Genomic DNA, 141,752 nt, shown 5'->3' on the forward strand with positions numbered 1-141,752 from the left:
TGACATCAGTCAGGGGCCATCCATGCTAACACAGCTTACCGCAGCAGCCCAGGAGAATTACAGAGCAGCTGCTTAAAAGATACAAATAAATATGAGTTTGAGAGTACCATCTGCAATTTGCAAGGTGAATATTACAGCATACAGTACAGCCCACAAAAGGTACACTTTTTGGTTAACACAATGTAAAGGTAAAGGTCAATCAAAAAGCTGTGATACCTTTCTATTGGACTAACAATATTTGTGACAAGTTTCAAGGATTACATGTTCTTCAAGTCAATGCAGAACTGTGAAAACTATGAATTTTTTTGTCTGACTCTCCTCACCACATGCTCACAAAATCACCCCATAAATCAGCACTGAGGAGGTAAAGATATTTGTGATTTTGCAAGAGAATGTAACGTTACCTCAGTACTGAGTTATTCCTTTGGAAGTACATATTTATATTCTAATTTTCCATTTTTTATGATCTCATGACAACTGGTACTTGTCTATGCCCCTGGGTCTGTAGTTGGAGCATGGATTCCTGGAGTAATTTATTAAGTGCTTCTAGCCAAAGCACTAAAAAAGTTAAAATGAACTCTTCGAAAGTTGTAATTCCCTTATTATATCACAGTTGACGAGGAATGTGATGTTGTGGCTCATTTGGTTTCCCCATTCATCTTCATATTTCAGGACTTGTAGTTAGGGTTTACTGCAGGGCAGGCAGCCTAAGTCTTTAGGCTGTCATTAGGATTATGTTTATGCCATTCGGGGAAGAAGACGGCAGCCGACGGAAAAGAGCTACAGGAATGATGTGGAGGCAAGGCGACCAGATGACTCCGTGCCTGTGGTGACTTTGTAATCTGCTCCTAAGGTAACTCTCGCCCCAAACAGATCTGTACTCCAATATTGCTTTTATGTAGCTGTGGAACTGCAAAGCCTGGAAGGTTTTGAAGTGGAGGTTTCAGAATTTAGGACTGGTGGGAACGACAGGAAACGCTGTCCCACTGTTTGCAGAGTCCTCTGCTTACAACACTCTCGAGGTTTCAGAAAGAAAGAGAATTTAGCAGCGTTGAGAAAAGACTGAAAAGACCTTGGCGATACTGGTCTTCTGGAATTATTGACATTGTATGTTGTTGTGTAGGTCAACACAAGGACATGGGAGTCAATAATCACAATGTCAGAGCTTTCATATGTACCTTCAAGGGATGGGAGAAGAGAAGAAGGGGAGCCAGCCAATCGATTCATTTATACCCTTTTCATCTTATTTTGTCCGCTGTTTTGCCTTGTTAGCACAATGACAGAAGGATAGTAATTATGGGATGAGTGATTATATTTTCTCAATGCCTTTTACAAAGCAGTTAATACAAGATCACTACTACTTATTTCTAAAGCACTACCAGAAGTACAGATGCACATACGAGGCAGTCCCTGCTCCATGGAGCTTACATCAAATCAAGGCAAACATTCATGACAAATGAGTCTGTGTGAAACGCATTTATTGTAAAGAAGTGCGTAGGATTTAAAAACCACTTCAAAAGGTTGAGCGTTTAGACTGTATTTGAATATGGCCAGAGAGGGAGCACAACACGTCAACGATGGGGAGTGCAGCAAGGTGGAAAGCACAGAGCTGTTGGTGGAGGAGAAGAGCACAGTTGAGAGCGACTTGCTCAATGAAGGGTATAGGGAAAGAGAACAGAGGATAGGTAATGAGAAGTGGAAGAGTGAATGTGTTTATAGGCGAATAAGAGAGGCTTCTACTGCACGTGGAAGTGGCCAGATCCCAATGAAGTGACTTGATTTGATTTTTTTTTTTAATTCTGTTTTTTGGCACTTCAAAGCAGCTTACATTCAGGCACTGTAGGTATTTCCCTATCCCCAGAGAGCTTACAATCTAAGTTCGTACCTGAGGCAATGGAGGGTGAAGTGATTTGCCCAAGGTCTCAAGGAGTGTAATGAGACTTGAACCCTGGCTCCTCTGGTTTATAGCCCATTGCTCGAATCACTAGGCTACTCTTGTACCCCACACGCTTGAGAAGAGGGGTTACATGGTCATAATAACACTGAAGAAAGATATGTCATGCAGCCAAATTTTGAATAGACTGCAGTAGAGAAAGACGGTTCAGAAGATGCTCATGGAGAGCAAGTTGCAGTAGTCTAAGCAGGCGGAGATAAGAGAGTGGATGTTTGGCAGAATGCTCAGAAGGGGCAGGACGGATATTACCAATGATACAGAAGAAAAAGCTTTAGCACTCGTGCCCCTTCGTGCGGACTCGAAGTGCAACCTCGAAGTTAGTAATTGCATCCTGGACGTAATCGCTACTATCATGGATGAGATGTGCTTCACCGAGTCTATGCTAGCAAGGGGTATTTATGGGGATCTAAGAATGAAGCAAAAAAGGAACACAAATCTGGTTTTCCCTGTAATAAATAACAATCCTCCCGCTCTATCTTCCTGCTTAATGTTTACTCTGCTCCTATTAAATGTTCAGTCTCTGTCAAAAAAAAATCCCCCTGATTAATGATCTGCTAAAGGATTTAAATCCCACTATTTTTTGCATAGCTGAAACCTGGCTGAATGACAAAGATAATGTGCTCTTAAACCAAATTTCTCATCCTAACTATCTACTTCATTTTCCTAGACCTAAACAAAAAGGTGGGGGTTTATTAATAACTGGTAAAAAAAAAAAAAAAAAAGAACTGAAGCTAATACCTTACAAATTAGAGATTAACTCTCCCTATGAGGTGGCATTTCAAAAATCTCAACTAAACACAGGACTGGTCTATTGTCCTCCAGGAATACTACATAAAGACCGCTCACCTCTGACTGAATTATTTGCTAAGTTTTGCCATCACCAGATTCTACTGTAATATTAGGAGATTTTAACCTCCATGTAGATAAAGCACCAAGAACCGCAGCCTGTGAAATGTTTCTATTGACAATGGAAGCTTTGGGGTGGTTCCAATTTGTTTCCAAAGCTACTCATAAAGCAGGACATATTCTAGACCTAATATTTGCCAATATTTGCCAATTTGGTAACTGTCTAATCAACACTTCTCACTCAGTATTGCCCTGGTCTGACCACCAATTAATAAAGGCGGAAATAACCTTCCTCAACCCAACTCACAAAAGTATAGACTATAATCAAACCTTTACCTGCAGGAAAAAGATATACACAGAGGTACTAACAGAGGCAACAGAAAATAAGCTACTTGAACTAAATCAAGCCAATGCCTCTTCTGCATTTGACTCCTGGGATCAGATTATCAATGACATAACAGAAAACCTCAGTCCTGTCCAAATGAAAACTGTTAACAAAGAAAGGAATTCTGCTAAACATAAGCAGCTCTGGAACAATGAGGATCTAAGATGCACTACAGAGAACCTTAGAAAACAAGAGAAGTAATGGCGGAAATGCCAGTCATCTGAATCCCTAGGAAAATACAAAACTCTCCTAACAAAAAAACGCACACTAACCAATAAAACGAAAAAAAGGTTATTATGCGAAACATATTCACGGGGTAATATCTAATTCTAAATTGCTCTTTGATGTTGTAAAACACTTAAATAAGGACCCGTCATCTTCCATCTCAAGAAACTATAACCACTCAAAGGTCGCTTGCAATGAATATGCCACATCCTTCTTAGACAAAATCAATAGGTTGAAAACTCAGTTCCCTATCTGTTCTCCTACAAAAGTACCAGAAGACCAGTCCATGTTCGACTGTGTAACTAATCTTGAAATAGATCAAATCATTGCTAAAATTAAGCCTGCTACTCACTCACGTGACCCAATTCTGCCAGTTCCTTGAAACAAGTGCAAGGAGTTATGTGATAATTACATCCTTAATTAATCATTCTCCCTCAGAAGGAATCGTTCCACATGGGTAAAAACAAGCAGTAATAAAACCAATTGTAAAAAATAAAACTGGTAGAATCGATGATTGGGACAACTATTGTCCAATATCCAACTTATCCTTTCTCTCAAAAGTACCTGAAAAAGCAGTGTTATCCTAACTAGTAAGTCATCTGGAAGACCAAGATATTCTCTTCCCAAATCAATTTGGATTTAGAAAAAATCGTTCAACTGAAATATTACTCCTCTCACCTATGGAACCCTTTTTATGAGGGTTTAATGCTGATGATTCTTATTTTCTAGTGCTAATCGACCTAACAGCCACCTTTGACACTGTGGACCATACCCTATGCCAAAAGGTGAGCAACATTGGGATCGACAGCTGTGTTCTCAGATGGTTCTCCTCCTTTCTGTCTAATACAACATTCCAAGTCAAATTGGGCAATCACATTTCTGATACGTTCCATATCGATGAAGGTGTCCTTCAAGGCTCAGCCCTCTCGGCAACACTTTTCAATATGTATATGATCCCACTGTGTAAATTACTGGTGGAATTAGGAATTACCTTCTTCCCATATGCTGACCACATACAGTTTTACATTCCATTCTCCAAATCAGTTGTAAATTCAGTATTGACACTTTCAACATATATGAAAGCAACAGAACAGGAACTAATACAACTTAAACTAACATTAAACCCCCAAAAGACTGAAATCATTTGGTTAAGCAAAACCTCTTTGATAGCAAAACCACCGGCTCTAGACCTTGGTAATTTCCAAATTACTCCCTCAAATCAAGTATGGGATCTAGGCATCTAGCTTGACGAGAACCTTACGATGAAAAAGCACATCAATAGATTAGTTACCATACCTCAGTGAACACTAAGATCTCAAAATAAAAGACTATTGACTGTTCCCACACCTGATGCAAGTAAGAGATCGTGTGTTTGCTATAGCGGGTCCAAAACTATGGAACTTCCTACCTGAGATGCCTCAGTTAATACCAGACAGAAAGATTTAAATGTGAGCTAAAAACACATCTATTCAAAAATGCATACAGCCTAACTTAAAATATCAGAATGCATAGAGCAACAGCAACAAGAAGGTCAAAAGATACTAACCGAAGCACGAAGAGAATGAAAGAATAGACACAACGCAATGACTAAAATGTGAAATCCGTTATATTATTCTATCTTAACTTTCTTTACCCCTTGACCATGTCTTAAACCTTGAGTCAAATGAATCGGAAGAATTCAATTGATAGATGTCAATGCCTGTTTATGAAAACTACCTCCGTCACCCGTCACTGCTTGTTGAATTACAGCTATGAATGTTCCTTTGTAAAGCGTTGTGATCTTTTACACGGAACGATGGCACAAAAAGTGTCTAAATAAAATAAATGCATATTTTGGATGTGCATAGAGGAGACAGAGGCATCAGAGATAACCCCAAAGTTACAGGATGACAGCACCACCCACAGAGACTGAAAAAAGAGGAAGGAAGGGGGACGTGGATTTGCTGGGGGTGGGGGACGACAAGACGTTCCAACTTGGCCATGGTAAATTTAAAGGGGCAGCGTGACATCCAGGTGCGACAAGCAGGCTGTGATTTAGGACTGGACTCCTGGTGAAATTTCTGGTGTGGAAGAGCTTGATCTGTTATCCATCAGCATAGACGCGGTACTGAAAGCTGTGGGAGAAGATCAGAGCACGGAGGGAACAGGACAGAGCCTTGAGGCCCACTGAATGATAGCAGAATCTCGGCAGAGACACATATGCAGCCTCCTAAAAGCATATTCTAGATGTGAATCTTTTTAGAAAAGCATGACCCTTCCAGCACAACAGATGCCATCACGGGACTGAAAGAATCACTTAACATTGCTTCGAGGTTACCTAACTAGTACCCAGGGCAGTCGGACAAAACTGTGCTTAGGGCCACAGTTTCTTTTGGCAACCCTTCTCTCTGGGGGTTTTGTGTATTTGCAGATTGATTCAAAAGGGCAGCGTAGCACAAACCCACTCGAGCCCTCCCCTGGCTTGGCACCTAGGGCGGTTCCCCTTCTTTCCCACCCGTTGTACCAGCCCTGCCAGACGGGCCGATACAGCAAAAATCGCGGGAAAGAGGTCGAGTGCCCGCTCTCCCGGCGCGCACAGAGGCCACTCTCCTGTGCGCGCGATACAGTAAATAAATTTATTTAAATTAGGCCCGGCGGTAAAAAGAGGCAATAGGGACACTAGCGCATCCCTAGCGCCTCTTTTCAGATGAGAGCGGCGGCTGTCAGCGGGTTTGACAGCCAACGCTCAATTTTGCCAGCATCGGTTCTCGAGCCCGCTGACTGCCACGGGTTCGGAAACCGGACGCCGGAAAAATTGAGCGTTCGGTTTTCAACCCGCGAGCCGCGGGCCCATTTCAAATTTTTTTTTTTTTTAAACTTTTTTAAGCTTTCGGGACCTCCGACTTAATATCTCCATGACTTAATATCTCCATGATATTAAGTTGGAGGGTGCACAGAAAAGCAATTTTTACTGCTTTTCTGTGCACGTTCCCGGTGCCTGGAGAAATTAGCGCCTACCTTGGGTAGGCGCTAATTTCTGAAAGTAAAATGTGCGGCTTGGCTGCACATTTTACTTACTGAATCGCGCGGGAATACCTAATAGGGCCATCAACATGCATTTCCATGTTGCGGGCGCTATTAGGTTCGGGGGGAGGGGGGGTTGGACGCGCTATTACCCCTTACTGAATAAGGGGTAAAGCTAGCGCGTCGAAAACGCGCGTCCAAATGTCGGAGCGCACTGTACTGTATTGGGCTGAGAGTGAGATGCCGCCTTGCACAGACAACCTTCGCAGCTGCCTATTAATATAGTGCTGTAGCATTATGAGCTCGGAAGCGCAGTGTCCCTCGTGCTGCTTCGGCGCAGAGCCGGATCAAGAGTGAGATCCATCCGGAATGCATAAACAAATGAAAGAAAGTTAAGAAGGTCATTAGGCACAGATGTGTCATCAATAGCTGCCATTCAAAAGAACATCTGTATAATGGAGTTCTTATGATCCTGGCATAAATCAGCTCAGATATGAGTACCCCATGTCACATGCTACCACATCTGATTGAATGGGACAATAAATATTTGCTGATTGATCTTTTTTTGGAGACTATGGGCACAGCGGGGTGGCCTAGAAATGAAATGCAGATGACTAGGATAAAACAGCAGAGTTTCCCTTCAGAGTTATGTTAACATATGAGAGTATTGCTTGAAAAAAATGGCCTCCCTATGCCTGCGTGTGTGTGTGTGTGTGTGTTTGTGTGCGAGTGGTTAAGGTGAAAGGCTGTTATTTGCAGCGGGCATTGCTAGAGTCATTGTATGAAATAAAAGCTCTGCAAAATGTAGAATGTGAATGGCTGAATGGGCTTTTATATTAAGAAGAAAATGCCAGTTGCCTGCCATGATCACCTGGCATCTTCATGCAAACTGGACTAAAGGCTGTGGTTTTGGCCCTTGTAACACTGGTGTCCGGTAGCTTCGAACTCCATCACTAGATCCTTGGTACCACAGAAGAATCAACAAACTGGTGATCAGGATGGGTTTAGCCAACATGACTGCTCGTGAGGCAAGTGCAAGATGCAAGGGATCTGCCAAACGATGTTTAAAAGGTAACAGCTTGAAGGTAACCAGGCAATGCAGGGTGAGTATGACTCTCTGTCCTATGCACTTTTGAAATATATTGTGCATGCTGCCTTGTTTTGTTTTGCTTTCACAACTAACACTCACTAATTATATACACTGAGGACGATATTCAAAAGCCATTTAGACGGATAACTGAAAAGTTATTCATCTAAATGGCAAAATGGTGATATTCAACGCTGCATGCAGTTACATTCTCATTGGCTGGACCTGGGGATGCCAGCCCTTCGGCAGCTGAAGTTTCTCTCAGCCCAGATAGCCGATCCACTCTGTGCCCTTCTGTTGGAGCCGTTGCCTCAGTTGATGTTTTCTCTGAAGCAGATAAATCTGTTAACAGCTCCTTTTCATTGCAGGACTCTGCTTTTCCCGTCTTACTGGTGCAGGATCGGTGTCAGCTATTGAAGGGTGAGTCGCCAGAGTCTTGGGACGTGTAGAATGCTGTTGTGGGAACCGTTATACAACTCTCATCATCGGCTGACATACCTGTTGGGAATCTGGGAGACTCAGTTTTGTCTAGCACGGCTCCATCATCAGCTGTACTGGATTGGGATATTCCTGCTAAACCTCCAGTTACTACTTTGAATGGTAATGATGTCCATTAATAAATCTGTTAATCTTTAGTCTTGCTGACTACTGACTTGTGTAACAACTTTAAATCTCACCTTAGTTCTCTGGAGAAGACGGTGCTCGAGGAAGAAGAGTCTATTGCTAAGGTTCAAGAAGTTCAGGTTAATATTACTAAAGATCTATCGTCTACTTCTCGTAGAACTGAAGACAATTCTCTCACATCTCAAAATCTGAGAATTGTGAACTTTCCACAGATTTCTCTCAGTACACCTTCTGAGCTATTTTCTGCTTATTTGAAAGAGGTCTTAACGATCCCTGAGACTGCATTGCCTCCTATAGAAAAACATTTGTTTCTTCCAGCTCCTAAAAGATCTATGGATAATGCTGTGACGGATATACCTGTTAATTTAACACAATGCCTTGAAAATTCTGTTGAAGGGAATGTGATTGGCCGTGTTGCCTTATTGGTGACTTTTGTTTTCCTGCAAGATCACGATAATGTTTTCCACCTTTATTTTTGTAATAAGGATGTTTTGTTCAGAGGTCAGAAGATCTGGATGTTTCTGAACATCTCAAAAGCAACGCAGGAACGAAGGAAGACATTTTTAGCCATGAAAGATTCTGCTCTTTCCTTAGGACATCTTGCATCATTCGCTATCCTTGTAACAAGCTGGCTTGTTACGGCGGTTACTACCCCAAACCAAATATGCCTGATACTTCACTTTCAATGCATATACAGCATAGCTCTCTGCTTCAATGACAGGGGAGAAGAATAACTGATACTTCACACATCCAGCAGAGCTCTCTGCTACAACGGCAAGGGAGAAGAAAAAGGGTTCGCACTCAAAAAGCGTGGAGTAGCTGGCTTGTTACGGCGGTTACTACCCCAAACCAAATGTGCCTGATACTTCACTTTCCATGCATATCCAGCATGGTTCTCTGCTTCATCGGCATGGGAGAAAGACTGATACATCACGCATTTCCAGCATAGCTCTCTGCTTCAACGGCAGGGGAAAAAAAAAAAAAAACAAAAACAAAAAACTGATGCTTCACGCATATCCTGCATAGCTTCAACGACAGGGCTGAAGAAAAAAAGGATTCGCAATCACAAAGCGAGGAGTAGCTGGCTTGTTACGGCGGTTACTACCCCAAACCAAATGTGCCTGATACTTCACTTTCAATGCATATCCAGCATGGCTCTCTGCTTCAACGGCAGGGGAGAAAAAAAAACAAAAAAAAACCCAACAAGGGCTGTACAACATAGTCTGGGTAAAACAAATAAGCATGGGTGTAGCTTGCTTATCGCGGCGGTTACTGCCCCTACTACCCCTAACTAATCAAGCTAGATATTTCACTTGGATGCAGCTCCATCACTGCTCTCTACATTAATGGTGGGGGTGGAAGGGGAATAGAACAAGGAGCTAAGAGAAACAGATAAGTATGAGAGAAAAAATGTGTGAGGCTTGCTGGGCAGACTGGATGGGCCATTCGGTCTTCTTCTGCCGTCATTTCTATGTTTCTATGTTTCTATATAAATGTGTGATGACTCTTGATTCTTCCAATTCGTTTCTTTGATCCTAGTCAGCTTAAAGAATTTTTAGATGCTAGACAGGGGGTTGTGATTTCCTCTTCCCCTATTTAAAATGGAATTTTCTTAGAATGGGTGGTTTTCTGCTAAGTAGCTTCCATCCTTACCTGGTTCTATTTAGATTTATTTTATAGCCAATCCCTAAGGCTTTTTCCTGTTTTCCCCCCTTATTATTGGGGTCTAACTGTGACAAATTTACATAGATGCAATTTCCTATGTTCACTTTTTCCATTGTTGTTTTACCGTTATGTAAATTGTCTTTTTTTCCTTTGTCAAATATTTTATATATTTGATTTAAAATTTAATAAATAGAGTTAAAAAAAGCAGGATGTGAAGCTCATAAAACTTGTCCAGACAATCTTGAAAAGGTTTTGAGTTCCGATTTTAGAAGCCCTTTGAGATCTTATTGGTTTTACATTCATTTGATATATCTGTCCCACTGTTTCATTCTTGAAACACCATAATTGCTATGTGAGCTGACAGCCCTAGCCTTCTCCAAACCAAGACCTCTTGAGTTGACTGATTATAGGACTACCACATTTCTACAGGACTCCAGGGGCAGGTTGAACTAGGCCTGGTTTGGTGCCCCAGTGCATGCTGGGACTTGTAGTTCCTGCCCATGATGCCTGGGAGCCATGTATTGGCCAAGGTGGTTACAGACATGGACATCTCATTTTGTGGAGAGGATTAACACTCAGATTTGTCACCGAGTGTCCTGTGGGCTGAATCTCACTAAAGCCAGATTTCCATGCTCTTCTATTTAACCCTGAAATGTAAACATTGCCTCAATTTAATTATCTGTTATTTTAAACAAATTCTGTTGTGTTTGCATGGTGTCCCAGAGCCAGACAGACTGAGGTTCACAATGATCCTGAGCCTTGGGCTGTTTGATGCTACCGCTGGCACTCTGAAACCATCACTCTCAAGTCCCTTTAAACATCTCCCGCTAAACCAGCTTCCAATTATCAGCAAGGCTGATGGTATTAATTAAACCTCCCAGGCTTCGTGTGAAAATCTAATGCCAAGAAAGGTAGGTTTTGAACCCCCAGAAACTGTCATTTACTGTTATTATTAGTCTGTAACTTTGTAATATTCTTTAAGATTTTATTGGCAGCGATTTCCAGTAACCGTGGGGCTGGACCTTGTAGCTAATACTGAAAGGGAAACGATGTGGGCACTTTCCCTTCGGAAAGTATCTGATGGGATGGGGGCAGAATGGCACCAGTACATTTCAGAATCCATACGCGCTCCCCCCAGTCTGCCCCTGGGAATTGCCTAAAAGCCCGCACCTACTTCTAGCTTCTGTGAGGGGCTGAACCCCTTTGAAATCTGTCCTCATTCCTCTCTCCCACACATCTCCATTGTGCTTATTGGGATTTTTTTTCTCTTTTTTTTTTTTGGTTCTGGAACCAGTAAAGGGCATTGGTGTAATGAAAGAAAGCAACGTTTGCCTTCTGGGCATTTCTAAATCATCTTTTTCTGCAATGGCAAACTATGGAAAATACAATTTCAACAAAAATTTCAGGAAAGCTTGAAAGCACGAATGTTCTGAGCCAAGGGTACTAAATGTAAATTAAATAATTATTCTCTTTTAATTCACCTTTCAAAACCAATTAACTTCCAGCTATATCCTGTAATATTAAAGCTCTCTGTAATTTCTTTTGTCTTCTGGGTGGCAAGATGAACCAGCCATGGAAGCTGTTTTGGTTTTTTTTTTTTAATCTGCTCTGCAAAGCTAAGTTTACCAGATGGCTCCAGAAAACTGGGGACAGACAGACTGAGACAGTCAAACTTGCATCCCACTGCATATATGCATTAGCAGCACTGCCTTTATTACGGAGGTTGGAAAAAACATAAGTCCCTGCATTCAGACAGTCCTAGCTCTCAGGCTGTCTCTATTGACTTTGAGTTGACCTAAGCAAGGTCATCACTCTCTGTTCCTTCTCATATGGTTCTCACAAGGAAATCATCAGTTATTTCTTCTAGCACTTTCCTGCCATTTCATTCCCCTTTCATGCAAAAACTACACCTTCAGGAGCCTCAAATGGGTAAAAGAGCAGGATTCCACTCCCCCGTAGAGATGCTTCGAATGGTTCATCACTCGGTGTAGACTGTCCCTCTTCCCCTTCCTCACCGCGAGGTTTGTGAGCAGCAACGTTTCCAGTCAGGCACCCGGGCCCTGGAATGGCACTCGGGCATCCTTACCTGGGACCACAGACGACTGACTACACAGTCATTGGGTCAGCCCCTGCCCTGCAAGCCTTCCATGGCTCTGGGATGTACTGTACCAGATCTGACTTCTTCTTACATCTCTTCAGCACTTTAGCGGACGGATTATTTATTTATTTAGGCGTTTCATATAGGCCGTCGTTCCAAAAGAAGATCACAACGGTTTACCATATCCGCAGTCATATTCATGGTCAATGATCACATGCTGTGTGTCGATAGTCACCTTCTAGTTCAACACCGCAACGTATACATATTCTAGTTCGTAATCATAAATATTCTATCTACTATATAATCTAGTTCATATTCGTACATTTTTTTTTGGTCAAGCTTACAGTAAATACAAGTTCCAATCCTACTAACAATACACTTTACATTGTTGATTCCTTATTGCTTGCTCCACTAACATTATCTCTGATACGGACGCTGAAGTTATCAGCAGTATTATATGTTGTTTTCAGTTCATGCCTGAAACTCTTTCTCTGTATCATCTGACGTATTGACTCTGGAAGAGAGTTCCACAACTTGAGGTCTGCTATGGAAAACATTCGGTCTCTTATATGCGTTAGGTGAGTGTTCCGAGCAGAAGGCGCCATTAGAAGTCCTTTGTTTTGTGATCTTAGGCCTCTCGTGGTCTGTAGTATTGAACTGTCACTTCTAATAAACATGGGTTAATATTGTTGATGATATTGAAAATTAGAGATAATACTTTATAATGAATTGTGGATTGTACAAAACATCACTCTTTGAACAATAGGTTTGATGTGCCAAAGTGTTACCACCATTCTATGTCTATAGAAAAAAAAACAGCATTATATCAGTCCCCGATAGAGGTGCTGAATACATTGATTGTCTAGAAAGAACGAAGATTTTTATGTTGTTAAAGTTTTTTTGTCTTCATTATTTCTTGTTCATGTTTGATTTTATTGATATTTATTGTTGGGTGCATTACATATTTTGTTATTGTTTAATTGCTATATTATTATTGCTTTTAATTTGATGTTCTTTGCTTAGGATGCTTTTGTAATTAAGTGAATCATATGTTGAATTAAATAAGAACAAAACAATAGACTATGCCATGTACAGATGTTTTCCTCCCCTATAAGACACAAGTAGAGTGGGAGATAACATGTACTGTATGACAACTAAGTGAGCTCACACCCTGCCTAACGGGCTGTGGTCTGGACATGTCATCACATTAGAAGCTAATGCAGACGAACCCAATAAAACTTTGTTTATACAGGAACCAGCAAATCAGCTGGGAAAAAGTGGCTGCTGCCACCCATGCTCTGTGGGTCTTCACTGGGGTATTGCTCCACCCTATTACAATAGAGGACCAGGTGTAATAAGTTCTCTGCGGGACAACAAAACTCAATGCACTCTGCTGGGGCTGGAATTGCGCACCTGCCTTCACCTCTCCAGTTTGCCAATGAAAAATCACTAAAGCAATTAAAAAAAGCCTGTCTGAAGGGGATAGAGACAAACTGCAGGGAAATTTGCCTCCACCAATTAGGAAGCTTCTTCCCCAGAAGTTTTATAACTTGACCAATTAGCTGAATGTCAGCAGGATCCTGCCCAGAGGTGGGGATCTGATTTCCTTTAAGAGAAACAGGAACCGCATCTCCCTGCCTGGCGCGCTTGGGGGAGCGTTACCAGGACTCGCTCGGCCTGTCCTTTTTTGATGTGATGCTATCCACTCATCTCTGTCCAGTGGGACCTGCAAAACACATTTCCAGAAAGCTTTTCAAACCTCCCATCTTGTCCACTAAATCCTAATCCCCTGGTCTGGAGATATTTGTTTTTTTTCCAAGGAAACTAGTTGTGCAGGAATTTATGGAACCCAAAATGTATTTACCAATCTAAAGTCCAGGTTGTTCCACAGATGCTGCCCTGCATCTCTCTTCCTTTTCTCCTGCTCCTTTGGACTCTCAGCTCAATCGGACTGGACCTCTTTTGGGTTACAGCCTCCCTCCTTCCTATCCCCCACTTCCATCTAGCTCAGTTATCACGGTGACAGTCTTTGGCTCCTCTGTGCAAAGTACGGTCATGTGGACCCCGAGACTGACCCTAGGAAGGTTTGGGAACTGAGCAATTTATTTATTTATTTATTTAGTGATTTTTTTTTTTTTATATACCGCGGCACGTTAAAAACATCACCTCGGTTTACAATAAACAATAAATCAGCAACAAGCTTTACAGTCAATATGAACTAATGTGGACATAATATAAATCAATTAATAACAAGATTAAGAACAAATACAATAAACCAATGATAAACACATTCCATAGTTAATAGCACTGACTGAGGCTTCCCTTTCCCCGGGACCCAGCCCGTTTCACCGCATTCCTGACAGATGGGCCAGTTCACAAATCGACTCCAAACCCGTGCTGGTGCCAGCTGTTAATCTCTTATGGCAACAATCAGCATTTACTGGCACAGAAGGAGATTCCCAAAGTGATGCCTTGACTGTCCTGCTCAGGAAACCAAGCTGGGGAAGTCGCTTTGTGTCCTCAGACCTCTGGTTATTCTGATCAGACTAACTAAGCAGATTAAGAGCCCCTATGCCTCCTCCCCTCTTCCTTCCAGAAGCGCCTTGGAGGTGGCTGCACGTACATCTCAGATGTGCTCAAACAAACCCTGTAGAGCTTGCTGCTTAGATGAAAAGCATGCTAGTGTCCTAGTTTCCATATTAATGTAACTACTGAAACAAATTCCATAGTTTTAGAATTCGTAGAGGCAAAAGAACAAGGTCATCCAGTTTGGTCCCCTGCTCTTTCCAAGAATTGCTGCTTTTTTTGAGATGACAGCAGCCGCACGATTTAACATTCAAGAGACTGAAACAAAATCTATTTTCAAAGCACTGGTCTCCTTTTTCTGAGAACCCTATAAAATCTGGTTCAGATGTAGCAGGCATACAAAATGTCACTTGGAACAAAAGAGTACGTTTCTTTGCCTAATGATATGCGTCCCATATTTTTATGAAAATTGATGCTAAAAACAGTAATGAGTCCAGAAAACTCAGCGTTGAGTAATCCCAAAGAGTTCCCAAATAAACTCCCAGGTCATGAGTGACATGCTAAGTCAGTCCTTTAGATTTGTATATTTTCCTTCTTTCAGTATTCTGTTATATTTCCTATCAAATACAGACGTATGGAGGTCTCATTAAATGCTAGAATAGCAGGAGGGTACTGTAGGTCAAAACTAAGGTGCATCATAGAGTTGTGTGCTGGCAGGGGGCTCTCAGTACTGGAACAGAAGGGGGATGCTAAACATCGAGCCCAAGGTGCAGTGGCAGGGATGTATGTCAGGTCACAGGCCTGGAATAACACAGGGTGCAGCAGAGAAGGAGTCAGGTGCATTGGCAGAGCCGTGGGTGCTATAATACAGAAATAAAATGTAGCAGTAGGAACTAGACAGGGAAGGTAAATACGCTGCCTCCACACTCTTTACTAGGCCCTGTCAGTACTATTAATTCCTCAGTAATAAAATTCACCTCTCAACAATTCTGGAGAACTACGATGCCTCTCCAGGAGATAATTGCAGAGAAAGCCATTAGTCATGCAACGTCCCAGTGCCCAGGGATTGTTGGAAATGTAATTCACCAAAGCAGAAATCCAAAGGACATCCAGTGCAGCCTGGGACACAGCACAGGACTCTTCTGCAGCGTGAAAGAGCTTCTCTCTCTCTCTCTCACTCCCAGTCCTTTCCCCCTTCCAGAAAGGAAAGGGATGTGGCTGCAGGGTCATATCAGGAAGCCGACAGCCACTCCAGCAGAGCCTCCTGCAGTTAGGGGATTCTGAGATTTCTTGGATTCAGGACTGTAAATCCTGTTCTCGGGAAATATGGCTTTAGATCTAGGCAACAAGTCTATGAAATGCGTAAGCTTGGTGTAGACTCCAAAGTGACCACTGATAGCTGCCACGCCAAGACTGAAGGGTGGAAAAGCACAACGAAACCTCTCTCTTATCACATAATGCCTTTTGTTAAGTAGCATTTAACTGGATTTAATCAAAGGTCACTTTAATGTTGCAAATAAAACTGTAGGAGCAAACCCCAGTTCCCCCAAAAAGAACAAACTTGCACAGCGGGCAATAAAAGTACCTGGCAAGTAGCAACGTTACAGGACACAGGGCACAGCTCCTCCGCCTTCCAACCTATTGCTTTGCATGTTCCGAGATGCTCTGTGGGATTTTAATGCATTTTTGGGAAGGTCTGGGAAGCTGTTCTGGTTTCTTTGGCTGCTCCAGTTGTAAGAAGGATATAGTTTTACAGTGTACCCTGAAAGGGTTCCATTATAATATGGAAACACAGAAAACAATGGGCTGATGAGGACTGCAAGGCCCATCCAGTCTGCCCAATGCCACAAACCCCGGCTGATCTCTGTCTTCCCTCTCACTTCTTCAGAACTAGGGACTCTCTGGGCTCATCCCAGAGTTTCCTGAACTCCGTTACTGTTTTTGCTTTCACCATCTCCGTCAGGAGGTTGTTCCGGGCACCCACCACCCTTCCCATGACAGCAGTGCATTTTGAAAAGGTGTTTCTGGAGGGATGTTAACATCTGTGCTTGATCTGAAGAGCCGTCCTGCAGCCTCCCATCAGCAGATCATTCATTCGCTCACACCTCAGCTCCCCTGCACATGACGCTGCTTTGAAGAGGAAGTGTTTATCCCACAAAATGTCTTCCCGCTGGTTAGTTTGCATAAAGTATGATTCATTAGGAGACACTCTCTGCCCTTCCATAGAGAAAGTGACTCAGGCTGCTCTTTCAAATAGTTCCTGAGGTAACATTTTTCAAGCTGATAAGTTTTTGCTGGAGGTACTTTTGTTTTGCCCGCGGTTTCTCCTTTTTCTTCCAGCTCAGTCGGAACCAGTGCTGGCCTTCTGGAACCAGGAGCTTTCGTTCGCAACTATCCTGGGGATTTAACAAATACACCCCCCCCCCCCACCCCCCCCAACCATCACTGTTCCTAATCAGGTCATTGCAGCAAATATTTCTGAAGTCATAACAAACAGTAAAGATGTAGGCTTATACATGAGAATTCCTAAACTATGGCCAGCCCGGTGGGTCAGTGTTAGTGCTGCACGCTGCCATGCAAGAGACCTGCCTTCAATGCTTGGACCAGGTTGCTCTGGGACAGCTGTGGCAGCAAAGTTCACAGCTCCTGGGAAGGAGGAGTCTCAGCCACCGCTCAACACTGACCCCTGAGTCCATGCCAGCAGGGCTCCCGCCCTTGGCTGAGAACCATCGCTGCAATGCCAGGCCTGAGAAGGCACACAGGAGAACAGAGGGAAGGACAGGTGCGAATGAAAGCTCATAGCCCAATACAGGCTGCTTCTGACTGAGTTGGAAAACCAAAGGAGTGGGAAACCGCTGAGCGAAAAAAATTTTTTTAAAACGCCCGGTTTAACTGGCTGTAAAAGGTTTTGCAATACTGCCACCTGGTGGATGGATGAGCAAATAGATGCAACTCTCAGTCAAAAAAATCCGTTCTGTAATCTTTTTTTTTTTTGTGTATACCTAAAAAGAATACACAATTACTTCTCTCCAAACAGTGCTTTCTTCCGAAAGGATTATTTCTCTGCTGAAAGAAGATTCATACAAGCTTGTGGCTATTCTGCAGGCGCACCTCTCCACGAGAGTCAGACAGAAATGGACGAAGCTGGGTACATCTGGCAAATATCGCCGAGATGCACAAACTGAACAGCCCCACATAGCTGTGCTCATTCAGAGATCCAGAATAAAAAGTCCTGGCCATCAAACTGATTTCCCCCATTCTGTGATGACGCCGACATAAGCTTTAGAAGACTCTCTCTAAGCTCTCATCTCAGGGGTTCGAGACAGAGCTATTATGCCTGCTTTCAAACTTCAAGCTGAGATCCTTCTACCTAAGCAAAGTCAATAGCAAGGTCAGATGAGAGGGGATAAAGAAGGGGTGACTGACCTAGGGATGTGCATTTGTTTCATCTCTTTTGGCGGTACCCACATACCGCACCGACTTTATACTATTATGTTTGGCCGCACTCACCCTGACACTGCCGGACACTCTGGGCCCCTACTCCATGGCAAACACCGCCAAAACTGCTGCCTCCAGTGCATCCCCCTAGGTGCACACGCAGCCGTCCGTGCCTTTAAAGGGTCCGCAGTGGGCCCTTCCGACACCTCTGCCTTGCCTCAGCAATGGGTCTCTTACGTCATTGTGTGCAGTGTGTGTTGCTACTTCCTGGTTCTGCCTCATCTCTCCAGCCTGTCCTACCACCTCATTTTATCCACTTCCTCGTGCCTGTCAGCCTGCTCTGCTGTATCAGTCCTGCCGCTCTCTCCCAGCCTTCCCTTGCACTGACTTCTGGCTCTGACCCTTGCCTGGACATTGACCAGTCTTTGTCTGCTGCCTACCTCTGACGCTGGCCTGGCCCTGGATCACTGTTTACACTATTTCCAAAGAGACTTTCTCCTAAGACCTGCTGGCCCCTAATCCAAAGGCTCAACCCCAGTCCAGCCTCTCTCCTACGCAGCTCCGCCAGCTGAGCCAACCTCATCACAGAAGCAATGGTCCATACGCTTTACATAGAGAACATGCGAAAAAACAGATGATATGTGCATAATTCAGTACCAAAAATGCACACAAACTATCCGTTAATTTCCCTAGTTAAATTCAAAATGTATTAATTCAAGTAATGAACACAAGGGCCAAATGTACAGGCTCAGTGTCAGCAAATAGAAAAAAACCCTTTTCAATAATAATGAATTCAGTATTGAAGGGGGGGAAAAAACAAGCAGATGAGCTGCCTGAAAATTTTCCACAGAGAAGTATTTTTTGCCTGGCTAGCACCTGTAAAAACATAATTATATTTGCTGGGAACAGAGCTCACCTGGATTATTCGAAGGGGATGGGGACTCTGCGTATGGCAGTCCCTGGTTTTCCTTGACCAGTGGATAAATAACTTCAGACTAAATTCACAATCTAATCTATCAAAGTCTTACTACCTGCACTTACATGCTAATTCTTTCTGCGTCTGCTGTAGGTTGGAACCTAAGGGCCTGATTTTCAAAAGCATTTATATGTTTAAAACTGAATTTTACATGTGTAAATGCACTTCACCCATGTAAATTGGTTTTTGAAAATTGCTACAATATGTGCCATTGAGTTGTCCATAGGATTTATGTGTGTAAGTGCACTTTAAGTGCTTAAATGGCTTTTGAAAATTGCTAGATTTCCAGTGTAACTCCTTTTAAAATTACCTCCATACAGAATATGCTTATTGTGAACTCTGTATTATTACAATTTTAATAAGTTTAGAAGAAATGTAGCTCTTTCTAGTATACATTTATATAAGTGCAAACATACAGAAAAACTGATTATGTTTCTTATCAACTCAACATAGTTTGAACAGTCCAAAAGGGAATCAAATACCTGTCCACACGCCAGTTCTTGTGACAACACATCCCGGTGTATTGTCTCACTGTGAAAGACTTCAATATCCTTATGCCTCTTATGATGGAAGCCCATGCTCCAAGTGGTTTGTTAATGAATGAGTCCTGAATGGGGAAAAATCCAGGTGGCAACTCGCGTCTGGATATAGAGCTGATGTGAACCAGTGTGTGCTGCCCGATCATCCATCTTCCAGGAAGAAGGAAACTTTAAGCAGAGTGTCTGAAAGACAAAGAGAGAAATCACTGATTTTCCACTAGTTCTTTCAAAACTAACCTGGTTCAGGCTATCCCATGCCTTCTGTTTGAGACTCTGTGATACGGAGATCTTTTGGGGGGGGTTATGGAAAGGAATTAAGGTTTCACGCATGTCTTTCTCCTCCACCCATCTGTATTTCCATCATTGCACCATTATAAGCTGACAACTAGAGCAAAGTAAATTCCAGGAATACTAGGCTTAGAGTGATGAGTGTTTCTAGCCCAAACAGACTCTTCTAACAAAAGCCAAGTAGAGGCACGGAATGCTTCGACCTGCAACAGAGAATCTATAGATTACACAACAGGAGTAATTGTTATTACAAGCAGTATAGTCTGGGTGACAACAGCTTTACTCAGTGTGCACAGAAAGACAAGAGCATGTTGTCTGTACCTAATTTTTTTCTACTGAACTTTCTAACAAATGTTTCAAATTTCTAGACAGAGACAGGGAAAATGTAGGTTAATCTACAGTACCGTGCACCAGGTCCTGTTGTCTGTGCTCTGACAAACTATTCCAGACTCCTGGCAAACCCTGAATCTCCGGCAAGTTGTCATATCGCACCTGAAGGAGGAGCTTCCGTCTTAGATAACTTTACATTTGTTGAGGATCCATAACAAAGAGTGGATGAAAGGTGAGCTTTCTGCGACGCTTACAGTGATAATGGAGAGAGGAGGCGGTCTGGCACTGAACTGTGCGTAAAGAGAAATCCATCAACTCTGGCCCTCAAGAGCCACAAACGGGGGTTTTCAGGATACATACAATAACTATTCATCAGATAAAGCTGCATATAGGGAGGATCTAAGTATCAGATTAACTTGCACCCCATTTGAGAAGTGAAAGAGTCTGGTCTTAGAACAAAGGGTTGAGCCCTCAGCCACTCATTTTCTCTGTGACCTCGTGTTCTGCCCAAATTCACCCAACTCCCACTTACTTAGGGGTGATTTTTAAACCTTGCAGCTAGCCTGCAGGTCCACGGGTATTTTGTAGCCATGGTCCTGCAAATACATTTTGAAAAGGAAACTTCCCATGGAGCTTCCCTTTGAAAATGCAGGGCTGCCTGGAATCACCCGTGGACTTTGCACCTGCTTTGCATGTGGTTGTCTGCCAGCTCTGCTCTCCCCCCTGCCCCACCCTTTTGTGGCACAAGTAAAAGTACCTCTGCTGTGAAACACTGCAGGTACCTTTATCCTCACGGAGGGAAGGGAAGTTTCAGTTCTTGATTTTACTGGGCAACTACTTAGTTACCCAGATAAAATTATTCAAAAATTACCCACCCTATGAACTAAGTTAGCAAGTAGCACATTTAAAACTAATCAGAGAAAGTTCTTTTTCACTCAACGCACAATTAAGCTCTGGAATTTGTTGCCAGAGGATGTGGTTAGTGCAGTTAGTATAGCTGTTTAAAAAAGGTTTGTAGAAATTCCTGAAGAAGTCCATTACCTGCTATTAATCAAGTTGGCTTAGAAAATAGCCACTGCTATTACTGGCATCAGTAGCATGGGATCTATTTGCCAGGTACTTGTGGCCTGGTTTGGCCTCTGTTGGAAACAGGATGCTGGGCTTGATGGACCCTTAGTCTGAACCAGAATGGCAATTTCTTCTGTTGTTAACATGGATATTATTTTCCAAATAAAAATACAGTTTTGAAATGTGGTCATAGTGATCCCCTGCTCATGAGCCAGAATGGCTTAGCTTTGTTGAGAAAACGCTATTGAAAAGAAGATTGTAACTCAGATCTTTTGCGCTTTTTGAGGTTTTCAGAAATGTATCATGAAGATGATGCAAGATGTGATTTGCAAACCTCATGCTATTTTCAATTTGACATGCAGTAAGAAAAGCAAAGAGGACTTTCTACTTTAATACAATTTCATCTGAAAATTACAGTTATTTGATTATTATTGCTTTTTGAAAATTTACTACAGAAACATGCTTATATTTGGCTGATTAATAAAATCACCTGGTTTCTTAACTGACTTGTTAGCAAATCTGTAACTAGAAAAACTGTTTCTAGAATTGAAGGAAAAATAAAATTATCTGTGATATCACACATCACATGCACTCAGATATAATAAATCCACTGGCTTAATGATTTTCATTATTTACACATTATAGACCTCTGACTGATCCCAAGAGGATCACATGACTGAAGCGAAAACAAGTAGGCATTACATTACTTGTTCCTGTATTATTACAAACCTCTGTAAAAAAAAAAAAGGGGGGGATGATACCTTTCCCCTCTCTTGGGAGGACAGGAACCTACATTCTTCTCCACTTTCAGCTTCTGGAAATACAGCCCTCTCTACTGGTTCCTTTCCTCAGGGTCAACATTACCTCCCTATCTGCTTCACTGTCAATTCACAGCACAGTACGGGTAATCATAAGCATTCATGAATTCATACCACTATTCTAATTCCACCTTAAAATAAAGAAAAATTAATCATGGCAAAAGGATACTCATTTCTGTAATGTCTTTCAATATCCTGCAGCCATTCCAACATATCTGCTAATGAAGGGCAAACGGCAGAACGCTCCAGGGAAGCCAAGATACCCACTTCCTCCGCCTGCTGCATGTAGATGTGAAAGACTGCTGCCACCTGCTGGCTCACTGCATCCCGCACCTTCTGCAAATCAGTCCTGTAGCAGTCCAAGAGAGTAGGAACTTGGTTTCAGCACACCTCTCTCTACCCTGAGCTTGCCAGATTCCTGGAAAGCTTCTCTAGAAAACAGGGGTACTGCAGCGAGCCTTAGGGGATTCCTGCCATGCTCCAAGGCGGGCATTAATGCACATGCCTGTGAAGCCAATAACAATCTTTTTTTTTTTTAAACAATAACTCAGAAATACTTGCTTGATCCAAACACGATAGACACACAGAAGGAAAAAACGCCCAGAAGGGACAAGTAGAAATTAACAGGGAACCACAGGGTGAGCCGTTCCACCTGCTGGAGACAGACAAATACTGAAGGGCTACAGGGTAAGCTCTGTCCTCATATAGGATACTCTTTCAGTTTTGGTCTGTCTCCACCTGCTGGAAAGGAGGCTCAATCCATGGTCTGGCCTGATCCGGGTACGTACAGGGAACAACTGCATTCCTTAACACCATGTAAAATATAAATGAGGCTCCAGTGGCTTAATATGACCTATTGGTTTTTTTATATTTGATTGATTGTGTTTTGCATATGTTTTTTATTTTTTGTTACTTGTTTGTATAAAAAGACTGATGATTTGCTTTGCTCTTGATTTTGCTTTCTGCCTTAACTTTTGTGTTACTTTGTTTATTTAATTGTAATTCTATTGTCTATGTTGTACTGTACCTTGAGCAGTTACCTGAAAAGGCAGGTTATAAATAAAATTGCTATTGCTATAAAACCTGGTTAAAAGGGAAGTCTTAATGAAATTATGGTTTATACCCGCAATTGGATCTGCTGCAATACTTCTCAATACTGGAGACTTATCTAGGAACACTGGCAATATTCTACATAGAAACATAGGATATGATGACAGATAAAGGCTTCCTAGTGCACATTCACAATTTGTGTATATACTGTATACATATATTTATTTTTTATTTAGTAATTTTGTATACCGGTATTCATGTTGATACATATCACGTCAGTTTACAGCATAAATCAAATGATGGTTACTACATTTGCATATAAAAGAAGGGTAACTTTTAAACTTTTAAAATGGTTCATCTAAAATATAAAAATCTGTCTCAACATAAGCTAAAATACAATAACAATGGATCCAAGTACATCTTAAAATACAAATAAAACTATAGATCAAAGCACTTCTTAAAATACAAAATGTAACATTAAAAGTATATCACTAAAAATTATCAATAAAAGAAATCAATCCTTGTTGTTAAAGGCTTGGTTAAAAAGCCAGGTTTTGACTCCTTTTTTAAAAAGTCTGATATCTGTTTCCATTCTCAGCTGTGTGTATATATATATATATATGTGTGTGTATATATATATATATACACACACACACACATGCGTATAAATTGCTGGTGGGACAGCATTACATAACATATAGAAATTTAACCAAAGCACTGCATATTTAAATAAACAAGGTATAACTGCAACAGAATGGAATGGAAATTATTTTAACCTTTTACAAGGTTATTTCTTCATAGGGAATTTCAGCAAATATTAGACTGCACAATCTGTATTGGAATTTATCGTGATACTGGAATTAAAATCCCTATTTGTGAGAAAATCACCACAAGATCTCCAGAGTCAACAAAGCAGACAGGACTTTGGCTTCACATCTCATCCGAAAGATTAGATTTCAAGAGATATGAGAGAGAGTTGAAATTTTATCCCATCACTGCTCAGGCAGTTCATTCACAGAGGATAAATAGTAGGGATATACAACTGTTTCAGCCGTTTCAGCGGAATACGCATACCTTGTGGACTTTCTAGTACATGTGAAAAAACGGATAGTATGCATGTATCTCATTTTAAAAAATATACACAAAGGGGCAGATTTTAAAACCTGCGAGTGGGCGCGAACAAATCTACTCCCGATTTTATAACATGCGCGTGCAGCTGCGCATGTTATAAAATCCAGGGACGGCGCACGCAAGGGGTGCACAATTATGCAACTTGCGTGCGCCGAGCCGTGCAGCCTGCCTCGGAGGGAACTTTCCTTCCGCCCCCCCTGCACCTTCCCCTCCCTAACCCGCCCCCCAGCCCTACCTAGAACCCCCCCTTACCTTTGTTGAAGACGTTACACACACCGGCCGACGGCCGGCCTGTGATCCCGGGCACAGCAGCAAATGGCCGCTGCGCCTGGAGGCTCAGACCACGTCCTGCCCCGCAGAGCGCCCACGCCCCGCCCCTTTTTGCAAGTCCCTTGACATATGCGCGTCCCGGGGTTTGCGCCAGCCGCCGAGCCTATGCAAGATAGGCTCGGCACGCACAGGGGAAGGTTTTCGGGGGTTGCGCACGTATTTTACGCGCGCTACCTTCTGGCAGGTCTGTAGCTGCTCTGCCAAGTTGCGCACGTATTTTATGTGCGCAACCCTTTGAAAATCTACCCCACACTATCCGCTTTTTTCGTGTTCCACTGAAATGACTGAAACGAATGCACATCCCTATTAAATAGCAGTAGTAATAATTTCTAACAGTGAAGAGTTCTAATCACTGTATTGGTCTCGAAGAAAAATGTAATCTTAATAGATTGCAAAACCATTTATATACGGAAATGTATGGTAATGAAAAATACTCAAAACATTTTTTTATTTTTATAACTTTTATCAATTTTTGAAATTTTCGTTACCATACATTTTCCTGATTGGGATATTATATTACTGATTTGACTGATGGGTACCTCTATAGATAAAACCATTTATACTGAAATATATTGTATGTGATCTTTCAAGACCATATAAGTCCCTTCGGCAGATAAAGATTGGACTTATGTAGTCTGAAATGTTCACATATCTCAACATTGTTATATGGTTGGTTATAGTTCTGCTTCGTTCGATGTAAACCGAGTTGATTTGATCTGTATCAAGAAAGTCGGTATATAAAAGCCTTAAATAAATAAAATAAATAAACATATCTTAAATACTATGATACTATGTCACTAGCACTAATGAAGTCAGCAGATATAACACGTACATTTTTTCTCCCACTTTTTTCAGCACTTCTTCCATGGCGGATATCAGTTTGTATGTTAGTCGTTGCTGGAGGTCTGGGAAACCCCCAAGCGGGGTGCATTCAAAGGCTACCTTCTGGCAGGTCTGTAGCTGCTCTGCCAAGTTGCTGAGGGAACTGAGCAGTGGTTTAAATGCAGGAATTGTCTTGCTCCAGTCTTCCTGCTGCTCTTCCACTCCACGGAAGCACTTCTTAAGGGCATGGTGAACAGTCAATAAAGCCTGCCTCTCTGACATTATCTCTATTAAAAAGGAAACGTACAAGAGTTAATAAATTGTGTTGCTCGCTTCACTCCTTTAAATAGTTTATTAGTTTATTACCTGAAATGTTAGCTAGCTCATGAACCTGTAATTTAGAAATTCATAATTCCAATTGGTTTTGACTAGACTGTAAGCTCAAGGAGTAGATACTGTCCACGGAGAGAGTAATTTTCAATCAGCCCGCATAGCTAAAGTCTATAAGTGCTTTTTACCTGCAGACTTTATCCAAAATTTCAAAGCAAATTCATGAATGTGCAAGGAACCAGTGCCACCATGCACAAACTAAATTATAACTGTTCAGGAGTAGACATAATTTTGTGCATGTATACACATGCACATACTTTTGAAAATCAAAAGTATAGACGTAAATCATGTCCCTGCCCCCAGTCCACCCTCTCCCCCAGAACACCTCTTTCTATTGCATATAAATGTGAAATTACTTTTGTACTTACTATTATGTACACACCACCACCACCTTCCCCGGATAGTTGTTAAAAGCCCATTAGTGAGTATAAAATTGAGTTTTATGCATGTAAATACTTTGAATATCAACACCTATGTGTCTTTGCACAACAGGGTGTACATCTGGGATGTGAAATGTAAATGATTAATAATTATAATTTAAAAGTAAATATCTAAGTTAGAAATATCCCAAACCAGGATACAAAAAAAATAATGAAATTGGACCAGTAATAACACCAGCTCTATGAGGCAAAAAAAATGTGACCACTTTAAGAAACAGACAGGATGTATAACAGAGGTAGGCCTGGGCTCCTCAGTAACCATGCCAGCCACACCGGAAGTTCATCCCGCTGCATGCTGGGAGCTGTAGTTCAGAGGTACAACATGGCTAAAAACCTTTTCCTCCCCCGACCTCTTTTATTCGCTGTGGTATTACGCCACTTCGGTTCTTTCCTCTAGAGACCTGCCCGTCCCTTCGGCGAGGAAGATACGTCTCTACCCCGCCCCCAACGATGAGTTATCGAATCCGGGACAAGACTGAGGCCACGGCCTAGCGTACGAGAGGAATTGCATTGTGCTTCCGGGTGTTGGCGGCGGAAGTGACGCCATACGCGTCCCCCCTCTCTCTCTCTTCCTCCCTGCTTCCTGCTGCGCGTTTCCTTTTCCTTCTTTCCTCCGGTTAGGTGCCGCCCCGGTCCCGGCCATGAAGGAGCTGAAGGGCGAGCGGAAAGCGAAGAAGAGAAAGAAGCGGCGGAGGGAATCGGAGTCCCCCCCGCGAGCCAGCGTGGCCGTGAAGGTGGAGCGGATGAACCCTGCCCGGCCTCAGCGCTCGGAGTCCCCGGAGCCCCGCAGGAAGAGGAGCAGCGGGTACGGGCCTCAGAGACACATCCCACCCCCGGTGCTGCCGCGGAGACCTGTTCCACCTCCCGCGCCGTCGCAGGGACCGGCAAACGCGCTCCTCTTATCAATTCAAATCTGGGCCTCACGACTCGTGATACCAGTAATAAAGGAAGGAGGGAGGGTGGGTGTTTGACAACCTGGGGGGGTCTTCTAATCCGCCTTTTGGTAGGGGTGGGGTCGCAGACCATTTTTTGAAGAGGGGAGAAGATGGGGGGGGGGGGATCTGAAAGTGATTGTATTCGGAGATCTTAAAGTGGCCAAACAGGTAGATAAAGCAAAAGCCAGGAAAATGCTTGCTTGCATAGGAAGAGAACTGGTCAGCAGAAAAAGGGAGGTGATATTTCCTCTGGTGAGACCTCACTTGGAACACTGTGTACAGTGCTGGAGACTGCAGCTTCAAAAGTGTATAAACAGGAAGGAGTTGGTCCAGAGGGAGGCTACTAAAATGATCAGTGTTCTTCATTCTAAAGCATATAGGGATTGACTTTAAGATCTACATACCTGTTCCCTAGAGGAAAGGGGATATATGATAGAGACATTTAAACAACTAGGTTTCCATGCACAGGACTCATGGGATGAGGGTAAAATGAGGTAGACACAGGAGTAATCTTAGGAAATATTTCTTTTCAGAAAGGCAGTGGATGCATGAAACAGCTTCCCAGTGGAGATGGTGGAAACAAAAACAGTATCTGAATTCAAGAAAACCTGGGATAAATGCAGGGAATCTCTGAGGGAGCGATAATTGTAAGGGCCGAAATAAATTGGATGTATGTGCAGAATACATGGGCCATATGGTCTCTTTCTGCTATGTTTCTTTAGCATAGTGGGATTGACACATTCCTGGAGAAAAGCCCATAAATGGTTATTAGTATGGTAGACTAGGGAAAACCACTGCTTATTTCTGGGAGTGAACAAGGACTTGGATCTGCTAGGTAATTCCTGGTGATCTAGTTTGACCACTGTTGGAAACAGTATGCTAGGCTCGAAGAACCCTTAGTCTGACTTAGAATGGCACTTCTTATGTGCCCATTTTATAGATGTCATTTTGAAAAAAGGGGAGGTCTCAGAAGCTCACATTGAATAGCATCTATGGCTAATTTATTTTTGGTTTCTACTAAATCTCATGAGCCTTTTGGTACTCTGTCAACACCAATAAGCCCTGGAAAATCAGTGTATAGAGAAAAGCTTGAAGAAGAGTAAACAGTTTTGTAAATATTTTTTTGTTTGTTGCTTTTTTTTTTAATTTTTAGATCACCAGCAAAAAGAAAGAACAAGTCTTCTGTAAAAAGAAATAAATCTCCCAGATATAAAAGAAATAGTGAAAGCAGGAGTAGAAGTCCTCCTCACATCATGGTCAAAGTGAAACAGGTACCTTGTGTGTCTGGTTATCAGGTAACTATCTAAATGGGTTTCCCTGTTTGTACCCAGGTCAGGCCAGACAGATGGAGATTGAAAATTTTGCAGGCAGCGCCACAAAACCTGGTGTACCACCTGCAGTCCCTCAGTATTTCTCTGTCTCCAGCAGATGAAGGAGGTACAAAACCTGCAGTTCTGCACCTGGAAAAAAAAAAGATAGGAAAGGAAGGAAATTTTCCTTCCAGGAGGTTGGCAGGTCCTGGTGGGACCATCCCTCCTGGTTGTAGAGGTGGACGAGCAGGGGTTGGGACCCTTGATTGCTCACTGAATCACACTGAAGGTGAAAGCTGGTGGTCCAGTACCCTCACATCCAGCAGGACTGGGAGAAGCCTCTGCCACCCTTCAAAACTGGGAAGTTTACAAATTGTCTCTTTCATAAAGTTTAAAAAAAGAGAAAAAGCTTTGAAGTTTAAAAAAAAACAAAAAGGAGAGAGTGCATTTGTTTTCTTTCTGTCTCCCTGTTGGCGGTGGCAAAGTAAGGTAAGCCGAGCAAGGGGCATCCGTTTAGCGGCTCTCCCAGTGCCTTCTCCTCTCTGGGCATAGGCCGTGCAGTTGGGGGTCGGGCCGAGCCACGCTGCGCGGGTGCCAATGCACCGCGTGTGGAGATTATAGGTCATGTCTCTCTAGGGCCGGCTGCTGTTCCTGATGCCTCTCTGGCGGGGAGGGTACATTGGGGGGGGGGGGGGGACGACTGCAGCAGCGTCTTGAAGGCGCTGCGATGGGGGAGGCAGACAATCTGCTTCTGCTGAGCGTGGGAACAGTGGCCAAATTGAAAACTTTCATGGCTGCTCTGGATGCAGAGGGGAGGGGATCGCCCTCCAACGCTTTCTCCAGCGGTTTTCAGCCCCAAGGGGGCCGGAGGGGGGCAGTCGGGGGAGGGTCAAGATCTTCTGGAGAAAGATTCTCATGGTTCCTCGCCTTTCTTGCCGGAGTTCATTCTTTTGATGCACGAAGCTTTTTTGGCCCGAGAAGCCGCGGGGCGGTACTCTCTCAAGTGGAGGGCGTCAGAAGCTCCGTCCGTGATGGGGCCCTAGGATTCGGAGAGTCCTTGGTCCAAGCTGCGCCAGGGGCCACCGATGATGGTTCCTTCAAGGAGTCTGATTGTGGGTTGCTGTCTGAGGATGGCCCTCCCAACACTGATCCTTCCTGGAATGCGCAGAATTCGGACAAGGACTCTGATACGATCCCAATGATGGAAGAGGATTATCCCAAGGTTGTTCACCTGTTTCAAAAGGAAGAGGTGGTACCTCTGATCCCGCATGTCCTGGTGGAGTTAGGGATAACGGTTGCCAGGAGGCAGTGGATCCAGTCATGGCTGGCTTACGGGGTCCAGCCAAGACCTTCCCTTTTTATAAGTCGGTTAAACAGTGGTAAGGGAGTGGAATACTCCAGAGACTGGCCTTGAGGTTAGCAGAGCCATGGATAAGCTTTATCCTTTGCCCGAAGGCACTCTGGAGCTCTTAAGGGTTCAGACAGTGGATGCCTCTCTCTCGACAGTTACGAAAAGGACCACCATTCCAGTGGCTGGCGCAGCAGCTTTGAAAGATTTGCAGGACAGGAAACTCGAGATGCACCTTAAGATCTTTGACATGTCTGCTCTTGCCTTCCGTATGGCAGTGTGCGGCAGTGTTATGCTTTGGGCTGGGCTCCGATGGGTGCAGCAGTTACAAGATGATAAAGCTTTGTCACCCTCGAGAGTCTAACAGGCGGAGCGCTTGGAGGCTGTGGTCACTTAAGGGGCCGATGCATTATTGACCTCATCCGCACTTCTTCCAGAACGATGATGTCGGAGGTTTCAGCCAAGAGGCTTCTTTGGTTAAGAAACTGGTCAGTGGCTATTTTGTTGAAGGTTCAGCTTGGAGCCTTACTTTTCAAGGGCAAGCATCTTTTCAGAGAAGACTTGGAGCAGCTGATAAAGCATCTGGGAGATGATAAATTACATAAGCTATTGGAGAAAAAGCCCAAAGGGTTTTTTCCGGCGTGCTCTCTGTTTCAGGGGCAAAGACATTTCCGACAAGGCAGAGCACCAGGCACTGTCCAGAGGCAGACCTCGGGGAGATCGCAGTCCTGGAACTATTCATTTTGAGGCCGTAGGGCAAGCAGAGAGGGCTCCAGCCATGGTAGTGATGGAGCCAAGCCTGCGCTATGAGGCCGGCCCACTCCTCAGTCCCAGTCATCGGGGATTGCTTGACTCAATTTTACGTGGGCCAAGATCATGTCGGACCAGTGGGTTCTGAGCTTTAGAATTTGCTCTGCCACTAAGAAGCCTGTTCATGGTATCTCCTTCTGCCTCTGTGGAAAAGAAGCTGGTCGTACAACAGACCATCTGACATCTGTGAATGCTGGGATCCATTGTTCTCATCCCCCAGGAAGAGCATGGGATGGGACATTTCATTTATTTTGTGTTCCCAAAAAAGGACAGAACATTTTGTCCAGTTCTGGACTTGACAAAAGTTAACGTAGCTCTGAGTTCCCTGGTTTTGAATGGAGACTCTGCGGTCAGTCATCGCAGCGGTGCGGAGCGTTCTTGGCTTCTTTGTTTCTAATGGCGTACCTGCCCATAGGCATCCGTCCGGATCATCAAAGGTTTCTCTGGTTCATGATCCTCGGGAGGCATTTACAATTTTGCGGCCTTCCATTCGGTTTGGCGACGGCTCTGAAGACCTTCACCAAGGTGATGGTGGTGGCAGCAGCCCTCCGAAAGGAGGCCGTGCTGGTTCACCCATATCTGGACGACTGACTCATTTGAGCAAAGTCAGAGGACCTTTGCAGGCAGGCGGTGGAGGTGTTGTTGCACTGCTTGGTTTGGATAGTGAATTTGTCCAAGAGCCATCTCTCTCCCTTGCAGGTCCTGGAGGTTTTGGGCGCGTGCTTTGATACCCGAGTGGGGAAGGTGTTTCTCCCGGAGGAGCATATTGTCAAGTTGCAGTCTCAAGTTCTAAATCTATCTGAGGCCTAAGTGCCCAGGGCTTGGGATTACTTGCAGGTACTCAGCTCCATAACATCTACCTTGGAACTGGTTCCTTGGGCATTTGCTCATACGAGACCTCTACAGAAGGCGTTGCTATCCCGGTGGGATCTAATGTCAGAGCAGTTTCATCTTCCCCAGCCGCTTACAGAGTCAGCCAGGCCCAGTCTTTCGTGGTGGTTTGGTCGGAACCATTTGTGCCGCAGGGTGGACCTTTAGCTTCCACAGTGGATGGTGGTGACTACCGACGCCAGTCTATCCAGTTGGGGAGCCGTGTGCCAGTCCCAGTTAGTGCAAGGCCAATGGTCGGCAGAAGAAATGTCCTGGTCCATCAATTGCTTAGAGACAAGGGTGATGCAGTTAGCTCTGCAGGAGTTTCTACCTCTTTTATGCCAACATCCAGTCAGAATCCTGTCAGACAGTGTGACTGTGACCTACATCAACCGCCAGGGTGGTACCAAGAGTCGAGCAGTGGCTCAGAAAGTGGAGATGCTGATGCGTTGGGCTGAGCAGCATCTGGCCTTGATAGCCGCTTCTCATTTGGTGGGGTCTGATAATGTACAAGCAGATTTTCGCAGCAGACAATTGGATCTCTGAGAATGGAAGCTACCGGAGAAAGCAATGTGCCTCATTTCTTGCAGATGGGGCATACCTCATACGGATCTAATGGCAATTCAGTGGAATGCCAAGGCACCATGCTTTTTCAGTCGCAGAAGAGAGCACGGAGTGGAAGGGATCGATGCCCTGGTTCTTCCTTAGCCGCATGTCATCCTGATCTATGTATTTCCACCATGGCATCTGGTGGGCAAGATTATGAGGAGAATAGAGATCTATCCAGGAAATGTAATTCTAGTGACTCCAGGGTGGCCACGGAGACCTTGGTTTGCAGATTTGATCAATCTAGCAGTGGACGGCCCATTGAGACGCTGCTATGGCAGGGTCCCATATTTTCAGTTCTAGCGGCTTGGCTTTTGAGAGGAGATGCTTAAGGAAGAGAGGATATCCTGAGGATGTTATTTCTACTCTGTTGCAGGCTCAAAAGACTTCCACATCCTTGGCATATGTCAGGGTTTGGAGGATCTTTGAGTTTTAGTGTACAGAGCAAGGGATTGATCCTTGTCGAGCATTGGTGGCGCAGATTCTGGCATTTTCGCAGAGAGGCATGACGAAAGGTTTGTCCTACTGCTCCTTGAGCATGCAGGTGTCGGCCCTGAGCTGTTTTCGAGGCAAGGTTCATGGAACAATCCTAGCTGCATATCCGGATATGGTATGCTTCCTCTGAGGGGCGAAGCATTTGCGCCTTCCGGTTAATAAGGTGTGCCCTTCTTGGAGCCTTAACTTGGTCCTCAAGGGTATGTGTGCCGGCACTGTTTGAGCCTCTTAAAAGGGCTACCATAAAAGATCTCACTTTGAAGGTGGTTTTCTTGTGGTGAATTGTTCAGCTAGAAGGGTATTAGATCTTCAAGCCTTGTCACGTAGGGAGCCTTTTTTTTGCAGATTTCGGATTCCGGGTTCATCTTGCGGACGGTTCCGTCTTTTCTGCTGAAGGTGGTTTTGGCATTCCACTTAAGTCAGGCAGTGGAGCTTCCATCTTTCCCAGATCTGGAGGTTGGTGCACCTCATGCAAACGAATTAAGAGGTTTGGATGTCAGAAGGGCGTTGATACGGTATCTAGAGGTCACTAACAGTTTCAGAGTATCAGATCACTTTTTTTGTGCTATGGAGTGGTGCAAAAAAGGGTCAGAAGGCATCAAAGGCTACGATTTGCGTTGGTTGAAGGAGGCCATTGGTTCCACATGCATCTGTTGCTGTCGACCTATGCTCATTCTACCGGGTCTCAGGCAGCCTCCTGGGCAGAATGTCAGCTGGTTTTGCCACAAGAGATTTGCTGGGCTTTGCATACCTTTGTCAGATGCTGTCAGTTGGAGGTCCAGGCCCCGGACGTTGGGAGTTTCAGTGACTCTCACAGTCCCACCCTGGTTAAGGAAGCTTTGGTACATCCCAGGAGTCTGGACTGATCTGGGTACGTACAGAAAGGGAAATTGGTTCTTACCTGCTAATTTTCGTTCCTGTAGTACCACAGATCAGTCCAGAGTCCCGCCCGGTGGTGGAGAGGAGATTTGGAGAGTCCGCTCGATCTGTTATTGTAATGATTCTGAAGAATGGCACAGGTTTGTTAGTCCTTACAATTAAAGTTCCGAAATTGGATAGATTTATCCATTATAAGTTTTTCTCTTTCCTCTGCTCATTTTGGGGGATATTACTTCATTAGTTTTATTAAACGTTTTTGCTGTCTTAGCTTGGGTACTTAGTAATACTGAGTTGAGTGACTGCAGGTGGCACACCAGGTTATGTGGGGGTGGGTATGAAACTTTGTCTCCATCTGCTGGAAGGGAGGCAAAACCCAGGAGTCTGGACTGATCAGTCCAGGAACAAAAATTGAGCAGGTAAGAACCAGTTTTCCTTTTAAAAGTAAACATACCCTGATTTTGGAAGGGGAGATATGTTTGAGCACGCATGTATAAGCTGAGAAATTAGTATGCTAGTGCTATGAAGACAAGGCAAGGACCAAAGATATTGTAGTGCCAATGAAGTTGTATTGGGGAGAATATAGCACGTGTAAGAATCCCGTATGTTACTTGCAAACAGCAATGTTGTGCAAACGTATTATTTGTTTTTACAGGAAAGGGAAGAGTATTCACATATTAGGCATGAGGAACGACAGCACAGGAATGGGTCCCAACAAGAACACAGAAGAGAGAGGCATAGAGAAGAATCAAACAGAGGGAGGCACCCTAACCAAAGGCATGGAGGTCAGGAGAGAAGCAGGGATAGGGAGACTCGGAATCTGCAGGAGCAGCGAGAAGAAAGGGAGTTCTACAATGAGAGGAGACAGGAGAGGCGCCAAAGGAATGAGATGAACAACAACAACGATGAGAATCAGGAATTTGAGAGCTCCACCACTAGCGCCAAGGAGAAAGAGCTCCCAAACTTTGAACTGTCCGGTGCTCTGTTAGAAGACACCAACACCTTTCGAGGGGTAGTGATCAAATACAGTGAACCTCCAGAAGCTCGCATTCCAAAAAAGCGATGGCGTTTGTACCCCTTCAAGAACGACGAGGTTCTGCCAGTCATGTACATCCATAGGCAAAGTGCCTATCTCCTAGGCAGGCAGCGAAGAATTGCAGACATCCCCATTGATCATCCGTCATGTTCCAAGCAACATGCCGTGTTACAGTATCGGTGAGTGTCACTTTTGGTGCATCTGTAGGGGATAGGATGTGAAAGGGAAATGAGGACTGGGTGCTAAAAAAAAAACCAAAGGAAAATTGGTTACCACACAGTGAGAACCATTGGAATTTTTTATAAGGTGGTTTCCTGTGCAAAAAATATTATATTGCATCATAACATAGGATGAGGCTGCACTAATGCTGATGAAAAGTGCAGGTTTAGGTAGAGTGGATTCTGGGATTTGGACTAGAATTGAAGGCTTCACTAACTTGATCTTTAGGTTACTCAACCAGATTGGGTTCTCCACAAGGCTAATTTGTATCTTTTGCTGATCCTGAGGACTGAGTCTGAGAGAGGTATATTTGAGGGACCTTTATTATTCTGAGCATTTCCCTAATAAGACAATATGTTCTAGGCCTTTTCCTGATTGGTTAAACTGTTCATTCTGATTGGTTCTGACTTGAATTGTTTGATAAACTGAGAAAATGCAATTTTTTTTTACTTCATAATGGATTTGAAGGTAGATAGCTTTCCTTTTGACCAATATGGGCTGGAGATATAAGTACCATTTTATTGAAATAAGAAACCCGAGGAAAGGAATAAAGTCGTACCTTGACAAGTTTTGCTCGGTATAAAAATTATTCAAGTGATTTGCTAAGGTATTCCATACCTTTTGTCTTTTGTAGCAAAATGATTTAAAGGGACACTGGAGAGTGGTAAAATTGGGATCAGGCAGTCCTTGATGTTTTACAGAAAGATATCTGTGCAGCACACCATAAAGCACTCTGATTTTCCAGCAAAGGGCTTACAGAAATGCAGGACATAACTAGATGAGAACAACACACAAATTTATTATCCCAGTCTTCAGATTCCTAATTTGCAAACCTTGTGTCTTTTGATTTTCTTATGTTTCTTTCTTGAGGCTTGTCGAGTACAGCCGTGCTGACGGCACCACTGGCCGGCGAGTGAAGCCATACATCATCGACCTGGGGTCTGGTAATGGCACTTATCTAAACAACCAGCGCATTGAGCCCCAGCGCTACTACGAACTGAAAGAGAAGGATGTGCTGAAGTTTGGTTTCAGCAGCAGGGAATACGTGGTTTTACACGAGTCCTCAGACACTTCGGAGGTGGACAAAAAGCCGGAGGAGGAAGAAGATGATGAAGGCATGGATGAAAGAACTGAGAGTTAACAATTTATCTGGGAAGGAGACTTGAAACCTGTTGTACATGCTTTCTTTTAAAGATTTTCAACTTGAATTTGGAAGCCAACAGTTGGGAGCTGCCTTGTATTGCCTTAAAATTGTTCCTCTGTTGCTGATCTTATAGTTTTAGTATGGGAGGAGGTTAAGCTAATGGTTATTTGTCTTCTGTTTGAACTAGTTCTATAGTATTTAATCTTGTCAGCACTGAGCATTTAAGTCCTCTGATTAAAAAAAAATATATCTTTTGTTGTCCAGGTACCAGAGCTGCCCTATAGAGATTGATTTTATAACTTAAAGGTAGCCTGAATAGATGAACTGTATAGAACAAGTTAAACTCTTTGTTTTTAGCAAATACAATTGACGTTGTCATCCTACACATTTTAGACACCACTTTAAATGACAGGAAAATGCTATGTAAAATATTTTCCATGGCACCAGTGAATATGAATATGCTTTTTGTTCTTCTGTGGTTTTTGCTCCCATTTTTACCCTCCTGGACGACCATTTTACAGATCAGCTGCTGTGGCACAGAGGTTCTCTTGTGTTTAGCTTCTCTGTCCTGTAACAAGCTCAAAACTGCCACTTCAGTAGTGGTAAGAATAACTGATTTACAGAATGGCTGGGTACTATGAAATTAGTAATTAAGAACTATTGGGGGGGGGGGGGGGGGGGGGGGGCAGGGATAACTTTTAGGAAGCCAGGATCCTCACTGGAAGGATGATTCAAGTTGTGAATACTTTGTCCATCCTTAGTTAAAGATCTTGCGGAAAATTAAAATCAGATATAAATCTGAATTGTTTCCACATTGGAAAAATAGCCTTTGTTAACTTTTACTCAATATTATTAGAAAGCCTGCATGTTCACTTGGTAAGTTGTCATGGAGTTTAATGTTTGTGAGGTAGAGGGTGAAAATGTGATGTTTTAAATGCTGTCTGTCTCTGAAAATGATACGTGTACATCAAACTGGACATGCCTTTCAAAATTGTCAAGGCAGCTGTGGACCCTGGCTATGGGTGAGTAAAATCCCTGTTTAGGGGAGAAACTCCGCATATTCAGTGCATTGTGATGTTTTCCTAGATTCTTTAAGGAAAATTACTGAATTGATAGATTGGTAAGTATGAGAGATGTCTGATTATTTGTGTTCTAATGCTCACTTTTAAAACTCTTCATTCTTCTAAGTTGGTAGAAATTGCAAAAGCAACCATTTTTGGACCAGAAATTATTCTGTAGAGAAACTGGATGAGCTCATGAGCCATGGTGCTTAAGCAGCTAATGGGGGAAGATTACTGCTGTGAAATGAGTCTGGTGCTGGGGCTGACAGCTTTGTTGGCATCATGTACTTGTTGTTTCTGTTCCGTTCAGACATAACCAGCCAGCTCAGTTCTCAGTAGTGGGATTCTTGAAGTGCTAGATGTCAAAATTCAGAAAGGCAGGACAGTGTAGGAGCACCTCATTTCCATATCAGTACTCGCCATACGCTGAGGCTTTTCATGAGCATAATTAAAACTTTAGGAACAAGCTGAAAAGCTGATTGGTACTGGTCATATAGGTGTGCATTGGATAGTGGCACTGTAACACTTCTGTTTATTGTGCATCAGGGCTACTCTGGCCCTGAATGGTTTTTCAGAATTAGTTATTTTCTGCTTTTCTTTTTTTTTTGGTGGAATAGCATGCTCACATCGCTTCAAGAACTACTAATTTATGAAGCTTCAGTTTGTGTATATATTCCTGTTTTGCTCATGTGATGGAGAGAGGGAGGGGGAAACACAGGGCTCTTTGTTCTGTTTCAAAGATATTTTTTTTCTATTTTCTATATATTAAAATGTTCAAACATATGTAATTAGACATGTACATGAAAATGTTTTCTGCATCATAAAATTGAAAATGAGTTTATTTCGGTGCTGGACATTCACGTTCATTGATTTCTTTCAGCAGTTAACCTCTTCATGTAGAAAGATAACCATGTTCTAAATCTATTTATCTGGCTAAAGTGGACTGCTTGACAAGTGTTCTCTGCATTCCTAAACGTGGGATGGGCCTCCACCGTTTGAGCGGCATTCTAAAGCGTTCGGGCGGGGAGGAAGGAGGGATTATTTAAATTGGGGAAATGCAATAGCATTTGTAGGGAGAGAAGGGGTAGTACGGAGGGTTAAGTTTGCTCTTCATCGTTTTTGGCTATTGTATGTTATGGTCACGATCTTTGTTAAAAAAAAAATTGCAATAACGACGTGTATTAAAAAATAAACAAAAGCGGTAGGTAGGCCGCCGACCATACAGATAGGTGCCCAGTAAGTACCTGCTTTTTAGCTGTGTGCTTTGCAGCTTGCAATTTTTCAGCCCGGACCAATGTATCATTTCCTGTTAAACTGCCTGCACTGGATGTACGTCTCCATTGCCAAAAGGGCTGCCTCGTCAGTAAATTGATTCTATCTGAAGAGACGGTGCCCGCTAGTGCTCCCTGTCCTGCATAGACTTAGACTTGTAACTTACAGGTCTAAGACGAGAGAGGAAAGGCAGCGCGAGGCATTGCGACCCGGGGATTGGAGCGAGCAGCTTCCTGCCCAGCGCTGAACGTTCGTGCACCCTGCGCCCCCCTCCCCGCCTGCGCCAGCCTCGTTTCCTGCCTGCGCCCGTCCCGGCACCGCCTCCGCCAAACAACATGGCGATGCACACCAAATCTGCGCCCCCGCAGATCCCCGACACCCGCCGCGAGCTGGCCGAGCTCGTCAAGAGAAAGCAGGAGCTGGCGGTAAGGCGGCGGCGACCGTCTCCCCCTCATCCCCCAGCACCTTCCCTTCTCCGCCGGCCCTCTTCTTCCTCCTCCTGCGCAAACGCCGTAGCGCGAGGCTAGGCCGCGCTGGCGCTGTTTGCGCAAATGGTTTGAGAGAATGCGGCCCTGCGCTGCCTGGAATTACCGAAGGGAGTTACGCACTGGCGGTGGCGCAGCTCTGGGGGTGGCGGGGGACTTTGCGCTGTGCAGCTTGCGTAGCCAGGAGGCGGAGCATCGCTAACGGGTAAGGAGGAGGGGAGCCGGCTTCAGGGCGCTGGGAAAGCGCGGCGCTTGGGCAGCTCGCGCAGGCCTTGTCAGGCAGAGCAGGCCGCTAAATAAACGTTTTATTGGTGCAAACAATGGCAAAACGTAAACGGCGCCGAATAACACGAATTCACTTTTTTTTTTTTTTATAAAGACTAATGAGGGAGGTTCCGTTTTAAGATAAATGTCTCCTCCCGCTCATAATTGAACCCTACTTTTCGGCATTTTAGTTTGCTTTACGGCAGCCTGGCTGCCCGGACAGACCTGTTACCGTAGAAACCGGCCAGGGGGCGAGGTTTCTTGTAGGCTCCGCCCTCTTTGAGAAGGTTTTTCTCATTTTTTTTTTGTCTTGTCATGGCAACCGCCTGCATGAAGGAGGCCACAGCGTAGACGCCTTGTCCTGGTAATAGGGTTGGCAACTGGCAACGTATTCACTCAGATGTTGTCCAGGTTTACATCATTGAATAAATAAATGGGACATGGACAAGATCGCCACCTGGTGCCTGGAGAGCAGGCAAAACCCTACAGCACCTGCTATTCTCAGGTGGTCACCCATCCTCCTTTTCTTAAGAATGTCCATAGCTAAACCTGAACTCCAACTCCCTGCATGCAATGCAGTAAATCCAGGTGTTGGAGGAGTTGGGGGTGAAGTTAACCCAGGAGGAATTGGATAATGAGGGTGTCAATCCGGTCTTGGATGGTCTGCGGGGTCCACCTAGTGCTTTCCCCATTTCCAAGAAGATTCAGAAGTTCATTAGCTGGGAATGGGACTTTGCCCTTCCAGCCCGCCTCGGGGATGGCAAATCTTTATCCGTTATTAGAAGAGCATTTGTGTTGTGGATCTGCTATGCTGATGGGAGGAGCTAGCAGATGAGAGTAGCAATCTGATAGAATCTACTCCCCCAAGGGGGAGGAGTTAGCAATCCGTCAGAAATCTGCTCCTATGGAAGGAGGAGTTGGCAATCTGTTGTGAACTGGCTCCTATGGAAGGAGGAGCCAGCAATCTGTAACGGATCTGCTAAGGAGTTGGCAATCTGTTATGATATAGACTGCTGAGTTGGCAATCTGTACCAGCGGAGTACTAGAGAGGGTGCTCAGCTGGTCAGGAATGCAAATTGGTGAATCCTTGGGCTGATGGCAGATGACAGCATCCCCAGGAGGATATCCTGAGAGGGACCACTGGCTAGGCTTAAGTATGGAGACAGACACAGATAATTCTTTTATTAGACAGGTAGAACCACCAGAGATGGCAGTAGTGAGCTGATATGTCCAGCAGGGCTGAAGTCCCTCAGATGCTGGAACTGCGATCCCAGGGTTGCTGAGCTGTAAAGAGACTGTAGATAGTGAATAGACAGGGTATGCGATTATATATATATATATGTAGCCAGTACTTAGAAAATAACTCACATAAGGTCTTGAGAGGCTCAGTAGCTGGAAAGGGTTAGGCCCTCGAGGAGCGAGTACCTGGTTCCAGGGAAAGCTCTGAGAGAGCGATGATAACTCACAATAGTCTGTATCTGTAATAATTTCTAGACAGTAGAGAATCTTCAGAGTGTTTATGAACATGGGCCCTCGAGGAGTGAGTGCCGGTTCCTATATGCCATCTGAAAATAGTAACTTACAATGTCTGTACCTGCGGTAGCTTCTGGGCAGTGGAGAATCTTCAGAGTGTTCAGGAACATGGGCCCTCGAGGAGCGAGTACCGGTTCCTATCTGTAATCCAAAATAGTAACTCACAATGTCCGTATCTGCAATCGCTTCCAGGCAATAGAGAATCTTCAGAGGGTTTAGGAACATGGGCCCTCGAGGAGCGAGTACTGGTTCCTATCTGTAATCTGAAATAGAGAAAAGAGAGCGGGGCCCCCAAGGAGCGGGTACCCTTGGTAAGTCCGAGGAGGCAGAGTAGCGTAGAGAGAAGCAGTCCAAAGAATCCCCGCAATCAATCCTTCGGTTGCAAAATAGCTTGGATAGCCGAAGCAAGTCCTTGCTAACTCGATTTGTTAGCAAAAGTAAAGACCTTTTATGTTGGAAGCGGATGACGTCAATACAGGGGGACACCCCTGAGGTACGCGCCCTTGCTGGTACATATTTCGGAGCGCGTGCTCCTAAATCAGGAACATGGCAGATCCGCAGCGTCGAGCCGGCCCATGGATGCCGGAGAGAAGCGGCATGGAGGCGCCGTGGCAGCAAGCCGTCCATCAGGCCCAGAGGGAGTCGCCACACAGGTAGAGAGGGTGGAGCGAGGGTGAAAGCAGGCACGAACGCAACAATTTGGACCGCCTTAAAACACCTAAGGTGGATGTGGTGGTCTCGGCGGTGACCAAGAAGACTATGATTCCAGTGGTTAAGGTTTGCCGCACTGAAGGATGTCCAGGATCGCTAGTTGGAAATTCTATTGACGCGCATGTTTGAGGTGTCAGCCTTGTGTCTTCGAGCATGTGCTAGCATGATGCAGCACGCTTGCTTATGTTGGATTCAGAAGCTGCAGGAACAGGCATCATCCGGAGTGTTGTCCCCCACTCAGGCGGTTCCCATGGAAGCAGGGATGGCTTATGTGGTGGATGCATTGTATGATCTGGTGCACACTGCAGTTAGGAGCATGGTCTTGGTAGTGGTGGCATGCCAACTTCTGTGGCTGTCCAACTGGTCGGCAGACATTTGGTCCAAGACCTAGATCAGCTTATGAAGTCCTTGGGGGAAACCGAGGACAAGAAGAGCAATAAGAAGGTCTTTTCATCCCTTCCCCACTTTTGCAAGAGAAGGAGGTTTCGGTCCAGGAGAGGGTCTTCCTCCTCAGGTTCTAAGCAGTCGTCAGCAGTCCTTTCTGGGGGGCCGGGTGGTCTGTCAGGGTGCTGGAGGAAGTAAGCTGTCACCATGAAGCCAGGCTCACCCACTCCTCGCAGTCAGCAGTAGGGGGCAGGTTGTCCCATTTTTATGAGGAGTGGGTCAAGATTACCTCGGACTGGTGGGTGCTGGACGTTGTAAAGGATGATTACACCTTAGAATTTTATCGGCTGCTCAGGGACACTTTTCTGGAGTCCCACTGTTCTTCTCGAAACAAACGGAAAGCTGTAGAAGAGACTCTGCAAAGGTTGATCAGCTTGGAAGCAATAGTTCTAGTGCCGCTGATAGAGCAGGGACAGGGAAGGTACTCCATCTATTTTGTGGTTCCAAAAAAGGAGGGCACCTTCCGTCCCATCTTGGATTTGCAAAAGGTGAATGTGAGCTTGCAGGTGTTGCACTTCTGGATGAAACTCTGCTTACGGTAATTGTGGTGGTCCACAAAGGAGCGTTCCTGGCATCGGATCTCATTGAGGCTTACCTGCATATTCCCATTCAAAAGGAACATCAGAGGTTTCTGCAGTTCAAAGTGTTGGGCCAGCATTTCCAGTTTCGGGCTCTTCCCTTTAGACTGGCCACTGCTTCTTGAACCTTCACGAAGGTGATGGTGGTGGTAGCGCAGCCTTGAGGAGGGAAGGAATTTTGGTTCACCCATACCTGGACAATTGGCTCATCTGAGTGAAGACGGAGGAGGAGTGCGCTTGTTTGGTGCAGCGAGTGATGATCACCCTGAGCTCTTTGGGATGGGTAATCAAATTGGCGAAGAGTCACCTGTTCCATCTCAGTCTCTGAAGAACCTAGGAGCCCGCTTCTACATAGTGAGGGGCAGGGTGTTTCTGACGGCGGACAGGTTGTTGAAGTTGCAGGAGCAAGTCACCCGGCTTCTACGCTTCCCTGTTCCCAGGATCTGGGATTATTTACAAGTCCTGAGCTCCATGACCTCAACGTTGGATCTGGTGCCATGGGTGCCATGGGCCTTTGCTCACATGAGTCTACTGCAGAATGCGTTATTGTCCTGGTGGAATCCAATGTCAGAGCAGTATTTTTTTTTACTGTTTCCCCTTCTGAAGGAATCCAGCTCCAACCTTGCGTGGTGGCTGTCAAGAAGCAACTTGGAAAGAGGAGTGGATCTTGATGCTCTGGATTGGGTGGTAGTAACCACGGATGCCAGTCTCAAGGGCTGGGGAGCAGTGTGCCTGGGTCGTTCAGCTCAGGGGCTTTGGTCAGTGGCGGAGAAGGCCTGGTCCATCAATCGGTTAGAGACGAGGGAGGTGCACAGGGCCTTGGAAGAGTTTCTGCCTCTGGTCTAAGGTCGCATGGTTCAGGTGTTTTCAGGCAATGCGACAACGGTGGTGTACATCAGCCATCAAGGAGGAACGAAGAATCCCGCTGTGGCTTAGGAAGCTCAGCTATTGTTTGCGTGGGTGGAACGTCACCTTGAGGGAATTGCGGCTTCTCACGTAGCGGGAGTAGAAAACGTGCAGGTGTATTTCCTAAGCAGGCAGCAGATGGATCCTGGGGAGCTGTCCTTGGAAGCCTGGAATCACATTTGTGCCAGATGCGGTGTTCCGCAGCTGGATCTCATGGCCATGCGGGCCAATGCAAAGAAGGCAAGATTTTTCAATCACAGAAAAGAGGTCAGTTCAGTAGGACTGGATGTTCTAGTGTGCTCCTGGCCAACAGGGATCCTTCTGTATGTGTTTCCCCCGTGGTCACTCATAGATCGAGTGCTACGGTGCATAGAAACACATCCAGGGCCTGTAGTACTGGTGGCGCCAGAGTGGCCGCATCATCCACGGTTTGCGGATCTGGTGCATCTGACCATGGACGAACCTCTGAGAGTGGCTCATCTGCTGGGGTTACTGTGGCAAGATCCCATATTTTTGGATTGAGAGGATCACTTTTGTCTCACGACTTAGCTTTTGAGAGGCTGCGATTGCGCATGAAAGGATACTCGGAGCCTGTATTTTCTACTCGTCTCCATGCTAGATGGCCTTCTACTTCCATGGCTTATGTCAGGGTTTGGAAGGTTTTTGAGACCTGGTGTGTTCAGCAGCGGCTGGATCCTCTGGTGGCGTTTGTTCCACATAGTTTGTCCTTCCTGCAGCAAGGCTTGTCCAAGGGTTTGGCTTATATTTCACTCCGTGTCCAGATTTTTGCCTGAAGGGAGTGAAGCATGTGAGACCTCCAGTCAAAAGCTGTGTCCGGATTGGAACCTTAGTCTAGTCTTGCAAGTCTTTTGTGAGGCCCCTTTTGAGCCTTTGGGACGAGCCTCCTTGAGGGACCTGGTGATTTGTACGGCCAGGCGGATTTCGGAGTTTCAGACTCTCTCTTGCCATGAGCATTTCTTGCATATTTCTAATGACAGAGTGTCCTTGCGTATGGTGCCTTCCTTTATGTCGAAAGTGGTTTCTGCCTTCCTTGTGAATCAGACAGTTGAGTTGCTGGATTTCCTGGAGTAGTCTCGAGATTCTATGGAGGGAAGAGATCTCCATCTTCTGGATGTTCGGCCAGCCCTGTTGCGATATTTGAAGTTCACCAGTTCTTTTCGGCAATTGGACCATCTCTTTGTGGTGTTCGGTGGTGCAAAGAAAGGGGAGAAAGCATCTAAAGCTACTTTGGCCACTTGGTTGAAGGAGGCTGTTTGTTCAGCCTATATTTGTAAGTGTCGCACCATCCTGACTGTTGGGCGGAGTGTCAGTTGTTATCTCCCCAAGAGATCTGAAGGGCTGCGGTGTGGTCCTCGCTTCATACTTTCACCAAGCATTACTGGTTGGATGTTCAAGTGTAGGACAATGTAACTTCCGGTGAAAGTGTGTTGAGAGCGGGCCTTTCGGGTTCCCGCCTGATGTAGGGTTGCTTTGGAACATCCCACTTGTCTGGACTGATCTGGGATGTTCAGGAAAGGAAAATTGGTTCTTACCTGCTAATTTTTGTTCCTGTAATACCACAGATAAGTCCAGAAACCCGCCCTGGTGCTACTGCCACTCGGTATGGAAGAGTTTTGCTTACTAATTGCAACAGTTAAATTTGTTGAGTTAAACAGTTGACAGGATGTTGTTGGTGCTGGAGTTTTTATAGGTCTGCAGTTCAGGGTAGTCCAACCCTGGAGTTTCTAGTTTGCTGTGGGAGAGGGGAATGGTTTCTAATCTTGGCTTGGGTACAGGTCAATACTGAAGGACTGCAGGTGGCACTCTCTGTTATGTAGCTGTGCCTCAAAGCTTTTGTTCTCTGCCTCTATCTGCTGGTAGGGATGCATAAACCTACGTGTCTGGACTGATCTGTGGTATTACAGGAACAAAAATTAGCAGGTAAGAACCAATTTTCCTTTGTGATCAGAAATTCTTATTGAAAGAAACAAAATGCATTCTCCAAACATTAGATACATTATGTACACAGCAAAAAAGAAAGAAAAATAGTTTACTAGCAATGAAGAAATTATCCTTCCATTTTTCAACCATTTTAAATCCTTACTTAGCCCTTGGCACCCACCTTTCTCATACGGGAAGAAAGCGACGGTAATGCACATTCTTGGGTTTTGAACTTACAACCCAGTTCGTGGTGGTGTTCTCCTAACTTCTTCCATTTGAAATCGACATTCGAGGTCCTGATACTCATGAGTGAGGAAGGTGGAAAACCGGGACCTGACCTGCTCCATTGCACTTCTCTTGACTTTGTGACGATGTTTTTTGTCATCTCTTTTTGTTAGGTAGGCCACTCTCATGAGCAGGATGGAGCAGCACGAGGCAGTTATTCTAATGCACAGAGCATTATATTTGTCTTTCCAGGAAACATTGGCCAACTTGGAAAGGCAAATCTATGCATTTGAGGGAAGTTACCTAGAGGATACACAGATGTATGGAAATATCATTCGAGGGTGGGACCGCTATTTGACCAATCAGAAGTGAGTATATACAGAGCTCTCTATAGGTGTCATTTTTCCTGAAACAATGAAATCTAAATACAGTACTTTTGTCTTGCTGTATGGGCCCCAAATACAATTGCGTTAACTGGAAAACGATTTCCCCCTCTTCCCCATTGTCAGTGATTCTTTATTACATTGTGCCATTTCATTTGTCTTTGGATTTCATTTTCCTAGTTTCATCTTTCTCTTTTCCCCACTCTCGTACTGGTAGGATTCCCTGTCTGCTGTCCCTTTCTAAAATGCCCAAAGAGAACAGCAGTTTTATTTCCTGATGAGCCCAATTGCATAACTGCCCTAAATTTCAAAACGGACTTCCGTGCCTTAAATCAGCAAGACCGCACATACTGTTGTGCAGCAAGGGCACACACACACACATACACCGCCTTCCTAGCAGGGGTGAAAGTGTCCACGCAGATTTTTACGTGCACACTTTAAAAAATCCAAACTATGCTTGGAACTGATTTCCCTGCCCCTGGGAACATCCCTTTGCAGCACAGGTAAGGACAAGCAGAAAAATAGCTTCTGTGCATGTTTTTGTGCTTGCAACCTCAGGAGTGATTTTCAGAAAGCTCATTTATGTGCACAAAATGCTTTTGAAAATGTATCCCCCGAATAATTAGGCATTGCTGACAGCTGTGCAACATATAGTCTTGTAACCTTTTATCATAACAACATTCGGTTGTATGATTATTAAGAGTAGGGGCATAATTTTGTATTTTAGAAACTCTAACAGCAAAAATGACAGAAGGAATAGAAAATTTAAGGAAGCAGAGCGGCTTTTTAGCAAATCATCAGTCACTTCGGCAGCGGTGAGTAAATGGTTTATGAATTGTGAGTTCTGAGACTCCCATAGCTGCACCATGCTTATGATGATTGCGGAGTCAGCTGTGAAGATTTTCTTTTAAAGGTTATAGGCAAGCACTCAATTTTATCATGAAAGCGATAATTCATGGACGAATGGGAAATCACCAGCATCTGCTGTCACAATGTGAAATTATTGGCTGCCTGCTCTGAAAATTACAGGACCGGGTGGGAAGGGAGAAAGTGACAAATGCAGCTGCAGATCAGACCCAGGAAAGAGTTTTCATATCTCGGTACCCACAAAAAGGTAGAATGAGGAAAAATGGGAAATATGCTGTTTTTCTTTTGACTAAATTGCTAGAAGAGAAACGTTAATAAAATTGGCTCCGTGGTTATAGGAAATAATGTTAATCATTTATGAATGTTTTCCTGGGAGGCGTTTTATTCACCTTTTGTAGGCATCGTGACATCATGCACTTGGGCTTTTCCCATACAACCAGCTTTATGCTTGTGTTTCTCCTGCCGTTACCTCGCTGTGGTAGCTTTTTGAAGCCTGGCTGTATATCTTCTTGTAGCCAATAGCTATTTAACTTAGACAAACTATGAGAAGCAATGAACACTTCAAGTTATTTTGAAGTGACTCCCTCCACATTAACATCTGCTTTTTTCCTAGGCCGTTAGTGCACTGGCTGGTGTTCAGGATCAGCTGATTGAAAAACGTAAGTTTCCTTTTGATCGACATAACACAAGTTAATTCAAAGACAGTAGTAAATTACTTTGAAATGCCGAGTTGGACAGGAGGCTTAACAAAAGCATAATTGTCCTGTTAAAAACCGGTCCATTCCTGTGCAAGATTTAATAGAACAACCAAATGAGGCACAGTATCTACCTAATTGTTATAGGTGATCAAGGATAGATAATGACCATTAAAGAATGATTTTAGTTTTAAGGTAGGGTGTCAGCAAGCCGGGTGTGAGTGTAAGACCTCTCCAGATATGGAGGTTACCCGGACGACTCAATTATCCACCCGTGGCCCATGCAAGGTGTCATATAAATCAAAGTCACAATATTTTTTAAGCATATATGTTCAAAAATGCTATTTAAAAAATGTCTAAAGGCACAGTAAGAGAATGAAACCCCGACGTCAGCTGGCGTTTCGGAACTCCTGCGTCAGCGGAACCTAACTTAGAGAGGAAGTCATCTGGATCGATCACTCCAACTGGATCAGCTGATCTCCACTGACACAGCTGCAAACATTCTTTTGTAAGAATCTGACCCAGAGAATGACGTCATCTGGCAGTCCTAGATAAAAAAAACTTTATTAGCACATAGCGCTCTGGCAGGTACACAGAAAAGCTTCAAAATTAGCAAGCACTACCAATCACAAAAACACAGAAAAGTCCAAACCAAGCGTTCTAACAGTTTGTAAATGATAAATCCATTGTTGTTCAATTTGCAAAAGATGAGGGGAGAAATCTCCCCCACACCAGTTGTGAACCGCGGGTCCTCAAAAACATGAGTGTGGCACAAGCGGAGCAGTCAGGTGGCCATGCTTCAGACAACTCGATGTTCCCAATGTGGGCATCTGATGAGGTAACTGTCCCCTTTCATTTGACAGGTGGAAAAATGTAACCCTACCTTAAAACTAAAATCATTCTCTAGTGGTCACTATCTGTCCTTGATTGCCTATAATAATTAGGCAGATACTGTGCCTAGTTTGGTTGTTGCATTTAATTTGGTGACAGTTTCCTGGAGGAAATAAACCTTTTGCCTGTGGGTGTGGCTGTATATAATGTCTAACTATTTAATTTTTTAGGAGAACCAGGAAGTGGAACAGAAAGTGACAATTCTCCAGACTTTCAAAACCAGGAGAATGAACCCAGCCAGGATGACACAGAAGAAATGGATGGGTCCCTGCAGGGAGTAAAGCCACAGAAAGCTGCGTCTTCCACCTCCTCAGGAGGCCATCACAACAGCCACAAAAAACGCAAGAATAAAAACCGACACAGGTCTGTCGCTTCAGTTGTTCCTTTAATCTAATCTAACCCCAGCCGTCCTCTGGAGGTCCAAATCCATTTTAAATCTTTTAGCAAAGGAACTAAAAAGATTTTAAATGTGATTTCATTTATGGGACAAGTTAGGAAGCTGAATACTTACTGAGGCAGAGAAGGCCCCCAACGCTTCCTGTGTAGTTGGATCACTTCCTGTCTGGCTCAGCCAAGTGCACAAACTGGGAAGAGAAAGAGACGCACCAGCTGCACAGGACGTTCCGGCATGAGAACATGGAGACCCCGGGGATCTCAACGTAGGGGATCTTGAAAGAGTAACCGTAGAACCATGTAAAGTGACTGTAGCAGGCCCAGATATTCCCTGAAAATGGCTGGCTGATTTCTGAGAGGCCTGCGAGAATGAGGGTTCATGACAGAAAGCTTTACTAGAGAGTGGAGTCATAAATGAAGTAAAACATGTTCTCAGGGCCCAAGATTGGCCGTTATCAGCTGAGTAGCATTTTATGCGCTGGTCATAAATTCCTTATAGCATTTCCATATGCACCATATACACAGCTGTCCTAATTGCGCTATTGTGTCCACAAAGCATACTCTGGTGTGCTGCTCGCCACTTTTCGTGCGTTAGGAAGAGGTGCACGACGTGTCACATCCCGCTAGAGACATTGTGATTCTCAACTCTACTCTTCATGGCCCCCAAACTAGTAAACCAAAATACATAAAGTAGTCTAGTCGTTAGATCAGATGAGTTCAGACATTTGTCATGCTGCTTGTCCTGAAAACCAGCCCTGCGTGGTCTCGGAAAAGAAAGAACCTGTGTATGGGTTGGTCTTGGTGTTAACATGGGGGAGTGGTGATGGGCGAGAGCTGCTGCGACTAACGCTGATTCACTGTGAGCTTGAGCAAACGTCCTGCTCTCCCCACGTCTCAGTTTCCTAAATGGTCATTTATTAATGATGCTGTATCCCGTTTACGGCTGTGGAAGCTCTCATGCTGTCTCAGTGCCATACACATCCCAGAGGTGGCTGAATTTATGCTTCTAAAGTACTGTATTGTCAAAGGCAGTGGGATCTCATGAGGGCAAAAGATTGCTACCTAAATCCAAATTATTAGTATAAGTAAGTGTATAACAGCTGCACATTGCCTTTGCTTTCTGCTTATCTAGTTAGACTATAAACCATGTTCTCCTGGAGTTTATATGCATCTGGGAAAAAACTCTCTTGCCAGCACTACTGTCAGCAAAACTGATCTTTAATTTCCCTGCTTAGGAGCATACTCGAGTAGCAAATCAACCTACCCTTTTCACTTTAATTTGAGTGAAAAACAGGGGAAAATATTTTTTTTCTTATTTTAAATGACTGAAAGTCCCTGGAAATCACAGGTAAAACTAAATAAAAATGCCATGTTGTTTTTTTTTTTTTAATGTGTGCACGTGTGTGTGCTTTTCTGAAATGTCTATAGCTGTATGTTTAGCTCCACGTAATGTGACGCTGTCTGTATCCTTCCCCTCTTTATAATGAAGATAACTCGCTTGTGCGTTACTTTCCACAAACCCATGGAGCAAACGCTGTAACACCATTGACCGAGCATCTGTGCTTCGCTTTTGCACTTATCTTTGTGACCGTGATGGCGCTGGTCTTCCACAGACTTTGTAGGATACCTAATCCGCTAATTAATGTAATTATTTAGTATATTAATTACTCTTGCTCTCTTCTTTTCCAATGCTGTCCCTCAGTCCGTCTGCCATGTTTGATTATGACTTTGAGTAAGTACTTGTGCTGTGCTAATAGTTTGTAGATCACTGTGTCTGCCTGGTACACAGCTCTAACCAGTAGTTTATCTCTTCAATTGTAGGTATGTTTATTAGATTAGGCTTGGAAGTTTAATTTTTAAGTAAAGAAAAGCATGACCGAGGTAACATTTCATTTAATAACTTCAGAACAATGGAAACTAATTTTTATTCTCTGTCTAAGTAATCCAACTGTTGACTTGTCTGTGCAATCAGACTAATCTCGGGGAACAATTTTGGAAGGAAATTTCGGTGCTGATTTGGATGTGTCGTCCTGGAGAAAAGTACATTAAAGGGAAGGTCACACGAGAGGTGCTTCTCCTCCTGTAAAATGTCTAACAGTCTGTTATAAACTTCACTTCTTCCTTAGAATTCAAAAGCATATGTGAAGCAGGAAAGATGTAACAGGTCCGCCTAACTCCCCATCCCGTCAGATTTAAAGATCTTTTTAAAAAGAGAGAGACTTGAATTTTAAAATAGCAGTTTGTAACAAAATGCTGGTGATTGGTATTTGGATTTTTGACATGCATAAATTGATTTCCCAGACGTTCTCCGGCTAAAGGTCCTGCTGAATCTGGGCCCGGTGTACCTAGCATTTTTCCCCGTAGACACAAAAGAGCGGAGGGCAACCCTGTAGTACATCCGGCCCTTAAGGAGGTGGATAGGTTGACGTGCCCCCTGTGGTGGACAGCACTGGGATGTAGCCCTGTTACAAGAAAGAAAAAAAGAAAGGAAGACAAAGTAATGTTAGAATTTTACCCAAACATTGGGCCGTGCATGAGGCCATGCTGCAGGGCCTGCTGATCTTCTCAGGCGGGCGTGAAGATGCTCTGACTTTGTCTGTCTGTAGGGGCATTAGAGCTTTTTGTGCTGTTCTGCACCCAGAGGTTACGCAGTAGATAAGACTTCCTAAAGGGCACTTGCATTACCATTCAGTGCCTATGACAAACCTTTGAAAATAAGGTTTAGTTTGGGTGTGGAATTTAATGTGATGATAAGGTTGTGTTTACATCTCGGTAAGGTTCAAGCCTTTTTGACATCCATGTAAATAAGACGTAAGTAGAACTAGATTCTTTGTAGGAGTCAAATAATTATTCACTGATTATTTTCAAGAGTGATAGTAACTAGGAATAAGAAAGAGATGGGCCACAATTTAAAAAATGTGGATAGTTTGAACAGTGAGCTGCATCTTGATAGCAAAAGTACAGCCTATAGGGCAATCCGTGCTTATGAATTTCTGTGCAGTGCACTGCCTTTTTTATTTAAATATTTAGTATTTTCTTAGACACTTTACTGGAGAATTGCACCTGACACCCATTTCTTTGGTGTGACTTTTGTACAAAATAAGGTTACCTTGGCCTACATTTTCCCACCCCTGTGCATTTAACCCTTTTGACTGTCCATTCCCTGGGGAAATTTACATTGATGCAACTTCTGACAATATCTTTGGAATTCTTAGGAAGCAAAGAATTGCAGCTGCCTTATGGCTACGGTGGAAACCTCTTAAAGTGATCTCTTTAACAGAAGAAGGGGCTTGGGTGCTCTCAAAAGCTCATGTACTGTGACCTTTCCCATCACAGGCTTCGTTACGCAGGAAGTCAGCAATTGCTCCTCTAATTTATGTTCATAAATTAAGAAATCTGTGCCCATGCAGATACCCCACTGATAATACAAAAACACCCATTTTAAATATCTTAAAGAACCCGTGGCTAATACTGAGCCATAATGCCTCAGTTTTTAATCGTAGATCTGCCAGTCTAATTAAATAAACTTGTCATGTGCAATTAAAATATTCATGGATTATCAGTGGGTAATATTTTTATTGCATATGAAAAGTTTCTCTAAAACATGTGTTTCGTAAGACTGTGGACCTATGATTAAAAGTTGAGGAATTGTGACTTACTATTCGCCATTGGCCTCAGATTTTGATGGTCTTTGAAGAGATTTAGAAAGGGTGTGTTTGGATTGCCAGTGGATATGTGTGTGTATCGATTCCTCAAATTATCTCGGGAGGGATTTAGGTAAGGAATATACATATAAGGAAGTCATAATGGACATGCAACCCGGCATACACATGCATTTGTACTAAAGTGCATTAATGGCCCATGTTAATGGAATGCAAATGAGTTTACACAGACATTATCGCAAAATCTTAACTATACCACCCTGAGGTTTATTTTGCGTTAACGGGTCTGTGTTCACTTTTGCACATTTTAACATGTTATGTTTCTATGCATTAATAGGTAATGAGCTGTTTTGCTTCTTATTACCTCATTCACTTAGGATTTTGTGGTAAAACGAGTTATTGTGTGTTAAAAGAGCTGTTAGTGCACTTACGCTAGCTTATGCGTTAACAGCGCTTTTTACATGCGTTGGCACATTTTAGTGTATTGGCCTCATCATGAGTCCTTTGTGGCTTGTTCATTTTGTATATTTAATTAGAAGACCAGTAATAAAATTGCGCTAAAAAACCCTCTCCCTTCCAAAGAAAGGGAACCGACTGACACATAGCGATGACATTGTCATTTGAGGGCATGGAAGCCGGTGCGGAAAAGCAAACTGTGATATCGTTAGCCGTGCGGTCCATTATGACTTACCCAGGGGTCCAGTGCTGCTCAGGAGTGGTTCTGTGTAACAGGAGCCTGCTGCACGATCCCTCCATCATTCTTACGGGCTTCTGCCGCAGGTTTCATCTGCATCATCTGTTCCAAAGATATTGTTTAAAAGGAAAGTGCACCAGAGACGACTCTGAACCTGCAATTTAAAAATAAAATGCATAACATTTCTTTCCATTACACTGTCTCATAGGTTTGTAATTGATGTCAAATAAAAAAAACCCATCATTCGATTTCATGCTGGAGGTCAAGTGTGGGTCACTCTGAGCCAAAGCAGCAACTTTAAAAAAAAAAAAAAAAAGATAACTATGTTGAATTTAAAAGTCAATTAGATAAAATTAATACATCTGTAGTTGTATTTTGCCTCTTGGGGCAAGTGCACACAGAGGTTGGGATGAATCCCAGACTTGGTTACAAGCCTACGAGTTACACGTCTAACCCATTCAAATAGAAATCACGCATGCTTCTTCAGATTTTTGTATGGATTAAAACCTATTTTATTTGTGGTTTCTGTCATTTTTTTAATGATGCTTTTGTGCCAGTCTACACTGCTGATGCAATCAAATCCCACGGCCCCGCGTCCTGAGCTCTCCTGTATTCAGTTTGCTTCCGCCCCTCTCCAGCATTTATTGTAGACATTATAAGGATTCTGCCGGGTGCAATCTGGGTTATTTCCTTTTAGTGGGGGGCTTAATTTTCATGTCCTTAGTGGGGCCAGGTGGCAGGATATTAAACGCCCCATCCCTCCATAAATTCAACCGCATTCACTGTCAGCCCAAAGCTTAAAATCCCGCGTTGGGTTCTATGCTTGCCGAGTAAAGTCGAATGCTGACTGTGCTCCTCCCAGCCCCTCCAAATCCTAAAACACTTTGGAGCATGTGGCACAATTGCCAGATTAGCTGAATGGGCGCAGCTATTTAAATTGGAGAAATCCTTGTGCCATAGAGCAGTTACTTAACAACAGGATGTCTCAGCACATTTTAAGAGGGTTTTAAATATAATGATTAAGTGACATCTTTAATAGATTTATGATGTGTTTATAAGGGGCTTAGAATTTATTTATAGTGGAGTTTTTCTCCTGTGCCTCCGTCTGAAAAGTCTTTCAAGGCACTGTTTGATACGGTTCAGTAGGAGCCATTAAAATGCATAAGCAGGTCATTTGTCATGTGCAGTTGATGCCTTAAGTCCATTTACTAGCTAATGTAGTCAGATCTCTGCTTTCTTTCCCTCTACTCACAGGATTGATCTCAAGTTAAACAAGAAACCAAGAGGTGTAAGTATGAGCTCTCCCTCAGCATTGATTAGAAATCCAACATCGTTGCGCTGCATCCATGGCTACTAATGGGAGATCTCACATTTCCCTGTGCAATCCGCACACCTGTTTCCTATATCTGACCTGAAGGTGGCCAGGGATGAAATAGCTGGTCAATTCAGATTCATTAATTCGGCCCTTTTTTTTTTTATCTACATTAACCAGAACTGAGTTTCTGCTCAGTGATTGACTGCTTATTTAATAGTTACGGGTATCCAGACACCAAAATCATGGACTAAGCAAACCGATTGCAGATGGTGTGCCTGCTAGACGAATGGGCAGTGTATTCTCAGTAATACCAGAGAAAATAGAGTAACAGGAATACCGTGAAGGGGGGAAAAAATTAACTTTCGTCCCTGTGCCGCAGGTGTGCCCCTTCTCCCCTGCCCTGCAGCAGGCCCCTCAGATCTACAACCCAGGTGGATTAATTGTCAGTAAATGCTTTTTACAAAGACATTAATTGAATTTGTAAGCTAAAATGTGTTCTTAATGGGGGGGGGGGGGGGGTGTTCCCCATTAAATCTTGAAAAGGAAGGGATTAGCTTGAACATTTCAAAGAGTTAAGTGGTTGAGATGGGGAATTTGTACAGCTTTAACCACCTATGTTCCATCCAATCAGATTATTCAGCACTGAACTAATCACTATTTGGCTTTTATTAAGCAGGGATCTTGTAAAATACCATTTATTTATTTATTTTTAATTTTTATATACCGGAATTCCTGTATACAATACAAATCAGTCTGGTTTACATGGAACGAAAAGATAGCCCTGGTCTGGGAAGTCAGATCGGGGTTTTTTTTACAAAAACCATTGCATGGCTTAAACTGGTGCACCATTGTGCACCAGTTTAAGCCATTACAATTTTTCCTGAGAGCGTACGGCCCGCCCACCCACCCTTCCAACGCTGCCTTTGCTGGTTAAAAGAGGACTGATCAGTTAGATTAATAAAGCTCAAACTGCTCCCCAGTGGGAGTGTGAAAGTATTGCCCGTCTGTCGAGGACAGGTTCCTACAACTCCAGAAGCAGCGGAAACTTCTCCAGCCATTGGTGAACTGAATTGCCTGCTTCAGCGTGCTTTTATCTTTCTTCTGCAGGACTACTAGGCCACTCTTTCAGACTGAAATCATCCAAGGCCCTGGGGTCCTCTGGCAAGACCACCTGAACTTCAAGTAGCCCAGGAAAAAACCCATCCTTCGCAGCGGACGGACGCCGGTCCACGGCAGCTGAATCCCCCAACACTGCAGCGATGAAACGTTTTCAAATACCGTCTCCGTAAACCTGCCTTGGACAAGTGACACCCCCACCCCCTTCACGTTTGTAGTTTTAAAGAGGCTGAACGCTGGGTGGGGAGGGATGAAGGAGCTCTCGGCTGCCAAACGCTGAGACAACCCCACGCTCCCCCGTGGCTGTGAAAGGAAATTCCTGATGCTGTTAATGTTTTGTTATTATGACTAGTGAGGAATGTTCTGTTTAATGTTGGCTAGCAAAAGGTAATGTGATCGAATCGTCTGTGGCTGCTTGTGAGTAACTTGTTTAATATTATTTTTCTTTGTTCTGACTTTTTTCTTTTGGGTTTTTTTTTTTTTTACTTTTACCTGTTGCCATCATAGCTTTTTTTTTTTTTTTTTAACTCGTGGATTGACAGATGAAACATTTCATCATTTTGTCTTGGTAAAATGGACTAGTGAGAAGTAGGCATCAAGTTCTCTGTTTTACTGCATGAAAACTCTCCTCTTTAATTCCTAAATGGCAAACAAGGAAGCTCTCTGCCCCCGGATAAACGGAAAGTCCCTTTGTTCTGATAATGGAAATAGTATGCCAGGTGCGAGAGAGACTCCATGTAACACTGGTGCACTCAACACGAAGCTGCTGATATTGATGTTCTTTACTTTTTACAGGTTATGAATTCATTTGAACCCCTATTTTTAAAATATTGTCTTATTTGAATAAAAAGTAAAAACTTCACAGGTCGTCTTCTCCTGCCTCATACTGCTGTTCCAAAGCTAAACAATATGGGGGGTAATTTTCAAAAGGATTTACAGATTAAAACTGGGTTTTACACGTGTAATGTACTTAATCTGCGTAAGTGGGTTTTTAAAAATTACTATCATTTTTGCCATTGGATTGTCCATAGGTTTTACCTGCGATAAGTGCCCTTAACACAGGTAGATGGCGTTTTAAAATTGCTTCAATAGTTAGACATAACTTTGAAAATGGCCTCCTATATTTTGAAATGTATTCAGCTGGAATTTGCTAAGAATTGAGTAGGGGGCTTCTGAGTTGGGGGGTGGCTATTTATTGCTAGAGTGCAGAGATCCTACTGTTTATTATTTCTGTCTTGTTTCTAGAGGAACGTAGGAGCCGTATTGGGATCTAGGAGAAAGCTGGATCCTTTGCAGGGTGTGATACCTATTCTATGACCATCTTAAGAATTCTCCAATGATAACTGCAGGAAAAGACTAAATTGGCCCAGCCAGGGTGCCCAACTGGCATTCTTCCTCTTTGAGAAGATAAGCAGATAAATTCTCGTACTTAATCCAACACGAGCTCCCTGCCCCCGGTGTCGTTTAACTGAACGTTCAACCCTTTCCTACCACTGCCATCCATAATCTGTCCCGCTCGTGCCCAGAATTCATTGGTAACTGGTAGGTCATGCCAGGCCTCATCATCTTCATCTGTGATGTTTACAAGACCAACGCTACTCTAACACCTCAACTAGGTCCCCATCTGTCTAATAATTCACACAGCTACCAAAAGCCAACCCATTGTCCCAAGCACCTTCATGAGATTTCCAGCACACTGGGATCCCTTCTTCAGGTATCATAACCTGCAAAGAATATTTTGGTAAAGATCTCAGAATATATTGCCTTGATTTACATAAGACCTTGGGGTTTCCATTTTCCTAACAGCTGTGTGAGCGAGCACATCTGTATGAAATGGTATTGCATTCTCTGAGAACAAGGAAACTAGGTTAAGAGCTTAACTTCTGAAAAAGCAAAAGTTGAACTAAACCTATAAAAGCCTGCATGTGCTCTAGGATGAAATAACCTGTAGACTCGAGAAGGGGATGGTCTTAGTTTGTGGGTGGATTTATGTGATGATCATTTTTGCAGAATCCGTGCGATTACGCCAGACTTTGTAGGTTGGAACTCGCCCCTGTAAGCTATTGCAAAGCCAATTTATTTGATAACGTAATTTGTTGCACCTGGGAAACTCCCTCCGTAAACCTCGTACAGGCCTGGCAGGTGCTTAGCAGTCCTGTTTCCTTTTCCCTGTAACCTTAAGAGGAAATGAAATAACAACTAATAAACTGCCAGAAACACGTTTAAAAAATGACCCTTTAATAATTGTTCGTAATTCAGAAAACATCGGATCCATGAGTAATGCTTGTGTTGAATGTAAGGTCCATTTTTTATCCGCGCTTATAATGACATTGGGCTTAGAGCCCTTTGCGGTGGATTCTGGATTCTGTGTAAAAACCATAAGTGATCTCATCTTACACCCTGCACAGAATTGTGAAGCCAGAGGCTCTAGGCTGTTCAACGCTCTATCTGGTTTTGAACAAGTCACTTGAAAGTTCAGGTTGTAAGCTCTTCAGGGCTGGCACATTGTAATAGTGAGAGTGGTTTAGTGGCAGGGCTCTGCAGTGTCAAGCCAAAGGCCCCCCCTGATTTGATTGCCGAGTTGGCTGGGCTATAATCAAAGGGAAGGCTTTGTGGCAGGAGAACGCCCTTTATTTAATCAGTGAGCATGAATTATTTACTGACACATTGGCGAGGGGATGGTTTGGAATGGACGTTAAAGGTTCTTGGCTTATGAAGGTGAAATCACCTTCCTTTTCATTGCATACATGGGCCAGGCTTGCCAGTAAAGGTACAATATTCAGATCACAACGACAGGCAATCGATGATAGGTACAGCAGAATCCACGGGGTGGTGGATCTGCAGAGGGAAGTGATACAGTAGTGCATTTCTTTTTTATTAAGTTCAGACTTTATTGCAAACAGTATGTAAGGAACAAACCAAGGAAAAACAAAACTGTAATAAAGGCAACACGGGCATCAATATAAATTGCATATTGAGAAGAAAAGAGCACATATATTAGAGGAATATTACATCCCAGAACCTGTGAGTCAGGAAAGTTGCCCGACGGTCGTGCATCTGAAAGAAGGTATCAGTCAGGGGAGGCCTGCGCATCCGTTTTTAGGTTGCTTGCACCTTGGACAGGTGCGAATGGGATGCAGAAGGTCAGGAGTCTCGGCACCTGATGATTGCTCTGTCTCAGGGCGTTCATGACAGCGATTGTTGGGAAGGATCAAATGGGGATGTATTTCTCCGAGACCACCACTGTTCCTTGCATTGACCCTCACCCAGACATTCTTTTGGGCTAAATATAGGGACCTTTGTTTTTATTTTATTTTCCTGAGAATTTCAGTGTTATAATGAAAAAAAAAAAAAAGGCAGTGTGAAATGGTTTTTCCACTGATTTTTGTTATAGCTTTTAAAATTTATGATTGTTTTTTGTAACCTGCCTAGAATTGTTGATAGGTGAATAATAAATATTTATATTTTTAAATATATCAGTCACATTTCTACTGATTTTTTAAATTCTCAGGAAAAGTAAAATCTGAAAATGAAGGTCCCAGCTATATATTAGAGTGGAAGGTGTTGGGGACGTCTTGATTAGTGGGGGCAAAGTGATAACCTGCCAGGCAGCTTTTCTCTTGCCTTGGGAGCTTTCAAGAGCCGTGAATATGATTTCCAAGATTAAACACACCGATCCTGAGCACTCATCATCTCTGCCCAGCCATCCACATGGAAAATGGGCGTCCAGCACCCTCAGAATACATGCAACACTTATTCAAGTCTGAGATTAATGCCCTCTCTGAAGAAAGCAGAGTTGCATCACAAGAGCCTGGCTCATGTTAAGCTCTTTATCCGGGCCGGTGGGCCTGGCTGAAAGTTCTCTCTTCTCATCTTGTTTTAATCTGATGATTTGCAAGAGACCCCGGGAAGTCCCCTGCCCCCCTCCCTGTAGGATCCTCTCAGAGTTATTTCAGCCCAGCACAAATGCAGTCGTCCCCAGAGCCGGACCTAGCAACGGCGAGCGGCTGGTAAACAAAGCTTTGGGAAGCGGCCGAAGTAATTCCAGCTCTGCTATTCCCGCTCGCTCAGGGCCGGGAAATGTAGAAATGCAAGCACAAATCCTCGGTAAGGGCGAGCGATCCTTCCCACGGTCCCTTTATTACATTGTGACTGTGAAGACAGAGGCCTGGGGGGGGGGAGATTTCCCGCTTTTCCATGCGTGCAGACGGATTTATTGTTTCGGTCCTGAAAGCGCGCGCGAGGGCGAGCGATGGTGCTCGCTGGCCAGACGTGGGCGCTGCGCGCGCGCAGCGGTGTAGAGGGCACGGGGAAAGCACCATTATCCGCGAAAGGAAACTGCAGGGGGGGGGGGGGATCAGATTATTGGGATTTGTTTTTTGTAACTTTGTACGCATTCTTTGAGAAGTGTCTCCATTAAACGGCGTTTGCCCTCTTTTATTCCCCCTTAGGATGGAAGTTTGTGGAAGTGCCGGGGTGGTCTTCAGCCAGCTCCGATCCCTAATCACGAGGCTTTACAGCACAATCCTCGCCTTTTGCAGGCTCATTTGGGTAGGAAGTTTCAGTGCTTTCTGTCTATGGCGGGGCAGCTAAACTTATCTCAAATACTACAGATGCTAAAGTGCCAGACGGCATTGCTAATGGAGACTAAGAAGAGCCAGGAAGGATTGATTCAGAAGCACCTCCAGTTTGCACGCATGGGCCTGTGGCATTGATTCCTCCTCTTGCAGGACAGGCCACCTCAAGGGGAATATTCAGACGAAATTGCCCTTTACACACCTCGGAAGTATAAAGGCTGACTTTATTTTTTGTGTGTGACTGTTTGCAGAACAGTTTTCTTATTTAGGATTAGAACTTTATTGCTGGAACTAGGTAAGCGGTTTAATTTCCCTGTTTATCTAACATGGGCAGAATCTTGGAGATAAATTTTCCCCATCATTTCTGATCCTGGGCTAATTTTTTCTGGACATAGGAGCTTGGATAATTCATTGGGCAGGGATTCAGGGCCTGCTCAGTTGACAGTTGACCTGATGCCACCATCCTTATGCCTCTATCAGTACGCCGTGCGTGCGGCGGTGGCTGCAGCGCGAGCCCAGGTATGTTTGTTTGCCACGGGACCACGTCAGGAAGATAGCAAATTCTTTGAGTTGCGGACCAAAGAAGATGCAAGAGTTCCTGAAGTTATGTAATGAACATATGCATCTTCGCATAGCTCATTCTGAGTTAACTGGCTTCTGGACCATGGAGCTCGGTGCAATGAACGAGGTCCTTCATATCTGGAAATATGTCAATTTTGGACATCGAACAGAAGTCCAGAAAAAATTAGCCCAGGATCAGAAATGGCGGGGAAAATTTATCTCCAAGATTCTGCCCATGTTAGATAAACGGGGAAATTAAACCGCTTACCTAGTTCCATGGTGCCAGTTGGGGAAGCCTGAAAAAGAAGGGATTTATGAACTGGTCACGTTTCAAATGAAAGCAGGTTGTCCTGTCCTTAGGGGTTAAGCCTGCAGAACAGCCATCACTGCTCACATCAGTGCTGGGCACGCTACGTTGATTGGAGTCTTCCACACAAGAGCTCGTGTGCTATGGTGGAATGAGCACGCAGACAGTCGCGCTGCTGGAAGATGCCCGATGGTTGCAGCTGTGAGGGAGAGGGTTAAATTCCTGGAGTTGCAGAGGAATGCGCTACTGATTCCTGCACCGCTTTCACTCCTGAAATAGTTCTCCTCCACCATCCAGTACAGCAGTCACAAGCTCATCATGACCAGTCGCCAACCGATGTCATAATCCTTGGATCGTTATTAAGAAGACATTCATGTCATTTTTCTGTAATATGGTTTATTATATATGCAATTTGCCAGTAATATTCCTTAATGTTTTGTCACTTTGCTTGCATAGAATCAGCTCACTGAACCTGACACAATACGAATGCCCCCCTTGTATTATTTAAGGGGACACAGTGAGATTGGGGGTTGGCTCCATGTGGGAATATGATCTACTTTGAATAAATGCACATAAAACTGCTGCTAGGCAGACTGGATGGGTCTTTTGGTCTCTGCTGACATTTACTTAAGTTATTATGTTACCATGCGAAATGAGTGGGAGGTCTCGAGCCAGTGCCCAGTAGACTGTGGGTGATAGTTTCAACAGTGGCCCAGGGCTTGGAGAAGGAACTGAAATTTTTCTCAAACCTTAGTATGCCTGACTACAGTGCTGAGATCAGACCCATGTACCAGTCCTGAAAACAAAAAGACCGAATGTACCATGACGCTGAGGCTCATCTCGCCTGCCCAGGCTTTACCCTTCTTCCCGGCACTAAAAGATCCTCCGTGCGTGTCCCAGGCTTTCTTCTGTTCCATGGGGACAAGCACGGAGGATTCTTTGTGGCGGGGAAGTGATGTCACATTTGATCTCGGAAGCTGCAGGTTTAAAAATTCTTAATAAAGGGTAGGGCAGGTCACAGAGTATCCCTGACTCCAGATGAATACTCAGCAAGCAGTATGTCTCACGTGCTTCGCATATCTATCCTCCTCCTCCTCCTCACCTCATAGAATACACTCACTGTTTTGGTACAAGATCCTTTGGATGATTCTGCATGAGGTATAGCTTGGGCTTTCATGGGCCTTTTCCTGTCTGGCATCTTGGCCCTCTGAAGCCCTCCCTTTCTTCCAAACTAAATTTCAAAGCAATTTTGAGAATTTGAGCAGAGCAGCTGGACGTATGCACACCCACCAGGTGCTCTCAACAGATCTCCACCCTGTTCTTAAGATTTTAGGATGGCAATTAGGCACTTAGGAATGCCGTAAGGATGGAATTGTGCGGCCTGTATCTTAAACAATATACACACCCGATCTCGCTGCAATACGGAACCCCTAACTGTCAGGCGCACTGTTAACCCACGTTTGGACGCGCGTTTTTGACGCGCTAGCTTTACCCCTTATTCAGTAAGGGGTAATAGTGCGCTTTTCTGTGCACCCTCCAACTTAATATCATGGCGATATTAAGTCGGAGGTCCCAAAAGTTAAAAATAATCAAAAATAAAAAAAATACATTTAAAATAGGCCCACGGCTCGCGGGTTCAAAACCAGACGCTCAGTTTTGCCGGTGTCTGGTTTCCGAACCCATGGCTGTCAGCGGGTTTGAGAACCAACGCCGGCAAAATTGAGCGTCGGCTGTCAAACCTGCTGACAGCCGCCGCTCCTGTCCAAAAAGAGGCGCTAGGGACGCGCTAGTGTCCCTAGCGCCTCTTTTTACCGCGGGCCCTAATTTGAATAATTTTTTTTCTGAATTGCGCGCACAGGAGAGCGGGCGCTCGCCCACTCTCCCGCGATTTTTACTGTATCGGCCTGTGTAAAAGATATCCCTCCTTCATTGTGCTATTCATTTTTCCATGGCTTGGAGATTTTATTTTGTAATCAAGGAAACTAATCAGAGAATGATTGATTTTATGGTGGTCTCTGCTGCTAGAATGTGTTTACAAGCAGAATTTCTTATCATAGGTACAGCTTTTCATTTTGTTGTGCTTTTTCAGATGAACTCAGGTTTTGCAGGCTCCAGTGAAGAGATGGCGAAGGATCATCATCCAGATGGTGAGCATGAAATGGGTCCGATATACAGAGGAGGCCGCACTGACTACAGTGGAGTCAGCAGCTTCCGTCCCACCTGAGGAGCCCCTGTTTTGGCATAAAATTAGTGATATCCAATGGGAGGGGATCACCCAACACCCACCCGTCCAGCCTTATAGATATCAGGAGCAGGTGACCTTTCACCACTTTGAGATTTTTGGGAATAACTAGATCCCTGCACCTATTTTGTGCTGGCTCAGGGAACTAAGAGATCGCCTTAAGTTTTCACTTGGATTGTGAAAGAAGGCGGAAGGGGATGGAATTTGGATCGATGCACGGGGACTCAGCCAGCCATAGGGAGGGGTTCAAACAGTATTTGAAGACTGAGGCCACTTTTCCCTTTCTTTAGGCCAGACGCGTCTTCAGGAGCAGATACACAAGCTGCAGGAGTTAAGCAGTTTCTTGCTGCAGAGACTCAATAAGGTGGAAAGGGAAGTGCAGTGGCTGACGGCAGAGGTGCAGAGAGAGAAAGTAACATGGCGTGAAAGGTGCCAAGAACTGTTCCAGCAGCTAAGAGAGCAGGTGATACAACCGTTTCACTTGTGCCCGTGGCCCTTACCATTGAAATATCAGGTCATAGTGTCACAGGAGTAGTTCATATTAACTCATCCATTCTGCCGTTTCCGGTTACAGTGCTCTCCGGATGAGGTGGTGCCGAGTGATATGGTAGATGCATGTAACCCTGCTGCTGACATTGCTGACGGAGACGGGACGCCCTTTAAAGATGCTGCTTGTCAGCTTCACATAAGACCTGGTTAGTAAAGTCCTTCCTGTGTGTTGCAATAGTGGAGATTTTTGCAGGAAATGCATGGTTGATACCTTTAAAAACAAAACAAAAAGCCCATGACAGTTCTGCTGCCTGGACATGTTTTCAATCCGTCTTGCACTGGTCAAGGGCATGGATGAACCAGCTGGCCACCCAGGACCCAGACAGAAAGGAGACCCTAAAATGAAAAAAAAAAAAAAATCATTATTATTTCAACTCGTGAGACAAAATTATATATTTTTTTGGGACTTATGTGTGAGGCTCTTGGTTAGCAGCGGCATGAGTAGGGAAGGAGCTGGGTGATGCAGCAGCGAGGATTGTGCACTGGTGGCCACATCAGCCTGACTGTGGTATCACCAAGGTGCCACTGCAGCTGATGGTGGGGTCCTGATTAACCTTGCCTGGAGGCAAGGCTGCATTGGTGGCCCCAGCAGAGAGGCAGGCTGGGATCAGAGCCGGGACAACGGCAGCTGGGCGGGCCCCCGAGAAAACCTTCATGAGTGCAGGAAGGAGGGTTACACAGGGGCTGTGGGAATAAGTGGGATTACCACCTGCGCAGCCCCTTTAAGAACCCAGCATGATGAGGGCCGCCTTGATTTAAAGCAGCGGTGACCACCGTGAAGGGGGTTGGGCCGCACTGGCAGCGCACTACTGTGTGGGTCTCCTGTGCTCTGCATGACTGCAGCCGCTGGACGATGCTCTACACAGCACAGGGCAGTACCCTGGCAAATAATAGTATAGCAGTTATAAAGGGTTAAAATGTATAAAACTGGTAATTGTTTTATCTGTCTCATTATTAAGTGTTCCACCTGGGGCTGCTGGGAGCCTGGGCCTGGTACTGATCCAATCTAGATTCTGCTCTTCTTCTCTGTCCAGGCGAGCAGAGTCATCAGGAGTTAACACCGTTCCCCAGCGGCCAGTGTTGCGGTGCAGGTGGGCAGCCTTCAGCGCCCTCCTCGCTAGGGAGCTGTTTCTCCAGGCCAGGCTCTGTGCAGTCACTTCAAAGCAGGTTTGCCCTTCCTTTAACTTCGTATGGATTATTTCATGTATATCTGGTATTAAAACTGAAGACCTAGAAACAGCCGTGCAAGGTGTGCAGGCAGGGAGGTGCTTCTCAAGCCAGTCCTCGGGAGCAGCCGGCTGATTTGCTGTTCCTAACCCTCCTAATGATATGTTCCCCTATACTGGATCTGCAAACCAGGCCGATGTATGCAAATATAGCTCGTGCGTATTCATTTTCGGAGAGCCTGGAAACCGGACTGCTTCTGAGGACTGGGATGAGAACCGCACTGAATGAAGATGTCTGCCCGTCCATCCGATGCCAGATCATAAAGAGCAGATGAGTCAGTTCAGGGTTTTTTTAACTCCTGTTTCCGGTTTTCATCTTGAGAAATCCCTGGAATGCTTTGGGAAAGCAGGACTGGCTCACCCTTTCCATGCGACCGCACTCTGCAGCCCATGCAGTCGCCGTGGTGCGAGGCGAAGGGAAAGAAAAAGTGCTGATGTTTATGGCTTGAACGCAGGGGGTGGGGGAGAAATCCCGGGTGGGGGGGAGGAAGGATTGTTCCAGCACGGGATCTCTTCTCTTTGGTACTGATGGTGGGAAATCAGGTGCACGCTCCGCACCGACGTTTTCCATTTGGCTTCCCTGTTCCCCTGCACAAGTTTCAGTGAGGTGAAGCCGCCCCCTTGCCTGGGTTTGTGGAAGGCAGGGGTGGGACTGGTGCTCTGGCAGCGCCTCGTCTTAGTGCTGCTGCCGGCCCGACACCCCCCAGAATACAGCAAACGTTTTTTCCTGTGGACAAGATTAGACAAGAAGTAGAAATCTGCAGCCGACGCTCACCAGAGCAAAGCAGCCAAAGGGAGTGGGGGGGTGGGAACGACAAGCAACACTTTATTAATAACTGCTTTGAAGTCATTTTCTAAAACCGTAAACTAGTCATGACGCTGCTGCCGTGGGTGGGGATTTAAACATCTCGGCTTTGCTTCAGCTCATCCGTCTGTGGTGTGGAGGAAGATGAACTGCCCCAGCCAGCAGACATTACTGCCCGAACAGCCTGCGGTGCTTACTGTGCAGCTCCGCGGGGATTGGAGGAGAATATTGGACCAAGACTTAATACCGTCCCTCGTTTTGGCCAGAGGTGCACGAGAGCTGGCGCGTTTATCCTGTGGGAATTATTTTCTTGCGCACTTGCATCCTTTTCCTCTTCATTCTCTCCGAAGCCCTGGACATATCTTGTAGTTTTGTATTTTATTTCCACAAGAATTCACCATAATTCTCAGTTTTCTCTGTGGCTCCCAGATGCTTTGCTAATGGCTTTTCCCTTTCGCCAGATGTTGAGCATTCGCGCACGAGGTTTCTCCTCTGGTGAAGGTTTTTGGGGCAAGACGAATGCTTATCCAAACTCTCACAGAAGTATTCGTAATGCCAGGGGCGCTCTTCAGGTGCATTTAGGATTTAGGAAGTAGCCACTGCAATTACTGGCATCAGTAGCAAGGGATCTACTTAGTATTTGGGTACTTGTAGCCTGGATTAGCTATTGTTGGAAACAGGATGCTGGGCTTGATGGATCCTTGATCTGACCCAGTATGGCAACTTCTTATGTTCATCCTTATGGCTCCGCAGTAACTGAGTGCCTCCAGCAGGTGGCGTGCTAAGAGCACGCTTCCAGAGAGCATGTGTGTGTGCGGATGGAGGCATCCCGAAATGGGAAGGCTCTGCCTTCTGCACCCTGGCAATATATCAGAGGTGCACACAAGTACATCATTAACCTGTCCCATTTCATTGTCATTACTTTTGAAATTTCGTTCGGTGGCTCGCCCTCACCGTTCCTCCGTGTCACTGGGGGCACACGTCCATGCAAAGGGGGCACTGATTGACTTCTGTTGGCTACGGTGACGTCACCTTATGGCCTTCTGCACCCTGCCAAAGCTGGTTGGGTTGTGTTGCATATGGGGGTAATTTATGGCATGGATCTGAGCATGGTCGGCTGCTGCCAAGGATTCAGAGGAGTTAACAGGGAAGCATCATATGGCACATGCAAAGTAGTGAATTAACAGGGGACATTTTGATTGATAAAGGGCATTACTGCTTCCTGTGTACGTCTGAAATATTGCACAGGACACAAAGCACGGAGCTTTCATTTACATCATTTTGAATATAATTGACTGATAAGCACACAAGAAGTGCCATACTGAATCAGAGCAAAGGTCCATCGAGCCTAGCATCCTGTCTGATGGTGGTCAGGCCAGGTCCCTTGCAAGTGCCCAGCAGATCTGAAAGGGGGGGTGATCCCCTGAAGTAAGAGCTGGCAATCCTTAAGTCTTCTACGGCTACTAATTGATACTGACCCTGTCCTCCAGAAACCCCTTCAAACCTTTCTTAAACCTAATCTTCAGTGCTAGCCATGGGCACATCCTCTGGCAGCAGTAGCCCTGAAGCCCCGGGTCGTGGTGGCTGTGGCTTGAATGATTTGGGCTGGGCTGATCTCGCTCTTACACAGAAAAGCTGTCGGGATCGCATGGCCTGCGCCTCAAGTCAGAATAAAATCACTCACCTGATTGCGATTCAGAGCACAGCGGAGTCTTCTCCCAGACTTCTGTGTTCTAAATCCCAACGAGCCAATGCCACGTGGCACTCTTTTTCCGGAAAGGCTCCATCGCGGGGTAATCCCACCTGCACACTGCGCATTGGCATGCAGCGGGGACATTCAGAGTGGAAAAGTCAGGATCCAGTACGTTTTACATCACAATTAAAAAAGGTGGCGGGATGTAATTGCTGTACAGTTGATAAAGTTATTGAATGTAGATTTTTTTTTCTGGGATATTTTCTTTATTTTCTGATACAAGGTATTTAAGTTCATTAGATTGATTTAAAAATAAAGTTTATTAATGAGAGACAATGCATAAAGAAGGTTCTCCTTGTAGCCTGCATGGACAGAGACATCGCACTTCCTCCCGAGTGTTTGTGCCACGCTCGCCCCGTGATCTCCAGGTCGGGGACAGGGTAAAGGTTCTCTTGCCCTCTGGCAGAGTTGGCCTTGGAGCTGTTCGTTACCTGGGGCATTTACCCAGGAAGGCTGAGCTCTGCGTGGGAGTGGACGTGGATACTCCGGAGTATGGACAGCATGATGGGGTGCACGCAGGGCAGCGCTACTTCCACTGGTGGGTGCCTTCAGTCGTCCACTTAAAATGTTCACGATATACATTAAATGCGGTTTGTGTGTTTGACTTGTTTGCAAGAACATTGGCCATTTCACTGTGAATGGCACGGGCCCAGCGTAGGCAGAAGAAGACTTAACACCAGGGATCGAAAGGATCCCTGGTGTTAAGTCACGTCTAGGATGGAAACCAGAGAGCAGTTATTGATCTGCCTTGCGAGATGCCGTGAGGCGTTTGAGCTCATGTGGGAAGTAAGTGGAGGAGATGGAACTTTTCAGGGAATAAACTTCATATTCTTTTGATTGCAGCCATCAGGGAAAAAATACAGAACAAAACCATAACACAAAGCAGGCAGCTAGGGTGATTGGAGGAGAGGAATTTTTCACTTTTACCACTCATAAGATCAAGATTATGCAGGTAGAACAGCGTACAGTCATTCTTGCATGGTGCTTAGGGAGAAGATAGAGGATATTTCTAAAGATACTAAACAAACATACATTTTAAAAACAATTTTCTGAATAATTCGTATTCTAATTGAAAATTATCAGAGAGCTTTCAGGTTCGGTAAGGTAGATCTAGTCGGTGAAGATTGGAGCTTTGTTGAGCCTATGGCCCTCCTAAGGTTAGGTGATGAGACAGTGATTTTTTACTTTGCACCAACAATTTCACCAGGCCAATGTTTGCTTCTCTGATCATGCAGCGAGCCTGGACATGGGACGTTCCTTCCCTTCAGCAAAGTGCTCGTGGCCTGGGAATGGTTCCAAGAGGTCCCTGACAGGCCTGAGATGCATTCTTACCCCAGCCACGGACACCAGCGCCGGAAGCAATACGGAATCGAGAATTGAGAAAGAAGCTTCCGGGCATCCTCCGAGGCCTGCTGCTGATCGCAGAATCTCATAAAGTTGCTTTCTTTTGAACTCTGATTGACAAGGGTGAGGCATCAGACAAATATCTGGGAATCAGCTGTACCTGTTCTTACAGCCCGGAAATCCACTAGCATGTTGGGCTCGAGCAATGCGATGATGGCTTCTAGTCTGGGTGGAGAAGGACCAGTTTGTCTAGAAAGGCATGGAGAGGTTGACACAAATGGTGATCTGCCAGGTCTCCCCCCAGTTTTGGATTAAAAAGTGATCTTTTCCTGTATTTAATGCATCTGAATGTGAGATAAATAAATTCCTCTCTAAAACGCATGACATGCAGTTCTTTTGTATTTTGTTGGACTCGCCATCAACTTCCTCCCATGTGTTGTGTGTCTTGCAGGGGCCCCCGGCATTTCAGGACCTTACAGAAACATGAGATAAGCCTGCGATCTACGAAAGAACCTCCAGGAAAGCTTTCAAAGCCTTTGGAAGGATGACACGGGCCATGTTGGGATTTTTTTTAAATGTTAGCAGCTTTGCCTCATGGGCTGCAGTGAAATTGCCTTTATGTGGCGTTTTGATTCAGTTTAAGGAAACCAGCATGGTGGCCCCATTAAGGGTCATGCAAGCTGCAGGTAATGCCTTTTTCTGTTCCGCCCAGATATTTTGTTTTTCTTTAATAAGATTTCAAGGGAGAGACACTTCCTTCATTAAATTAATGGCTCCTGTCATCTGTTGAAAAGTCCCTCCAAGATGCATCTGAAATAAGCTTTGAGCTACTCTTAAGAGAAGGGTATGGGGCAGGGCAGGTCACCATCTTTACTTCTTGGTGCAAGGTTAACAATTGCACCATTTTGTTAAGACCTGAACTAGCAACCAGTTGCAAAAGCATTTCATTGCTTAGTGTGTGTTTTGGCATGGGATTTAGCCACGGCGTTATCAGCATGCTTACAGTTCATTTGTAAGCCCTGGATCCTCTTCCAGCAAACAAGCCAGATTAGAAAACACGCTGGGCGGTGCAGATTGCGCCACTGGACTCTTGGACGGTAACTTTCACACCGGCGCGAGTGACGAGATACGGAGTCATTGTATGACGTACGCATGCAGGCTATAAAATAGCCCGGCCGGGCGCACATATTTTAAGTGGATGCACGTACAGGCATGTGAATCCCACTTCGGCTGCATAAGTCGGGGGGTTTTAAGAGGCCCGCGCCCTCGCCGGTTTACCAGTTCATCCACCAGTCAACAGCTTAAGCCCTCCACTCCCCCCATTACCTCAGACCCTTTAAAGCCCTCAGAAATGGCTCGGCCATTTTATTGTATTACTTGCACGTCCTCCGTAGCAGAAGTAAAGTTGCGTGGCGGAAGCCAGGGCGCACATCTCTTGGCCTGGTCCAGAAACACCCATGCCCTGCCCCTTTTTGGAAACGGGTTTTGCACTCGCATCTGGGTGCTTTTTAAAATAGGGCTGGTGCGCTTAAGCCTGACTTATTTACGCTTTCCCCAATTGACGCGCGTGCCGGGCTTCTAAAATTCACCTGACAATTCTTAGTGCCCTGTGGATTGAAAAGTCTAGCAGCCATGATTCACATGACAGCTTCTGACAGAGAGAATAAGCGCAGGGCATTAATATTTATTACCACCAGCTATCCGGGAGGCACAGGGAGATAAAGCGACTTGCCCAAGCCCACGCATTCATCTAGCAATACTGCCGAGGAAGCTCCAGGACAGCGGATGTGGTCCAGCCCTGCTGTGTTTCTGTGCTGCTCATGCATGTGAGAGTCAATTCCTGGCGGAGCTCGGGCAGCGAGCCTTCCCAGCTAGAGCTCTGATTCCCTCGGATCCCCCAGGCTTCTGCTTGACACAAACCACATCTGTCTGCCACAACGGCAAACCCTTCCTTTCCCATCAAAGCATGCAGCTGACTTTTCTTGTTTAGACTCTGGAATATCCGTGGTTACATAACTAAGGCCTTTTCTCCCAGTCATCAAGCTCTTGTTTGCTTTAAAACAAAATAAAACAAATCCAGTGCTCCTATCATGGAGGCTTGCTGGAGCTTGCTTCTTGGTGATTCAGGTGGTTTATGGGAAGAGGATATGAGTGGACGCTTCAACCCCATGCCCCTGTGAACAGTTCCCTGACAGCGCATAGTGTATCATTTTTAGTTGTTTCAGATTCTGCATGGCACTCCAGGTCAAGGTGCCTTTCATTGACTAACATACAGGTGTAATGAATTCCTGCCCTCAGTCTCCGAGGATACCTGAAGCAATAGAGGTAGAGTGACTTGCCTAAGGCCACAGGGGTGACAGAAGCAGGAGCTGAAGTTGGATCTCTGGTTCCCAGCTCATTACACGAACCATGAGACTCACGCCCCCTTCTCTATCAAACTGGTTCACTGTCTCCTTGAACATAAGGGTTAGCTGAGGAATAACCAGAAGGTTACACTATCAGCCAACGCTCAGATCTGGGAACTCCTGTAATCCCTTCTCCTTATTTTTCTACTAACGGGCCATAAGGGTGACTTGAATGTACATAAGCGAGCGGTGGTGGGGAATGAAGAACACTTGACGGTGGGGACTGGAGGAAGGAAGAGAGACTGGAAGGGGATGCACTCATGCATGGAGAAAGCCATGTCATTCCCCTACAAGGAAAGAGAAAACTCGCATTTTCACCTGGCATGTGACTGTGAGCCTTTGCAGCCCTGCCCAAGTGATGTTGCTTTAGGAGAGGAAGCTGAGCCACGGGGTTGTTCTGGAGGAATGAGGAAAGGGCAGGTACTGCAGAGAGCTCTGAGCGGCAGAGGCGGGCATGGCCTGGAGGAGGAATTGTTCACAATTACACGTGAGTGAGAGGAAGCCTGGCGTGAGATGCTCTGGGTGTTAGGACAGTAAGGAACCACAATTAACTGGTGGTCTTGTATCCAGATGTGGGGTGAGCTGTCCCATTTGTGAGGAAGTGAAGGTAAAGCTGGAGATCAAACAACAATCCAAGGGAGCTGTACAGTATGAGTGTGAAATTCTTCTGTGCACACAACAGGAGCGGGGTAAGGGGTCATCACATCTGATAATCTTAAAGCTACGGTAGATAAACAGTACATAAGGTGATGGTAGAAGCCAGAAGGATGATTGGGTGCCCAGGGAAGGAATAGCCAGCAGGAAAGAAGAGGGATATTGTCTCTGCATAAGTATTTCGTGAGAACTCATTTGAGTACTGGAGATTGCATCTTCAAATCTAGGAGAGTTGATGCAGCTACTAAAATGGTCCTGAGTCTTCATAATAAAGCATACGGGAATAGATGTAAGGATCGAAACCCTGGTGTAACCTGGAGGAAAGGGGAGATATGATAGAGACATGTAAATACCTCCCAGAAATAAATTAACAGGAGGTGAGCCTCTTTCAATGGAAAGGAGGTTCTCGAACGGATCATGGGAAGAAGGTGATTCAGGAGTAATGTCCTGAAATATTTCTTTACAGAAAAGGTAGTGGATGAATGGAACAGCCTCCCTGTGGAGGTGCTGGAGGTAGACAGTATTGGAATTGAAAAAAACATGGAACAAGCACTGAGGGATAGGAAGGGGCTCTAAAGCCCAGCAGGAGATGTGGATGGGCCGTACGGTCTTTACCTGCCATCATGTTCTAGGTTTCTATCATATACAGAAACCGTCAGGTACCCTGCGGTGTTAGATAAGGGGAATATAAGCAGCTTGCCAGTAAGAATAAGTTCCAAATTATGAAACTGGTTTACTCCTCCCTTTCTTTCTTAATTATCACTCCGCGGTCAGTGTCTGCAGGTTTCTATTCTTCACATATTTGCCATGTCAGTTGAATAAAAATGCACAATGGCCCCTTTCTCCTTCTTGGGAACAAGGAAGGAGCAGTTGGTTCTACAGCGCTCAGCCAAGGTGTTACATAAACTGACTTGGAGTGAATCACCATTACACCTGAAAAGTAGTGTGGAAGTAGGTTAGGCCTCAAACCCAGCAAAGAAGCAAGGGTGTGGCAGATCACTGGAAGAGGCGGAGCTCCAGGAGAGGCGTTAGAGGGTAACTTTAGGATGGCTTTCAGTGTGAGTTCTTTGGGTATTAGCTAGACAAGTAGTTCTTGGCCTTTTAAGTAACCATTTGGGGAGGGGCATGAAGGGAGGAGGGGATGGTGCAGATTTGGGGGTCACAAACTCAGGTTTTAGTTTAGCAAATGTATTTTTTCTCTCACTAAGCAATCAATAGATCAAGAGATTTCGGAAGGAGTGAGGGTGGGAAAGGGAAGAGGCTGACAGAACGTAAAGAAGAGAGGCAGTGAGGGAAAAGGAGACAGATAGAGGTGGGGGGGAGAGGTCCTGGGCAGGGTTTTCCTCTGTTCTTACATTCAACGAGCCTGATTTTCAAAAGCATTTGTGCACGTAAAACATGGTTTTAACAGGCTTTTAGAAACTTGCCCTGGTGGCTGTGTGCATAAGTGATTTTGTACTAGAAAGAGGCGATCCTGGGAGCGGTGCTGGGGCTGGGAAACTAATAATGTGCATGCCTTCAATTTTCGGAAGTATTCGTGTAAATGTACGCATGCACATCAACATTTGCTCCCAAGCAGGCGTAAGTGTGGCGTATATGCCATGCTGGGTTCCGCATACACTCGTTAACTTTCAAAGTGGACTTAACACACGTGTACTTTCTACATGTGGACTTATAGAAACATAGAAATGACAGCAGAAAAAGACCAAACGGCCCACCCAGTCTGCCCAGCAAGCTCCCACACTTATTTTCCCATACTTATCTGTTTCATCAACCACCAAGTTCAGGGCCCTTGTTGGTAACTGTTGGATTCAAATTTCCTGCCACCCCCTGTCATTGATGCAGAGAGTAATGGTGGAGTTGCAACAAAGGTGAGCATAAGGCTTAATGGTTAAGGGTAGTAACCACCGTAATCAAGCTACCCCCACGTTTATTTGTTTACCCAGATTGTGAAGTTCAGTCCTTGTTGGATGTTGTCTGAATGTAAATCCTCTTTTCCACATTTGCCCCTGCCGTAGAAGCAGAGAGCAACGCTATATATGCATTCAAAGTAATGTATCAGGCTTAATTGGTTTAGGGTACTAACCGCCGTAATAAGCAAGCTACCCCATGCTTATTTGTTTCAACCCTACGTGGGCCACATCGCTCCCTAGTAATCTTAATCCTCCCTCCTCCTTCAAATTCTGATTTGCAAATTCCTATCCAATGGCCCTCGATTTCTCATCAGCCACAATGAACGTCTGATCATTAATCAGGAGTCTCGTATCACAAATTCGGAATCACTTCAGTATTAACACCTCTACATCTGGTATTTCCCCCACAGCGCAATTACCCTGCAGTTTTTAGCATTAGATCTTAGCTGCCAGACTCTAGACCATTCCTCAGGCTTCACCAGATCCCTCCTCATGCTTTCCACATCTTTCTGTTGCAGAAACGCAAACCTTTCTCGATAACCATTCAACAATATTGCTTACAAAAATGATCCCTGCAGCACGCCACTGGTAATCTTTTCTCATAGTGAACTCCACGGCCCATGGTTTGCTCCAACGCATCCAATTTCTAACCCAGTAGGTCACTTTAGGGCCTATACTAAGGGCGCTCTGTTTGTTTATAAGTTGGCTATTGGGAACCGTGTCAAAGGCCTTGCTGAAATAAACCAATGGATAGGCTGATAATTTCAATTGAAAAAAATAACTTCCTTTTTGGTCCAGTTTAAAACTGGGGTATAAGTATTTTCTAACTTGAAAGGAAACATGTGCCAACCAGATTGTCCTACCTGACTTTTCCCGGTGCCCACGTGCCTTGCATGTGGGAGATACAGGCCAGCCCAGCAGGTGTTGCTCAGCTATTGGAAGTGGACTCAACAGGGAACTGCTTTTTCTTCAGCAGTGCCAGAGGCTGAATGGAAAGGGAGACGCTTCTGTCACGCAGAAGGTAGCTGGAGAGGATCCCTGGAAAGATGCATAGAATGTCACAGTGGCTGGAGACTGCAAGGCCCATTTAGTCTGCCCAGCTTCCCTTTTTCTCAATACTTTTTAAAATGCTAATTTGTACAAGTACACTACATCTAGTGCTCTCTCCTGATCTCAAAGAAATTGATTAGATTCATCTGTCAAGACCTACCTCTGGTAAAAGCAGGCAGCCTTGGGTTCTGTAAATCTGCTGGATTTCAGAAACTTGCACGTTCCTCTACTTTAGCAGTGATTCCATTAAACTCACCACTTGGGTTGGATTAACCGGACTGTAATTTTCAGACTTTCTCTTACTTCCCCTTACATCCTCTGCCTGTTTCCAGTCCTGAGGGATCACTTCCATCTCTAAGAAAGCATTGAAAAGGTCGGACGACAGAACTGCCAGAGCTTCCCTAATATCCTCCCTTAATATCCTCGATGTGTGCCATCTGGCCCCGGCGCTTTATTTTATTTTAGTTTTGCTAGCTTGTCGTGTACACAGTCTTCTGAAAATTGGTTTTAAAGCAGTAGGACTGACCAGAGTCCTCAATATGTCAAGAAAGAAGTTTCTTGGCTTCATCTATGGGCTTCTTCCTAGCTCTCCTTTCTTCTTCTATTTTTTATTCAAAATTTCAAAACGCTGAGATCTCAGGGCTGAAATGTGAATCCTAATTAGGAAAAGGGGTATTTTTAATAGCTGTGTTTAAATGTCAGCTTGAATTTGTTGCCACTCCTGATTATTATGTGAGTAGAGGAGTGTCCCATAAACGCTCAGAATAGGTCTTTAGCAATCAGAGCGCTGAACACAGATAGTACCATGGGTCAGTGGTTCTTAAATTGGTGGTGATGGGAAAAGGGGAGGCATGGGATGGATGCAAAATCTTTGGTCTCACTTACCTTTAATTGCCACACATTATTCTGCAACTGTAAAGAAAAGCTAGCTTTAACTTTTGGTGCAGAGGGGGTGGGGAGTGTGCTAAAAGTATTGCAGAGAGGCAAGGCACAGCCTTAAAAGATTGGGAAATACTGTGCTAGGGAAGCGTGCATCCCACTTATTGGTGCTAAAATTCATGTATGAAGAAAAACAGAAATTGCATCTCTGGAGGAAGTGGGACAGCTTGGATGCAGCAAAGGCCAGAAACCACCAGCCCAACACAGACAAACCAGATTCATTTGGCTAAAATTCAGATGCCAAACTCACGTAAGTTAAATGCGGGACCTGGAAGGAGCTGGTCCTCCTCTTGATTAATATTAGAAATTTGTTTTTCAAAGACTTGACTGCTTTAAGTGCTCTTGCTTCCAGCCCAAAGGGATACAATTAAGTTACATCCAAAGGAGACGGCGCCTGCAATTGGATCAACATAAGAATAATCCGGAGAAGTCCTAGCAGCAGAGAGCTGGAGAAAACCTAGGACTGGCTATTTTTCCCCAGATGCCCTGACTCCAGAGCAGTGATTTGAAGTCCTATCTTCGTCTTGGAATACCTTCCATTCCCTCCTAACCCCCACTCCGCCAGCCAGTCAAGATTTCAGGATATCCACAATAAGCATGAAACACTGCCACCACTGCCTGCAGATCTACCTCATGAATGTTCCTTGTGGATATCCTGAGGACTGGGTTAAGAGCCAGCCCAGTGCTGGATGAAGAGTGGTTCTGCTTTCTCCAAGTTATGTTTTTAGATCTGGTGATTACTGACATCCAGTCCAGGGGTAATGCTTGAAAGTCACAAGCCTCAGAGAAAGGATAAGCCCAGTCTTCCTGGACTTTTTCAAACCCTTTCTGCCCTTCAATGACATCTCCTCCTTCATTTCTCATAAAAGTATTGCTTTTCCTGTGGGTACGTCTTTCCCCTGAAAACAATGCACAAAGCGTTCAGCCTAGCGCACAGCTCGCCGCGGGGTTGGACACAAGTTTTGGGTGCGCTACAATAACTCCCCGTGCAATAATGGGATTAGCGTGTCCAAAACGCGCGTCCAAACCAGCACGCAGTTAATAGCGCTCATGACATGTAAATGCCTGTAGATGAGGCCTTTAGCCTGATGCAAAAAGTCATCATGTGCCCAACATGCACGTTTTAACATGCAAAACGTAACACCAGCCCCGGAGCACAGAAAAGCCAAAAATACTGCTTTTCTGTGGTTCCTTCTACTTAGTATTGTCCTGATACTTTGTAGGAGGAACCACAAGAAGCAGCATGAAAAAGAAAATCTTGATGGCAATCATATTAGGAAAACGGACGCTCGATTTACGAACGTCCGTTTTCCTAACCCGTGGCTGTACAGAGGTTAGGGAAATGGACGCTCGTTAATTGAGCATCCGTTTTCGAATCGGCACACAGCCACATCTTCTGGCACCCAATGCCATGGATGCGCTAGGGACGCAAAATTTATCCCTAGCGCTTCCTTTTTAGCCCAGCAGGTCATTTGCACACTGCTATGGGCGCCCAGGAAAGGGGGATGTGCGTGCGGTGAAAAACACGTGTGCCCAGATTGGGGGCACGTTTTTTCGCGCTCGGTATTACATCGGCCTGTAAGCTGTGAAAATGTAGGCGCGTTATTCCTTCCCCATTCTAACCCCGCCCCTGACTCCACCCACTTCTCACCCTGCTAAAAGTATGCTCATCATTGACCTCTGCATGTTCTTGAAGCTGGGGATTTGCCCACGTACGTGGCTGTGGAAAATGTAGGCGCGTTATTCCCTCCCCATTCTAACCCCGCCCCTGACTCCACCCACTTCTCACCCTGCTAAAAGTATGCTCATCATTGACCTCTGCATGTTCTTGAAGCTGGGGATTTGCCCACGTACGTGGCTGTGGAAAATGTAGGTGCGTTATTCCCTCCCCATTCTAACCCCGCCCCTGACTCCACCCACTTCTCACCCTGCTAAAAGTATGCTCATCATTGACCTCTGCATGTTCTTGAAGCTGGGGATTTGCCCACGTACGTGGCTGTGGAAAATATAGGCGTGTTATTCCCTCCCCATTCTAACCCCGCCCCTGACTCCACCCACTTCTCACCCTGCTAAAAGTATGCTCATGTGTATGCTCTGCATGTTCTTGAAGCTGGGGATTTGTCCACGTACGTGGCTGTGGAAAATGTAGGCGTGTTATTCCCTCCCCATTCTAACCCCGCCCCTGACTCCACCCACTTCTCACCCTGCTAAAAGTATGTTCATGGTGCACCTCTGCATGTTCTTGAAGCTGGGGATTTGCCCACGTACGTGGCTGTGGAAAATGTAGGCGTGTTATTCCCTCCCCATTCTAACCCCGCCCCTGACTCCACCCACTTCTCACCCTGCTAAAAGTATGCTCATCATTGACCTCTGCATGTTCTTGAAGCTGGGGATTTGCCCACGTACGTGGCTGTGGAAAATGTAGGCGTGTTATTCCCTCCCCATTCTAACCCCGCCCCTGACTCCACCCACTTCTCACCCTGCTAAAAGTATGCTCATGTGTATGCTCTGCATGTTCTTGAAGTTGGGGATTTGTCCACGTACGTGGCTGTGGAAAATGTAGGCGTGTTATTCCCTCCCCATTCTAACCCCGCCCCTGACTCCACCCACTTCTCACCCTGCTAAAAGTATGCTCATCGTTGACCTCTGCATGTTCTTGAAGCTGGGGATTTGCCCACGTACGTGGCTGTGGAAAATGTAGGCGTGTTATTCCCTCCCCATTCTAACCCCGCCCCTGACTCCACCCACTTCTCACCCTGCTAAAAGTATGCTCATCGTTGACCTCTGCATGTTCTTGAAGCTGGGGATTTGTCCACGTACGTGGCTGTGGAAAATCCTGTTGGGAAGCCCATGAGATAGTCCAAGGTGCACTATTTTATTTTTTTGAGAGGCGAGGGGGTGTGCACCTTTAGCATGGGAGCAGCAGATTACTTCATACCCGCTGCAAGGCTGGGAGGTGAATTTTACTTTCCAGGTGGATCTCATTTCGAGGGAGGGAGACATTTGTCCAGTGAAACCCCGACGATAAAAAATTGGTACCTTTTTATAATCTTGCTTAACACTCGACTAAATTACCTAAATATATATTTATGCTTCTTTCGGAACTTGGATTTTGAAACCAAGCAACAGAAACAGGCAAATCATTTTCTTAAAATACACTTCTCGGGTGCAAAACTCCCATCTGGCAACATAGCAGGGACTTGTGTGTACTTTGAATTCTGCTCCCCTTTCAGCTCGTTACAGAAAAATTAAATAAAAGGAATTACATTGTCTCAGAACAGGGGAACAGATCTTCCCCGTGAACCCAAGCCCGAAGAAGATCTGATGTACATGCTGGGACCCACGCCTGTCCTAATGACATGTTAGAACATCTGCTGCACCCAGAACAGGAAGGACCTTCCGTCCAACGCCTGGCTTGTTGACAAGAAAGCCTCTTCACTGTGCAACGCTGCAGCATTTCCAAAGCACAGGGAGCAAGCTCTGACGTCGCCGTGAAGTGCTCCCTTAGCTGCTTTTCAAATGGTTCTCTCTCGCTACTGATCCAGTGCCGTTGTGCCCCCATGGAAGGCACGGGCACCCCACTGCCTAAGAAACGTTGGGATTACAAGTGCCATGCATAGCATAGGGGTAAAGCCGGGGCCGAACCAGCCTGGCCAGCAGAAACGGAGCCAGTTAGTAGCACTATTACAGGGGCACTGCCAGGCACGGGCGCAGGCATGGGTTGGACATGGGAGTCAGGGAACTGGTGGAGAAGAGCCTGCTTTTTCACCCTCCCACATCTTCAGAGAGAGACCCCCTCCCACTCTTACCCCCTAAATAGAAACATTAAACATGGAAACAGAGAAATACCATACGACCCATCCAGTCTGCCCATTCATATCTCCGGCTCAGACTCGTAGTCCCTCCCTCGCTCTCAGAAATCCTCTATGCTTGGCCCGGGTTTTGTTGAACTGTGGCTCTGCCCTCATCTCCACCACCTCCACAGGGAGGCTGTTCCATGCATTCAAGTATCCAGCGACTCCTCTGCCCTGCATCTCTGGGAGCAGCCTTCTTAGCAAAAGAGTCACAAGTGATCTGGTGCTTCTTCGATCTAATTCACCCATGGTGGCTCTGATGTCACACGTGATATCACACATCAGGCGCTTCTTCCATCTGATTGACCCATGGTGGCTCTGATGTCACACGTGACATCACACATCAAGCGCTTCTTCCATCTGATTGACCCATGGTGGCTCTGATGTCACACGTGACATCACACATCAGGCGCTTCTTCCATCTGATTGACCCATGGTGCCTCTGATGTCACTCGAGACATCACACATCAGGCGCTTCTTCCATCTGATTCACCCATGGTGCCTCTGATGTCACACGTGACATCACACATCAAGCGCTTCTTCCATCTGATTGACCCATGGTGGCTCTGATGTCACACGTGACATCACACATCAGGCGCTTCTTCCATCTGATTGACCCATGGTGGCTCTGATGTCACACGTGACATCACACATCAGGCGCTTCTTCCATCTGATTGACCCATGGTGCCTCTGATGTCACACGTGACATCACACATCAGGCGCTTCTTCCATCTGATTGACTCATGGTGCCTCTGATGTCACACGAGACATCACACATCAAGCGCTTCTTCCATCTTATTGACCCATGGTGGCTCTGATGTCACACGTGACATCACACATCAGGCGCTTCTTCCATCTGATTGACCCATGGTGCCCTGATGTCACACGTGACATCACACATCAGGCGCTTCTTCCATCTGATTGACCCATGGTGCCTGTGATGTCACACGTGACATCACACATCAGGCGCTTCTTCCATCTGATTGACCCATGGTGGCTCAGATGTCACACGTGACATCACACATCAGGCGCTTCTTCCATCTGATTGACCCATGGTGCTCTGATGTCACACGTGACATCACACATCAAGCGCTTCTTCCATCTTATTGACCCATGGTGGCTCTGATGTCACACGTGACATCACACATCAGGCGCTTCTTCCATCTGATTGACCCATGGTGCTCTGATGTCACACGAGACATCACACATCAGGCGCTTCTTCCATCTGATTGACCCATGGTGGCTCTGATGTCACACGTGACATCACACATCAAGCGCTTCTTCCATCTGATTGACCCATGGTGCCTCTGATGTCACACGTGACATCACACATCAAGCGCTTCTTCCATCTGATTGACCCATGGTGGCTCTGATGTCACACGTGACATCACACATCAGGCGCTTCTTCCATCTGATTGACCCATGGTGGCTCTGATGTCACACGTGACATCACACATCAAGCGCTTCTTCCATCTGATTGACCCATGGTGCCTCTGATGTCACACGTGACATCACACATCAAGCGCTTCTTCCATCTGATTGACCCATGGTGGCTCTGATGTCACACGTGACATCACACATCAGGCGCTTCTTATTTATTTATTTATTTTTAGATTTTTATATACCGGTGTTCCTATATGAAATAAAGATCACATCGGTTTACATTGAAACAGAACATGAAAATTGCCAAAAGGCATTACATAGAACAAGGTTATGAAACTTGGAACAGTGTACATAAGTTCAAAATTTAACAATAACGTTGTAACATTGATGACCAAAAGATAAAGGAGAAAAAAAAAAAAAAAAGACTTAAACAATTAAGTTGACAGGTCTTATTGAGCATAAAAATTATAACGTATAAGTGAGAAAGTCTCAAGGGTCCTGCAGCAAGAGATTAGATACCGAAGTAGGTAGTGGTATGGAAAATGGGGGTTTGTGAAGAAGATATGTTCTTGCTGGTTGGAGGGGAAAAAATGATGATCATGGTCCTGGAAAAGCTTGGCTAAAGAGCCAGGTTTTAAGTTTTTTTTTGAATGAAGAGTGGCAGAACTCAAGCCGAATGTCTGGTGGGAGCGCATTCCATTGAATGGGGCCTGCTGTAGATATGGCACGTTTATGATGCGAGGATTTTGTTGAAGGTACATAGAGTGTGCCTTTATATGCTCCTCTGATGGGTCTAGAGGAGGAGTGAGGGCGTAGTTGGTTACATAATTGAAGAGGAGAGATATTGTGAATGGATTTATGAATTACGGTGAGTACTTTATATAGGATCCTTTGCTTTATAGGCAGCCAGTGGAGGAGCTTGAGAATGGGGGTGATGTGATCTCTTTTATTCGTATTGGTAAGGATTCTGGCTGCAGAGTTCTGTAGCATTTGATTGACCCATGGTGGCTCTGATGTCACACGTGACATCACACATCAAGCACTTCTTCCATCTGATTGACCCATGGTGGCTCTGATGTCACACACTGATTCACGTAAAACCTGAACAGAGCACGAACTGAACAGCGGACTCTGAAGAGAAAAACATTAAAAAAAACCCCAGAAATTTGCACATTGTTTAAAAAAAAGTCTAGCAAAAGAAACATTAAAACCATAAAAAGAAAGATGTAGGAATCAGAAAGAAAAGATTGCTTGCGTGATATGCCAGGTAAATTAATTCAGATACAGGAGTGTCAAAATGTCCTTCATTTATGGGCTGGGAAGCCTTAAGCACACTTACCTGTTTATCGGAGGTGCGGACATGTGCACACTGAACTAAAAAACTATTTCCTACCTATACCAGCGTGTGAGGAACTGGAGCGACAAGACAAGACAAGCGTGAAGCAGCAGAATGGCTCTGGGAGGAGCACCTGCCATTCAACCTCACCGCTGCCGTGCCTTCTGTAGGAAGGTCACAAAATCAAGTCCTGGGGGTGAGGAAGAAGGGGAGATGCAAAAGAGCAACCTTCTTATGCTTTTCATACTGCGCCCCCGTCAAGAAGGGGTACCAAGAACATAACATGCATTAGAACATCCAAATGCTAAATATCGCCTACCGTGGAACGGGTTCCGAGGGCCTCAAGAAGCATGTGTGATGTCACTTGTGACATCAGAGCACCATGGGTCAATCAGATGGAAGAAGTTTAGCCGGACAACCGGCTAAACTTCAAGGCACACATCAACAAAACAACCAAAGACTGCTTCTTTAAACTCCAGGTTTTGAAAAGGATAAGACCTCTCTTCCATGCTCAAGACTTCAGAACGATCATCCAGGCAGTCATTTTTTCAAAATTAGACTATTGCAATTCCCTATTGCTAGGTCTGCCTTCTTCCTATTCCAAACCATTACAGATGGTGCAAAATTCAGCAGCCCGACTACTAACAGGCACAAGAAAAAGAGACCACATATCACCCATCCTGAAAGAGCTACATTGGCTACCCGTATACTTCCGAATCATATACAAAGCCATATGTATCATTTTCAAAACTATACATCAATGCACTTTCCTCGATCTTCAATTCCCTCTCCAAGTATACAATTCGACAAGACCTACCAGAGATGTTTATAGAGGCACACTCCAAGTTCCCCCTGCGAAATCGACTAGACACATTACCCTAAGAGATCGCGCCACCTCCACAGCTGGCCCCCTGCTTTGGAATTCCTTACCCACAGATCTCAGACTAGAACCCTGCCTCCTAACTTTTAGGAAAAGACTTAAGACTTGGTTATTCAAGCAAGCTTTCCCAGACACAATTTAATGACACAATCCAAGGACACAATCCAAGGACTCCTCTAAAACATCCAGCCATTAATCATGCCATTTGCACATAACTTGTAATTTGACTTGTATATCGTTTAACCATTTTATTCTTTCCTATTTCTTCCTCTTCACCAAGTTTTGCTACCCTTGTTAATTGTAACTGTACCTTCGGTCACCTCAGTTCTAGTTTGATGTATTTAATGCACTCCCGTTTCATGTAAACCAGCAAGATATGTTCTCATGATTGCCGGTATATAAAAACCTTAAATAAATAAATAAATAAAAAAGAAGTGCCTGATGTGTGATGTCTCATGTGACATCAGAGCCATCATGGGTCAATCAGATGGAAGAAGCACCTGATGTGTGATGTCTCGTGTGACATCAGAGCCACCATGGGTCAATCAGATGGAAGAAGCGCTTGATGTGTGATGTCTCGTGTGACATCAGAGGCACCATGGGTCAATCAGATGGAAGAAGCGCTTGATGTGTGATGTCACGTGTGACATCAGAGCCACCATGAGTCAATCAGATAGAAAAAGCGCCTGATGTGTGATGTCACGTGTGACATCAGAGCCACCATGGGTCAATCAGATGGAAGAAGCGCTTGATGTGTGATGTCACGTGTGACATCAGAGGCACCATGGGTCAATCAGATGGAAGAAGCGCCTGATGTGTGATGTCACGTATGACATCAGAGCCACCATGGGTCAATCAGATGGAAGAAGCACCTGATGTGTGATGTCTCGTGTGACATCAGAGGCACCATGGGTCAATCAGATGGAAGAAGCGCCTGATGTGTGATGTCACGTGTGACATCAGAGGCACCATGGGTCAATCAGATGGAAGAAGCGCCTGATGTGTGATGTCACATTGCATAAACATATAGTTACAATGCCTTAGCAGCTTTAATCCTTAATGTACTGAACTTTGTTTTCAGAGAATATTCTGCATGTAAAAAGGGCTTCATTTTTATGTGGATGACGTTTATTGCAGCCCGGACTGCAGCTTTTCCTCACTGCAGGGTGTCAGTCCAGTTACCGGTAAAGAACTATCCACAACAACAGAGGCATTATTTGGCACTGATCTGGCCACTTGGCTGGCAATCTGGATAGAGAGGCCCAAACTTGCATAGGCACAGAGAATGAATTACCTTCTAAGGAGTGGATCCTCCAGAGTGCATGTGTGAGGGAAGCTTGCACTGCTGCTGCCTGTGATGTCCCTGCTCTGCACTGGACCATGCGTGTATGTATGCAGCTTCAGGCTTGCACTGCTGCTGCTTATGGTGCCCCTGTTTTGCATGTGGCTGTACATGTATGTATGCAGCTTCAGGCTTGCACAGCTCCTGCCTGTGGTGTCCGTGTTCTGCACCGGGACCATGCACGTATGTATGCAGCTTCAGGCTTGCACAGCTCCTGCCTGTGCTGTGCCTGTTCTGCACTGGGACCAGGCGTGTATGTATGCAGCTTCAGGCTTGCACAGCTCCTGCCTGTGGTGTCCGTGTTCTGCACCGGGACCATGCACGTATGTATGCAGCTTCAGGCTTGCACTGCTGCTGCCTGTGGGGTCCCTGTTCTGCACTGGGATCATGCGTGTATGTAGGCAGCTTCAGGCTTGCACTGCTCCTGCCTGTGGGGTCCCTGTTCTGCACTGGACCTGTGCGTGTATGTATGCAGCTTCAGGCTTGCACTGCTGCTGCCTGTGGGGGTCCCTGTTCTGCACTGGACCCGTGCATGTATGTATGCAGCTTTAGGCTTGCACTGCTGCTGCCTGTGCTGTGCCTGTTCTGCACTGGGATCATGCGTGTATGTATGCAGCTTCAGGCTTGCACTGCTGCTGCCTGTGGGGGTCCCTGTTCTGCACTGGACCCGTGCATGTATGTATGCAGCTTTAGGCTTGAACTGCTGCTGCCTGTGCTGTGCCTGTTCTGCACTGGGACCAGGCGTGTATGTATGCAGCTTCAGGCTTGCACTGCTGTTGCTCACGCTGTCACTGGCACCTTTTGTAAGCACTAAATACACCAGAAAATGAATAATATAGTTTTCCCTCATCTGCTCTTTGCAGTTTGCCTTTTCTTCTTTTAAAGAACAAAGGAAATAGGTTATTCTTTTCTGCCTGTGGCCGGAAGGAGACTGCATATGATTTTGTAATAAACCACTGAGAAACTCCATGACCTGCTTTTTCACCACCACTGAATTTATTTATTTTATTTTTTTAAATAGGAGGTTTAATCTTCTTCCTTTGGCAATGGTCGTTCCATCACTGTATGCCCTCCCCCTCCCAGTGTCGTACATGTTCTCGGTCTAAGGCCAAGAAGGGTACGTCCTCAGCTCACAGCTCCGGCGCAAGTGATACTCGTGTCTATTCCATCCGAGGAGAATCCCGAGTACTCCCCCGTGACGGGGACATCATGCGTGATCTGACATCGCCAGTCACTGACTGCAGATCCCGGCTTCTCTCTGTGAACGCCATGGGGAGCCCTGCACCTAGGTCAGCGACGCTGCAGCGTATCCACGCAGTACTTCTGTGCTGAGTCCAAGGGTTACTGTTTCTGTTCGGAAGAACGCACGGATGGAAGGATGGCTTGCAAGCATGGGGGTTTCTGGTTGCTTCTCCATGCTCAGTCCAATAAGCCCTTATGGGAAGGAAATGAAATGAAATGTGGTGGTAGGGAATGGGCCGTCAGATTGGGAGAAAGACAGCCTGCAGTTAGGGTGCCCAGATGGCTTCAGGTCATCAAGGTCAGGCTGTGCTAGTCCTGTTTTTGCCCCATTGCTTCTCTGGATTTCCGGATCCAGTTCTTCAAGTAATAGCAGATGCTCTGGGGCAAAGCTGAAGCCGTGGAGTGATCAGTGGATCTGTGCAAGGGACCTCCAACTCCCTCCTTCCTCCCACCCGTGCTGCTCCAGCTGTTTTGTGGTTTGAACCACGCGAGGCCCTGTAGTATCACAGGGGACGGGAAGAGGCATAATATTGCTAGTTATTTAATTAGCAGTGCTTAAGGCACGGAGGCTCAGTCTTCAAATTTCCCCTCTATTAACCTGGTTTTCAGATTAAACCCAATATGCAAATAAAACCTTAGTCTTTAACCCACTGTATGCAAACAAGCCTAATGCATATTCATGATGGATAACCAGATAACCAAACCTGGTGGTGAGTAGGGTGGGCGAGTAGGGCTCCAGACTTGAGAACCACCGTAAGTAAATTTGCTTTCCCATTAGAGTCAGAGAGATGAGGATTTGAACGCCAGCAGCTCATTAGCTGATAATTACTACTCTCCCCCCTCACCTCCCCGCTTCCTGCCTTGTATTCCCAGATGGAATATACGTGGCCTTGCCAGGCAAAAGCAAAGGATCTTCTGGCAGACCATGCACAGTAATGAGGCCTTCCCCGGGCACGCACACGAGAGAGGGCTCAGCCAGGGCCTCTTCATCTGGCGCTCCGCACTGGCACTTCTTCAGTCCTGGTTTGCTCTTGTTTAGTTTGGACGGCATGCATTACATGATTTGTAAGTCGGTGCCCCGTCCAAGAGCAATACAGCTAATCCCTGGTACATTTCTGACTGCTTCTGGCGTGCTGCACCAGGCCTCTTCCCGTGGCTTCTGTGGCTCTCCCTTCCGAGGCACGTTGCACGCGAGAGTTTCCCACTTAATTCACCAGTCCGTTTCATTCTGAATTAGCCACCCTGCTTCAGTGCAGAAATCACTCCAGTCTAGCCTTGGCGTTTTTCCTATCGACAGTAATGGGGGATATTTATTAAGAAGTCTGGCGTAGCAAAATTTCCACAGAGCGTGAGAGAAGGGCATGGATACATTTTTTTTTAAGTTCTAAGACTACTTTTATGGGCCATACCATGTTTGATAATGGTGCCAGCAATGTCCGCAGCACTGTACAATGGCCCATTTGTGTGGGTTGTCAATACAAAACATGACATGCACAGAGCCTCATAACAGTGATTATACCCAGGCTGTTCCTCCTGCTCACTCCTAAAATATCTGTATGCAGGATCTTCTGATTAACTCGTTGATCATTTTAAAAAGACACTGAATAGTGGCTGAATATTTCCTTTCACCATGGCGGACATTCATGAAAACCTGATATTCTGCCACTGCTCACGTGGTGGAGGCCCGAAGCTCCTGGGGATGGGATGAACTGAGCCATAGGTGATGACGCCAAGAGGATCGATGTACAAATAACCTCTTTTATTCCAGGCCCTGTTAAATCTATGGATTGCTTCCCAGTAACGCAAGGCTTTCATGCCAACGGTTCAATGAGACTCACTGTACCAGAGAAGATGGGAACTCTACTGAGCTGATGTGGGAGAAATTAGAGAGAAAGAAAACCACAGAGAGAGGGGAGAGGTGAGGGGGGGGGGGGGTGTGTGTGTGTGGGGGGGGGGGGGGTCAACATTCCCAGCTTCCTCCAGAGACCTGACTTGTTGCTGGCACTTCTGAAGTGGCAGGTGCTGTTCATTATTTCGGTGTTGGTTGAGAGGCCTTATAAGCCAAGTCGCTGTTATAGGGCGGCCAGACAGCCAGCTGCATGCAATAAAGGACCGGTTGATTCTACGCCCATGGCGTCCCCGGGCTTGTCGTTCTAGTCTCTTAAGCAAAAGCCACAAATCCATGATGGAAGCAAAGCAAGACTGGTTGGCTGGAGCCCCGTCCTTTTTTTTTGACATGAAGCGCATGGCGACTGTCTGCTTGCTGCAAACACTGGTAAAAAAAAAATATATAAAATCTCCCCGGCTTTGATCTGATTTAGCATTTGCCATTAAAAGGCCAGGGTTTGCACACAGGACGGCCCCTTGCCTTTATCTCAGTGGTTCATCAGGAGCTGGGGAGGGTGGGGGTGCGGGCTGGTGCTTTTCCCCCTCACATTAGCTCAGCGCTCGGTACGGGGCATGGGGGTGCAGAAGCCTCTCAGCAGCTTGAAAGTCGAGTTATCATCATCGGGCCGTCTAGATCCAGCGCCATCGGGCAGATAAGGTTTGGCCCTCACGTGAACGGCGGCGTCATGTCCGGCCCTGCATTTCCCTCATCGTCATCCTGTTGAGAAACAACCAAGCTCGTTGCACCTCTGTGTGCACAGGAAAAGTAATAGAAGAAAAAAACCAAAATTCTGGGTGGGTTTTCCAGTGGCATCCTATTTTTGACCTGCTTTGGAAAATCCGAAAAGTAAATGCTAAACAAAGCTATTTTAACAGAACAGGGTCAACAAGCTACAGGACAAAGTTCCAACAGAAATTCTAACAACTATTGAAAAATAAGGCGCACTTAAAGATTTTGTGTTTCTTTCCTGCTTATGGAGGCTTTTTTAAGAGTTGCAGATCTGTCCATCTTTTACATTACATTTTCTTAAGATACTGAAAAAAGCCTCTGAAATGTTTTTTTTCCTTCAATTTTGGTGTAAAAACATTTAACAAAATACCAGTTGTAAAAGGAAGCGGTGTTAAACGTTGTCCCTAGGAATAGGCACCGATTTGAGCCCTCTGCTTAAAATGTGCCTGCACCTGTAAGGGGTCCTCATGGCCGCTGTAGTCTGCAGAGTTCACTTGCAATCCCTCTGGAGAACCCTTAGGTGCTGGGCAGCCCCCCAGGGTCTGGTCCTCATTCACCCAATTATGCTAATTAATCTGGGCTTCTGACTGAGCTCGTGCAAATATAGCGCCTGAATATTCGTGTGGGAAAGCTGCGGGATCTTGGGGACTGGATTTCAAAACCACCCAAGGTCTTGAAGACAGAGGACCTAGACCTACAGGGAGGTGATGAACGTTTCTCCTTTAGTTTTCTCTTCGTTCTTTTCTTCTCTCTTCCTCCATTCCTTGGCTATCTGGAGTTGTCTTGTCATCCTTACCAGTGTGATAACCCAGCATGGATTAACCTTGTGCAGGCAGGCATTTTATTCACAACCAGTGAGAGTTATTTACAGCCTGCTTCCTGTAGCTTGCCCTCGGATTGGAATCTGCCGGGCTGCTATAGAGCATATCTTACATTCTTCAGTTTCCTGCAGATGGTTGCTGCACGCTTGCTGGTGCAGGGGAGATTGCATCCCCTTTCTTCCACAGCAAGATTTAAGATTTTGACACCCATAGGCAGAATGGCAGAGCGGTGCCCCTTTGAAGCTCTGACAGTTCGTTCGTAAGCAGAATCAGGCTGCTCACTGGCCTGGATATTTGACGTCTTCCGTATCTGGTGTCCTAGGAAGACGTCTCTGTTGTCTATGCTTTCTCATATTTGTGTGAGGCAGCATCCTTACCCTGCAAACCTACATCATTAGAAAACTGTATACAAGACAGAGAAAATGCACATTTTAACACGAACTGTAACTTTGGGAAAAACTGTCCAAGCAGTGATAGGAGACAGCTTTATCATCTTTGAAGCTCACAGGTGGTTTAGTGTTGCTTGTGTGGCAGATGGCATGCTTGTTGCATTTCTGGTTCTCATATTTGCATCTTGGCTGGTATCTTCCTCTGGGAGACTTGCATGCTTCTCATCTCTGTTCGATTCAGACCGTCCTTTGCTTGCATTGTGGAGATGACATATCTTTTCATTGTCCATGTCAGAGTGTCCTGTGATTGAGGAATGTGGTATTATTGGGCGGATGACTCTATGATTTCAGCAGTTCGTTTGTACGACAGCTGTGACGGTGTATGTATGACCAAGGACTGAATTGCTCTATGCATGTTGCCTCTTTCCAGGGGCTGGATCAGTTTGGAGGAAAAAGTTGGGCTTGTACAGGATCCTCAGATTGTAAATCTGGAAGCTCCTTGACTTGCCTGATGAAGTACTTATTAAGTCTCTCACGCTTTTGGTCTAGCTGGTCTATGACTCTGTCCACCACTTCTGGTTTTAATAGCTGAGTGGCTACAGGCAGTAAAGGTATGTGTGCTTGTAGACATCAGTAGGAATGAGGGCTTGAATGCCAGGCCCCTTGCTAGGAATGTTTCATCATTCCCAGGATGGCTTGCAGATATTTTCTTTACAGATTTCCTTAAGAGAGTTTTTGCAATTATGACAGATTTATCATTGGACTGACTTGTATGGAGAGATGCCATTGATATGGCAAAACTCCCATTCTTTCGTAAACTGTGCAGATTCCTTGCCTGAGACATGCGGTCCATTACCGGAGACTGCACGGTCTGGTACACCACGTCTGCTGAACTGCTGCCTTGTTTTCTCAATTAATGTGACTGCCCTAACAGCTGCCTCCTACAGGTCTGGGTAATACTCTACTGCTGTGATAGGGTAGGTAGTAATGTTTATGAGAGAAAGGGCTATTCCTATCTTGCTCCAAGGTCTGTCAGGGATATTGTGTATCTTCAAAGTTTTCTTCTGCTGCCCTGTTTGAACCCCTGTACATACCTCACAAGCCCTGATGAGGTCAATTATTGTAATTATTAATATTTGACCAGTATGCCACATCCCTTAGCAAGTGTCTGTCTGTCCATGAGTGGCTGCAGTGTAACCGGGATAAGGCTTCTCTTCTCGTGGCTCCTCAAGGTTGCCTTTGAATATGATTTCAGACTGCACACGAAGCTCATCACGGTGGCTCCAGTGTTGTCACATGACCCAAGGGGCCTGTTCATTGTCTGGCCATTCTTGTAAAACAACAGATGTCAAGGTTTGTAGCTCTTTATCCAACAGTGAGTGTTCTTAGCCACTCCTTGTAGACCTTGTTGTGAGATGGGAAGCTTGAGTGATGGTTTATTTTCGTTCCAGCAGATTGAGGACTGTATATTCTGGTCCTTCTCCACTGTGTTGCTGCGGCAGTGCCTAGGCTGAGATATCCCGGCTTTGCGACCGAGTGTAGGCTGCAGCCCCTGTGTTGGGCCTGGATATATCTCTACGCGAGCCCCAGTCTCAGGCTTGGGCTTAGGCCCAACAGGTAACTTATTTTTTTCAAAACAAAACATGAAAAACCCAATAAAATTTTGTTGGATTTTCCATGGTTTTGTTTTGAAAGTGAAATGAAACAAACTACGAAATCTCGTTGTCGTTTCCTATTTCGTTTCCAATGCATGCACATCCCTAAGAGGCATCATTCTGTGGGCTCTCTCATGTTGGTTATCCTTTTCCATTTGTTTCACAGCCTTCAGAAGTTTGTTCCTTCATTGCTTCTGGAGTCCAGTGAGGGAGATGTTGCAAGGCTGAATGGACCTGTCTATGTGGAGGTGCAATGTGCCTGGGAGGCTCCCCACATCTTCAAATGCATCCTTTTCTGTAGCTAGAATTTGGGTCATAGATAGCCCTTTGCTTTCTGCACTGATTGCACCAGGGTGCAAGCTTATTGTATGAATTTCTGGAATAAGATTTAATTCCCTAGTGCTGACTGTTTTGCTTGTAGCACACACTGTCGAGCTGGTGTGATGACTGTGCTATTACACAGTTTAACTTTGGATTGACTTGGTTGAAAAAGTGAATACTATTGTCTTGGCCAAGTGAAAGAGCAAATTTTGCCAGAGTATTTCACGGGCCGTTTGGGCTAGCAGATGTTTATGAAAGGCAGGCAGTGCCACTTCAGGTTGCCTGTAGTAACTTGCAGCCCTGGTTCTTCTTAAGCAAATCAGAACAAGTCCGTACAATACAAGGAAACTACCCAGGAGTGACTCAACCTGTCCTGGATGATCTGGAAATATGTGGTAACTCTACACACCAGGAAATGGAGACAGATAGACGAAGAAAGACAGATGCAAAACAGCTGATTGCCAAATTACATAAAAAAACAACTGCATCATTCTCACTTGGTGAAAAATGCATCTCATTGGTTAGTCCCATAAACACCCCAGTTCTTATGCGCTGTACCTCGACTTTGGCATCCTTATAACTGGAATACTCAGGGGTGCTCAAATGGGGTTCCCAATAGCCAGTTAGGGTTTCAGCAAATCGCTAATAATATGCACGAGATGTATTTGCATGCATTACCTATGTATGCAGATATTTCTCTTGCATATTCGTTAGGGATATCCTGAAAACCCGACTGGCTGTGTGGGGGAGGGCCGAGACCTGTTTAAGCATCCCTGACTGTTCCAAGTTCTGGCAATGACGCTGATGTTGTTTTTCTGCTACAAGGAAGCAGGGTCCCATTCTAGCCCCCTTCCCACGCATTCGACTGACTTGCAGCAAGGTTTATTGTGATTTTCTGCTCTTTGAACGCACCTACAGCTCTCAGAACTAATAGGGGGAAAACAATGAATAAATACTTGCAAAGTCAGCATTTTAAATATGGCTGCTGGTGTTTTCCTCCGGCTGTCGAAGCGTCAGGCTACGCATGGCCTTCCCCATCATGGACGGGGTGCGGCCGCCTAACCGGGTCCTGGTTTTATGCCACCGCGTGCAAGGAGATGCAGTTCTGAGTTCCCCGATAGCAGGGACGTCACCTTCCTGCATGCAACGGGGCAAAGCCGGGGCATGATCGACCTCTTTGAGTTGGCAGGCCTGAATTACAGAGTGCAGAGAGAGAGGAGTTAATAAAAACTGCTTTCCCAGTGAAGTGAGCAAATGGATGGACTCCTTCCGGTCAGAGAGAAAACCGCGCTCTTCCTGGGAGCCAGCGAATATGTTTTTTTATCACTTTTACCGAACACGTGCGTGCCTGTGGCACTCCTACTGCAGAAGAATCAAGGAAGTGAAAGAGAAAAAGAAATTGCTCAGTAGGCACACGGAGTACAAGCCTAGAGCGTGTAATCAAACACTTCCTTTCTGCAAACAGATCAGAAGATGTCTTTGCCTGCTCTGTTCAACACAATGGGCACTTGTGCAGCTTGAGTAAATAATTACCTATCAGATATTTTAATTAGCTTTAATTATTGTATAATTCATACATGCCTTTGCAGTCTGAAATACAAATAATGAACTCAGAAATTCAAATAGACATACATATGCAAATACAAAAGGCAAAGGGAACCTGAATTTATGGTAAAGGGGAATCAGGAAGTTCCCAGAGAACATTACTGCTTGGCTGGCCTTCAGGAGCCTAATGGAGATAGCAGCTGCTTGGCTGTGCAGGGGCAAAGGGAGGATCCCTGCCTCCAGCTTCCTGCACTTTTCAGCCAGCAGGAGGCTTAAGACAGGGAAAAGAAAGAGACGCGCCTTTTGCCAGCTCTGACCTGAATAAAACTAAGAAGAAAGAAAGTCTATTGAACAGTCAGCAGTGGTGGAGGTAAGGAGGAAGGTATGGTCAGGCCATCCCTCAGATACTCTTAGCTTCTGCTCAATAACTGGCCTTGCATAAACTCACCAATCAGCTGCGGGTCCAGAAGACCCAGCCTGGGGTTGCCAAGCAGGCACACCAATTTACCTGCTTGCTGCCCCACCCGATCCTAGGGGGCACCAAGCAGGTAGGGGGGAGGGGGAGAAACCGAGGAGGAAGGAACTGTGGTGGCCCTCTACCTCCTCCTTCGTCCCAGTGGCATGTTCCTAAGCAGTGGTGACATTTCACACTCTCTCCTTTAAGGGGCAGGCCAGTGCTGATTCAGTTTTACAGGTCTGCATGGGTGGGTGCGACAGAACACACTGCTGAGACAGTGCTGCCAGGACAGCGGACGAGCTGCCCCTTTCAGCCTGGTAGTCTTAGGCATCTGACTATACTGCCTACAATGTTCCTCCTGTGAGCACTACTCTTCTTTGATGCAAAAAGCCTATCAACCTTAGGCTCACAGGAACCCAATCCTTAGAGGAATCATTGGTGCAGCAGCCATGCACACAAACCTTCTCACATACACCCACCCCCCCCCCCCCCCCACTCTCATTCACTCCCCAGACTCTCACACACATGCACACTCACTCAGTTCTCCTTCTCTTCCAAACATACGCTCATCTCAGTAACTGCAAACCCTTCACTGCCAAACATTTTGAGAAGTAACACAAACCCCTGCAAAAAACAATTAAATTAAAAAAAAAACCTTGCCACACCATTCCACACAATCTCAGGACTCAAATAGCAGCAGCCTTATTATCTATGACATGGCAGCAATGCAAATATTATACCATGCCCTAGATCACTAATACACCGCCTACTGGGGTTAACAGAACAAGGCAAACTGCTGCAAAGCCCTACAGCAAAACTATCTGCCAGCAGAAATAGTGCCCCTCAGTTAAACACGCAGATCACAGACAGACCCTTACCTAATACAGAATAAGGGACTACAAATTAGAAACAGAAACATGCAGACAAAAATAAAATGGAAAGTCCGGAATATAGGGGTTGCCAACTGCTCTAGATTTTCAGGTCAGGTTGATCCAGTCCTTGTTTTACTCCCCTGCATGCAGGTACTTCTAGTCTTGATTTTCTTAGGGAATGCAATAGGTAAATCAGAATAAGTCCCAGCATGCAATGGGGCAAAACCAGGAATGGATCAACCTGTCCTGAAAATCTGGAGCCAGTTGGCAACTCTACCTGAATACTGAAGAAAGAACAAAATATAAATATGTAATGTACATTCCCACAGCTAACATATGTCAATCACTAAAAATTCAAAATACATTTATTTTTTACCTATGTTGTCTGATCTTATTTTTCTAATCGGTTGGTCCCGTGCTTTTTTTTTAACACGTTCCTTTTCTGTCTTTTACCAATTCATTTTACAAAGTCTCTTTTTTTTCTCTGTTTCTTCTCTCTCCACCTATCTTCTTCCCTTCCTCTCTCAAACACACACATAGGCTCTCACTCTCACATGCTGACACACACACACGGCTCTCAGTTTCACATGCTGTCTCTCTCTCATACATGCACTCTGGCTCTCTTTCATATGCTGTCTCATATACACACACACACACACAGGCTCTCACTCTCACATGCTGACACACACACATGGCTCTCAGTTTCACATGCTGTCTCTCATACATCACTCTGGCTCTCTTTCATATACTGTCTCATATACACACACACACACACACACACACACACAGGCTCTCACTCTCACATGCTGACACACACACACGGCTCTCAGTTTCACATGCTGTCTCTCTCTCATACATGCACTCTGGCTCTCTTTCATATGCTGTCTCATATACACACACACACACACACAGGCTCTCACTCTCACATGCTGACACACACACGGCTCTCAGTTTCACATGCTGTCTCTCTCTCATACATGCACTCTGGCTCTCTTTCATATGCTGTCTCATATACTCATACACACACACACACACACACACAGGCTCTCACTCTCACATGCTGTCTATCACATACACAGTCAATTCTCTCTCTCTACAGGGTCTTAGTCTCCCTTTCCCCCAGTGAGCCTCCTCTTTTTGGGCCACTGCGAGTTGGGATCCACAGTGGCCCTGTCGCAGACACTGCTCCTTTTCTGCGTGTGGGCCAACGCTCCTCCTCCTTCCTGCCTGCGTGGCTCCAGCAACTTTTTTCCTCTGGGCCACATGGGCAGGAAGAAGGAGGAGCACCTAGAGTTTTGTGGCCTCTTTTCTTCGTGCCATGGTGGCAAGGGCTCCACCATGGCCCTGCTGGTCTTACTGCACAGGGTAATAAAAGCTGTGTGTTGCTGCACACGCTCGCAGCTTAAAGGAAACAGTGACCTGTTGGAAAAATTGGGGAAAACTGGGCCTGGCCGTGCCTGGAATTGTCCTATTCTTTCTATAGACTTAGTCTTACCTTTTGGAGAAATTAGAACTGCAGCTGCCTGCAAGTCTATCCAGAATGATTTGAATCCATTGGAAACTCTAGATAGGATTGTAGCGTCCGTTGGTCTTCGACGGCTTCGCCCTGCCTACCTTTCTTTACTTGCGGCTCCTCCCGCTCACCTTGGACTGATGGCCGCGGCGGCGTCTGCTTGCCGTTCTCTCCGCCGTCCCCGGACCGGCTTTGGTGCTGCCCCCCGCCATTCTCCTTCAAGGTACCTCTAGGGTGCGCGCACACCGCCCTCATCTTTAACTTCACGTTGGCACGAACCTCAGGGGCGTCCCCCTGTTCTGACCTCACGACCTCCGGGTATATCTGCCTATAGTATTTGCTATCTCGTTGAGTTAGCAACAGGATTCGTACGGATGGGATTTGCTCTCCGTTCCTAAGCTTCTCTGCCACTCCAGCTCTATCTGGAACTCTTACTGCCCTTCGGGGTCTCTAATGGGGTACCCGCGCCTCGGGGGCCTCTCTGCTTCTTTCAGGTTCTATCAGGAAACCGGTACTCGCTCCTCGAGGGCCCATGTTCCCTGTGTCGCTGCCTGCAACCTCTACCCTTGTACTTGGAAGAACTATCTTACAGTCACCATCAGTGAGTACAGAAACCATCTCTCTCCACAGTACTGCTTCTCCGGAATCAGGTACTCGTTCCTCAAGGGCCTGCTCTCTGCTCCGGTGCCAGACCTCTCGTCTAGTGGAATCTCTGCTACTGCTAGCGAGTACAACACCACTGAGTCTCTCTGCTCTAAGGGATCAGGTACTCGCTCCTCGAGGGCCTGCTCTTCCTGTCTCAGAGCTCTCCTATTCTATTTGGGACTCTGAATGCTAATCTTATTGTGTGCTCATAACTCTCAGGCTCTTTCCACTACAGCACTGCTCTAGGGAGGATCCGCTGTTCCAGCGTCCTGTGAGAGACGCGCCCAGCTGGGCTCCTCAACCACTACTCACTACTGCCACCTCTGGTGGTTCTATAAACTGTTTAATAAAAGATTCAAATCTGTGTTTGTCTGTCCGGAGTTTAGCCTGACACTGTGGTCCCTCACGGGAATGCCCCCCCCCCCCCCCGGGCGTGGTCAGCTGCCACAGTGTCCAAGGATCCACCCAAACACCATTAACCATAACAAGGATAAACAGCCAGTGTGCACTAAAGTTTGCGTGATCGGCAGGCATATTTCAGTAACGATGCATTTCCCAATGTCCCAAACCAAACAGACCAGGTTTGTTCTTCCTGAATAACAGCCCTGCAGAGCAGCTTTCTTCTGGATTGGGATGGAGGGAATACCAGCCCAAGGTGGGTTGGGACTGAATAAGACACAATTGCTTCACTGCTGCTCCATTCTTGATAGTACAAATTGTCCATTTTTAGGACCCCTTGTCCATATTGGAACTGGTGTTGTGTTGTGTTGTTTTTGTTTAACTATTTATTTAACCAGGCACATAGAATACAAAAACACATCATATTAAAAATAACATCATTATCCTAATCCACATAGGACAGAAGGGTTATGCATTCGTTTTTAACAAATTCAAAAAATTCCGAATGGAACTAATCAAAAATAGCCTTCAACAAAAATACTAGAAAATGTTTGGATATTTTTGTATTTTATTGAATTTTAAATTAAAAAAGGGCCTCTGTCAGCCTGGCACTGAGGCCTAGCCCTGGACCAGGCTGAGCACCAAGGCCTGACATGTTACCGAGGCCTAGGCCCTAGTTAGGTTCATTGCTAGGGCCTGGCATTAAGGTCTGGTCCCAGTGCTAAGGCCTAGGCCTGATCTGGGCCCAGTGCTGGGGGCAACAGGCCGAATCATGGTCCCAACACTGAAGCCTAGGCCCAGGGCCTGGCATTGATACTTAGCCCTGGTGCTGAGGCCTAGGCCCAGTCCAAGCCCAATGTCGAGGCTGAGGCCAGGACTAGGCCTGGTTTGGTGCTGGAGCCTACCATGGAGGCCTGATTCCAGCATCAAGGCCTAGGCTGGCTGGGGCTGCCAGTTCTCCTGCCTATTTCCCCTTGCTGGAGAAATGATGCTGTTCACTTGGAGGATGATGCTAACGTATGTCTTGGGAAGGCTTGCTTACGTATGTAAGCAAGCCTTCCCAGATTCCGATTGAATGACAACAACATCCTCTAAGAGACCTCACAATATATTGTAAATATTTATTCCTTATTCCTTAAATGATCAGTTTTCCTGCTCTAATTCTTTCCCACAGTTAGACTTTACCCTGTTTTAATGTAACTTTACGACCTTCGCACTTGTTAATGTTCTGTTATTTAACTCACTCCCCCTGTTATCTGTAAACCAGCATGATGTGATTTTTAATCACGAATGCCGGTATAGAAAAAACTGTAAATATAAATACATACATAAATAAATAAATGTCACTTTTGTGACTTCCTCTGAAGCAGATGGCACCTTTTTGATGTACCGTGTGTAAATGTAGGGCCATATAGCAAAATGACATTGGAGGAATCTGCTCAAGTGATGCCATTTCAACACCATCCTCAGACAGCATCATTTTTCAAGCCCTGGGATGCAGGATGGGGCAACTAGACATCACTGGAGCCAGGATGGGTTAAGAGGGAATCAGTGTGAGAGCTCCCTGGTCCCAGCACTTTTCAAGCACCCAGCCATCTCCAAGCAAACTCTGGACTAGGCCCCAGCCTGGGCCTAGGCATCAAGGCAAGACCTGCGCACCAGGCCCAGCCTAAGGCTAGACCTTGACGACAGACCTGGCCCTTGACTAGACATCAGCACTGAATTAGCTTGGGGCATTCTTTTGGCCTGGGAAGGCCAGCTAGGGCCTCCAGAAGCCTGGTTTTTTTTTTTGTTTGTTTGTTTTATTTTCCCAGCAAATAATTTGAGGAGATTCTTTCCACATTTGAGCTAAAGTCAGTTGAGCTGCATTCAAAAGTTGGTTAGCCAGTTTCCTGGACCCAGCCATAATTAACCTGTCCTTCCAAAAACTCAATAGTCAGACAGATGGTTCTACAATCTTTCTCTTTCCGTATTTGATTGCAATATCATCCACCACCTGAGACCAAAAATCATGCACCACTTGGCATTCCTACCACATATGAATGTAATTACCAACCTGCCCGCAACGTCTCCAACATAATGGCCTAACATTACTGCCCTTGGAATAGAAAATAGTTGGGAATGTGCCATATAGTATTTTAAATAACTGTTCTTGACTTTTATATCAAATAGAAATTCTTTTGGAGACCTTACAAATATGTTTCCAGCCTCTAAACCCAAGATTAATGTGAAGATCAACATTCCATTTCCTTATAATACTTATCAATTTATCTTCTTCTCCTGGTTCTTCCCTAATGCTAGCATTCAGTTGAGATACCAGGTGACCTATATCATCCTTCTCAAGCCCCTCACATCCTTCAAATTTATCGCTCACCCCAGCCAGATTTAAAACGTCTTTCTTTAATTGTAAATATAAATAATTGGAGGTCCATATTCAAAAGCATTTAGCTGACTAACTCCGAAGCACCATTCAATATCCCTCCAAAGTTAGCCGAGTAAGTTTATTCAGCTAACTCTGCTATCCGGACTGTGTCCAAATACGGAGCTCCATGTTTAGGAATCTGATACTCTCCCAATAAATCCTGAAATGTTTTGAAAGGGTGGTCTTTTAAATAATTGACCAATGAATCTTAATCCAACCCTGCACCATTCAGAAATATCAGGTGAAAACATTGCCAGAGATGTCCGAGGGTTCTTAACAAGAGAAGTAATGTAAGGAACTGGTGCATTGTGCACAGCAATGGGATTAAACATTTTGTTCTTCCTATAGCGCTGCCCTTACTGACAGTCTGTGCACAAGGAATAGTCAGGACCATCATCACTTTTATTTTTGTTTATTCAAGTTGAGAAATAGAAGTTTGGATTTTAAAGATATTACAAATGTGCACACTTCTGTTCCTAGCGCTCTGACCATGGAAATTAAGGCTGAAAGTGTCTAAGAGTGTTTAAGACATTTTCAGCTGAATACAGAGCCAAGCGACCTACCTACCACCACATCCCATACAGTATTAACTCTGTTATACTGTGTACTGGCGACTCTGGTCCACTAACTATCGCCAGGATTCAAGCTCCACTGACTCTTGTGTACCCTAGTGAAAACGTGCAACCGTTGGATGGAAGTAAAGAATCGCCAATTCAATTCCAATTCTAAATTTTTTATTTTATGTAATGCAACGGCTCTTCCAGTCGCCTCCCCTTTCCAACGTACATACATAAGGAACTGTACCAAATTCCGAATAAGATTCTGCATATCCAGTTTCAGTACAACAGCTATTAGAAGCAGTCAATTCTCTAATTAGCAAAGGACAGAGAAGAGACGTGCAAAAAAAATCACACAGGGGCGAAAATCTCCATATGACACTTCCTTCCTTGCCCCAGGCTGGCCTGAGTAGCTCTTTCAGCACCCTGAAAAATACAGTGGTCATGGGTGGGATATCTTGAGAGATCGGGCCATTTACGTGCCTCGGGAAGGTTGCAGAATCCCATGACTCTCAATCTTTGCCAAGTCCACCGAACAAAGTGCGTCATTTTTTTCCCAGGGCTTCAGGAAGTGTTCGTTATGAAACTTGCCGAATGGAACGCGGTGTCACGCCGCTGACGCCATCGTAGCTCGTGTCTTCTCTGCCTGCCAAGAAATTAAGAGACTCTTTCTTGCTGGGAGTCTGGGATGGTGTAGGACAGTTTAGGGTGTATTTGCAGGAGGAAAGTACAATGTTTCAAGTTGGTTTTTGTTTTATTTTTAAGGAAGTGGGGGTGTAAGGCGATGAGAAATCTTTATTTTGAGAAAATTTGACACATCTTATAATAAAAAAAAAATACACACAGTAAAAACAGTTTCCATACGTTCCAACAATTTTTCCTGCAATTAAAATATACTTTGCAGATTTCTTATCCAGTCACAAAATATTATTAAAGAAGCAGTGTGCTTACTAACGTGGAACATTACAATTTTGTAATGTATAGTGAAAGGGTATACAGTGTTCCAGATACCATGGAGTTCTGTGGCACATGGTGCCAACGACGCTGGTAAAGGTGGTCACTCTGTGATCCTTTCAAGCACAGAAAAACACAAAGCATGAATTTCAGCCAGAAATCCTGCTTTTCTTTTACAGAATCTGTGCATCGTTCATTCCACACTGAACCATCATGAAAGACGTTATCAAAATTAATTTTGCTAACGAAGAGATACAATATGCATCAACAAATCAATTGCTTCTGGCCACCGAAGGTCAATATCTGTTTGCTGCTGAAAACATGACATTTGGTTTGCATGTTTTTACATTATGACCAGAGAAGCAATTGGGTTTTATCAAATTACTCATTTTGTGCAGTATTTACAAAAGAAAGAGAGTATTCTCTACTCTCTTAACTGGAATAAAATAATTAATAGGTACAATTAAAAATATGGAACTGTCTATATTTGTATACAAGCAGTAAGGAAGTCATGAACTTTAATTAAGGAAGGAGCTAGGGCGATGGGCTTCAAATCCAGTCCTGGGCTTCAGGATATTTACAAGGAATAATCCTAAGGAATGTTTGTCTGCCCCGGGTCAAAAGGTCTGGATAATTTGCATATTCTGATTACCCCAAAGATCTGTATTTGAGGACCACATTTGGAAATCTGACCTAGGGAAAACACCCTCATTATTTCCGCAGGGGGTAGATTCAGCTATTGTGCAGATGACTTTCCATAGTCAACTCATTCTACTATCAACAGCCTTCACCATGGCTGGGCACAGTGAGTTCTTACAGCCCTGGCGTTTGAGATTTATAGGTTAATATTTCAGCAGCTAGCCTTTGGGGGTCCATCAGTTGCGGGAAAAGGTTCATCACCGCATCTACTAAATGGGGGTGAAATATTCCACACAGTTTTGTACGGACACTTGTTCGTTCTGCTGCATAGCGGTCATGTGGAGACCACTGGCCAGGATCACTGTACGCTGATGCCGGTGCTCTTTGTAATTGGTGTGGGGGGTCTCTGCTGTGTCTGCCTTGAAGAGAACTGTGCTTCGGCTTGAACCAGTATTCAGGAGAATGATGGGAGGCAGAACTGTAATCTTCGGGGAGGCTGTAATGCCCAGCTGGGGACGGATGTACTGATCTCCCGTGTCCACGAGATGACCTAGCTTGAGAAATCTCTTGGCTATATGGTGCAAAGTTAGAGCTTTTGCAACTTGAGGAAACGGGTTGAGATCCTTGATGCTGAAAGCTGTCATGGTCTAGAAAATGAGATGGATGGTACATAGGTCTAGAGCTGCAGTAAGCACATGGCCCCATTTGATTGGCCGGGGAATGCTCACACTGGCTGTTTGTCCTATCAGGCCACATCTCGGCCATTTGGCTTTCAAGAGATCCAATGCCAGAATCCAGGTGATCTTGGGAGAGGTAAGTGAGTGAGTCCATGTGGGAAGAAGGGGAGTACTGGTACCAGTCAGGAGGTCCATGGCTACCATTATGGGAAGGAAGACTAGTTGATGCGCCACCTTTTATGGCAGCAGAACTGTCAGTTACTTTTGCTGTATGCTCGGAGTTTCTTCTCGCCACAGAAACCTTCGGCATGGAGATTTTGTCTAACTCCAAGGGCATGGCTGATGTTGGCTGGGCTTGGGATGGCCTTCTTGCCTTTTTGTCATCCTTGTGAGCACTGTGCGAACAAGTTGTGCTTTTTGTTGGTGAAAGTCTTGCGTTGGCTCGAAGTTCATCCGCTAGAGAGCGCTGCGGCTGATTGATCCTCTCTGGGTGATAAAACTTGCATTTAATCCCATACGTGCATTTCTTACCTGCATGCAAGGAGAGACATACGAAAGAAATATGAGTGACGTACAAGGTACAGCCTCCATGCATGTTAACCTGACCTTTTAAAATGGAGCCGACGAAAAGGCAAACCCAATGAGATGCCAGGAACGGCAGCCGCCCTGCGCCACGAATCGACTCCTCTGCACAAACCTCCCTTGCGTCTTTTGCCAAGACTCCCCATACATTTGCAATTATTCCTTCCATTTCCCCCCCACATCACAAGTTTCCTGACTCCTATCCTTTCTGCGGGCATCTCATGTTGTTTCCTTTTCAGAAGCGCTCCCGAGAGTGCGATGGTGCTCCAGGCCAGAAGGCTCCAGCAGCTGACTCACCGTAAGGACACTGTGGTTTCTTGTGCTCTGGTACGACGGCTTTCTTTCTTAGGAAATTATCCAGGCTGGGCCCGTGGCGACCCAGAGGATCATCTGGAGGCATAAACCTGAAGGAAAGAAAATGGTGTGATTTTTCTTCTCTTTTCTTATTTTTGCGATGGGTTTCCTGATTCCGTTAGAGCTCTTGGCTGAGCTCCAAGTGGAAAAATATGGACGGCCATTGGAATAACACGCCTGGGACTTTTTCTAACAAAAAGCTGAAATGTGCTCTCTCATTGTTTACCTACTGGATAAACATGCTGAAGCAAGACTCTGTGCCCTGCTCACCCCTCCCAGCCCTGAAGAAACTTAAAAAAAAATGATTACTGGGTTTCTGTTTTTTAAGCTATCTCTGTATTTCTTGAAGTAATCATGTTTGGAGTAAGAATGCAAGTGCTCTGTTTTATGCTTATAAACGTTTCTTCAAAACTCCCCTGTGATGTGTTTACTATTCAATCAATGTATCTTGTTTTTTCTTCAAAAATGTACTGATTTTTATAGCCTACACGACTGTGGTGCAAAGTTTAATAATAAGTGTAGTCACTCAGTATATATTTTTTGGAAAATATTTATGCCCAGCCATTTCCACATGCATTGCACAGCAGCTGCGTGTATTCTGACTATTTAATCACCCGGTGTTTTCTGGTTATTGCTTTTCATATTAAAACAGGTGACTGCAGTGCTGGGGAGTTTCCACAGACTGCCACACCTTTGGCTGGCCCAGCGGTGCCTGCGTGACGTCTAGAGAACAGGCAGGTCCCGTCTACAGACCCTGAGACCAGGGCCCAGACCTCTGCACTAAGGGATTCTACAGAAAAGAAAACCCTGGTGCTTCACTTTCTATTAGATTTTGTTTCTCTTGTGAGTGCACTACAGTGACAGAACGGAAATGACATTTTGTAGAATTCTGTGCCACTTAATGTTGCTGTTATTTCCCTGTTTTAAAACAGCAGCACATCCCTACTCTCCACCCCAAGACTGGCAAGTGTTACTCTCTCATTTTGGGGGTAATTTTGAGGATTTATGTGCATAAGCCCTGGTTTGTGTGTGTGATCTGACTTTTGAAAATTGCCTGTGGGGGCAGTGTTCCCTCTAAATTTCGTGGGCTGAGTGTGCAAAACAGTTTTTGTGTGCAGCGTAGCGTACACATTTGTGCGGGGTGTCCTCTGAAACTCAGTTCTATTTTTCTTTTCATGTGTACTTGTTTCACGGCCTGGGGGTGCACAGGGAATGTTGCTGGGGGCGAGGGAGGCTGTGCAGGGAAGGGTACGAGATTACGTGCATGCTTTCCCCCCTCCCCCATGCTCATGGTAGGGGCTGGGGAAAGCATGCGTTTGATTTTTTTTTGTAAATGCACACGCAGAAAGTTACATTTGCTCTGGTGCACGAGTGCCTCGTTGCTCGCATATATGCACGCAGGCTGGGGCAACCCGCAAGGTTTTAAAAGTGGACTTGGGGGCAAAAGTTAGCTTTGCAAATTTGGGATTAAAGTCCTCTGTGGGCTGTCTGAAAATGATCTTCATTAAGTCAATCTCCACCCCTCAAAAATAAAACTAAGCTGCTTGCACCAACAGAAGGGAGAAAGAAAGCTCCCGGGGAGAAGAGGCCACCTACTTGTCATTCACAAACGAGAACATCAGCAGCCACTCCTCGATGAACTTTTTCCACTCGGGCCGCTCGTTCTGCAGGTCGCGGTAGGTGTCATTGGACACGATGATGCCATCGGACTCGTAGGCCAGCTTCACGATGAACCGGTCATCGTAGCACACGACTCGCTTGCCGCCAACTCGCCGAGAAGGCGTGAAGACAAGAATCTTCTTTTTCTCCAGCTCCCGCAGAATATTTTGATCTGCAGCAATTGTAAAAAAAAAAAAATAATAATAAAATAAAAGAGAAGGCAAGATGAGGCACCTGGGTTCAGCAGACCCGACTGGAAGTGGATTTTAGGGTCGAGCACGCTCGGTGCTGAATGTGGATAAGCTCGGGGTCCCTGGGCACATTCCGCGCTGAATGGACAGACCCAGAGCCATGCATTTCAGATGAAAAATAGTGGCACCAAGTAGCAGACTGCACTGCATTCATGCTGAAATGTTCTCAGCTGAGACACAAAATGCCCCGGTGAATTTTAAGCCAGGGATAATGCGGCCAGGTTTCACTGAATGCAGGTGAATTTACGAGAGATGTTAAGTGGGGCACAGAGGGAAGGACAGACCAGCAGCCATTTTGCGTGGTCGTAGCCCTGCAATATTTCCTGTAATTCCGCATTTTGCTTTCGAATTGGTAAAGGTCACTAAAAATAAGCCTGCCTTTTCTTAGAAAGAAGTGGTGGCGGGTTTTTTTTTTTTTTTTTTTTTTTTTTTAATAGAAACACATTCCTTTCTGTTCTTTTACTTCCTTAATCATTCTGGCTGACAGCATCTCAGACCTTCAGAGCTCTCACACCAGCACTCGTTTTCCTCTTAATTAATAGTGAATTTGGATTTTTAGCCTGCCTCTCAAAATGATGCTCAGAGCTCATTACTGAAATCCCCTTCCCCAAAGAGCTTACAATCCAAATGGGTACCCGAGGCAACAGGAGAGAAAGTGACTTCCCAGAGTGCGTGTCAGGGTGAGGGAAGCAGATTTCAACCCTGATTTCTGGTTTTAGCCTATTGCAATTATCAAATGACCAGGCCATCTTTCCACGGACAGAACTGGGCCTTGGCATCGGTGCACGCTATAGTCCGGTGCCGGTTTTTTTTAAGCCAATGATTGGTTCTCCATGAGGACGCGTGTGGTGATATAAGATCGGGTTCATGGCAAACCCTCCAGTTATACAGCGGCACAGCCAGCCGCCCTCCAGCCCTGCGTTTTTCTTCTGAAGTCTCCAGCGGCTCCCAGTTCCTGCTCTGGAGTGCCCCTGTGCAAATATATCTAACCAAACCCAGGCGGCCTTGGGAAGCTACATCTGCGAGTTATTCCACAGGGACAGCATGGTGCAAGGAGACCTTCAGATACCTCAAAGGTACAAATAAGAGTTGAGGATTTTTTTTTTTTTTTTTATTCCTGTGAAAAAGAAAGTTCTAGATCAAGGGGGTGATGATATGAACCTGAAGAAATCCTGCAGCAAGCATGGAGAGGAGCGAGGGGAAAAGCCGGAGACGGGCTGAAGAAAGAAATGGGCCTCCAGTTTCTAAGTGGGTCTATGTTTCTTGGAGTGAGAATTAAAAAAAAAAACCACATTTTTTTTTAAACTGAAGTTAGATGCACTAATTCACTCTGATGGCTCCGGCCACTAATTTTGATGCTTGCGTGGAATTAAAAAAAAAAAAAAAGAAGGAGAAAAAAAGGCAAGCACGTGGCTTTGAGATGCACTACCTGTGATGGGCACATCGGGCCTTGGCTGTTCTTTTCTCCACGAAGGCACAAAGACGGTGACGTCGGTGTGACCTCTATCCAGAAACCAGGTCACGGCCAGCAGAATACCGCGACAGGAAAATACTTCTTTATTTCCGTGGCTGCGGGGGAAAAAGGGTGAGACACACAACACAGATTAATTGTGCTTTGCCAGAAACATACAGAAGGCCGGGGCCCAACGCCGATGATCTGATGGCAACACTGGACACCGTGGCTCGCCCCTCCCCACCCCGGATTATCCGTGGCTCGCTGGCCCTTGATTCTTGTGAAGGGCAAAAAAAAAAGAGTAAGCTCTGGTAAATGAAGGATATGCTGCTCTTTGAAAACAGAACTCCCTCGTCTTGCATGAAGCAAACATTACTTTATTTCCGTATTGCATGGACAAAATGTCTGCCTTCAAGAAGCAAAACAGAAATAAGACTCGATAGGCGTCAGGGACTGCATTATAGGTTGCAGTAATCCACTGGCTTTCACAGGGTTTAGTACCAAAAAACTGAGGGCATTAGGCGTCTAAGTCGGCCCCTTGGAAAACTGACAAGGGCTGAGCCCCCAAAAAAATTTAGGCGCCCATAAAGTGGCACAGCTCCAAGGCGAAGTTGTGTGAGGGGGCAGTTAGGTGCCTAGCACTGATTTTCAGCCCTAGGCACCTAAATCCAAGCAAGTGAATTACAGGCCTCAAGTTTAGGTTTATTTATTTAATACATTTTTATACCGACATTCATGATAAAGATTATATCGTACCGGTTTACAGAGAACAGAAGTATTGTAACATTAACCTTAACCAGAAGAAGCGAGAAGTTACAATAAAACAGGGAGGAGGAAAGGAGATGGAGAGAGATAACTCAGAAACTAATTACAAATACAATTATTATTTGAGAGAACATTTTCAGCTGAATCTTTAGGTCCCAAGCTTCAGCTAAAAATGTGCCTTAATTTAAGCCCTTAGCACTCTTGCAGCTGCAAATCTGGGGAAAACGTATAGCGGGGAAATTTCCGAAGGGATTTCGACAGGTGACCAAGCCGGCGCCCAGGCAGAGTGCCCTGGCTGAGAATCGCATTTCGCAATTCAGCTAAGTGTGCGCGCAGAGGTTCCTCACGCACGGACGTTCAGCCCAATTAAGGAGGTGGCCCCAGCGGCCGGGAGGGGGGGGGGGGGGGGGGGGGGGGGGGGAGTGTTTAGGTCGGGGGAGTAAACAGCGCGTGAAGAATTGCATTTTCACATCCACGAGTGTTGTTTTGGCCCCATTCCACGGCCGGCAGAAATACCTTGTACGCAACTTTTAGAGGGAAACTGCATGCGCTGCTGAATATAGCTCCCCCCCCCCCGCAATGGAACCTTCTTCTAAGGATCTCTTTCATTGGGAAGTAAAAGCTTCGATGCCAGTCCTGGTGCTTTCAATCTCTTTTAATGTTAAGGGAAGCACTTCCCATTGGTCCTTTACTGGCTTTTATTATTAATTGAGGGAGTGGCAGGGATGGCAATAGCTGGGGTGGATGGGCCGTAAAGGTCTTTATGTGTTGTCATGTTTCTCTGTTTCTTAGACTTATACTGAGCACAAATCGTATTTCCTTCTAGAGATGTGCATCGGGTGTCCAATCGTTTTCGCTTTCGGATTCGAGTGGCCGCGGGAACATCTCGTTTTCCTGTGGATCAGCGAGTTTTTTTTCGTGAAAAATTGGTTTTTGGCTTAGTGCGCACTCACAAAAACTAACAAAAAAGTTAGCAAAAAGTAACAAAACGTAACAAAAATTAACAGTTTTTGTGAGTGCGCGCTAACCAGAAAACAGATTTTCCCTGAAATTCGGGAAAAATGCAATCGGTTTTCGGTGTTGCCGATCCATGACGATTTAGGGAATTTCGTACAAAATTCCCTGTCGTCAAAAAACGAATGCACATCCCTATTTCCTTCCCAAAATGAAGGGACGGGCAAAAACCCTGGAAGGCTGCTACGTGCCTGAGCTTCACAGAAATGGTTTGGGTTTTAAATGTAATTTAATATTTCTATTCCGCTTTTCGTGGCTGGTCACCACTTCCCTGATATGCAGCACATGAGAAGCTCCGGGTCACAAGTTCAAGACTCAATGGGTCTCTCTCCTTATGCCTTCAGGTTACAGTTGAAAACACGTTTGTCTTCTCCAGGTTAGCCAACTGATTATGTTTTTTGAAATCTTCTTGACTAGCGTTTTCCCTCGTAGCCAACAGGAGCTGAGGGGGCAAGCGGGGGCCACTGGACTGCAAAGTTGCTGACTCAGCCACAGCGGTTCTGCCTCACATAAGGCTGGCTCAGGCAGGGTCTTGGCTTCATCCCATGCTTTGCTCCCGGGCCCCAGTGTTCGCACACCTCCAAATTTTGCAGACTGGAGGCCCAGAAAGGCATTCCTGCACAATAATAATCATAAGGCGGCAATTATGCAAAGGCTGGGACATTCCAGGGCCTGTGTTTACTCGTATTATTGATGGATCAGTTGGAAGGGTCAGCTTTTTGGACCTTAGAACCTTTTCTTTGTTTCCGGAAGCATCTCTGCCCGACAGATCATTAATTACCAGCTAGGTTTCCATTAATTAAGTGCCTTGGACACAATTCTCAGCAGTGCAGTGTTATCACAGCGAAAGTTGCACATTAACTAGGAAATGTACCTAGCAGCCTCCAGGTCTCTGCTTGCACAAGAGAAATCTGAAACTGGAGGCTGGATTGCATTGAGAGCATGACTCCAGTTAAATTCATCCCAGTGTAAACCAGTTCCAGGCCTTCAGGTAACCTCAGTTCAAAGATAACGTTGCTTCATAATAAAAGTGGGGAAGTACTTTATTTTTGATATAAAATAAAAGTGGGAGATTCCTCTTTAGGCCTCCCCTAAGATCAGAGCACACTTAAGGCACACGCACAAATGAGATCTGGCTTTGTAGCCGGGCGGTTTAGACTTATGTTTACTAGCCCTTTCAGGAAAGGTCAGCAACTTCTCAAATTGCTGAAATTAGACTCAGACATCCACAGCGCATGGACTCTCAGCTGGATGGCGAGGAGGTGTCCCTGGGGTGGAGGCATTTAATTTTCAGAAGGCCCCTGCACAATTTCCATCCTTTCAGCTGCCCGCACACAAAGCAGGTGAAGGCATGCGGGTGCTTTTGGCCTGCTCTAAACATAGTCTCGTTTAAATCTGTCTGCGTACCTGGCAACTAGAGGGGCTCCTGAGAGTCGCCTCCAGCTGAACTAAAATCAGCGCGGTGGCAGAAAAAGGCCAACATGTAGGGAACTCAATTTAGGGGTCCAGCAAATGAAAGGTGGGACTTTCCTTCTCTCATAGAAGCAGAGAACGCGAAGGCGGAGAAGAAGTGCGAGGCCCGTCCGGGTCTGCTGAGGCAATGCCGAAGACTCTGCTTTTCCCTTCACTTCTCATTGCAACCGAGGACCCCCGTGCTTATCCCAGGCTTTTGTAGATTCCAGCTGGGGGTGTGTGTGTGGGTGTGAAAGGGGTGAACGGAGTTCCCAGGCATCCAAAAGGCGCCCACCAGATGAAGAGACGGCCTGGCCCCACTGCGCATCTTTCAGCGTTGAACAGCGTCACTGCTCAGCGCAGACCTAATGAAGCTCCTGAGCGCGGGACCCACAGCGTCTGCAGGGAGCTTCATCAGTGTTTATTAAACAAGAACAAAAATGGAAGGAATCGCTGGGAGAAAGTTACCTGCCGTGATTCCAGGTAAATATCCAGAAAAATAAAATAAAACCTGAAAATGAAAATCCCCAAGTATCTGACTTTCGGGCCGATACAGTACAGTGCGCTCCGGGTTCGGCCGCGCGTTTGACGCGCTAGCTTTACCCCTTATTCAGTAAGGAGTAATAGCGCGTCGAAAACGCGCGTCCAACCCCCCCCAAACCTAATAGCGCCCACAACATGCAAATGCACGTTGATGGCCCTATTAGTTATTCCTGCGTGATTCGCTAGGTAAAATGTGCAGCCAAGCCGCACCGGGAAAGCAAAAACTGCTTTTCTGTGCACCCTCTGACTTAATATCATGGCGATATTAAGTTGGAGGTCCCAAAAGTTAAAAATAATTAAAAAAAAAATTTTAAATCGGCCCGCGGCTTGAAAACCGGACACTGAATTTTGCCGGCGTCCATTTTCCGAACCCGTGGCTGTCAGCGGGTTTCAGAACAGACGCCTGCAAAATTGAGCTTCGGTTGTCAAACCCGCTGACAGCCGCCGCTCCTGTCCGAAAAGAGGCGCTAGGGACGCACTAGTGTCCCTAGCGCCTCTTTTTATCGGGGCCCTAATTTGCATAGCCCACCCTCCTGAATCGCGTGCCCTGGAGCGTGGCCTGTGCGTGCGCTGGGAGAGCGGGCGCTCGCCGGCTCTCCCGCGCGTTTTTCTGTATCGGCCTGACTGCCAGGAGGGCAGCAGATTTGGAATTTAGCTAACTGGGCTCTGGCAGGGGGCTGGGGGTATCTTTTATTGAACAATCATAAGAACTATCCAGAGGGGAAGCTGTCCCAGGGTCTCTGCTTGGATAATTCTCACTCGGTCCTGTCCACAGAGGTTTCACATTTCTCCAGAAGCAACCCCCTCATGTCATGAGGTCCATCTAGCCAAAGAGTCAGTTCCTGGCACATCGAACTGCAGTCAGGTACACAGCAAACCCAGGAAAAAGCCTTTAAAAAGAGTCTACTTCCTGGGAGCGCTTACACAATGCGAGAGATTGTTTTTCTGTAATACCATCAGCCGGGCCGTCTGCCCAGAAGGAACGTTGCCAAACGGGGTGATCAGAAAATTCCCCTCAGAAGGAAGTAGAGCCTGATTTACATAAAGAGAAAAAAAAGATTTGCATAAGCTTACAGCGGTGCTGTGTGTGTGGGGAGGACGGAGTCAGCACAGCAAGGAAGTAGCTCTGCACCAGATTGAGAGTTGTGCAGCCAGCTCTGAAGCGGAAATTCCCCTCCTGTTACACTATGGCCTGGAAAGTCACCTGATTGACTCACAGGCATTAAACTTTGTACTCTGCTTTATTTTCTTTTCTGGTAATTACACCTTGATGTGAATCACAGTCCCAAATGCACAAGGCTTTTATTTCCTTAAAAGGCAGATCTGTAGGAAGGTCTGCAAAATCCCTAGGTCTCTTATCTCTGTGTTTGTTTTATGGGCTAGCGCGGGAGAATTTTTTCCTACAGGTATTCCCCAAAAGAGATTTCACTGCACAGATGTTACATTTTACAGATGTTCAATTACTCCGAAATCTAAAGGCATACTGCCGCCCTCTCTGAAAGCTTCTTGAGAAGGAGACTTGGTCCATAAAAAGGGGGAATGTTTTATTTTCCCCCACTTAAATGCATGGGAGATGTGGCATTTTTAAGAACGAGAGAGACGCTGGGAAAATGGGAAACAGCGTGGTGAAAGAAGAGACAGGCTCTCTTCTAAAGAGGCAGGGTTGCCAGCCTAGAGCAGGGTTTCCCAGGCAGTGTCATTGCTTGATGCTCAGATCCGGGCCAGCAGCTCCCAGCTGAAACCGCGCATGCGATAATGAATGGACAGCACGCAGGGCACGCTTTGTTCGGCACACACAGTGCGCAGAGAACCTCCTCGTCTTCCTCCTTCCATCCCCAGGCTGAGTGAGAGGGAGAGAGCGTGCATGAAGCAGTGAATGGGACTCACTGAGTGCTGGGGGCAGTGGCAGCCACATCTCCTGCACTTCTCTGTAGAGGAAACGGACCCATTAAGATGAGTTCATGCGCGTCACTGCCCCTTCTTATTTAAATCTGGACGAGGGGCTGCTGGAGCTCTCAGCACTTCCATAGATGATCTGACCCTTTGTCCGCACTGCGTGCCCTCTGGAGGTCGGTGTGCTGCACAGCAGTTTTGCTTTGGCTTTGCAAAGATTGGAAAACATTGAGCTAGAAGGAATCAAATACATTTCTAAGGGCCCAATCTTTAATATGCCCAGAGGGGGTCAATGGTACATTCATTTTTGAAAATGGAAAATATATTTTTCAGAGACGTCGCTTCTCAGACTGTTTTTTGCCTGAGGATCAAATGTAAGATCTGTGAGCTGCGAGCTTTAGGCTAAGAGTGGATCTACACAGTGTGACAGTAACTTTTAAACAGCCATGCGGATGTACATGTACATGCACGAATGGACCTGGCCACTTTATAGCATACACACGTATATGCACATACATGTATGTGCACGAATGGACCCGGCCACTTTATAGCATACGCACGTATATGCACATACATGTACGTGCACGAATGGACCTGGCCACTTTATAGCATACACGTATATGCACATACATATATGTGCACGAATGGACCCGGCCACTTTATAGCATACGCACGTATATGCACATACATGTACGTGCACGAATGGACCCGGCCACTTTATAGCATACACGTATATGCACATACATATATGTGCACGAATGGACCCGGCCACTTTATAGCATACGCACGTATATGCACATACATGTACGTGCATGAATGGACCCGGCCACTTTATAGCATACGCACGTATATGCACATACATGTACGTGCACGAATGGACCCGGCCACTTTATAGCATACGCACGTATATGCACATATGAGATAAGTTTGGCTGTACACGCATACATGTATGTGCAATTGTGTGGACACTGCTTGTGGGCACAAATGCCAGCTCTGTCATGGAAGTGGGAGGCACAATTACCAGTTTCCCCAGTCTGTTCCCAGTTCACCCAGGTATAGGCCTCTGACTTCCTAATCCCCCTAAATTAAACTTCTGCACATATCTCCCGGCTTTGGCTCACGTAGGGCTCTTAAAATCTACTTGTACGTGTGTGTCGGGGGTGGGGTGAGGGGCTAACTCCCTCCAATCCGAACCCGTGGGGGGGGGGGGGGGGGGGGGGGGGGGGATGGAGAACTGTTTGAGCCCTGGCCAAAGTGAGAGCATGAAACCTCTTGTACAGGTAAATAAACTCCTGACAGACCCAACCCTGCGCGGCATCCACTTCTTCTGTGGTCTCAGGAGAGGCGGCCCTGGCAGTCGCCCCGAACCCTGCCTTACGGGGTGACCTTCAACAAGTCCCGCGCCCTTCCCTCTGCAGAACAGGACGGGGTTTTTCTCTTCCCCCTCGGCACCGCCTCTAGTTAGGGAACTCGGCTGAAAGGGGATTCTCCAGCCCGGGTTCCACGAGGGCTGCTTCCCTGACCCAGCCTGTGAGAGATCATTAAAGGCGAGGCGGCAAGGTGTGGCCCCGGGTGTTACAGGCTCTTTCAGGTCAGGGCCAAGGTGCTCTGGGAAAGCAGTGCAGGAAGCTTACGCAATCTTCCTTCAAACTGCAGCCAATCGCATTCACGAAGGACTCATCCGTTTCCTTGATAGTGCCAAAGTTTTGAATACCAAACAATCGCTTTGTTTTGCTTAAATGCCTCGTTTTGCATTTAACAGTGCAATATCATTTAATGGTGCAATATCCTGCTCCCCCCCCCCACTATGTGGATTATTAGTTTCTGTCACGCGCTCCTGAATAGCTCTAAGTTAGAAAATGTCAGGTTAGTGTAAATAAACTTCTGGATGCTGTTTCAGCACAAAATCTGTGCCTGACTTCAGTCTGTGGACTACATGAGCCACTGCAGTAAAATCAGCCCTTGCCAGAAATAAAAAAAAAAAAAAAAAGAGATGATAAAATTGTCTAAGTCACCTGCTCTATACAAGGCTCTAAATGATCCTCCTCATCTGAGTCTTCTTTACGAACAGAAACTGCAGGCGCCCTGGACTTCTGCGTCTGCTGGAGAGCAGCGGTTGTGGTTAAGGCTGGTCCCCTTTTCTGTGCACAGCAACATCTGGAGTTGTCTTGCCTCGTGACGGCTGCTTTAGGAACTGAAACAACCCTTGTGTTTGTTGACGAGATACCCTGTGCACCCAGCAGCCGAGCTCTGCAATCAATGGTTATGGGTGCACGCCCCTCAGGGATGTCTGACCAAGTGCCGTGATAAAATGCAAATAAATCTCCTTACAATGAAAGCTGGGAATCCTGGGAAATTCCATCAGCCTCAGCAAACCGGGACAGGGAAAACCTAGCAAAGGGAGATTCATCAAACATCCCCTCTGGATTTAGGGATGAAACTGTTCATCACTCTTGGGAAAAATGCTGGGGGGAGACCTGGAGCAAAGCTGCGACAGACGAGCAGGAAGCCCCCCTCCCATTGCAGAGAATCCCAGGGGCCACGGATAATCCTCCAACAATACCACAGGCCCCAGTGCACGTGAAGCTCTCTGGCCATTAACTGCAGATTGGTGCGGAGGGGCAGACCAGATGGGCCCTATGGTCTTTTTCTGCCGCAGCCGTGAGACTGAGTTTAAAGCGACCTAAAGTCTGCTGTCTGGGCATCCCGTCCGCTACTTTTGTACTTCCTCCTTTGAGTTTCTGCACCTGGGATTCATTAGTGTGAGCCTTCTCAACGCTGGTCCTCAGGGGCCACAGTGAATATTCACCAGGCACATCTCTGTATCCTGCCCAGGGTTTGCGAGGAGTCTTCCCTCGCCTGCTAACGTGGCTGCAGCATCCTCCTCCTGAGGCGGTGCAGTCCCTCCTCGGCCTGTGATCTAAGGAAACGGCGCACACGTCCTGTGTGCCAGGTTTTGTGTTTTGTTTTGTGGTTTGTTTTTTTTTTTGCTTCTGAACCGGTTGACTCGGCAACAGCCCACATCGACAGGCTATGACGAGAGGAAGAAAGCGTCCCAGCCGTACTCTCGGAAACGTTAAGTCCGCCTACGTAGACAGAATTAGCCAGCAATCTCACAGTGACTGGGACATTAACAGAGAAAGAACCCGACCCAAATAAAAAACGCAAGGGAATGCCCTCTCTGCGTACACTGTCATTATTTTGCACAATCCCTTGGAAGAGGAGGCGTGTGTCGTATGATCTTAGCTCTCTGCTCAGACAGGAATTTTTCCCAGTGCAGGAGGATGTGAGAGTCCTTCAACCATCTGGATTCTTACCAAGTCAATGAACTCTCTCTCTGCTCGATTCAGAGACAGCAGAAGAAGGGTGGAGGGCTTCTTTCTACTTTGCGTAGTTCAACACACCCATGTTTCTCTCTGCCCTCTCCTTCCTCAGCACTATGCCAACAAATAATTCAGAGAATACTTTTTCTCCAAATTGAACTTCTGCTGACTTGTGTGTGTCAGCCTAGGCACATTTGTACTGTAGTGCTAGGCAGCCTCTCACGGTGTGCACACCCTTCATGGCCAGGCTCATTTTGAAAAGGAGAACAGCAATGGTGTAGATAATGCGTATATACCGGCCAGATTTCTTTGGATACTCAGTAAGATGAGTTGCATTAAGTTTACTTTTAGATGCAGATACGAAAATAAATTTCTTGAAAATGCTAGTCAGTTGTCGCTGCCTGTGATTACAGATGAGGGTGCGGAAACGGAGGCAGTTGTAGTTTCCTGTCCTACTTCCGTTAGGATGGCAGCCTAATTTATCTTTTAATAATAGCTTTACTGGTTAGAAAGGAATTTTCAGTCGTTAATTTATATATTTAGAGGAATGGCTGGGCTTGGCCAAACTTGGGCACCGTAACATAATGTAACTTGGTAAAGGTCACAGTGGCCAGTGGTACTCAGGCCACTTCTCAGGCCTTGTGTCTGATCTGGGTTTCAGGATATCCCCAATGACTATGCATGAGATATTGGTGCATATATTTCCACTATATGCCTACAGATCTATAATCTCATACATATGTATGGGCTGAGAACAGCTGATAGAGAGTATTTACTCTGGAACCGCTGAGAAACCTAAAATAAACACCTTTATATCAGCCATAGGTCTCTGATTTATAGGCGTTACCTTGTCACCAGGAACTGGCTTGCCCCTACTGCATCTATGAACTTGCTGTCCTTAATCTATCAGAGAAATTGTAGAAATAAGGGTCAACCAATAAGTTGGGGGTGAGGGCTGTTGACTGGACCATCTGAAGATGTTGGACTAGATTTTGAGGGCAATGCTCCCTTCATCAGGTCAAAATGCATTAACCTAGGCCAATAGCAGAGGAGTAGCCTGGTGGTTACTACCGGTCAGATACTACCGGTCAAATCCTGCTGCTCCTTGTGACTTTAGGAAACTCACTTCACCCTCCATGGCTTCCAGTACAAACTCACAGGCCCATGCAACGTCGGCACGCGAAAAACGGCCAAGCTCCCCTCTTTCCACCTCTCCCGGGCGCGCGCGACGCAGTGGGATAATGAGCCGCTGCGTTAGAGAGGAGGCGCTAGGGGAAATAGTGCGTCCCTAGCGCCTTCCCGGCACCGGTCGCCCGAGACTTAGGAAAACGGACGCTCAATTTACAAGCATCGCTTTTCCTAACCTGACCGCCAGCGAGACATTTAAAAAAAAACAACCATTTATTATTTTTTACCTTTTCTGCTAAGTGTTAAGTGATGAAGAGCCCCAAAAGTTAACGCCAGCTCCGGGGCTGGCGTTACTTTTTGAGTAAAGGCGTGCGCGTGGGGCGCACGTTTATTATTTACATGCGGGTGGCATAGCTAACAGCCTCACCACCATGGCATTTACATGTGATGAGCGCTATTAGGTACGCGCTGGTTTGGACACAGGTTTTGGATGTGCTAACCCCCGTTATTGCATCGGGGGTTATGGGTGCGTGTCCAGCCACGGGTTAACCAGTGCGCTGGCCTGAGCGCGTGGTATTGCATCAGCCTGTGAGACTGTAAGCCCTCTGTGGACAGGGAAATACCTACAGTACCTGAATGTAATCTGCTTTGAAATGCCAGAAAAAAAAAACCAGAAAATAAATACATAAAGGAGGTATTACTTCCTGCTTATTGGTTGACTTTTATTTCTGCACATTCAAATGGGCTGATAAGGCCACCATACTGCTTTATAAGTTTCAAGCTATAAAAATAGGTCTAGAATTATGATTTTAATGCTTTTTTTTTTTTGTTTGCATTCCTATACCCAGGCACGTGGACACACGTTCAAAGCTTGTTGTACTTGTAATGCAAAGAGATACACAGAGTCCATACCTCATGGCCACATTGCTTCCGTCAATCACAATGGGCTTCAGGTTGTTGGCTTCCGTCTCCTCGGAAGGCGGCAGAGACGAAGGCGATTTGCTGGCACTGCCCCCGCGGGGAAGCAGGAGAGAGTCTGTGGGATCCTCAGGCGGTGCCTCCCTCTCCGCGGCGGCAGCGCCGTGCTTCACCAGCTCCCCCAGCACGGTGTTCGTGTCCGCCTGGCAGCCCAGTTTCTGGAGGACCACGTGGATCTCTTCTGAAGAGTAGCCCAGCTTACGGAAAAAGTCGACTTTCATCCGCACTTCGCTCTGCTCCGGGGAGTCCCCGCAGCCCGGCCTTACCCGGAGGCGGGCCTGCTCCGGGTCCGCCATGCCGCTCGCGCTGCTGGTCGCTGCAGGCGCGCAGGTCAGACTGGAAAAATCGCTGTCGAAACCGTGACCAGGGCCCATGCTCCAGTCTGGGGAGCAGGTGTCGGCAGTGCTGGCTCTGCCACTCGGTGGCTTTTGGTGGCTCCAACTGGGAAAGTCCACGGTGCAGTCCGATGGATAGGAAACACTGTCTAAATTCATAACTTCCTCCAGGCCAGGCCCCTTATCCTCGTCTGCATGCAAATCCTGTGAAAATACAGCTAATCATTAACTGCCAAAGGCATCTACTGAAAAAGTAAGCCACACCTCTTTCTCAGCAGCAAGAAAAGGTAGTATTATTACTAATGTTCCGAAATATTGTATCCCACCAACACACACCTCCCCGCAAACATGCTCCCTCCCCACCCTCATCCATTCCCCTTGCACATGGACACTCTCTCCCCGCACACACTCCTCCATGTCCCACCCTCAGATATGCAGGCTCTCCCCACCTCATGTATCTTGGGTTTCCTATAAAAATTGGAAAGCAGGATTAGCTGCACCTCTCTGTTAAGGGGCCGGGTGGTAAACCCTGTTTAAAAGGCATTTTTAAACAAGGATCCGGGCAGGCCTGTTTCTCCAGTTATCAGAAGGAGTTATGCATAATTTCACTTTTAAAAGTGAATAATATTAAGTATCCAAAGGGTTAATTGGAAGGGGAGGGCTCTTCCAAGCAGCTGTACCCTCTTCAGGAACAAGAGGGACAGTGTTATGCCAGAGGATCACAGGGCCAAAAGCAAACTTCTTTCTTGCAAAGGGACCTACGAGCCTTGTGAGTAACATCCCCTTCATCCGACTGGAAGTGGTGCTGCGGAAATCCCCATCCATTGATAAAAGTGCTCGTCAAGGCTAAGATCCCCCCCCCCCACCCGCCGTCCCTATGTGCAGAGGCTCAGGCGCCTGCCAGGGTCTGAGCTGCATTTCTGGCTGATAAAAGTCTTTTAAAATGGCCCTCGGAACCATTTGGGCCAGGTAAGAGGCTCGGCTCTCGGGCAGGTAAGCTGAGCAGTGTTCATAGGGCAGGATCAGCCCGGGAGGGAGGCGAAGGAGCGGCTTTGCTTTCTGTAATCAATGCCTCGCGCGTCCCGGGCTGCAGGAAGCGGCGATTGCCCCTCGCGTGCTGTGACAGCTGCAGTCAGGTCTGCGGGGGACCCCGGCCGGGGCAGGAGGGCAGGTACCTGAAGGGAGGGCTGAGTGTGACGTGGCTGCCCCAGGAGCCCCCCCATCAGAGATAGATAGATATAAAGGCCGGCCGCCCCCCAGCACTTACTGTCAGCGGCCGCTCCGTGCTCGGCGAGCTCCTGGCAGGCCCATGCTGCACCGGGGAAAGCAGGAGGCGAGCTCCTCCGGCCCTTATATAGCAGCCTCGGGCGGGGCGGGCGAGAGGTGGCGCCCTGCGCCCTCCCCTCCTCCACCCGAGGAAGCGGAGGAAAGTTTCCGAGGAAAGGGGACCCAGCCTGCAGGCTGAGCGAGGCTCGGCACTGCCACCTGCCGGCGAGACGCGATGGGTACCCGAAGGAACCAGGAAACTTACTGGGGGTTTGGATTTTGTAGGTTTATTTCTTGCAACGTTTTGCTGCTGAGATTTTCACCCCGCGGCGCCTCCGTCGTTCTTTGTCATCCTCCGCGCAGCTTTGGGGGAGAGAGAGCTCGGTTTTCAGGAGGATGGAGCTGGATTAACTAAGGAGGTGCCAGGCTGCATTCGCGGGGCGGCACGTGGTCCCGAGCTAGTGGGCCAATAGCACCGGCTATGTACGGATAATAGACTGCACTGGACGTGTGCATTTCTAGCCGCTTTTAAAGGTTGCACTCCCGGAGGGGTGTCGGGATAGTACACTGCACAGGTAACCCCCGTTTGGGTAGGCAGGTTCTCATGCCTGAATGGGTTACTTGGTTCTTAAGTAGTGATGCTCAAGCAGATAGTATGGTGGCTCTCCTCAGGGGATCCTCTACTCTGGCCAGCACAGTTCTCAATAGTGCAGCAGGAGCCCCAAACCTGACCACTTAGGAGAACCCAGGTCCATCTATGAGTCAGAATACCCCCGAGTAATTCTGTCAGGCGCAGAGCACAAAGCTGCTGGTTCCAAACAAGGGGCCTCTTACGAAAGGATTTTTTTCCCCATTCGGTGTCTATGGGAAAAATGCTTAGAAAATGAGGCCCACAGTTCTTTATTTTTAAAAAAGAAACAAGATAGAGTTCCGGTTCACGGAGGTCACTGGTAGCTGTTGTTCCAAAGCAAAACTGCAAACAAGTAGCAGCAGCCTGTCGCGGCCAAACTGCAGAGGTGACAGGTACAGTCCCACTTTTAGGGTCAAGACCACCCTCAGTGCTTCACACATGCAGTAGAATTGATTTTTCACTTCCACCTGTGCATGACAGGTGAGACACAGATAGGCACCAGCCAGGACAGACACCTCAGGGTGATTGTGTCTGATGATCTGAAGGTAGCAAAACAGAGCTGGGAAAGACATCACCAGCATAAAAATAAAAGAGGTGATGATGCCTCTGTAAACAAAATGGGCGAGACCTTACCTTGAATGTTGTCTCCAGTTCTGGAGGCTGCATGTCCATAAGGACGGCGACCAGAATGGTGCTAGGTCTGTACCAAATGCCTTATGAGATTACTCTCCTCCTGGTGTCCAGATTAATATCCCCGAGAGTCAAGACAGGGCAATATGGTAGAGACACCTGGATAGCTCAAAGGTACAAATAGTGAGCCAGAAGAAAAGCTTTTTTTTTTTTTTAAGGAAAACATGCTTTAGAACAATCAAGTCCTTGCCAGCAGGTTGATGGTAACTGAGTACTGTGCAGGAAGGCCACTGAGACCTAGGTGGCTGGATATTTAGGCAACAGTCTTGCTATTTAGATTATTACAAAGCTTGTTGTTAGGATATTAAGAGGAGGGGGTCTTGTATATACATCATCCCAGGATAATGGAGAAGAAATCAAGAATAGATTTGCAGAAGGAACAATAATCTAAAAGCAGTCAAGCTTCTCTGGTTGGCAGCAGGGAAATACAGGTGCAGTACGGTCAGAGAAAACTGGGGAGACTGGATTGGGCTAAGGAACATCCCCAGAGAGCGAGGATTCATTTCTTCCTGGCTCAGGGGCTGGGAAAGAAAAGCCCATTTTGGGAAGTGTTGTGAGATGAATAACTTTCCTTTTTGGTAGAGAAAGGCAGACATGGCTTACATGCAAATAACTGGGCAATAAGGAACACCAGCGAAAAGCAGAAACGCCTTGTATTCAGCGTCTGCACTCCAGTTACCTTCTTATCTTCTGCCTTCTTTCCCTGAAATAAATTCTTAATGGGTTTGTTCTCCAGTTCCTCCTTAATCTCCTGAATCGCACCACCCATCACTCTATCAGAAAAGGCTTAAAGCAGTAAAAAGCAAAAGGGTATTGGTTAATACAAAGCAAGTTCTGAACCAGTGCAGGATTTTCCAGGTCTAGCAAATTCATTTTTCTGCTCATACGAAAAGTAGATATGTCTGGCAAGCGAGCAGGCTCCAAATCATTTCCTTTCTAGCCTCATGGTTTTAATTTGGAGGGTTGTGCATTCGATTCCTTGATTAGGCAGCTACGCGCGTACCTTGCCGACTTTCTAGTACATGCGGGAAAATGGATAGTATTCGCGTATCTCATTATTAAAAACGCACGTGTGTTCTCCGTTTCCCGCGGGTACTAGAAAGTCTGCGAGGCACGCACCTGCGCAGCAAGTCAAGGAAACGAATGCCCATCCCTATTGGTTTGTGATCCCACAGCGATGGGCATTCGTTTCCTGATTTGGCGGGGACGCGTGTGCCTCGCCGACTTTCTAGGCAGGCGGACAAAGCAAGGTATGTGTGTGTAATCGTAATAAGAGATACGAGCATACTAACCATTTTCCTGTGTGTATTAGAAAGTCCCCGTCAAATCAGGAAACGAATGCCCGTCCCTAGCAGGCATCGATGTGGGATCACCCTGCATTAACTGTGCCTTTATTCTGGACTGAGTTAGAGCTATGGATGCCTACACAGAGATTAGAGCAACCATTGAAAACAGAATAAAGGTGAGCTTGGTGAGGAGAAGGCATGGCCTACTGGTTGGAGGACTGGGCTGAGAGCCAGGGAAACCAGGGGTCAAATGCAAATGCTCCTGTGCCCTTGAGGAAATCACTTTGTCACGCTGCCTCAGGTAGCTACTTAGGTTGCAAGCTGTTCGAGGTAGGGATTTACCGGACCTGAATTCTAAGGATGCTGTTAGCCACTTTGAGCATCATTTGGAGAAGCGGACAAAAAATGATTTCTCATCCTTTATTTATGTCCTGATTTAGAATGAGGAAATTGGGATTATGTGGATTCCATTCATTCCAGCTCTGCTCTCTCTCACTCTCTCTGTTTGACTGCGGCCACACCCATTCATCCCATCGATACCACAGTCTTCCAAGTGAAACCGGCTAGTAAGGATATTAGTTCTTCTAGGGATCCAGCTGTTTCAGAGTGGACGACCTCTCCTTGGTTCAGCCTGCAGAAGCCATCCAAACCCTTTCAGGACGACCACCCTGCTGGTATTGGGGGTTAGACATGAGAAGGAAGGGTGCTGGGGATGAGCTAAATAGAGAAGCTCGTATGCTCACCTACCCAAGGGATAAAGGAGAAGCTGGACAACATTTTGAGCGAGGAGATTCAGCTGCATAACCCTCCCCTCGTACCCGCCAGCCCCGCCCAGCGCTTCAGAGGGCATCTGTGCAGACTGGCCAGACTGAGTGCCAGCTTTCTTAGTAGTCTAATCTTTGAGTGGAAAGGAGACTTCTGCCAAACAAGCCCAGGCAGATTGCTGTCTCGCCCCGTGGGCATGCAGGGAGCTCACGGGGAGCTGTTCTGGAATTCAGCTGAGCTACCGAAGTGAAGGAAAAGATCCAGCGCATTCCGCTCCCTGCCCTGCTCCGCCTGCCATCTGGTGGCAAAAAAAGAGAAGATCTGCAGAACAGATCCACTTTCAGCTTCTCTTCAGCACAGTCAGAACCTTTTCCCCATCGTGACACATCTGACAGACTTCACTCATGTGCGACACTGCTCAGTACAGCCTATGGCAAAAATAAAAACAATATCAGCAATCAAATGGTACCACAAGTATAATTTAAACACCTCATATATGTGCAAAACCAAATGTATGTAGGCCCCTTACTTTAAGGGTCTGTATTGTGCAACAGACTCTATTATTGTATAGGGTCACCTTGCTTTAATTTAAATTATCCGTTTATAGTCATTTTTTCTATTTTCTGTTATCATAAAATCCATTGTCACACAATCTCCGCAAATGTAAGGAGGGGGACACAAATACTCATCTACTCCATGGTAGTTCACCATGGAGTGTGAGAGAGAGGGGGGAGTTGTTCAACAACAATATCAGCAATCAAATGGTACCACAAGTATAATTTAAACACCTACTCCATGGTAGTTCACCATGGAGTGAACTACCATGGAGTAGATGAGTATTTGTGTCCCCCTCCTTACATTTGCGGAGATTGTGTGACAATGGATTTTATGATAACAGAAAATAGAAAAAATGACTATAAACGGATAATTTAAATTAAAGCAAGGGAACCCTATACAATAATAGAGTCTGTTGCACAATACAGACCCTTAAAGTAAGGGGCCTACATACATTTGGTTTTGCACATATATGAGGTGTTTAAATTATACTTGTGGTACCATTTGATTGCTGATATTGTTGTTGAACAGTTCGGTACACTGGAATACAGTGGTGTTGGGTGATTTAGTTGTGAAAAATAAAAACAATTCAGAAATTATACAAATAGTAAACCTCCCATACCAAAAGAGCACCAACTTCCAGCACTCAAACAGTAACCACCTTACCTAAGAAAAGGCAACACTGAAAATATTATACCAGGCCTTAAGACACCAATACACCTCTTATTAGGAATATGGACCAAGCCAGGCTGCTATAGAGCCCTACATAGAAACTACACGCCACAGAATATCTCACCTCAGTCACATCTGCAGACCCTCACCTAACAAAGAATAAAGAGACCATAAAGCATAAATAGAAACAAGCCAGAGAGACTGAACTGGGAACTACAACAAGCCAGAGAGACTGTATGCAGTGCAACAAAGGAAAGAAAGAAACATCACAAGTGCTCATAAAACAAATCAAGAAATATAAAATCAGTAGCAGTAAAACCATACTAACAAAAAGAACAGATTATTTCAAAAAAGCTGATGAATGGAATATCCAATAATTAAAAACTCATATAAAAAATTTCTAGAGACCAATAAAATATTTCAAAATAGCAGGCACAAAGACCCAATAATGAAAAATAATAAGGATAAAAAATGCTTTGCTCTGCATACCTGGGAACGTTTGATATCCAGGGGCCTTGAGATTGTTGTGAAGTAGGAGTTGCTTACAATTTTCTCCTCTCTCTCACACAGGCTGTCAATTACACACATATACACACACATGCTCTCTCACACAGGCTCTCAATTACACACATACACACACATGCTCTCTCATGTACATAGGTTCTCAATCACACAATTGCACACATGCTCTCTCTCTCTTACACACACGCCCACAATTTTAAAAGCCCTGAGCACGTAAAAATCGGGGGTGCTGCATGCATTTTCGAAAGGGCCTGGCCACGCACGTGACCCCTGATACACGCACGTGCCGGGCCTGAAGAAAGGGGCAGACAGCACCATTAGATGTTTATTTCTACTCCTGAGAAGCAGTAAGTATTAAAATAAAAATTGGGAAAGAGATAGGTTTAGTTTAGGGGTCGGGGTGAAGAGGGAGGGAGGAGAGGGTTAGGGTAGGGAAGTTCCCTCCCAGTCCACTCCTTAATTTGGTGCACGTGCGGGCCTTTTAAAATCGATCCCACAGGCTCTTAATCATACATACACATGATCTCACACACATACAGGTTCTCAGTCACACACTGACATTCATGCTGTCTCTCTCACACACACACACAAAGGATCTCAATCACACACACATGCTCTCTATCACACAAACAGGTTCTTAATCACACACACATACAGGCTCTCGATCACACACACATGCTCTCTATCACACACACATACAGGCTCTCAATCACACACACATGCTCTCTATCACACAAACGGGTTCTTAATCACACACACATACAGGCTCTCGATCACACACACATGCTCTCTATCACACACACATACAGGCTCTCAATCACACACACATGCTCTCTATCACACAAACAGGTTCTTAATCACACACACATACAGGCTCTCAATCACTCACATATGCTCTCTTTCACACAAACAGGTTCTTAATCACACACTTACACATACAGGCTCTCAATCACTCACATATGCTCTCTATCACACACACATACAGGCTCTCAATCACACACACATGCTCTTTATCATACACTTACACATACAGGCTCTCAATCACACACACATGCTCTCTAGCACACACTTTCACATACAGGCTCTCAATCACTCACATATGCTCTCTATCACACACACATACAGGTTCTTAATCACGCACACATGCATGCTGTCTCTCACACACACAGACACACACAGGATCTCAAACACATATTCTCGCTCACTCACTCTCTCTCCCTCCCCCCCCCCCCCCACCAAACAACTAGTGGCAGCAGTAGCCTCCTTCTCTTCCAGCCCTCATGGCCTCGAGAAAGAAGTCCCATCAGCCGCAGGGGCTGCGTCACTCTTTTTGCTCCAGGCCATGCTGGTCTTATTCGGGCCGATGCTGCACGCACTAGCATGGTCTCTTCTTCCCCTGCACGCGGCCGCTGCATACCGCTGCCTCTTCCAGGCTGCGGGGGATAGGAAGAAGAGGCCATGCTGGTGCCGCTGACTCCAGCTCTTCTGACGCGTTCTGCCCGGGCTATCACCATTTCAAACCCGGGCGGAGGAAGAGTTCCTATGTCGCTGGGGCAGGGGAGCAGATGAGCCAGTGGGGGACCAGCAAGTGTGGCGACACAGGTTGAGAACCGCTGGTGTAAGCCTGGTTATCCCTGATTTTAGCCTTGCAGATAATAAATATAATCCTGAAGCTTCTTATTTGCTCTTTGTGTTTTCACTAGAGTGGAAGCTTCCCAGAGCAGGGACAGTCCCTTTTCTGTATGTATATAGTGCTATTTACGTCCAGTAGCACTATGGATATGGTAAGTAATAGCAGTGATGAGTATTAGTAAGTGTAACAGTTTCCTGAGAAATTATTTGATACAGAGTAGGAGATAGGATTAGGGCCAAATATACTACAGGGTTTTTCACACTTTTTTATAGGAACTGACTCAGCTCTCCCCCAATGGGCTACATCTGATTCTCACAGCTCCCTGCCCTACTGTTGATCATTTATGTAGGGGGCACTGTTGTAAAACCTTACATCAGAGCTGGGTAATTCTGGCCCTCCAGGACCACCAACCAGTCCGATTTTCAGGATATCCCTAATGAAACATGCATGAGACTGATTTGCATGTCTCCTGCCTTAGTTGTATGCAAATCTTTCTCATGCATATTCTTTAGGAGTATCCTGAAAACCCAATTAAGGCTGGTGGCCCTCAAGGATTGGAATTGCCCACCCCTGGCTTACATGCAGCACAGCTGGAATCGCAAAAGGCACAAGACATCACTGTCACAGGGCAGGGGTGGCCAATTCTGCTCCTCGAGAGCCACAAACAGGCTAGGTTTAAGGATATCCAGAATGAATAGGCATGAGAGAGATTTGCATGCAAATCTCTCTCATGCCTGTTCATTCTGGATATCCTGAAAACCCGACTGGTTAGGTTCGCCCCGAGGACAGTTCCTGCTTTTCCAACTGTGGCCTGCAGACCTCGAGGGCTACACAGCAGTCATACTTTCAGGATATCTCTAATAAATATGCATTGGACAGATTTGCATACATATAGCCTCAATTATATGCACAGCTACTGACTCTAATGCATATTCATTAGAGATACCCTAATAACTTCACTGGTGTGTGGCCCATAAGGAGCGGAGGTTTCCCCTCCTGTCTTAGAGAGTTCGAGAAGGAAAATATAACCCAAGCCCCTGCATACAACTGCGGATAAAAGGCAAAACCAGGCCGGAATTAACCTGCCTAGGAAAAATGGTGACAGTTGGCAACCTAACATGAATCCAGGGAGAAGGCTGTGCACCATGACAGGGTCCTTCGGACATGGTCGTAGGATGCTGTATCCTCTGTGTGGGAGGCTCTTTCAGTTGGATCTCATTTCTGGAAGAATCTCTGTGAGAAGAGCAGAATAGCAATTTAAAATAGAAATAGAAACAGACAATGTACATCCAGCTCATGCTTATTTCTGGTAGGGCATTGTTCTAGCAACCTCCCCGGTCTCAGAGTAAACCAACGTGTTTAAAGGTTTTATTGGACCGGTGCAATGGTTATTTTAAGATAATCTTCTTGAACCTGAATGTTGCATCTGACAACATGGACTCTTGTCCTGGAAAGCGTCTGTAAGGTGCTGCCAAGCAGCCTCTGCGTCACTTGGGAACTTGAGAAATTTCTGGATGTGAAAGTTTCATGAGCCGAGATTCCTACATGCTGGCAGTTAAAGGTTATCACAGCCTGCAAGGAATCCTTGCTGGCTATGGGATAAGCTGCCACATGCCTGCAACCAGCAAAGAGATCAAAGGCTCACATCAGAAACCTAACTTCTGGAAACACCGAAAGTGAGGATGTGAAAAATAGTTTCTAAAATCTTTCCTAAATAAATGAATTCCCAGGAATATACGAGTTAAACCTGTAAGCTCTGATATTTTGGGGGGAATGCCGGAAGAGAGGATGGCTGGAAGGCTGCACGGTCTTGCTTCACCCTTGTGTAGAGGTCACTGGGTGTCACTGTTGCTTCATCCTCCCACGCAGAAGGTAGCGCTCCTAATGGCACGTCTGGAAGTTGCACGGACTGCGGGATTTTGCAAGAAGATAAGTGCTCCCATCGCTCCACATTCTCATTCCGGCTTGACATTCATTCACTTGAATCTGGTTTTAGATTAGCTCTCTACCTAAAGCATTAGAGAAGCGGGGGGAGCACAGAGCTGCCGTTCCCACCTTTCCCTCACCATCTGGCTTCCTGCTGTCTCGCACCTGCTCCTGCATTTTTCTGCCCGAGGACGGCCCGACGAGCACAGTCCGTCACAGGAAGGGGTCCTGGAGAGAGAATAAGAGAAGCGGAAGATTTCTCGCTCCGTGCATTAGCGCTCGATGGCAGCACCCTGGCCAAAGGCTGCCATGTTTACTGTGTACATACAGTGTGCGACAGTGGGTGGGAACCTAATCTGAACCGCTTCCTTTTTTTGGCAGCGGCATTGACCCCAGTCAGCCTCAACCTTTCCTTCACTTCACAGTGATAAGGGGGCCCCTGCGCTCATTCTTGGGATTCTGTTCCTACCTCTAGGAGGCCGTCCCATGGATCTACCAGGCTTTCCATCAAATCATATTTCCCGAGGTTACTCCTGAGCCTACCGCCATCCCTTGAGCCTTTATCCTGTTTCTCTACTTCTAGAATTTCCTTTCCAGTGCAAAAGGTTTTCAGGAGACGCTGCTGTAGCGCAAGCTCCCTGAAGCAAGGTGGATTCTTGGCATGGAACGATGTAAAGATTACCGAGAGATGTTGTGAAGCAGGGATCTGTGTGGTCTAGAAAATGCATGCATATAAACCTCCCCCCCCCAGGAAAAGAGTCACGTTTCCATGCCCTGTAGAGCACTGAAGCATTCACAGCAGGGATGAAGACACAGGTTCAATGAATTCTGGTCAGGATACACCAGTAGAGCCACGAAGATAATCTCCTACACGGTCCAAAAAATAATATAGACCACACTCCAACAGGCCAATGCAATAATTGGCACGCGATAAACGGGCGCTCATCATTGAGCGCCCGCTCCCTTTACGCGCACCAATCCACCTCTCCCGTACAAAAAGGAGGCGCATGGGGAAACTGCGATCCACCTCTCCCGTTAAAAAGGAGGCGCTAGGGGAAACTGCGTGCCACTAGCACCTCCTCGGCAGTGGGCACCTAGGAGAGGTGGCTGTCAGCCGGTGAGGAAGATGGACGCTCAGTTTTAGAGCGTCCATTTTCTTCACCTGTGCGAGGCCATGGGTAAGGAAAATGGATGTTCGTTAATTGAGCCTCCCTTTTCCCAACCTGACACTGGCACATTTTTTTTAATTTTGGGACATTTCTAATTTTTTAGCAGTATTTTCTGCTTTTCTGTACACTTTTTGGGCTCCTCCGAAATTAACGCCTGCTCAGGGCAGGCATTAGTTTTGGTGATTAAAAATGTCCGCGACCAGCCCACGGCAGGCTGTGTAGGGTGTGCTGCAGCACAGGGCTCTTCCAGAGCATCATCTTGCCAAGAGTTTTCAACCCTTATTTTGTCTACATCTTCAGAGTCTTCAGTGCCTTCATCTCCAGAAAGTCTGTCCAACTCTCCAAGTTCCAAGGGTACCTCTGAAGTGATCTGCGATCAGCCCACGGCGAGCTGTTTAGGGCGTCTCGTGGCACAAGTTCCAAGTTTCCATAGGTGTGCCATCATCATGGTCCATGACCAGCCCACGGTGGGTTGTGTAGGGCACCTCATAGCACAAGGTCTGCTTCCAAGTCCATCTTTGCTGGGTCAAGTCCTTGGAGTAAATCCTTGTTTTAAAGTTCCAAATTAGTGTATTAATGGGCTGGGCATCAAGTCTTCAGTTCCAAGTTCCTAGTCTTATTCCTAGTTCCGGTCTTGTGGAGCTTGTCCAACCAATGGATCTCCTAGTTCCTTGTTCCAAACCATGTTCCATGTCAAGTCTTGATCCTTGTTTCAAGCTATGTTCCAAGTGATGTTCCTCGTTCCAAGTGATGATCCTTGTTCTAAGTTAAGTTCCACATTTTCAGTGCCTTTGTCTATGTTCCAAGTCATGTCCATGTTTTCCGTCCTTGACTTCCATTTGTCCTGACGCACAGGCTGTTCCCAAGCGACAGGTCCGAAAGGGCTTTTGAGTGGCTGGAGGGCTACCCCAGAGAGCAGCATTGCATTGTTGGGTCTCACTCTTGATGTGTACAGGTTCAGCAGAGGCCTGACTGAGCCACGTTCCAAGTTCAAGCTACGTTCCAAGTCCAGCCTGTGCCTGCACAGGCTTGCCTCCTGCGGGGTGTACCTTGGAGCTTCGCCCTGAGGTTGTGCTGTGGTCCAAGGGCTCACTCTTTTGAACTAGCGACCGCATTCCTGTGCTTGCAACATCCAGGTCAGATTCCTCCTTCTTTCCCTTTGTCACTCTTACAGGATCAACCAAAACTTAGGGCAGCAGAGCACAGTCCCTTGGCTGCTTCCTCTGTGATCTTTCACTCCTTCAAGATCTCCTCAAAACTCCTTTAACTCTTCCCAAATGACTTGCAGAGTCAGCACTTATACTCCCCTTCATTCTGACTCATCCTTTAGGGGGATGGACCACCCTGTCATTCTTGTCACACTGATAGCCAGTAACCTCCCAGTACTGGACCATTCCTGTGTTACTCATAAGTATAGCCTAGACACCCCTCCATGTGCAACATCATCTCTGGAAAATTCTTCCATTGCTCCCATGATACATTAACATCTCATTTGCAAACTGCAGCTTACATTGATTTACCTCCTGCCTAAGGATCTTATCCAGAACCTAATCCTAGATGTCTCTTTTTCTTGGTTTTATATTTTTCCCTCTCTGATATCCCCCCACTTGTTTTAGCCAATCTCAGTTCCCCAACCTCTGGAAGGGGTGCCTCCAGGGTACACGCTCAGCACCGTTCATTAGCTGCCAGCATTCACCTTCCCGCTCTCTGTGGCATGTCCAGGCCTGACAGCAGAAGCCAGCGGCGGATTCCCGATGAAGACCGGCCTGGGGATTCGCCGCCCAGACTGGCCCAGGAGATACCACGTGGTCTGCCGAGCGCGGCTCCGTCACGGCCGCGCTCGGCAGACCACGTGACTAGCGCGACCAGCCCACCAGGGGATGCCCGATCCCCGATAGGCCAATCCGCCCCTGGCAGAAGCAGAGGATGCAAACCGGGATCCTCCATACTGCAATGCACAATGTCGCAGCCTCTCTCGGTCCCTCTCTATTCACCCCATTTGTGATCAATCATTTTAAAATGATATTTTGCTCTTATCTTGACCCACATCAGTAAGCCAGTTTGATTCTAAATTGCACCTTTTTTTCTCCACTAACTGATGTTGCTGCCTGCTTTTTGGGAGACAAGGAAGGAAAGTGTTAACCTCCAAGGAGGACACAGGCAGTGAACATTACTGTTTCAAGCTATTATCATCCTGCCAATATAACAATTTCCTTTACAAAAGAAGCTTTGGTGCTTTTTTGAACTATGTCATAAAACAACCTAAAGAAAGCATTGAAAACTGTCGTCTTCCTGCAAACTTTGCTGAAAGGCCCTTCTACGTTTATTGACTTCTTGTCAGATACTCCAATCTAACATGCTAATAGTGTCCAGGGTCCCTGGCTGGTCACATTTCTCCTGGGTGGCAATCGATAAAGTAATGAATAGGCACGTCAGGCTTTTCAAGGAGATGAGCTGAGCACGCGAAGCCCGAAGAACTCGCTCTGCCACGCGTGACGGGGAGTCCTGCCTCAGACTTGTGTCTAGACCAGCATGGCTTGGAGCAGCTTATGTGCAATGCCCACAGTCCAGGGGACTACAGCCTCTTTGCTTCTTGACTCCCTGCTTTTCCTTGGTTGGTCCTGTGTCCAGCTCTCTTTCTCACTTCTCCAAAGATACTGCACTTCTTTCCTGCTCATGTTTTCTTTCAATAAATACTGTGTGCACTCTTAATTATAGGTACGCCCTCCTGACTTTTATAAATTCCCTCCCCGTGATGTCACTTTTTGATTTGTTGTCCTGCATCAGGGTAGTGACAGTGCAGAAGTTTGATAAGAAGCAGAGCAGAAGCACCTTAATGTAATTAACACTCAGGCCGATACAGTACAGTGCGCGCCGACAGAGCGCATTGTTAGCCTGCTCTTGGACGCGCGTTTTCCCTTACCCCTTATTCAGTAAGGGGAAGAAAACGCGCGTCCAACCCACGGCACCTAATAGCGCCCTCAACGCGCGTCCAACCCACGGCACCTAATAGCGCCCTCAACATGCATTTGCATGTTGAGGGCGCTATTAGGTATGCGCGTGGGATACAGAAAGTAAAATGTGCAGCCAAGCCGCACATTTTACTTTCAGAAATTAGCGCCGACCCAAAGGTCGGCGCTAATTTCTTCCGGCGCCGGGAAAGTGCACAGAAAAGCAGTAAAAACTGCTTTTCTGTGCACCCTCCGACTTAATATCATGGCGATATTAAGTCGGAGGTCCCAAAAAGTAAAAAAAGTAAAAAAAAAAAAATTTGAATTCGGCCCGCGGCTGTCGGGCTGAAAACCGGACGCTCAATTTTGCCGGCGTCCGGTTTTCGAGCCCGTGGCTGTGAGCGGGCTTGAGAACCGGCGCCGGCAAAATTGAGTGTCGGCTGTCAAACCCGCTGACAGCCGCCGCTCTGGGCTAAAAGGAGGCGCTAGGGACGTGATAGTGTCCCTAGCGCCTCCTTTTCCCCATTCCTACCGCGCCGCCTAATTTGCATAGTGAATCGCGCGCACCGGGAGAGCGGGCGTTTGCCCGCTCTCCTGCGGACTTTACTGCATCAGCTCACAGTATCAGGGGCTTTCAGAGTAGAATAGAGCCGAAAGGAAAACAAGGAAAGCCTTAAATCTGTATGGAGGATCTGGGCCAGAGTTATGTAGCTCCATAGTTGATTAGGTTTAAAGAAGACCAGAGGTCCACTGGGTCCAACCTTCTTCTGATTGCCACCCTAGCAGAAGGTGGCTGTGCCACTGGGGGATCTATCTCCTACGATGGGACTGCATGTTGCGTCCATCGGTCTCAGGCGGCTTCGACCTTTTAGCCTCACCTTTCTCTCTGCTGTCCCCGCTAGCCTTGGGCAGATGGCTACCGCCGCGCCTGCATGCCACTCTCTCCGGCGTCCCCGGAACGGCTATGGCAAAGCCTCACGCCATGTTTCTCCTGAGGGCCTCCTAGGGTGCATGCGCCACCCGCGTCTTTATCCACGTCATGGCGGGAACCTCGGGGGCGTCCCCCTCGAGCGTCGTCATGCCATCCGGGTATTTAGCCTGCCTTTGTTTGCTAGCTCATCGAGTTAGCAAGGATCGTGAATGGATGGAAAGCCTCCGGTCTGAGCTACTCTGCCGCTTCCTTGCTGCCGCTGGAAGCTCTCTCTGCCCTTCGGGGTATTTCTCTAACCTGGGTACCCGCTCCTCGGGGGCCCTTTGTTTTCTTACAGTTCCTATCTGGGATCAGGTACTCGCTCCTCGAGGGCCTGCTCTCCCTGGTTCAGTGCCTGTATTCAACTACTTCTGCCTGCTGGGATCGCCACCTATACAGCCACCAACGTAGTGAGTAATCTAACTTCTCAGTCTGTCTCATCTACAGCTCTGCTGCATTGGGAACCTGCATCCGGATCTCCCTAAATTATCTCTGTGAGGGTCCCTTGACTGCTACCTCTGGATCACCTCACTCCTGCCACCTCTGCTGGTACACATCAGCTGTATAATAAAAGACGAGTCTCTGTGTTTGTGCATACCGGGTCTAGCCTAGTACTGTGGCTCCTCACGGGGCTCCTCCCTGTGGGCGTGGTCATCTCCACAGTACCCAAGAATCCACTCAAACACCTCAGAACCAGAACACTGCTCAAGACCTTTAGTCCTAATTCCATAGTTTGTTTGCTTGTCTTAACTGGGTTGACTTGTTGGCTTTGTAAGCTATTTCACTGTAGGTTACTGATTTAATACACTAACAATAAAACCCTTCATTCATCCTAACCATCCTTGGAATTCAATGAGGACCAGATGGCTGGATGCAGCAAGAGATGGAATTACTGTACTACATTCCCTGCCTTTACCTCACTCCATGCGTGGACCTGGAGTTCCTGCTTTTCTTAGGGAAATCTCCAAGGAATTAAAAACTATGTCCATAGAGGCAATGGGATAAAAACCAGGTTTTGTATCTACCTGTTCTGAAAAACTGGAGCCAATTAGCAAATGTTTTAGAAGCATTTTGACACCTTTTATTTGTCTCCGGAGCTCTCAGACCCGAATGTGCTTACTCCTGCTTGAGGCTGGCTTAAGTCTGTGCCGGAAATGCTACCGCACCTGCGCACCTACCGTCACTTCCTACAGGAGCTACACTGATGCTTCTACAACTCCCCGTCACGCTTCTACAACTCCCCGTCACACGTGTTTTTGATCCTGTAAGATTACAGTTTGGGAAACCCAGGAATATTGGTTGTACTGTATATGAGCAAGAAGTGTTGCCACTGTGCAGCCCACATCCTTAAGGCAAGGCGAGTCCAAGGACCCTCTTACTGTCATTAGAGCTGAGCATGGGAACAGTAGCTGAGAGGCTGGAGATGGGCTGGTGGGGGTGAGAGTGCTGGGAATGGTCTAATGGTGGGACGGGTGGGTGGGGGATGGGAGGATAGAATACCCGAAATGGTTGGTAGGGGTGAAAGTGCTGGGAAGAACTGTTGAGGGTGAAAGTGCTGGGGATAACCTGATGGGCCGTTGAGATTGCTGGGGACATAATGTAGCTCCCTCTAGCTGCAATTAGTGGAAATGGCGACTCTTCCGCTACAGTGGTTAGGATTTCCGAGTGGCGGTGGGGTAGGTCAGTGGCACTGGAGTTGAGTTGCAACTAAAGGGGCTCCACGTGTTGTCCTCTTCCCGATTGGATAATTTAGAAGAAATGGAAACTCCCACGCAGCCAATGGAGCATTCAGAGGTTGGGAGGGGAAGCAGGGAGTAAGAAAGATATTACGTAGAAAAGAATCGTTTAAAATTAATAAAAGCTTTATTGTGGTAACAATTATGAAATGCAAATAAAAAAAAAAATTAACCAGCTGGCAATGATGTTAAAACCAGGTTCAACAGCTATTGTGTACCAACAGTAAATGCAATTCACTTTCAATCTTTTGCAATTGAGATATCAGAACAGTTATCAGAGCAATCTTTACCAACTAAGTCACTATGGTAATTAGCATTTTCTTCTCTCAAAAGAAGCAAGATGCATTCAAAACAGTTATTCAGACAAGTCATAATATTGTCCATGCTTGTTCTTTGTACTGTATTTTACTTAACACCAATGCATTCTCTGAAATTGATGCTTTGTACTGTTCTCTAACTTGCAGTATCTTTGAACATTTTCTCTTATGTAAGTATAAGTTTCTTCCTGTAATTCTGTTATGTATTTCTTTTGTTTTTGAGTGAATGTCACTAGTGTCTAGCCTGTTCTAGGCTATTGTGAGAGTGCAAACTTAGCTGTAGGATGCAGGGTACGATATCTCTGATGCTTCAAATAGTGCTTGTGGTGCTGATTGAGAGCGAAGCACTCCTGGTTTAGTGGCTCTGGTCCTCTTCTCTTTGGTCGCTTTCCAGGAACTGCAGGAGCAACCTATTGGCCTGACTTTAAAAAAATCAAAAAGCTAAACTATCTGCCTTTCACCGTATATCTTCCAGCAATCTAACAATGTGGCCCTATTATGTGTGCAACAGGAACCTACCATGTACTGAATTTCTAACTAGTAAAATAAAAGGATAAGCAATTGCCCTTAACTACTAGTCCTTCCTCTTCCTGTGGGAACAGAAAATATTTTAATTATTTTTCCAGTCACTCTTCCAAAATGTCCCATGCCTTCCTTGTGCAGAGAGGAGTTTGTCTGAATTTGGAATCTCCTTTAGAAGTCTGGCTTTTTGCCTGGATTGGTAAAAAAACCAAAACAAAACAGTTTAATTGTTCTGCTTAACATTGCTTTTTCTTCAATGGAATCGCATCTCAGTATATAGAAGGCAAAATGGGGTAAAGTCACTTCTGAGTGGTTCAGTCCAGCTTTTTCCCCTTTGGCAAAAAGTTTCACTCTGGGACTAACTGGATTCAGAGCTGTGCCACAGTCACGCACTTCATTCTCCCCTTCTGCTTGCAATCTTGACTTTACAGTTTCCCCAGTAACATTTTAACTGGTAAATCACTCCTGCATAGAACAGGTAAATTCCGTGTTCCTGTTCGTTTAATTATTATTATTTTGTTTAACTTTGGCCAGATTTAAAATGATGGCACCTGTAGGCAGAGGATCTGGAATGGGGAGGGTTCAGAGAGCTGCCTTGCCCCCACGAAAGGCGTCACTGTCCGAAGATAAGATCTTTGGAGCACGCAAGAGGTGGAGCCACTCTCCAGGCTCCATTAACATCCCTTGCTCCGCCCACTGATACCTAATCAGCCGTTCACCTCCGGCTGCCCTCCGACCCAGATGTTTATTCACTCCTGCTCCAGGAAACCTGGGCTGCAGGAGCCGGCCGGCCCAGCACTTCACTTTACTTCCCATGGGAGCAAATTGGAAACTTTTAAAATGTGTTTACTCTTTGAGTGGAGGAAAACTTTTTTTTTTTTCCTTTTCCAGCCTTCCGCCGAGCATCAATGCCAGCTTGGAGCTGCGCACCTCAGGGCCGCCGACTTGTACAAATCAATTTGTCTGTGTCCCTCCAAGGCCATAGATTGCAAAGCTGACCAATCAAGCAGATTCAGTGACCACAATTTTTCTCAGGAGGGTGGAAGCTAATTGGAGCTATGTTTAAGAGATTTTTGGAACATGCAGTGAACCTTTACTGTTTTGCTGGGGTTCTGCTTTCAAAAATCATTCTTAACTGAACGTGGGTGTAACAGAGGGAAGGGAGGCCCGGAGTGGCCTATTTCAGTGGCCGCACAATTAGAGGAGCTTCACCAAACCCGCTTGTCCACATTAGGGAACTTCTGACTTCCTGCCCCAGCTTTGCTCCGCAGGCTACAAAAGCTGCGTTTGTTTTTTTTTAGGCAGTTTGTGAAATTATATGCTTGGCTTTCATGTGCGTCACCTGGGCTTCCATTTTATTTCATTCCGGCTTTGTTTTATCATCAGAGGGAAATTAAATGTCTAGGTTTCCAGTCATTGGCTATGAATTGAAATATGAAACAAACGAGCTGACTTTGAGAATTGACAGGAGGGGAGTGAGGAGTGAGTTTGCTCTCAGGGCATTTTCCGGTTTAACAGGAAAGCTCAAAGACGAGAGAAAATCCAGCTGGCATCACATGGACCCCCAGCGTCCTAAGAGAACTGAAGGACTATCAGGATAAGCGGCACCTCGTGCTCTTCTGATTACACCGTGAAGTTAGTTCTGAAGGAGGAGGAGAGGAGGATTCAATTTGGCTAAAAGAAAATAATTGGAGTTCGTAGAATTCAGGATTTACATAACAATAAGTGCATAGAGATTACTTTTCCCCCACTTGGTCTGGATTTACAGCGGCATGAATGTTTTCAGACAGCAAATGCTGCAGTACAGCTCTATAATAAAACAATATTCGGTTTTCTCCCGCTTTCTGCTCTCCCATCAAAAACCTCTAATTAAAAAACGTATTTCATATCCTTAATAAAGTGTGAATGGTAGCTGGATAATGAGTATGAAATGCTTGGTATTTGTTTTCTAAACAGTGCCCTTGGTTTCGGGCTGGTGGAATGCACTCCTTGTTTCTGCCTTAGGGTAATTCCATTGCCGTTAGGTTAATGCAATTACGTAGTGGTTGAAGGCCAACAAGAAGCTCTTGGCTGAACCCAATCTTCCCAGCTGCCCCCCCCCACCTTGTCCACTGTTGTCACTGCAGGCCCCACTTGAAAAGCAGGAACTCCAGGTCCACGCATGGAGTGGGGTGAAGGCAGGGACTGTAGTACAGTAATTCCATCTCTTGCTGCATCCAGCCATCTGGTCCCCACTGAATTCCAAGGACAGTTAGGATAAATGAAAGGTTTTATTGTTAGTGTATTAATGCAATAACCTAAAGTGAAATAGCTTACAAAGCCAACAAGTCAACCCAATTGAGACATACACATTATTATTTTGTCTTTAAAGGGTCGCAGAGCAAGCAAATAAAATACAGTATATAATTAGGACTAACGGTCTTGAGCAGACCTATCGTAGGAGATAGATCTTCCAGTAGCTCATCCACCTTGTGCTAGGGTGGTGATCAGAAGGCTGGACCCAGTAAACCTCTGGCCTTCTTTAAACCTAATGAACTATGCACCTATGTAACTCTAGCCTAGATCCTGGTCATCCTCCTGACTTCCCCTCACCACCGTCCCTCTGTATCTGTCCAGCGCACAGCTTGAAATTCTGGTTATTGCCACCTCTGCTGGTAGGCGATGGCAGACATCCACCACAGCTTCCCCTCAAAAAGATATTCCTCACATTTCTTCTGAGACTCCCTCTTTTCAATCTCCTATCGGAACACCTTTGTGAATGAAGATGAAAGTCCATCAATGACCCCCTTCCTCTGATTGCTGCAGAGATAATCTGTTTGTGATAATCCAGGGGACGGAGAACAAAGATTGTGTACAAAGTACATCCATTGCTAGTTCAGCAGAAAGCTGCAGCGCCATTGGCACCACGGTTTTTACTGTATCGGCCTGTCTGTGAGGTTTACAGATGTGCATGCAAAAAGGCTTTTGCTTCATTTGGTATTCATTTCATTTTTTTTCCATTTTTGTTTTGGTCTTTCAGCTAAATGATTTAACACCAAAAACAAAACAAAATTCAATTTTGCTGGGGGGGGGGGGGGGAGATTTTGTATCATTTCAGTTTTGGAAATGACACAAAATGAAAGAAGAAATGTCATCATTTCCATGTCATTTTTAAACGGCAGCACAACTCTACTGACTGTTTGCTCCTTACGGAGAAAGCCTGGGACACGGAAAGAAGATCCTAGGTGGCGGGCTGATGAAGGTAAAGCCAAAGATCAAGTAGGATCTGCAGAATTTCAACAGGAAAGGAAAATGGGCAGCCTGGATAGGCCTGGAGGTCTTTATCTGCTGCTGTATTTCATTAAGCTGCACGAAGGTTGAGTTTGAGAATACATCTTCTGAGTGGGCCGAGACTAAAACTGGTGTCCCGCAGGGATCAGCTCTGTCGGCAATGCTGTCCAACCTATATTTAACCCCATTATGCAAAGTCTTAGCCGGGTTATGTGAAGTTATAAACTTTGTGCAGACGATGTACAATTTTTTGTTAAAAGTTCGATCCTCTTGGACTAAGACGATTGATTTAGTAAATCTTTGTATATCAGCCATTAAGCGATGGTTATTTTTTAACAAGCTGTCGCAAAATATTGCGGAAACCCAGTGTCTGTTGATTGATCACCAGCTCTCCAAGATGCAGCATTCTGCAATCAGGACTGAGAGCACTTTATTTGATCTTACTTCTAATATCCGGAACTTAGGCATCCTGATTGATCCTGTTTTGTCGTTTCGTCCTCACATTAAGAACGTAATGGTTTTTTTAAACTCCGTGCATTACGTGTCCTTAAACAATTACTACCAGAACAAAATTAGGTCGGTGTCAGGAAATACTCGGGCTGAGTTTCGCCCATACAACGTGGGCTGCTTCAGGGGTTAGGCACAATAGCTCAGCACACAGTCTGAAAATGTAATCAGTCTGACGCTGTGAAAACATCTCTCCTTGTTTTATTGGTAACGTGTTTGTATGATGTTTATTTGATGTAAGATTTTATGCATGTTATTTTGTACATTGCCTAGTATTTAGGCAATTAACACATTTTAAATAAAGATAAAAGATTAAGCAAGCGACTGATGGAAATGTAGATTCTTGATTCCTGGAAATGGACTGGCTCTAGCTTCATTTTAGGAGCCACACAATGGACCTCGATGGTAATGATTTTTTATTCATATTTATTACCAAGATACAAGAAAATTGTGAGTGCTAGTTTTAAAGAATGGAAGGCATTCAGTAGAGTGAAATCACATGGGAACACAGAGATTTTACAAAAGACGGTGGTAAAATAGTAGGGATTTGCAGCCCCCAAATTTTTGGTTTAGTTCATTTTTTTTGTTTCAGTGGGGGGTTTTGATTTTTATTTGATTTGTTTTGGTTCAGTTTGGTTCATTTGCCAAACGTAAAAAAATATTAAACAAAAAACTCCTAAAAAAAAAAAAAAAGAGAGAGAAAATGGGCCTCTGGTGGCCCTGGCTGGACCTTCTCAGGCCAAAAAAAACTGCCCGGGTCCAGGGCTGAGGTCAAGCTGCATTGAAACTGGAGCTGGGGGTGGTGCCCTCACTTTGTCACTGCTGCAGCGGGTCCCCCCTTATCCCGTGTCCCAGGTAGGGTTTGTAAAACAGCAGGAAGGATGCCTGGTCACACCTACCCTGCGGTCCTGGCAGCTTAAAAATGGTGCTGTCGTCCTGGAGTATGGCAGCCAAATAACCTCACGTCCCCTGGTGAGTCCAGCACCGTTTTGGGGTATGGCCAGACCAGTGGAAGGTTCAAAAATGATTCTCCAGGCAGGTGGCACCGTTTTTAAAGCGCTGGGACCCAGGCATCACTTCTGCCATTTTAGAAGCTGGACCAGCAAACGAGGTAAGTGGGACCCAGAGTGGGAGTTTCCAGGCCCTGGGAGGGCCTTGGTGCTGGACCCAGCCCAGTCCTAGGCCTCAGCGCCGGGTGGGTTTTTTTTGGCAAGTAAAGCCCAACCAGGGCTGCTGGAGGCCCCCCTTCCCCCCCTTTTCTAGCATTTGTTAGAAAGAAATGCACATCCCTATAAAACAGAAATTATTTAGCAAACAAGAGCATCTTCTTTTCCCTTTGTGTTAGCAAGTTGAGAAGGCCTTCCAGCAAAGGTCCTAGAGGGGACGATTCCACACCACGTTTACATCGCAATATCCATTCCCTCCAAGGTAATGTTAGCAGGTGACCTCTGGTCAACAAGGAGAGGGTGAACCAGTCTTCCATGCCATGCAAAGGGGTAAAACTAAATGCGAGTTTGCTCTTCTTAGGGAATTCTGAACTACATCTCCGTGCGGGTCAAATGTAAGATTTTGGTGCTTGTAGATAAGAAAGGAGACGGAGGGGCTGCCAGAGTGCCAAGGTGACACCACTCTGAAGCGACCTCACTTGACGGCCCTGAGAGAGGTTTCTGCACCTTGCAGGTATTCAGAATTTGGCACCCTAGAGAGCTTATCCATGTTACCTATGCCTAAATCCGAGCCTGTCTCCATGCATACAACAGGACAAAGCCAGCGCTGGCTTACCTTGTCCCAGGAAGCATGGAGTCATCCTTCTCTGAGGTGCAAACCTGACTGCGTACAGATTCTCTCCAACTGCTGGGGATTTCAGCAGCTCCTAAGCTCCGTTTAACGCCAGGCGGCCAAGGAAGAAATGTAGGGCACATATTTTTTTGCAATGCATGAGCCCAGTGAGTGGATTTCAGCTGTCACTGGAGCCTGCAGGGACTGATAAACACTCTCGGAGACGCAGAGCCCTTACTGGGAGACCCCCATTCTGAATTCAGCGGCGTCTCAACTCACTCGCTTGTCATGGAAATTAATTTTCTTACGATTCCAAAAAAACACAGAAAAGGAGAAGAAAGGAGTCCTTAACACAGGTAATCTATCTTGGGCTGCCTGTGTCAAAAATGATTCATGATTTCCAATTTACTCTGGGCCCCGAATCTAAAATAAATCAGCCAGCAATGCTGCAGCTTTTGTGCAGCAGGACAGCTCACACACACCAAGGCGACTTTCCGATTAACACATCCACTGCATTCATCTTGTTCATTTTTCACATCCTGACGTCCAACACTTGTCTTACATAGCTCCTGACAAAATCGGGGCTTTTGTCTTTGTCTTTTTTTTTTTTTTAGCTCTTCTTGGTGGTTGGTAGAGGGATTAAGGAGGATCTAAGAGGACTGGGAGATCAAAGGCCATTCTTTTATCATTCTGCTCACTCCTCTTCCTTTCTGGGGGAGCTCTGGCGCCGGCTCATCTTCAGGGCCCACCGTTTGCTGCTGGAGGGATAGGAAAGTTTTCCAAAGTTGGAATTCCGCTTTATTTTTTGCTTTCTTCCCTGCATTTATATTTCACTGTGGGTTGTTTTGGGTTGGTTTTTTTTTTTTCAGCAGCAGCCTCCTCTCCCTCCTCC

General features: G+C 45.8%; 5 protein-coding genes across 14 annotated transcripts; 3 read left to right on the forward strand and 2 right to left on the reverse strand.

Annotated features, from left to right (window-relative positions):
- Positions 1-13,800: 13,800 nt before the first annotated feature.
- On the reverse strand, positions 13,801-26,508 carry C11H1orf109 (chromosome 11 C1orf109 homolog). Of its 4 annotated transcripts, XR_003851988.1 has the most exons (6): positions 25,962-26,471; positions 25,214-25,490; positions 22,040-22,219; positions 20,059-20,174; positions 19,310-19,549; positions 13,801-15,273 (listed from the first exon to the last, which is right to left on the reverse strand). XR_003851988.1 is itself a non-coding variant. In XM_029571662.1 (5 exons), exons 2-5 carry the CDS (start codon positions 25,483-25,485, stop codon positions 19,509-19,511), a joined length of 609 nt encoding a protein of 202 aa, XP_029427522.1. In that variant the 5' UTR covers positions 25,486-25,490; positions 26,384-26,508; the 3' UTR covers positions 19,158-19,508. The 4 variants fall into 4 exon arrangements, 3 of the variants coding, with proteins under 3 accessions (XP_029427522.1, XP_029427524.1, XP_029427521.1); XM_029571662.1 differs by lacking the exon at positions 13,801-15,273 and having other exon boundaries at positions 19,158-19,549; positions 26,384-26,508; XM_029571664.1 differs by lacking the exon at positions 13,801-15,273 and having other exon boundaries at positions 19,158-19,549; positions 26,368-26,498.
- A 29-nt stretch (positions 26,509-26,537) lies between these two features.
- SNIP1 (Smad nuclear interacting protein 1) lies at positions 26,538-37,590 on the forward strand. 2 transcript variants are annotated; one of them, XM_029571659.1, is made up of 4 exons: positions 26,538-26,838; positions 28,122-28,263; positions 33,939-34,498; positions 35,409-37,590. In XM_029571659.1, the coding sequence occupies exons 1-4, from the start codon at positions 26,675-26,677 to the stop codon at positions 35,677-35,679; spliced, it is 1,137 nt and encodes a 378-aa protein (XP_029427519.1). In that variant the 5' UTR covers positions 26,538-26,674; the 3' UTR covers positions 35,680-37,590. The 2 variants fall into 2 exon arrangements, with proteins under 2 accessions (XP_029427519.1, XP_029427520.1); XM_029571660.1 differs by having other exon boundaries at positions 28,122-28,239.
- Positions 37,591-38,158: 568 nt separating this feature from the next.
- MEAF6 (MYST/Esa1 associated factor 6) lies at positions 38,159-55,985 on the forward strand. Of its 4 annotated transcripts, none has more exons than XM_029571665.1 (8): positions 38,159-38,440; positions 45,355-45,470; positions 46,213-46,300; positions 46,966-47,011; positions 48,109-48,301; positions 50,034-50,063; positions 53,942-53,975; positions 55,110-55,985. In XM_029571665.1, exons 1-8 carry the CDS (start codon positions 38,351-38,353, stop codon positions 55,116-55,118), a joined length of 606 nt encoding a protein of 201 aa, XP_029427525.1. In that variant the 5' UTR covers positions 38,159-38,350; the 3' UTR covers positions 55,119-55,985. The 4 variants fall into 4 exon arrangements, 2 of the variants coding, with proteins under 2 accessions (XP_029427525.1, XP_029427526.1); XR_003851990.1 differs by lacking the exon at positions 50,034-50,063 and adding an exon at positions 49,821-49,975 and having other exon boundaries at positions 38,164-38,440; XR_003851989.1 differs by lacking the exon at positions 50,034-50,063 and adding an exon at positions 50,153-50,212 and having other exon boundaries at positions 38,164-38,440.
- Positions 55,986-59,052: 3,067 nt separating this feature from the next.
- LOC115073357 (CAP-Gly domain-containing linker protein 4-like) lies at positions 59,053-69,184 on the forward strand. 3 transcript variants are annotated; one of them, XR_003851995.1, is made up of 9 exons: positions 59,053-59,225; positions 59,570-59,669; positions 62,653-62,710; positions 63,096-63,268; positions 63,380-63,500; positions 64,389-64,521; positions 67,440-67,676; positions 68,374-68,605; positions 68,934-69,184. XR_003851995.1 is itself a non-coding variant. In XM_029571713.1 (8 exons), the coding sequence occupies exons 2-8, from the start codon at positions 59,571-59,573 to the stop codon at positions 68,516-68,518; spliced, it is 966 nt and encodes a 321-aa protein (XP_029427573.1). In that variant the 5' UTR covers positions 59,053-59,225; position 59,570; the 3' UTR covers positions 68,519-68,846. The 3 variants fall into 3 exon arrangements, 2 of the variants coding, with proteins under 2 accessions (XP_029427573.1, XP_029427574.1); XM_029571713.1 differs by lacking the exon at positions 68,934-69,184 and having other exon boundaries at positions 68,374-68,846; XM_029571714.1 differs by lacking the exons at positions 67,440-67,676; positions 68,374-68,605.
- Positions 69,185-99,853: 30,669 nt separating this feature from the next.
- Positions 99,854-119,036, reverse strand: ZC3H12A (zinc finger CCCH-type containing 12A). Its single transcript, XM_029620111.1, has 6 exons — positions 118,961-119,036; positions 117,293-117,897; positions 106,239-106,378; positions 104,496-104,730; positions 102,843-102,949; positions 99,854-102,494 (listed from the first exon to the last, which is right to left on the reverse strand). Exons 2-6 carry the CDS (start codon positions 117,850-117,852, stop codon positions 101,461-101,463), a joined length of 2,076 nt encoding a protein of 691 aa, XP_029475971.1. The 5' UTR covers positions 117,853-117,897; positions 118,961-119,036; the 3' UTR covers positions 99,854-101,460.
- Positions 119,037-141,752: the final 22,716 nt, after the last annotated feature.

The sequence above is a fragment of the Rhinatrema bivittatum genome, chromosome 11 (assembly GCF_901001135.1).
Source record: "Rhinatrema bivittatum chromosome 11, aRhiBiv1.1, whole genome shotgun sequence".
Classification (NCBI taxonomy): Eukaryota; Metazoa; Chordata; class Amphibia; order Gymnophiona; family Rhinatrematidae; genus Rhinatrema; species Rhinatrema bivittatum.

What these genes read in the sequence shown, in the direction of transcription:
- C11H1orf109 (XM_029571662.1), bottom strand. Translation starts at nt 25,485, where the DNA reads ATGTCAGAGAGGCAGGCTTTATTGACTGTTCACCATGCCCTTAAGAAG. An exon ending in AAAAAAGTGGGAGAAAAAAT is followed by an intron (nt 22,220 to 25,213) that starts GTACGTGTTATA and finishes GGACTGCTACAG; the next exon opens with GACTGATTTGCAGAAGGTGC. An exon ending in GAAAGACATTACAGAAATGA is followed by an intron (nt 20,175 to 22,039) that starts GTATCCTTTTGC and finishes ACAAATGTAAAG; the next exon opens with TTATCTAAGACGGAAGCTCC.
- SNIP1 (XM_029571659.1), top strand. Translation starts at nt 26,675, where the DNA reads ATGAAGGAGCTGAAGGGCGAGCGGAAAGCGAAGAAGAGAAAGAAGCGG. An exon ending in CGCAGGAAGAGGAGCAGCGG is followed by an intron (nt 26,839 to 28,121) that starts GTACGGGCCTCA and finishes TTTAATTTTTAG; the next exon opens with ATCACCAGCAAAAAGAAAGA. An exon ending in CATGCCGTGTTACAGTATCG is followed by an intron (nt 34,499 to 35,408) that starts GTGAGTGTCACT and finishes TTCTTTCTTGAG; the next exon opens with GCTTGTCGAGTACAGCCGTG.
- MEAF6 (XM_029571665.1), top strand. Translation starts at nt 38,351, where the DNA reads ATGGCGATGCACACCAAATCTGCGCCCCCGCAGATCCCCGACACCCGC. An exon ending in CGCTATTTGACCAATCAGAA is followed by an intron (nt 45,471 to 46,212) that starts GTGAGTATATAC and finishes TTTGTATTTTAG; the next exon opens with AAACTCTAACAGCAAAAATG. An exon ending in CATCAGTCACTTCGGCAGCG is followed by an intron (nt 46,301 to 46,965) that starts GTGAGTAAATGG and finishes CTTTTTTCCTAG; the next exon opens with GCCGTTAGTGCACTGGCTGG.
- LOC115073357 (XM_029571713.1), top strand. Translation starts at nt 59,571, where the DNA reads ATGGAAGTTTGTGGAAGTGCCGGGGTGGTCTTCAGCCAGCTCCGATCC. An exon ending in CCTTTTGCAGGCTCATTTGG is followed by an intron (nt 59,670 to 62,652) that starts GTAGGAAGTTTC and finishes GTGCTTTTTCAG; the next exon opens with ATGAACTCAGGTTTTGCAGG. An exon ending in TCCAGCAGCTAAGAGAGCAG is followed by an intron (nt 63,269 to 63,379) that starts GTGATACAACCG and finishes TTCCGGTTACAG; the next exon opens with TGCTCTCCGGATGAGGTGGT.
- ZC3H12A (XM_029620111.1), bottom strand. Translation starts at nt 117,852, where the DNA reads ATGAATTTAGACAGTGTTTCCTATCCATCGGACTGCACCGTGGACTTT. An exon ending in GGAAGCAATGTGGCCATGAG is followed by an intron (nt 106,379 to 117,292) that starts GTATGGACTCTG and finishes TTTCCCCCGCAG; the next exon opens with CCACGGAAATAAAGAAGTAT. An exon ending in GCCCGATGTGCCCATCACAG is followed by an intron (nt 104,731 to 106,238) that starts GTAGTGCATCTC and finishes CAATTGCTGCAG; the next exon opens with ATCAAAATATTCTGCGGGAG.